The sequence below is a fragment of the Mercenaria mercenaria genome, chromosome 1, assembly GCF_021730395.1.
Source record: "Mercenaria mercenaria strain notata chromosome 1, MADL_Memer_1, whole genome shotgun sequence".
In the NCBI taxonomy this organism is placed as follows: domain Eukaryota; kingdom Metazoa; phylum Mollusca; class Bivalvia; order Venerida; family Veneridae; genus Mercenaria; species Mercenaria mercenaria.
In genome coordinates, this window is record NC_069361.1 from 50,047,597 (window position 1) to 50,169,492 (window position 121,896).

Genomic DNA, 121,896 nt, shown 5'->3' on the forward strand with positions numbered 1-121,896 from the left:
AGCGGACATGAAGATAAGCTATTTGACCTTTGACCCTCAAATGTAACCTTCACTTTGGACCTAGTGATCTTGGTTTTGCGCTCTGCACACTGTCTTTATAAGGTCTATCATTTATGCCAGTTTTATGACAATCTTCCCAGCGGACACGATGGATATATGTACTGATGAACGGACCGGCAGACATGAGTGACTCCAATACAGCCCCATATACTTTGTCATTGGGGTATAATTATATACATGTCAGGTTATGTCTAATTTGTTTAACTATGCTTGTGTCAGTGTTGCTGTGGTGGTGTCATGCCTATATGCTTGTGCCAGGGCGACTCTACTGGTGTCATGCCTATATGCTTGTGCCAGGTCTGTCGTGGATCAATCATACTTGGTTCTTCCTTCTTCAGATATTTCTTACTTTGAAATCAATCTGAAAATGCGAACAAATAATTAATTTACGAAATGCTTCTAGATGTAAGGTCAAATCAGATTAAACTAGATCTAGTTTGTTTATTTTCAGAATAATCCCTAAAACTATATATCTCCCCTTCCTTCGCAAGCGAAAAAAAATCATAATTTGGGATGGAAATATTTTATAACAAGAGCTGTCCGTCAGACAGCACGCTCGAATTTTCTCGGTGCTTGACTATGAATTAGATGTTTGCCAGTAAAAACTTGATAAAACTTTAACCAAAAATATCTAAGTTAGAAGGGGCATAACTCTGCCAAATTTCAAATCAGAGTTATTGGAATTATTTTTCCTTGTGTAGACTTTGATAAATATTTTCAGTTTCAAGTCAATAGCTTTGATAGTAACATAGATATTTGGCTTCATCAAAAACTTTAACCAAACAATTCTAAGTTAAACATGGGCATACCTCTGCCAAAATTCAAATCAGAGTTATGGTGATTGTTTCTCCTGGTGTAGTTGTGTAGACTTTGATAGTAAATAACTATTTTAAGCTTCAAGTCAATAGCTTTGATTGTAACAGGGATATTTGAACTTATCAAAAACTTTAACCAAAAAATTTTAAGTTAAAAAGGGGCACACCTCTGCCAAAATTCAAATCAGGGTTATTGGGATTGTTTCTCCCGGTGTAGACTTTGATAGTAAATAGATATTTTAAGTTTCAAGTCAATAGTTTCCATTGTAACAGAGATATTTGACACTATAAAAAACCTTAACACCAACAGCGACGCCGACGCCGGGACAGTGCAACAGCTCTACTGCAGTATAACATAATGAACTGATATCTGTCAATAATGTATAAACAAAATTGTACTATATATACAATATGTTATAACAAAACACTTGGATTAAAATTTGTATATATAAAAACCTATAGTTGTTTTCATATAAATCTATACAAGTCCACACAAAACTCGTTACCAGGTAGAGATAGGTCAAAATACAACTAAAAATTGGATGTAATATGCATTTTGTACCACAGAAAACTGGTCTCAATTTTTCCCTACGGCCTGTAATAAATAAGTTACAATATAAGGTATTTATAGTAAAAACAAAGGGACATAATTCTAAAAACAAGAGTGCCTCATGGTGGTGAACATTTGTGCCAAGTCACATCAAAATCCTTCCATGCACAAAGAAGAAATGCTCCGGACAAAGTCATTCTTGAATTTGGCATTTGACCTCTAAGTGTGATCTTGACCTTAGACCTAGGGACCTGGTTCTTGCGCAAAACAATCCATCTCATGGTAGTGAATATTTATGCCAAGTTACATCAAAAGCCCTCCATGCATGAAGAAGAAGTGTTCCAGACAAAGTCATTCTTGTATCTGACATTTGGCCTCTATGTGTGACCTTGACCTTCGACCTAAGGACCATGTTCTTGCGCATGACACTCCGTCACATAGTGATGAACATTTGTGCCAAGTAGTATTCAAATCCTGTTTTGCATGACAAAGTTATACACCGGACAGGAAAAATGTCCCATTTACCTTTGATCTCCAAGTGTGACCTTGACCTTTAAGCTAGGTTTCTAGGTGTTGCGCATGACAAGTCGTCTCATCATGGGGAATATGTTAACATTTGACTGCCAAGTGTGACCTTGACCTTTGTGCTAGGGGTCTGAAAGTTGTGCAAGACACATCGTCTTATTATGACGTACATTTGTGCCAAGTAATATTATAATCCCTTCATGGATGGCAGAGTTATGGACCGGACAAGAAAAAGGCCCTGTTCACATTTTACCTCCAATTGTGACCTTGACCTTTAAGCTAGGGGTCAGGGTTTTGCGCATGACAAGTCGTCTCACCATGCGGAACATTTATGCTAAGTGATATTAAAATCCCTTCATGGATGACAGAGTTATGGACCGGACACGAAATTGCGGACGGACGGAAGGACGAACAGAATGACGGACGGACGGAATTAGCGCATTCCTATAGTCCCCGAAACTGTTTTCAACCAGTAGGGGACTAATAAAAAAGGACCTTATGTCATATGATGTGGCAGATAATGAGGTACAAGTATTTTAGATTTGAGAAACAATAGAGATAAAGTGAAAATGCATAAAAACTTTAGCCAAGAATCTAGAATTACCGCTGATGCCGACGCCGACGCAATGGTGAGTAGAATAACTCTCTAAATAATTCGTATAGTCGTAGACTATTGTAGAATTAATCGCACAAAATTAATTTTAAATTGCTTACAGACAAACAACAAAGACAGGACGGCATGATGATATTGGTTTTCTGCAATCGAGTCGTTTTCTTTGTCTTTCAACAATGTCAAACACTGTCTCCTTGTCTTTTTAAACATGAAATAAATTATACTTTATAGACCTGAGGCTACAATTACCAGCGAATTCCACGAAATTCAGTACAAAGTTGCTAAGTATTGCTTAATGATTGGCAATCGATTGTCAGACATGTCTTTTTACAAAGGTTCTCCAGACAACTCTTGACTCTAACATATGCTGAACATTTACGGTCGTGGACTTCGAGTCATTAACACATCCCTGCGCTCGAGGTCGTTGAAGTTTTTCACTTCAAGGTTTTGCTGAAGGTTGATTGTCAATATGTTAACTTAATGACTTGAGCAATTATTAGGGAATTTAATGGACACAAATTGAAATGCTTACTTCGGAATGGCCTATATTACTAGTATTCACATGCTAGGAATTTTAACTGACCAATTAAAGAGCTGCATTTTCAAGTACTGTCATTTTCCACATTAGTTAAACGAGGCGTTTTTACAATGAACTGGTAAATAACTCGCATTAATTAAGAAATCAAATTCAATTTTTAACCTCACATTTCACAGAGGATGCAAAAATAAAGCAGGTTAAAGTTTCATTTAAATACTATAATGATTAAATACTTTGGCTTTAAAATAAAATTTGAAGTTTTAAACAGTTAGCATAAAATTAGTACCATTTCGTAACGTTTCGGTCATATTAAAAGTATGAATTACTAGGCATGCCTTGTGCAAAAAGAGCGTTTTATCTCTAGGTGTGGGAAAAGATGTATAATTATTACAAATACAGGATTTCTAAATCCACGTATTTAAAACCAATAAACAAATCAAGAAATGTATGACACATGACCCAAAAAAATGTTCGATAGAATAATCCTATACAAGAGCTGTCGGAGGACAGCAACGCTCGACTATTCAACAGTCTTGTCGATTGAATGAATACGAGTCGAAAAAGGGCATAATTTAGTAAAAAAGCAAAATAGGGTTATGGAACCTGCATAGTGCTTATTGGCTCATGACAGTGGACAAGTGTGTGAAGTTTCAATCCATTCCCATTAGTGGGTACTGAGATACCAGCTTACATATAAGAATTTAACCCAAAACACCTAAGTTGAAAAAGGGGCATAATTTTGTAAAATGCGAAGTTGAGTTATTGACCCTTCGCACTGCATGTCATATCATGACAGTGAACAAGTGTGTGAAGTTTCAATCCTTTCCCATTAGTGGATACCAAGACACCGGCTTACATACAAAAACTTAACCAAAACTTTCTATGTTAAAAAAGGGGCACAATTTTGTTAAAAAGCAAAATAAAGTTATGGGACCTGCTTTGTGCATGTCAGATCATGACAGTGAACAAGTGTGTGAAGTTTCAATTCATTCCAATTAGTGAGTACTGAGATACCAGCTTACATACAAAACCTTAACCAAAAAATTCTAAGTCGAAAAAGGGGCATAATTTTGTAAAAAAGCAAAAGAGAGTTATGGAACCTGTGCAATGTAAGTCAGTTTATCACAGTAAATAAGAGTGTGAAGTTTCAATCCATTCCAACAAGTGGTTGCTGAGATACCAGCTTACATACAAAAACTTAACCAAATCGGGATGCGGACGCTGATGCGGACGCCGGCGCGGACGCGGACGCATGGGCGAGTCCAATAGCTCTACTATTCTATGAATAGTCGAGCTAAATAAATAACAAGAGCACCGCCTTTCGGGTGCTGACGCTCATCTGATTTTTTTTGTATAATAGAAATATTGTCCTACCCATGATTTTCTAAGTCTAAAAAGGGCCATCATTCTTGCAAAAAGCAGGATAGAGTTATGTTTCTTGATGTACAGTGTCCACTTATGATGGTGAAAAACTGTTTCAAGTTTTAAAGCAATAGCTTTGATAGTTTATGAGAAAAGTTGCCTTAAACATAATACTCAACCAAGAAAATGATTTTCTAAGTCCAAAAGGGGCAATAATTATTGCAAAAAGCAGGATGGAGTTATGTTGCTTGCTGTACAGGGTCATCTTATGATGGTGAACAAGTGTTGCAAGTTTCAAAGCAATAGCTTTGATATTTTAAGAGAAAAAGTTCATCAGACCTAAACATAAAACTAAACCAAAATATCTGATATTTTCTAAGTCCAAAAGGGGCCATAAATATTGCAAAAAGCAGGATGGATTATGTTTCTTGCTGTACAGGGTCAGCTTATGATGGTGAACAAGTGTTGCAAGTTTTAAAGCAATAGCTTTGATAGTTTAGGTTAAAAGCTGACCTAAACATAAAACTTAACCAAGAAAATTGATATTCTAAGTCTAAAAGGGGCAATAATTCTTGCAAAAAGCAAGATGGAGTTATGTTTCTTGATGTACAGGATCTGCTTATGATGGTGAACAAGTATTCCAAGTTTCAAAGCAATAGCTTTGATAGTTTAGGAGAAAAGTTGACCTAAACATAAAACTTAACCAAGAAATCTGATATTTTCTAAGTACAAAAGGGGCCATAAATCTTGCAAAAAGCAAGATGGAGTTATGTTTCTTGCTATACAGGGTTAGCTTATGATGGTGAACAAGTATTCCAAGTTTCAAAGCAATAGCTTTGATAGTTTAGGCGAAAAGCTTACCTAAACATAAAACTTAACCAGGCAACGCCGACGCCGACAACCGCTCAAGTGATGACAATAACTCATCATTTTTTTTCAAAAAATCAGATGAGCTAAAAATGGAAAAACGCCAAAAATATCGGACACCAAACTCCAGAAAAAAATGCACATATCTACTAATGTTGATATTTATATTTAAAAGTTTCGTTAGAACTGTAGGACTTGCGTACACAATGTTCTGATGGAGTTGTAGTATTTCGACGCAAGATAACCAAAGTCAGTTCTTTAACCAGTAAAATTTAGCTCTCTAAAAAGCACACGGCTACGTCACAAACAATAAGTGCACTACAAATTCTTGTTTCTTAAGTAATTAAGTAGCCTACCTTGTTGAAAACAGTTGATTACTGTGTTGACACAAGGGATCCAGCACCTCCGATGAACGGCATCGATTGGGTACCAGTGTACCTCTATTTATCGACGTCTTTATGTTACCAGCAAGGCAGTCCTACCGCAACTGGAATTTTCCTCCTGTTAATAGATTTTATGATCAAACATAGCAACATTGTTTTTTCCTGGGTTTCTCACCAATACTCACTTATACCAAGGTCACGTATGGAAAACTGAATTTTTCAACTTTTTCTTTAACAAGAGCTGTCCGTAAGACAGCCAAGCTCGACTATTCGAAATATTGTCCCAGAAGCAGGAAAATATTACCCAAAAAGGTTAAATATCAAAAGAGTTTTAAGTTCAAAAGGGGGAATAATTTGACCAAAATGCATATCAGTTATGGGACTTGCTGCTATCAACTAGTTTTATAACCCCGAAGGCACATGTGAAGTTTCAATTCAATATCTGCCTTAGTTTTGGAGATAGAAACTTGCATGTAAAACTTTAACCAGAATTTTCAAAGACTAAAAGGGGGCATAATTTGCTCAAAAAACATGTCAGAGTTATGGGACTTGACCCAGTGAGGTTGGTAATTGATCTAGAAAAAGAAAAAATAAGTTTCAAATATATATGCCTTTTAGAAATAGCTGTATGTACTTGCACGCAAAACTTTAACCAGAATTTTCTAAGTCCAAAAGGGGGCATAATTTGGCCAAAATGAAAGTCAGAGTTATGGGACTTGCTGCTATCAACTAGTTTTATAACCCCGAAGACACATGTGAAGTTTCAAATCAATATCTGCATTAGTTTTGGATGTAAAACTTTAACCAAACTTTTCTAAGTCCAAAAGGGGGCATAATTTGCTCAAAATACATGTCAGAGTTATGGGACTTGACCCAGAGAGGTTGGTAATTGACCTAGAAAAAGAAAAAATAAGTTTCAAAGCTATATGCCTTTAATTGATGGCTGTATGTACTTGCATGCAAAAACTTAACCAAGGTGTGACGCCGACGCCGACGCCAGGGTGAGTAGAATAGCTAGACTATTCGAAGAATATGCTAAAAATGGAAAAACACTTCTATTCCTGTTTATACACTTTACTGACAGAAAATAAAAGTTCGTGTTAAAAGCTTAGGTTTGATAAAAATGCGTCTCAAACGAAGATTCGAACCACGTCTCAAGCTGATACGGTAGCAAACACTTGCCTTATTTACACCACATCACTGCAGTGAACCTAATATAGTTTTCTTGACGTAAAATTTACACCGTTTCTGAAAACCTTTTTGACACCTCATAGTGTTATTAAACTGAATGACCGACTTGTATTCAAAGTAGGTTATAAATTATCAACAATTCCTTACGTGTTTCGTCCAGGAAACTGCGTCTCGTCGGATAGTTCGGGTTCCTCGTCAGATAGTTGGAGTTTCTCCTTTCCTCGTCCGAAACTTCGAGTTTTACTTTCATCCAAGCCAGAAACTGTATGCGCATTTCTAAGCTCTTGAATTATTTCTGGAGAAAAATCGGCATTTTCTTTCTTAAGGTTTTAAGTTATGCACCCTTAACTGAATACTGTTGTCATTATTTAAAAATCAACAATAATGGATTTGAAATAAAAAAAAAGAGTTAAAACAATGTAAGCTTACATGATAACCAGAATATACCAAATATGTAGAAAATTCATTAAGATTAAAGTAAGTGTTTATAACTTAGTTGAAAACTGCACGTGTAACATAAAGCTAGCAAAAGAAATAAACTAGTTGCACAGACAAATTACATACCTCATTGCGCCCGAGAAAAAGCACCAGCTGCATTGTCCACTCAACCATTGTGAAATTTATATGCAGACATGGTATCCTTGCACGTGTTTGTACAGTCAACATCAGACACCATAGCTGCATCGACCACTAGACCATTGTGATATCTATAACATGATATATTCACACGTGCAGGCATCATTATAAAAATACCTCTGCAGAAAAATCCATACAAAACAAGATAATTTAAGTAGCAAATTATACATACCCTTTCATGATAAAGGGACGCACATTATCTTTGGTGTGCATCTCCATATACGTCTGCGTCTTCAAATCCGTCTGCATCTCCATATCCGTCTGCATCTTCATATCCGTCTGCATCTCCATATCCGTCTGCATCTTCAAATCCGTCTGCATCTCCATATCCGTCTGCATCTCAATATCCGTCTGCGTCTTTATTCTCAAAGTTCCCTTATATTTTAGAGAGAAAAAAACAGCAAACAAAACAAAATGAACAAAAAAGGCAGATATAAAATAAAACAATTCCGCGCGTTTAGCTAGATGTCGTCTGCATCTTATGTCTTTCCGTTTGCATATTTCGTTGCAAGTCTTCCGAGTTGCCTAAAATTGACAGGAAAAGTAGTAGTATTAAAACACACCATAGTATTTAACTAATTCTAATAAATGTGTACAGCAATAATTCTAGTAATAATATACTGACTATGGCCTTGTAACGGAACGGAAGACAACAAAAAAACCAATGCGACAAACAATTCGCACCAAAATAAGAAGCTTTCTGACAAAAGAACACAAATCATGTCGAATACAATCGAGAAGACCATCCTGAGGACACCACAAAAACCCTGACAAACACTGAAACACCACAACAAACACCACCACAAACACCACCATAAACAAACAACACAACAAACACCACCACAAGCACCACCAAGTAGCCACTCCCTGACAAAAACAAAAACAAACACCGAACACAATTTATTACGAAACAAAAACATACAAGGTTTTTCAATAAGCGCACAATTTTCCAAATATTCGTTTAAATTCAATTTTTGCCTGAATTCATTTACAGGTCTTAGCAAGGCTTAGACTACTTAAAGCTAAGCGTTTACCACGTGATCGGTTGCAGGATTTCTCTCGTGCTGTTTGTGTACTTGGATGTCTGTCATCCATTATACCATTGCCTAGATGTAGATGAAAGTTCCCATTGAAACCCTGTTGAGTATGTAGATACAGAAAGGCATGTGTAAAAACAAAAACAAATATTTCAAAGCGTTGCCACAAGAAAAAAAAAGTAAACATACACACCCTGTATGCTCCAAAATCTGTTGTATAACTTTGTCCGTCTGAACGCCATTCATCCATTTATTTCACTGCCTACATGTAGAGGTACCTTTCCACGGAAACCCTGTTGAGTGTATAAATACAGAGAGGCATGTGTAAAAACAGAAAGAAATATATTAGTGTTTTCACAAATAAAAGGAAGTACACATACCCTATGTGATCCAGAATCTGCTGTATAACTGTGAACATATGAACGCCGGTCATCCATTATAAATATTGCCTTGATGCCGAGGTACGTTTCCGTGGTAACCCTGTTGAGGTTGAGTGTATACATACAGAAATGCATGTGTGAAACAGAAAAACAATATTACATAGAATTTACACAAGAAAGAAAAAGTAAACATACACACCCTTTATGCTCCAACTCAGCTCTAGCGGAAGAAATAAACTAATTGTACAGACAAATTATATACCTCATTGCATCTCCATATCCGTCTGCATCTCCATATCCGTCTGTATCTTCATATACGTCTGCGTCTTTATTCTCCGGTTACCCCCGACATCCTAGTAGAAAAAACAGCTGTACAAAACAAAAAGATAAAAGCAGAAATAAAATAGAACTACTGAGTGCGCGCGTTTACCAAGATGGCGTCGGCACCTTATGTCTGTCGTCTGCAACATAGCTGCACCATCCGTCCACCAAAAACCATTGTAAAATCTATGATATCATCACACGTGATTGTAGTCAACATTAGCCACCATGTTTGAAGAATCTGCAGAGAAATACTCACAAAACAGGATAATCTAAATATGAGCCGTGCCATGGGAAAACCAACATAGTGGGTGTGCGACCAGCATGGATCCAGACCAGCCTGCGCATCCGCGCAGTCTGGTCAGGCTCCATGCTGTTCGCTTTTAAAGCCTATTGGAATTGGAGAAACTGTTAGCGAACAGCATGGATCCTGACCAGACTGCGCGGATGCGCAGGCTGGTCTGGATCCATGCTGGTCGCACACCCACTATGTTGGTTTTCCCATGGCACGGCTCATATGTATAAGAAAAAAATTAGACGGGAAGCTTAAGCTGTTATAAGAATTGGGTATGCACATTTTTCAAAGGAGTTGAGCATATTATACATACCTGTTCGTGATTAAGAGATCATCACATTTTGTGTGTTCTGTTTTTCAGTATCCGTCTGCGTCTTTATTCCCAAAGCACCCCAATATTCTACAAATAAAACAACAAAAAACAAGAGCACCGCCTTGCGGGTGCTGACGCTCATCTGATTTTTTTGTATAATAGAAAAATTGTCCTACCCATGATTTTCTAAGTCCAAAAAGGCCATAATTCTTGCAACTAGCAGGATGGAGTTATGTTTCTTGATGTATAGAGTCAGTTTATGATGGTGAACAACAGTTGCAAGTTTCAAAGCAATAGCTTTGATAGTTTAGGAGAAAAGTTTGCCTAAACATAAAACTTAACCAATAAATCTGATATTTTCTAAGTCCAAAAGGGGGCATAATTCTTGCAAAAAACAGGAGAGAGTTATGTTTCTTGCTGTACAGGGTCAGCTTTTGATGGTGAACAAGTGTTGCAAGTTTCAAAGCAATACCTTTGATAGTTTAGGAGAAAAGCTGACCTGAACATAAAACTTAACCAGGCAACGCCGACGCCGATCAAGTGATGACAATAACTCATTTTTTTTTAAAAATCAGATGAGCTAAAAACTGTTGGAGACTTTCATAGTAAATAATTATTTTAAGTTTCAAGCCAATAGCTTTGATAGTAACAGAGATATTTGACTTTATCTAAAACTTTAACCAACGGCGACGCCGGGGCGAGTGCAATAGTTCTACTTTTTCTTCAAAAAGTCGAGCTAAAAGGAAGCATACACACCTTGTATGTCCCACATTGTACTGTAAATATGTACATCTGAACGTCGGTCGTCCATTACACCATTGCCTAGATGTTGAGGTATGTTTCCATGATAACCCGGTTGAGGTTGAGTGTATAGATGCAGAAATTTTCTCACTGCTGTTTGTATACTTGGTCGTCAGCAATCCATTTATAATTGCCTACATGAAGATGTAAGTTTCTAAGGTAACCCTGTTGAGTGTATAAATACAGAGAGGCATGTGTTAAAACAGAAAGAAATATATCAAAGCATTTTAACAAGAAAAAAAGGAAGCCGCGCATGCACACCATATTTGGTCCAAAATCTGCTGTATAACTTTGTACATCTGAACGCCGATCATCTTTTTATACCATTGTCTAGATGTAGAGGTACGTTTCCTTGGTAACCTTGTTTAGTATATAGATATAGAGAGACATGTGTAAAAAGAGAAACATCAAAGTATTGCCACAAGAAAGAAAAAGTAAACATACACTCTAGCTGTGTGCTATACATTCTGCTGTATATCTGAACGCCGGTCATTTATACATGTACTACTGCCTAGATGTAGACATATTTCCATGGTAGCCCTGTTGAGAGTTTAAGACACAAGAAGGCATGTGTAAGAACAGAAATAAATATTCATTTAACTGGTACCTTAGAAAATCCAAGAAAATATGAAAACGTATACATATCATAAATGCCCCTTCGTGCATAAAATGTATATGTGCCTTGACCTTTGCAACTAAAACACAACTTGGCGATTTTGATAAATCTAAATGTCTCACTTGCCAATAAACCTATTTTTCAAAACATGTTTCCATGGCAACATCACGTGCATGCGACAAATGACTCAAAATTAGTGAAGGCGATCAATGAACTATATTACAGCCAAAACGTCGGTTTTCCGTCAAGCAGACGAAGATTTTCGTTTCCATGGTGATCAAATTGAGTATACAAAAAAGCTGCTCATAAGCCAGCGTGCTCGACTTATTCGACAACTAAAGTCAAACATGAGATATTATAACTTATTACAAATTATGATTTTATTATGGCAACACTTCAACCTGAATTTCCAAGTTAAAACGACGGATATAATTTGAATTAATTTCAACCAAGAGTTCTTTTAAATTAACTTTGTTAAAAACGGAGACTGTTGTCAGTCGAGTAAGCAAGTCTTAGAGTGATGTAACCTAGTTATTTATAGATGTGACTGAGATACAGCTTCTGTTACTTGAATGCAAATTTAACACAATTATTTTAATTAACAAGAGCTGTCTGTAAGACAGCGCGCTCCACTATTCGGCGATTTGACAGTAAAATGAATATGTCTCAATAAGAGACCTCTGCTTTAAAAGGAAGATACACCGAGGAGCATAATTCTGTCAAGAACACAAATTAGAGTTATAGGGATTGTTACCACACATGCACATGATGATGGTAAAATATATTTTGAGTTTCAAGTCATAACCTTATACAGTATCAAAGTTATGTCCAGAAAACGAAGAGTGTCAAAAAAATTAAGTATGAAAGGGGCATAATTTGGTCAAAAATACAAATCAGAGTTATGGGGATTGTCACCAATCATGCAGATGATGCTGGTAAAGATAACCTTCAAGTTTCAAGTCTTTATCTTAAATTGTACTAAAGTAACATCAAGAAGGCGAACATTGCCTGAAAAATTTAAGTATGAAGCATAATTCTGTCAAAAATACAGTTAGAGTTATGGGGATTGTAACACACATTATAAAGAAATGTTTTCAAGTCATAATCTTTTAAAGAACCAAAGATATGTCTATAAACAAAGCTTTCAAAAAAAATTAACATGAAAATAATTTCAAATATAACAACTTTGTGACCTTGACCTTGGGTATAATGGGCTCATCCCCTTAACTTACTTTGTTTGTATGCTGGACAGTGTTTATGTGAACTTACAATATTATATAAGCAACAATAACAAAGATATGACAGAAAAACAAAGGTTGCCGAAAACGTATAACACCTTGGTGACCTTGACCTTTGGTATAATGAGCCCAGCCCCTGCACATACTTTGTTTGTATGCTGGATAATGTTTATGTGAAGTTACAGTAAGATATAAGCAATAGCAACAAAGATATGACACAAAAACAAAGGTTGCCGAATAACTTTAACCTTAAAAATAACCTAAGTATAAAACCTTGGTGACCTTGACCTTCGGTATAATGGGTCCAGCCCAGGCATATACTTTGTTTGTATGCTGAATAATGTTTATGTGAAGTAACAGTAAGATATAAGCAACGGCAACAAAGACATGACAGAAAAACAAACTGTTGCCGAAAAACTTTAACCTTAAAAATAACCAAAGTTTAACACCTTGGTGACCTTGACCTTATGTATAATGGGTCCAGCCCCTGCACAAACTTTGTTTGTATAATGGACAATGTTTATGTGAAGTTACATTAAGATAATTATAAGCAATAGTAATAAAGATATGACAGAAGAAAAAAGGTTGCTGAAAAACTTTAACCACGAAAGCTCACGCTGATGCCGACGCCGACGCCGGGGCGAGTAGAATAACCCCGCTATTCTCCGAATAGTGGAGCTAAAAACGACCATACTTTGTATCAAATTCAACCAAGTTTTGATGACTTGGAAGCATTGTGTGGTGAAGATTCAATCCAATACATAAAGTTGATACTGAGATGTCTAAATAGAAAAGGGGCCATGATATGTATAAAATTCAAACAAGAGTTATCTAATATAGTTATTTCAGTAGGTTTGGTGCCTGGAATTTGGAAAACGTTATATAAGGTTTTAATCCAAAACATACAATGGTTACTAAGATATGATCTTAAACATGAAATTTTAAGTAAGGTATGATGACGACGCCAGGTTGAGTAAAATAGCCCTCAATATTCTCCGAAAAGTCGAGCTAAAATTATGGAAGATTATTTATGCAAAAATTCTATTATTGTATTTGATCAAACGCTTTATGATTAATGACAACTATTATTGCATTTGGTAAAGTGCTTTATTGTTGATGACAAACATTATTGCATTTGGTCAAATGCTTTATGATTCATGACAAACATTCAATTGCATTTTGTCAAATGCTTTATGATTGTAGACAAATGTATGTTATGTAACGCAATTTTGATGAATATAAACACTATATGCTTGGTGTTTGATAACATACTTCCTGCATAGCTCTATATCAAATGTTCGCATGCATATACTTCTATTAGTCTGGTGCACAGAATAAATCAACTGTTTGCATGTATGACCATACTTTGATTTTGTAAAGTAGCTCTTCCATAATGCGTTTGTATTAATTACAGTTTTAAATAGGAAAAAAAGAAATTTCGACACTTGGCACAGCGACAATGCACTATCCACCATACACTAAGTTCCTTGTCTTCAACGAAGCCGGGAACCGGCAAATTTTGATAAATTTTAACGCTAGGGGCACCACATGTCCTAAAATTATAAGGACTGATCCCCAGGCTTGTTCAATTGCTATAAAGGAACAACAACGAACAAGTTCTTTTAAATTGCCAGTATGTTTTAAAAATAAAAATTGTTTCTTCACTAACTTGCTTACAATCTATCCAAACAACATATAGAGTACCTTCCATGTGAAAAAAAAACTTACAGAAAATGTCATAATCGTAAAGAAAAAATGTGAAAATGAAAGTAAGATAGATCTCCGGTTCTAAATTTAGCGCGTTCAAACGTGGTTATTAATAAAACCCGACCCGGCCCAAACCACGGAAATAGCCGATTCTGATTGTACGGAAACCACCAGTAACTTACGGACGGAAGGCTAATATAATTACGAATGATATCGTGTCGATATCAACTTACATATTTAGAATTTAGTAAAAAAAAAAACACTGAACTTTATGATGCCCGCGAGGAACTTCTTTGATGAATGGGTTAAAACTGCGTGTTCTTTCTGGTTGCAAAAACGTCTTAATATAATTTGTAAACTTGTACACAGGAAATCGTTATACATAGCGTTGTTTTGACGAGCCCGATATTTTGTATCGTTATCATTATATACTATCTTATAATCACGTTTTGTCCAAAAAGTTGTTATATTTCGAAGAAAGGAATTCCTCTCGGGCCTCAAAGAGTTTCTGTTTCACCTGTGCATTCCCAAAGCCTAAATAATTCTTTGTGTCCGGTAACATGCCTAAAAAAATAGGTAGTAAAAAGGCAGGATTTTTTATACTTTTTTGTTCAATGAGACTTTACGGAAATTATTTTTATGTCAAAAAAAATGAATACGAATAATTTCTAATATCACTGACAATTTTTAGAGAATAGAATGAGCAGTTTTTTAAAACTTTTTATTAAAAAAAATCTCAAAGACCATAAAACAAATATATAGAAACAAATAGTGAGATAGGTTTGTTCACGCAGGATTCTGAGTATCTCTTGAACTTAGTCGACTGAATTGACGTACGATGAAAGTCACAGATTGAATATATTGTGGTACATTGCAGTTTGTGGCATAATCGATTTCATATTCGGCAGGTTCCTATAATGTTTTAATATAATTATATATATATATATATTTTTTTTTTTTAAGTTTGCAAGTGATCTCTGAATAAACTGACTTACTTAAGTTATATTCAAATTAGTTCAAAACTATATAGAGTAGAATCGAGATACAAATTTTACCTTTTTTCATTTTTGTACAGATGTCTCGTAAACCGGAGGTCGCGGGGTCGAATCCTGTCAGCGGATTTTGACCGTGACTCCAACAGTCCCTTTTTTCGGTGCGAGTACTGGTTACTTTCCAGGAAGCAGTCATCGAGTGTATTTCACATTAGTTGGTGAACCAAAACTCGACGCGAAAAAGAAATCTTTTAAATGGGAACAAAATTACAATTTAACTGCACTCAATATACAGAACGATTCACACTGTTTCGTGAAAAAAGACCAAGTAAACTTGAACTTGTTAAGGTTCGTTTGGATATTTACCAATGCTCTACACTTTCAGATTATGAATTTAGATACTTCAAAATTAAACTTCAATGGTTAGACATATCTTGCAAAACTTTGCAATTTATTAAGGTTGATTTGATATATTATTGTATACAGAATGCCTTTTCAGTCAGTTTGCTAGTGCTCGGCATTTTTGATACATAACAACTGAAGGATCGTTTGAGCCCGCTAATCATAATTTACAAATAAGTCTCGAAAAAGCAAAATAAAACTTTGAACGGATGTTGTTTCTTCAAATCTCACAAATTTCTTCATTAAGATTTTTTTTTTGTAAATTTATCAATATCACAATGTACTGCAGACGATTTACTCTAACACTGCTTACTTTACTATGGTTACGTGACCACACCGGAAGTGAACTGTACTTGGATCTATATTGAGCAGCTTTAATGCTGTCGCATTCTGAGACCTTACGTTTTGTGAGTTTTTCATTGCTAGAACCAAACCTATTGTAATTATGCAAATAAAACTGTTGCTGTTCTTTTGTATATACCGAGTAATTGTACGATAGTTTGCAGTTTTTTACGAAAGATCTGAGTGTAATTTTTCAGCTATAATTGGTTTGTTAAACTGCCCATGTGTGGCCAAATCCATTAGGGTTGAGCTAAAATGTGATTTCTCGACGCGATTTGCGTAAGGAGTTTCAATACAATGCAATATCGGGTGAAAATCAACTTTTACTATTATTTAAACAAGTTATGAAGGATGCAACTTGTTTCTGGAAAATCCCGCTCATTACACTTTCTTTACCGTAAAGTTGAAAAAAAATTGTAAGGTTAAAACTTTTCTGAGATGCTATATAGTTGTGACGTTTCTGTTTTACGGAGATTAATTTATTTTTTGGGTTTCCATTATATCCAAAAAGTAATTATGTTTCATTTGGTATAGCAGGCCCATTATTAAAACCTATATGTTTTCAAATGGAATGACTAAGTAGTGTGTTCTTTTTTCACAAAAAATAGGCCGGGTTCACACATGTATGAACACAAGATAAAGTAATTTAATCCTATGTATAAATAAGCGCATCATCTTTTAATCAGTACGAAAGTATCGATCTCTCATAGGGAGACACGAAAATGTAATATCACATGCGCAGAAAAACAAAATAGCGTTGTTGCGCATGTGATATGAAATTATTGTTTTATCATTAAATCTATATTTATAGTCCTTTCCATTGTTCTAGATGTAGTCACATGTTCAACGATAAAAAATCGTATTTTTTCGAAGGCGGAGCCAAACACACATATTGACCTCCAGCTGTGACGTCCACACGTTATTACGTTAAAACAATGCGACATCGTATACAATTAACCACGAAAGATGACCTAAGGCTGCAGACATTTGTATCTAATGTTTATACTTATGAGTAGGCTGGATTTGATAATAAAACAATTGTCGTTTTTATGTGTGGTCGATATGTGGATTTATCGACCTGTTAAAGCGATATCAAGTCGATAAATTCGCTCGAGGTTGATATTGCTTTTATCAGGCCGATAAATCCACATATGAGCCAAGCCATGAGAAAACCAACATTGTCTATTGCGATTAGTTTTTAGTTTATACAAATTTGTTTTAGCTCGATTGTGATGAAAGCTTCAAGCTTATTGTAACCACTATTGAGTCCGCTTCCTGGAAAAACCAGTACTGGTGTCATATGAGAAGTCATGGTAGTGACCCCAGTGGGGCTCGAACCCACGACCTCTGGATTGAGCGGCCAACACCTTATCCACTAGACCACCGCTCCCCATTGCGATTAGAGAAACCGTTAGCAAACAGCATGGATCCTGACCAGACTGGGCGGATGTTGGTTTTCTCATGGCGCGGCTCATATCGACCTCACCAAAATGCAAATTACTAGAGTTATGCATAACAAAAAAGTGAAAAGAAAACATACATATACGATATGCTTAAAGTCTTGAAAACACGTCCATCTATGATCTGTAGGTCTATGTATCACTGTATGGTTTTGATCATTGCCACCGTAAGACACCACTTAAAATGCAAGAAATGAAAAAAGAAAAAAAACACGATTTTGATTAACGTAAATACCTCGCTTCACATTAAAGCTGTCAAAAAAAAACAATTTCCACTGCAAGATGACTTATTTGAGTCCTACGACTCAAAATCAGTGCAGGTGATCCATGAAAAATATTTTGCAAAAGTTACTGAACACCGACCATCTATTTCCGCATGTGTATACATCTACATCTACATGTTACTCACAAGCAATGGAACAGTATAAAGTGTGCTAAAAGACAGATAAAAACAAGGGAGACTGAGCTGTAGTACATGACCGCCGCCAGCCTGTCAGAGAAGATATTTAGGCTGGGGCTTGACTGAATATATATCTGGGAAGAGCATTCCAGTATCTCATGGTTCTGGGGAAGGAAGAATTTGAGTAATACCGGGTGCGTGACTGGGGTATGAGAAAATTTAGGTTTCTTGTTGGTATCAGGTGGTTGTGGTCAACAAAGACTAGATTATACTGGGTTTCATATAAAAAATAAGAGAGTTTTGAATTCTGCAATGTTCTAGAGATTTCAACTGGCGTTATTGAATCATTTTAGTTACATTATCAGTAAAGTCATAGTTGTGCAGCCCTCTGGACACTCTCAATTTTACTGGTAAGGTGTTTTTGCCAGGGGTGTCATACAACGGAGCAATATTCTTACTGAGGTCTTACTTAGGTGTAAATGTTCATCAAAAGTGTTACGAGACCATCCCTCAGGTGAATCTTGATTTTGGAAATGTACACCTCATAGACCATTACTATTTATGATGAACATACTAAATTGTTCAAAGGAAAAATGAAATGTTTTATACCACGGTAAGCTTCTTTGAGAACCTTATTTGCATAATATTACATTACTTTGACTGCCAATGTTCTATTTTGTGAAAACTATCATTCACGTGGACAGCCTATAAGTACGTGTGATTCAAGAGAAAATTTATAACTCCAGAACAACCTCTTTTTCAAGAAACTTCTGCTTATTCTGAACAGTCAGTTTGGTATACATTTTATGAAAACCTAAGGCCTATGGGGCGTAAAAAACATAAAACAAATATTCACCTAAGGGTTTCAAAACACGTCACATGAACCTTTAGTGTATTAGATATAAAAACAAACATTTTTTCGTTATGTTGCCTATAGACATTTAAGACAAAAAAGAAAACATACATGCCCTATATGCTCCAATTCTGAAAACACGTCCGCCAATGTTCTGTATAAAATTATGGTTTCCATCTATGTCACCGTGGCAACCCGGAAAACTGAAAAAAAAAGAAGCATGGTTTTGTTAAACGTACATGTCTCACTTGTAATTAAACCTGTCAAAGCAATTTTAAAACATTTGTTTCCGTGGCAACATCACTTTTATGATACTTCGTCAACAGAAAGACTCAGAATCTGTGTAAAACTAAATTTTTAACAAAACTTTTCGGGCCTAACCTTTTTGAAACTGGCTTTTCATGCCCAGTGGAATACATTAAAGCTATGAATGTTCTTATTATTCTTTATTATCAGTCCAAAGAAACAGTGGCATCAGCTATTTCTCTAGAAAAAAAAACTTGCGTTTAAAGCAATTTAAATGCTAGTCGCAGGTAAAAAATGGATGGAAAACGCAAAATTAATCATTCATAAGATAACCAGAAGAAATGAGAAAAGAAAGAACGACAGAAATATAAAGAAAGTAGAAAAGAAAACAGAGAAAGAAAACATACGTACCATTTTTAACGTCTCCCTCCAAAAACCCACGCTAACAATAATAATATGTAGTCACAAAAGTCAAGTGCTAAGTGAACTGAGCATAAACAGTGCCCCGGGACGTGTTGATTAATTCACAAAGGGTGAGTGAATTGTGTAAGACTGTGTCAAATATGTTTTTGTACAAGTTCGCTAGTTTCCGGGTCATTGCACCGCTATTCTGTGTAGCAATTGTTATGGGTGGTGGTAACCGCCAAAATTAGTAAATATACAATCCATTCATAAACAAGTCAGTCAGTGCAGTGCATTTCAACGCCGTCTAGTCTAAAATTCCATCCCGTCCAATATATTTGCATTCAACGCATTGCATTTTGAGACCATTTAATATAAAACTTCATTCCATATATTTAAACATGGAACTTGAAAAACTTGTTGCGATGCACCGTAATATGAAATCATTCAACAAAACATGATACCATACAGCTCAATGTGAGATCGTTTAACACAACAGGAGTACATGCAGTGTAAAGTATTATAGATTCTGGATTAGTTTTACATGAAAATATCTTAAATTTTTTCCTAAAACCGACCTTGTGGAAAACTTCTAACATTTAATTGTAAACAGTTCCTGCGATTTATCTCAGTACTAAAAGGGACCTAATTTTCGTGAACCATCTTTCTTCTTAGTTTAAGCTTTGTCAGAAGTACGCTTCGTGAAACAGACTCAGTAATAGAAATAATAATGACAAAATTAACAAACACTAAAAGATTTCCAGAGTTAATTATTAATGGTATAAAATCAATGATAACATGGAATTCATACGACCTGTAAGGGGATTTGTCGGGCCTGATCCAGAAATTTTTGCCGGGGGGAGGGGGGCACCAGTCTTAAACGATGACGTCATCACCAAGGCGCATAGCAAGGTAATGAAGGGGTGCCTTTGCCAATGTTGGGGAATTCAGGGGGTCTTCCCCAGAAATTTGTTTGAAATACAGGTATGAAATGGTATCCTCAGGTGCATTTATTGGTGTGTGTACTCTCCTTATATTATGGAGGTCAGGGGGCTCTCCCCCTGGAATATTTTAAATACAGGCATGAAATGGTGGCCTCTGGTGCATTTTAGGTCTAAATTTTGAGGTATTGTAGGGGTACTTTCCTTCTTGATTGTGTGGTCAGGGGGCTCTCCCCTGGAAATTTTTGTAATACAGGTATGAAATGTTGGCTTCTAGTGCGTTTCGGGGTCTAAATTTTGAGAAAAAATATTCCTTTGCCAAAATAGTAGGGTGAATCTTTGATGAGTATAGGTCACTTCTTAGCCAACTTGGGGAGGGGGAGGGCCCTTGGCCCGGCCCTGGATCCAAACATTGTACAGTGAAGTACATGTAATTAAGACATTCTGTCTAAATTGATTTTATATCATTAATGATTAACTCTAAGAAGAAAGATGTTTCGTTTCACAAACATAAGGTCCCTTCCAATACTGAGATAAATCGCAGGAACTGTTTGAAATTAAATGTTAGAATTTTTCCACAAGGTCGATTTTAGGACAAATTTTAAGATATCTTTATGTAAAATTGATCCAGAATCTATATTTATTTTATGCTTTCCAGTGAATTATAGAGTTTTCTCAGTGAAATAAAAGTGATAATCCACAGTTTTGAAACAGTAGATTATCATTTTTATTTTTCACTGTTTTTGCCGAACTAGTTCCGGTTCTCCGTCGCATTTGACGTCAAATTGTATACCGAGCGTTATGAATACCGGGGACCATAATGACGATGACGTTGTTAAAATGACGTCATTTGTGTTATGCTTTGTGTTGACCTTTCCCGCGATTTTCGACATTTTATAAATTACGCAACAAAAGTAGAGTTTTACACTTGAAATAAAAAGAAAATTTGTTTGTGTCAGTGAAATATCAATTTTATTTCACTCGTGAGCACCAAAAAAGTCATTTTCACGAGTGGCGTAGCCACTCGTGAAAATATCAGTTTTTGATGCTCACTTGTGAAATAAAATTGATATTTCACTGAACCAAACAAATATCCTCTATTTATTACAGGTCAAACTTATAAGCTGATAGTTTTATTAACATTTTACAAAGCACGTACTCGTGTTTCGTGAAACGGCTCACATTTGGCTGCTTGGCGTCAAATTTTGATACACCGCTCCAAATCACACAACACGGTTTCAGTATGCATTACACGGCGCCAAGCTTTAAATAATGAATCGTTTCATTTTTCACTGCACGAACTCATGTTGCGTTAAACGTCTTCGCATTGAACTGCATTAGACGGCGCCAAGTTTTAATAAATCAATAACAGGACAAACTTATGAACTGATAGTCTTACTAACCTTTTACAATACACGTACTCGTGTTTCGTTAAACGGCTTCACATCTGGCTGCTTGGCATCAAATTTTGATACGCCGCTCCAAAACACACAACACAGTTTCAGTATGCATTAGACGGCATGTTGCGTTAAACGTCTTCACATTGGACTGCATGGCAGCAAGTTTTTATACACCGCCCTTTATTACACAAAGTGGTTTCAATTAACAAATAATCTAGGCCTTCGAGTGGTTTATCGTCTGATTTACCACGGTTCAGAGTTCAGATGCGTAGGAATTGAACCACGAGGGCGCCAGCCCGAGTGGTTAAATACTGAAGCATATGAACGATGAACCGTGGTAAATTAGACGATAAATCACAAGAAGGCCTAGATTATTTTAATTCTAACATGCTCATTGATATATTTTAATAAATATTATGCTGGACTTCATTTACGCGAGGAGTAATGTATCAGACGTCATGCGGCAATTTGACGTCATAATTGACGTCATAATGCTCCCGCGCGTCAACCGTTGTTTATCGCAGAATATACAGAGCAGAGCTTGATTTCCTTCTTTGTTTAACTGGAAATCAAACCGAGTCATGTTAGAATTAACAAATAATCAAGGCCTTCGCGTTCTTTATCGTCTGATTTACTACGGCTCAGAGTTCAGATGCGTAGGAATAGAACCACGAGGGCGTTAGCCCGAGTGGTTAAATACTGAAGCATCTGAACGATGAACCGTGGTAAATAAGACGATAAATCACAAGCAGGCCTTGATTGTTTTCATTCTGACATGCTCATTGCTATATTTTAATAAATATTATGCTGGACTTCAATTACGCGAGGAGTAATGCATCGGACGTCATGCGGCATTTTGACGTCATAATTGACGTCATAATGCTCTCTAACCGGTCCGCGCGTCAACCGTTGTTTATCGCAGAATATACAGAGCTTGATTTTCTTCTTTGTTTAACTGGAAATCAAATCGAGCCATGTTAGAATTAACAAATAATCAAGGCCTTCGAGTGGTTTATCGTCTGATTTACAACGGTTCAGAGTTCAGATGCGTAGGAATTGGACCACGAGGGCGTTAGCCCGAGTGATTAAATACTGAAGCATCTGAACGATGAACCGTGGTAAATTAGACGATAAATCACAAGAAGGCCTTGATTGTTTTCATTCTAACATGCTCATTGATATATTTTAATAAATATAATACTTGACTTCATTTACGCGAGGAGTAATGTATCGGACGTCATGCGACGATTTGACGTCATAATTGACGTCATTATGCTGTCTTACCGGTCCGCGCGTCAACCATTGTTTATCGCAGAATATACAGAGCTTGATTTCCTTCTTTGTTTAACTGGAAATCAAATCGAATCATGTTAGAATATGCATTAGACAGCGTCAAGTTGTAATAAATTATTTCACTTTACACTGTACGTACTCATCTTGAGTTAAACGGCTTCACATTGAGCTGCATGGTATCATGTTTTGTTGGGTGATTTCGACATGTTTACGAATGGATTGTATATTTACTAATTTTGGCGGTAACCGCCGCCCATAAACTATGTCTTCCCAAAAGGTCAAGTTTTTTTTTTTTATGTAACATCATTTGTGGAGAAAATTCGTACAAATGCCGATTAAATTCGATGACTGACAGACTTTGACCAGTAGCCGCGCCCTCGGACTCATCTGCTGTATCTCATATGGCGATACCTTTGATCTGTGCCGGTGGTGACTTGTCTCAGGTAGCGACACGCAGCCGAAGGTCACATGTACAACTTCTCTATTCTCCAGTTGTGTTTTTTTTTCTATTACACCCCATTAAGTTTGGGACTGGACATGTTAGACGTTTTAAGTTTATAAGACCAGCCCCGCCTCGCCTCGCCCCGCCCCGCCCCGCCTCAGACCTTGCACCGAATTTCTTTACAAACAATATTTTCTCCAAAATGACATCAAACTACACGTGCCTGCATGGTAGGGACAACGTACGGTCTGGCTGGAGATTGGAACTTTCGAACTTAAAAACAGTGGACAATTCCGAAAACGGTTTCGAACATTTTAAGACTCCTCACGAAAACACTTTTTTTCAGGGATAGCGACCTTGCTGGACTTTCATCCTACAACAGCCACTTGGTCCGACCACAAAGTAGAAGTTATAAATAAACACAAATTAACATTGTTTTGTATTTTCTTATAATCACTCTATTGCCTTTTGAGCTTAACAGCAAAGCAAAACAACGTTTATTGCCTCGAAACTCACCTTTTCTTTGGAACAAATGACAATGAATGTGACTAAATTCATCCTGTTCTGTATCTTCCAGTGTTCCTAATAATTCACGCAATTTGGCACTTTTCTTAAAGAAAGTTAAATTATAAAATATATTTCAAATTCTGGCCAATCATGTTAAGGTTTACGAAAAGAAACTACCATGCAAAGGCACAGACACATTCACGCGCGCAAAAATAACCCTTCTCATCATCATCTTTTATGATGAATTTCGTGAAGACGTAATTTAATGTACTATAAATGTAATGTTTGACTGTTCGTTTGTTTGTTTTGGGTTTCGCGCCATTTCTCAATAGTATTTCAGTTATGTAACAGTGGATAGTTAACCTATCAAAGTGTTCCTGGATTCTGTTGCAATACTAACCTGTTCTCCGCAGGTAAGTGTCAACTTCTCCGCATGAATCAGAGGTGGAAGACGAGTGATTTCAGACAGTGTCTTTTATCAACACGTCACGGAAACATACACCTCGCCCTGGGACCGAACGCACGACCCTGCTATCCGTAGTTCTGAGCTCTCCCTTTTGAGCTAAGTGGGCGGGCTACAAATACAATGAGTTATACAAATGTACACATATGTTATGCAAAATATAAGCTCTTCATATTATCCAAACAAATGCATATACTCACGCACGTGCACACGCACACATTCGTGTTGTAAAGTCTGTTGAATTTATCTTTATTTTTTCTCTTGTGAAACACGACATTTAGCGTCGGTGTTGCGCCATACAACGATGATGGTACACATATAGCGTTAAACGTGCGACATATACCTGCAGATGAGTTTGCGACATTTAGCAGCGGCTGCGACATTTAATGTCAGCCATGAGACATTAAACGGTGTTTGTGACATTTAGCGGTGGTGTGATATTTAACGGTGCCACCACAATCATTAAACTAACCGTCCGTCAACATATATTTCAAAATTTAAGAAGACTTAGGAAAACAAATGTATTCGTCCGTTGAGCGCCAGAAGGGGCTATCCACATATGTACAAAGAATGCTGATAGCCCCTCCTGGCGCTTAACGGACGAAATGTATGAGATAGGGATTGTGAAGACTAACAAGAGCACCGCCTACGAGTGCCATCGTTCGTCTGCAAGTAATGGAAAATCTGTAAAAAAGGAGTTATATTTCAGATTTTCTAAGTAAAAAAGAGCCATGATTCTGACAAAATGCAAGTTAGAGTTATAATTCTTGGCATACATAGTCCCTTAATGATTATTAACAAGTGTGCAAAGTTTCAAAGTTGTAGCTGTTATAGTTGTTGAGAAAAGGTGACCTAAACAAACAAAAAAATAGCCAAGAAACTCAAATTTTCTAAGTACAAAAGGGGCCATAATTCTTATAAAATACATATCAGAGCCTCGGCCTACATAGACTCCTATTGATGATAAACAAGTGTGCAAAGTTTCAAAGCTGTAGCTCTTACAGTGTTTGAGAAAAGGTGGACCTAAACAAAACAAAAAATAACCGACACCGACGATCAAGTGACGACAATACCTCGTAGTTTTTTTCAAATATCAGACAAGCTAAAAAATCAATACAAAAAATACAGTAAAATCAAAACATCAAACTAGGGTTTCCCGCCAAAACTAATATTTTGAATCAAAATTCATCTGGCAGTTAGTTTAACAGCGTGTAAAACTTTCGAACAACTGGGCCCAGGTGTCCTATGCTGACTTTGGACTTGCTTACATATTTCATAATGTACACAGAAAAGTTTTTATTACGTGGAAAGAAATATGCTCGCTTTCTGTAAAAAAAAATAAAATGTTATGTGAAACAATTGTATGAATTTCTTAAAAATGTTCGTACGTTTTGCGTACCAAATTTCGTGCAAACTTCTTATGCAAGAAGGTTTGTGAAACAGGCACGAGGACTCGAACAAGGGTCCCGGCAGATTGTTCCAATGTGCTCTCAACAGATCTATCGGCCAGCTTATAAATGTTCTTAAAATATCGCCCTCGAATTTCTCCGATTATTATAAATTGATAACAAGTGCCGTAAAACTAAACAAGTAATGGAGTCACGGCCCATAAGCGGGCCACGCGCGGCACAAAATGACACAGGAAAACCGGGACTTGAAATACCGTCGCGATACTCTTCCGAGAGCTTACACATGTTCCGCCAAAGTTATAAGTACCCTGGGGTGTAAGACGGGATGTAAAACGAGTTTTTCTAGCATAGGAAAAACCACGGGAAAATCCTGTTTGGCATGCAAGAAAAAAAGAGTAAAAAAAGAGTTCTGCTACATTTGATCTAAAAATTTTGCGATTTCTGATTGTAGAACATTGTGATATCTGTATCTGCGACTCTAGAAAGCGTCAGGTATTGAATGTATCGCTGTAAGTTATTCTGCGGGACGCGTTTCTTCCAGTATCTTAATACTGTTAAAATACACGCGTTGACGTCACGTCGACCTACTACATTTCAGGCGCCATACATACGCAATGAAATAGTGCTTCCCTATTTTCTACTTGTTTACAGAAAATACATATTAGAATCGAATCAATATATAGCAGAACCATGTTTTTTACATGTCTTAATAATACAAATCGGTTATACGCCTCGTGTATAATTCACTCGGTCTTTGCTCTCGTAAAATTATTCCACAAGCGTAATCTCATCGTGACATGTTCAATTTCTAAAATTGGTCTGGTGTATATTGTTTCTTAACTTAAATTCCTACAGATAGCGGAAATGACATTAAAGCATATTAAGCTACCTGATACTTTGATCATTACGACAGGAATAGAACTAATTTGATGCTTAGTCTATCTGTTTTATCTTCCATTTTTTTGCAACAATCAGCAAATACAAAGTCTAAATTGATTTTGTTCCTGCTTCTGCTGCTTTTTAATTAGTTCTGAAGATAAGTACGTTTATGTAACTGGAATGTGACGTAACCCTATGTTCCTAATTTTCCTGTATTACCCTACAAGGTGTGTCTTTTCCGACAGAAACATTTCGTTTATGTGCACTAAATAGCTGAATCATATTTACAAGAGATAACTAATGGAGATGTACATAAAGATATTTCTCTGCATCAAGTTTGCTAAAAACAAATTTTAGGTCGATGACTTAGCTTTTTTATAGCATTAGTATCTTGAATTGACTTTAGCCTGTATAATCTAAAAATTTATTTCATAATCCATAATTTCAAACTGGGAGTTACGTGTAGGGGTATTTTGTTACAGTGTAAAGCAAAAGTATTTCCTAGAGTAACCATTGTAATTTGACATATACCTCCGAAGTGTGTTCCCTGATACGGAATAAGCGGTCTACTGCCACCTACCTATTTTCAAATACATATTATACGAAAAAAACAACATAAATGGTTAATTAGGACAATTCCAATTTGGCTTCAATGAGAAATCGTATATTCTTCTTGAAGTTACTTACATACCATGTTTTATCGCAATAACTCATTCAAAAATCATTTAATTGAGTGGAAAACGTTTTTACTTTTTTGAAACAGCGACATTGAACTTGGAACGCGTGGCGCAAATTAATTAATAAGAAAGGGTTTTGTGTAAGTTTTCTGCACACCAAGACATGTTCATTGAAATATATTGGTTAAAATTAAACTGGGCTTCATTTATTCCAGTAGTAAATAACCGGACGTCATGCGCAATTCGACGTCATAATTGACGTCGTAATGTGCTCTTACCGGTCCGCGCGTCTACCGTTATTTACCGCAGAATATACAGAGCTTGAACTTCTTAGTTTAACTGGCAATCAAATCGAGCCATGTTAGAATTCTTTACAGCTAGTAAACGTGACATTAACCTCGACTCATCTGATCAAAATGGCATCTCAAGCTCTGTAAAATTTTCAGTCTCGAGATTACTATGACCTTCCAAATGGATCTAATGACCATCAAAACGATAAAGGTCATCTACTGACCGCAGGCATTCATCCTATGTTTGTAAACTGTCGAATCTAGACAAATAGTTTTTTAGTCAATTTGAGCTGAAACTGTTTTCAGTGTCAAAGTCATTGCGACCTTCCCTATTGCTCTACTGCTCCCAAAACAATAGGGGTCACATACCCTGTAACTCAGTTTGATCTTTGACCTGATGATCCCACAAAACAACACGTTCATCTACTGACCACAGACAACCATCCTATATGAAGGTTGTATGCCAAATCGTTCTTTTCTTATTGAATGGAAACCGTTTTCAGTATCAAGGTCACTGCAATATTGACCTTAAACCAACCATCCTTTGAAATTTGATGACTGTGAACCAAAATATTCTTTAGTTCTTGAGCGGAAACTGTTTTTAGTATCAAGGTCACTGTAAGCTTTGATCTTCTGATCCCCAAGGCAACACAGGCCATCGGCTGGTCCAAAGCAATCATCCTATGAAGTTTCAGGAATATAGACCAGAAATTTTTTTAGTTATCGATCGGAAACCGATTTTCAGCTCAAGGTCAAAGCGACCTTGACCTTGAGCAACGGATCTCAAAAACAATAAGAGGCCATCTTATCTACCAAACCTGAGGTTCCTTCGCCGTGTGGAAGGACAGTCCAGTTACTATTTGCCGCCCCTTTGGTAGAGAGGGAAGAACTTTATCGTCTACCTTTATTCAATGTTTGAAGCTCAAATCCCTTTGAACCGGCATTCAAGCAAAGTAGGGATGGACAGACTGATGGTTCGATTACTATATGTATTCCTCCACAGTTTCGACAGTCTTTTTAATGTTGCACATTTTGTATTTTACGTATGTCGGCTGTGTGGTGTCTTTATAAGATTAGTAATAAAAAATTAACAAGGCAGTCTGAAAGACAGCTATATCCCCCACCGCTGTTATGGATAGTGAATGGTATTGGGTAGGAGCATTGACGTTGTTAAGTATATTTTATAGTCCACGTATGACGACATCAATGAATTTGAAAATCCTTAAAGGGGTTTAGGAGATACAGAGCGAACACAAAATTGAAGGCTCAAACTTTTGACCATGACCACTGTTACCTTGACCTTGAGCCAACACGGCTGACTAATGAGTTCTGCACATCGTCTTGATGAGATGATCCTTTGACCCAAGTTTCATGAGGTTTACGTGATACAGAGCTCAAACACTTGACCTTGAGTTGTGACTTGATTTTGAGCCGACTCATGAGTTCCGCACCCAAGTTTCATGAAGATCCTTCAAGGGGTTTTGGAGATACAGAGCGGACAAAAAATGGAAGGCTTAAACCTTTGACATTGAGTTGTGACCTTGACTTTTAGCCAACATAGCTGACTCATGAGTTTTGCACATAATCTTGATGGGGTGATCATTTGATCAAAGTTCCATGAAAATCCTTAAAGGGAAATATGAGATACAGAGCAGACACAAATGGAAGGCTCAAACCTTTGGCCTTAGAGTTGTGACCTTGACCTTGAGCCGCAATGGCTGACTCATGAGTTCTGCATATGGTCTTGATGAGGTGATCACTTGACCTTAGTTTCATGAAAATTCTTCAAGGCGTTTAGGAGGTACAGAGCGGACACAAATGAAAGGCTCAAACCTTTGACCTTGAGCAGACATGGCTGACTCATGAGCTCTGCACATGTTATGAGGCAATCATTTGGCCCAAGTTTCATGAAAATCCTTCAAGAGGTTTAGGAAAACAGCGGAGACAAAATGGAAGGCTCAAACTTTTGACCTTGAGTTGTGACCTGGTCCTGAGATGACATGGCTGACTCATGAGTTCTGCATATCATCTTGATTAGGTGATCATTTGATCCAAGTTTTATGAAAATCCTTCAAAGGGTTTAGGAGATACAGAGTGGACACAAAATTGAAGGCTAAACCTTATACCCAGATGTGTGACCTTGACCTTAAGCCGACACATTGTCTTGATGACGTGATCATGTGACCTAAATTTCATGAAAATCCTTCAAGGGGTTTAAAAAACTTCCAAAAAATAAGACATGTTGGAACTCTTATCAACCGAGCAGCCTCCTGGCCGGAGTGAAAGTTCAGCTCGGAACGGTTTTCTACTTAGAGGGTTTAGTTGTTAGCACATAGTGTATTAATAGTTATACAATTACCAAGCAACTGGACTAATTTTAAGTCCCGACTTCGTTTAGTAACTGTATGGAAACACACTATCGAATATGTAAATTCAAGTAAAAGGCAAAAGCCAAATTCTGCTTTTAAAAGTGGTTGGTTTCAGAGGTAATTTTGTGATGACAAATATAGTTTTTTTTCTGAAAATATTGTCTATTTAGGGGTATTTTTCAAATGAAATAAGAAAGCAAAATTTAAGGACCGAAAAATTCATTCAGTTTGCAGGCATTTCCTATAGTCAGCAGTTCCAGCTTAGAAGGGTTTCAATGTCATTATAACAACATCAAGACCTACACAAAAGTCGTGTCAGAACAACTTTGTTCTAGCAGCACTTGAGAAAATGAGCCGTGCCATGAGAAAACCAACATAGTGCGTTTGCGACCAGCATTGATCCAGATCAGCCTGCGCGGAAGGTCCATGCTGTTTGCTTTCAAACCCTATTTTGCACTGTAACTGACAGTGTCTTAAAGCTACTGTCTTAGACATCAAAAGAACTTTTACCCATTTCTTTCTAGATCAATAAGAAAGTTATAAGAATATATTCATATCAAAAGAGAATGACCAGTCCAGCTGATTACTGACCCTGAAAAGTACTTTAAAGCCTTTATGGGTCGACATTTAAGCATGCTGTGATAAAGGAAATTCATTTTCCGAAACAGAATGTCTAGCCAGAGTAGGTAGATATTTTAAGACCTTGTTTCTTCCTGGTCATTACCAATCAGTTGCTTTATATAAGGAAGTTATCATTAATTTACTGCTGTTATTTACAGATTTAAACACAGGGAAAAAATGATTTTCTGAATAAATGAAACTTGGTAGACATTTATCTTTGAAAGTAGAACTTTCCCTTCCATGTAGATTTTTCTAGCGTTTACAAGTACGCTATCTGCATTCACAGATTTTGGTTTGAAACATAAAGGAATCTTTTCTAAACATTTCAAGAATTTTGAGCTCACTTTTTGTTCAAGTGGAAGCAATGAAAAAAGTTCAGGTGTGAAATATCCCTTACCCTGCTAAATTTCTATAATGAACTTGTCCATCTTTCAACTTGGACAGTACCATTAACTGTTAAATGGTGTGCATACCAAAAAGATATTGACTGAATGGCGAACAGTGCAGATCATGATCTGACTGCATGGATGTGCAGGCTGATCATGATCTACACTGGTCATAATGGCAGAATCAATCATGTCCAGTCTAATAAGGGTTATATACACTGCTACTGACATGTCCATATATTTTATGATTGTTTGTTTGTTTGTTTTGGGTTTAATGCCGTTTTTCAACAGTATTTCAGTCATGTAACGGCGAGCAGTTAACCTCACCAGTGTTCCTGGATTCTGTACCAGTACCAACCTGTTCTCCACAAGTAACTGCCAACTTCCCCACATGAATTATCAGAGGTGGAGGACGAATGATTTCAGACACAATGTCTTTTATCAAAGCGTCTCAGAGAACATACACCCTGCCCAGGGATCGAACTCTTGACCCCATGATCCGTAGACCAATGCTCTCCCTACTGAGCTAAGCGGGCAGGCTTATAAATTTTATGAAGAAACTGGATTATTTTCAGTTTCAAATATGTGACGGCCTTTTATAAACAAGAGGACCATAGTGGTTCACCCGAAATTGACTATTTGAACTTGAATATATGTATGACACACTGAATTATGAATAATACTAGCTAGGTTTAGTATATAAAAAAAAAAAAAAACATAAAACAGGTCGAATGCCAAGACCAAGTTTGATGAAATTCAATCAAGTGGATCATGGAAAGATGCTGTTCAAAGGTTTTTTTACTTTTAGTAAAAGGGGCTTAGTGTCCACTTTGATCAAATTTGGAAGTGGACCTTACAATGAAGTTACAGACCAAGTTTGATGAAGAAGCTCATGAGAAGATGTTTAAAAGTTTTCTACTTTTAGCTCAAGAAACCCCTACACGAGGCCAGTGAATCTCTATCATTTGAAGAAAGCCAGGATGCTACACACCAAATTTGATAAAGATCTATCAAGCCTTTAATGAGGAGGTCATTTAAAGGTTTTTCTGTTTAAAGTTTTCGTGGCCCCTTGAAGGTGCCAAGTGCTCTCATTTGTACCAATTTAAGTGAGACCTTAAGTGAGACCCTTGCCAGGATGCTAAAGTCTAAGTTTCGTGTAATTCAGACCATTAGTTTCAGAGAAGAAGATGTTTATGTAACATAAATTGTGGACGACGAAGGATGGACGCCAGACCATCCACCTATACTACTGGCTCACCCTGAACCTTTGGTGAGCTAAAAACTTCTAAGTAAAACACAGGTATCACTGACTTAAGATGTGTTATTAATGAGAAACTAACTCACTGAAACTTGCAACAGTTTTGCCGAAAACGAAATGGCTATATACAAACAAGAGCTGTCCATAAGACAGCAAGTTCGACTTTTCTTAGTGCTAGACTCTAAATTTAGAGCTTTTCCAGTAAAAACTTTATTAAACTAATTTTAACCAAAAAATTCTAAGTTAAAAAGGGGCATAACTCAAAATTCAAATCAGAGTTATGGAGATTGTTTCTCTTGGTGTAGACTTTGATAGTTAACAGCTACTTTAAGTTTCAAGTCAATAGCTTTAATAGTAAAAGAGATATATGACTTTATCAAAAACTTTAACCAACGGCGATGCCGACACCGGGGGCAGTGCAGTAACTTTACTTTTTCTTCCAAAACTCGAGCTAAAAAGAAGCATAAATTCACAGAAATGAAAGCAAGTGTTATGAAACATATGTCATTCACTTGATATTATCATGGAAAAGGAGCGTGTGAAGTTTCGTTCAGTTTTAATGTGCAGTGACTGCGTACCTTGCATATAAAATCACAGACAATCATGAACAGGATATTGCTGAAAAACAATGGAAGTACAAAATGTCATAAAATTTCATCAGAACAATAGCAATTGTTATATACTCTGTGTCATTCAGCTGGTGGGTGTTATCACTGGGAAGGCATGGGTAAATTTTAATTTGAGATGAATTGTTAAGAATCAAAAAGGTGTCCTCACACAATGCAGATGCCAGACAATAGCTCTAGTGACATTTGTTGTAGCCAACTAAAACCATGGCCCTTGACAACTTGAATGGTGATCTACATGTATTACAATCGTTTTTGACTGCTGGAAGAGTTATGAAATATTGCTAAGACTTTATAAATCATTGAATTCGAAGGGTGCCCTTGACCTATAAATTTCAGAGATGCATCAGGTGTGTGAAACATCCAGATGATGAAAAACTCTATGTATCAAAATTTCGCACTGCATAGTGCATGTCACAAACTTCTGCTCTAATAAGATCAAGAATGCAAATAATGTTGAGCATAAATTCTAGTGACCAAGCTGAACTCATCAAATGAATGTTTTGGTGTAAAAAAAAATTGTTTGTTTCCGGTATCCCGACCTACCCTAAATTTTTGGCCCGACCCTAAATGTTTTTATGGCCTTGGAGAACTGCACCTTTTATGCTTTAAACATGGCCAGTGATGTTAGAAATCAACTTACTGATGCCTTAAAGGTATAACCCCCTTATATTCATTTTTTGAAACAAAAATGATTTCCGAAGTCTCCCTTAATAAAAAAAAAATCCCAAAAACATTTTTTTTCAACCTACCTACCCTAATTTTTTTGAGCATGTTACTGGAAACAAAGAATTTTTAGGCCTTAACAAAAAATCATTACAGTGGCACAGCCTATGACTTGAATGCCAACTTCCTGCCACTAAAACTTCACATATCACAATCCAAGTTTCTGCAAATATAACAACAAAAACACATAGCAAATATATTTTTTATGGCAAAGTCATTTTTACAGAAGTAAATATTGATTATAAAAGCAAAAGAATTATTAAATCATCAGATTTCATACTACATAATAAATCATAATAAAAAATTGTTTTGGAATACAATATAAATGTCCAAAAAAACATATCAAAATAACAAACATGGCTTTTTACAGTAAGTATCATTTTCTTACCCAGCTGTACTTGTAAAATTATAGAACAGCCTTCTTAGCATGTACATTTGTACTGTGGAATACAAATACACCCAAACCTGTACTCTGCAGCCACCAAATCGGCAGCTTACAGAAATTGGCTGCTTAAGACAAGTTGAAATTAGAACAAAAAGTCAATATCGGAAGAGAGCAGACTGGCTGCTTATAGCAAGTGACAACTCAATGCAAGTGGCCATTAAGGTAGTTCTACATGTTCAGATCAATTTCTTTTCTACAATGTAGAATTTCATTAAACCCTGATTTTTCCAAACCTCATAATATATGTAGAAAATATGGCAAATTGAAAAGATACAAGTTGTGTGCTCAATGCTTTGCTAGACTGATTTGAAAAATGTTGACCTCATACAAGTTTTCATAATGGGAGTCTATGGGAAAATCAAAACTTCTACTACATTTTCACGAATAAAACTTTTTCTACAATGTAGATTTTAATGAAATTTCTCGCAGCCGTAAATAACCATATGGCCTAGAATATGGTGAAATAAAATGGATAGGACTGTGTGCTTGTTTTTTAGATATTTTCCCATCATATATCAGATTTGTTCATTTCAAGCTGATTTCAAGTCATTATTTGCAATTATTTAATGTGTTAAACATTTTAATTCATACCGTGACTTTCATTTCCGTATATCGAGTCCAGGCATTATTCCAGGTTATCCGGATTTAATGTCACAAATTTACAAGCCAGTTTCCATTAATTCATAAAATGAAAATCTGTTTCCATACACCAAATCCAGGCTTTATTCTACACCTTCTGGACAAATGACTTTATGCCATTACTTCTGGTTTATCAAACATGTAGAACTACCTTAAGAGGGGTTCAAATGCAAACAAGTTTGAAGCAAAATATCAGTAACATATATATAGCAAAATTAATCTCCTTCCCATTTTCTATGTTTCTAAATAACTTCAATATCAATATAAAGCTAAGTGTTTGGCACATTAGACTGTCAAATAAATATATACAAAAAACAAAATATTAAATTGGCCTTTCCATGAGAAAACCTGTATACAAGAGGGCCATGATGGCCCTATATCGCTCACCTGTTATCATTGCACTTGAGAACAAGGTCCTCAGAAAAAATATCTAAGTCCAAAGAACAGGAACACTAAGGGAAGAAATTAAACCAAAAAGAAAAAAAAATTCTTACAAGGTACAGATATGTCAAAATACACCTAAAAATTGGAGGTACCATCCATGTTGTATCACAGAAAAGTGGTCTCGGTTTTTCCCTAGAGCCAATAATAAAAAAGCTACTAAAAACAAGCTATTTATAGTTTTTATAGTTATTTATAGTAAAAGGGAATATATTAAAAAAAATGATTGTAAGTTAACAAAAGAAGGATCTGCCAAATAAATCTGTTGACATAAATGAAATTTCAGATCAGTATCTTCATTAGTTACGGAGATATACCCATTTTAATTTGAAATAAAGGGAGGTAATTTGACATAAAATCAGTCCATAGTTATCTACCCTCATTGGCTCAGTCCAACTAATGACAATAATGAAATTTCAAATAAGTCCTATAAGTACTTACTGATATAAATCCAGTTTGATTACAATCAGGGGAGGTAATCAGATATAAAATAACTCTGAACTTACAAATGGATCTGATTTGTCATGGAATCCAAGATTTATTGTTGTTGAAGATATTTTGGAAGTTTGTATCAAATAAAACCATAAATGAAGTCTCTATATGGCTGCAAAAGCCAAAATAGCCAATTTTGGACCTTTAAGGGGCCATAACTCTGGAACCCATGAAGGAATCTGGCCAGTTCAAGAAAGGAACCAAGATCTTGTAGTGATACAAGTTTTGTGCAAGTTTGGTTAAAATCAAATCATAAATGAAGCTGCCATTGTGCAGACAAGGTCAAATAGCTAATTTTGGCCCTTTCGGGGGCCAAAGCTCTGGAATCCATTATGGGATCTGGCCAGATCAAGAAAGGAACCGAGATCTTATGGTGACACAAGTTTTGTGCAAGTTTAATTAAATTCAAATCATAAATGAAGCTGCTATTGTGCAGACAAGGTCAAAATAGCTAATTCTGGCCCTTTCAGGGGCCATCACTCTGGATCCCATAATGGAATCTGGCCAGTTCAAGAAAGGGACCAAGATCATATGGTGATACAAGTTGTGTGCAAGTTTGGTTAAATAAAATCATAAATGAAGCTGCTATTGTGCAGACAAGGTCAAAATAGCTAGTTCTGGCCCTTTCAGGGGCCATAACTCTGGAACCCATAATGAAACCTGACCAGTTCAAAAAAGGAACCAAGATCTTATGATGATACAAGTTGTGTGCCAGTTTGGTAAAAATCAAATTATAAATAAAGCTGCTATTGTGCAGACAAGGTCAAAATAGCTAATTTTGGCCCTTTCAGGGGCCATAACTCTGGAACCTGTAACAGGATCTGGCCAGTTCAAGAAAGGAACCGAGCTCTTATGGTGATACAAGTTGTGTGTAAGTTTGGTTAGAATAAAGTCATAAATAAAACCACTATCATGCAGACAAGAAATTGTTGACGGACGCACGAGACGCACGGACTGACGACAGACGAAGGGTGATCACAAAAGCTCACCTTGTCACTATGTGACAGATGAGCTAAAAAGACAAAAAAATCAAAATTGAGATTACAAAATACTCATAAAGAAAATTCTTTTACCTTTCAAATCTGAAAATTTTATTATAAGTGCTTATCTTCACTATTTCAAGAGTTACAATGATTTTAAGTGTCACAGAATGCATTTTGAGATCTGACGTTTAGAACATGATGAAAGCAGTATAATGCCCCTGTGCATGACATGTATTTTTCATATCACTAATGCAACAAATTTTGCGTATCTACACACCTCTATATTTTCATCATGGCATTGCATGGATGCTTTGGAATTTCTGTTGCCATGACAACACAAATAACATTTATTTGTAAAATATGGTAGAATTTGATTTCCTTTAGATAACTGTCTTACAATATACTTGTTTCTAGTTTCTGCGTGAACATATTAAGAAAAACAAGGACTTTCCAGTATTTTAAATTACTTATAATAAAATAGTTATAACATGTCACTAATACAAGTTTTCTCATGGAACGGCCCAAATATACGTATATGGCAAATGAGATTGTCAATTATTTTATCTGCTGCTGCTTGACAGTTGTTTCCAGTCATTAATATAATAATTCTGCCGACAGTTCTTGCAAACTTTCTACAGTTCCAACATTAACTCTTCAATACTTCTGAGAAGTAAATGCCTCCCAACTGAAGCAGATTCTTCCTATGTTAAATTATACCCTATCAGTGAAACAAACTTTTTGCAACAACAAACAGACTTTAGTGTTGCTCTATAGAGGACGAGCTGCTTATTTCTTAGACTAGATTCCTCCACATTACAGTCTAGTTTCTGGTTTTGCCCCCTATAACTGTTTCATTTTCTCACGTCTGAGAACCCATCTGTTGACTTCAATACCATTCTGTATGGCACAGTATGTACAGGTTGCCAAAACAGCAAATGAGCCAGCCGTACCTGAAAATCAAATTTCACAAATGCATTAGAAATGTATTTACATCTACATACAGTCAAGAAAATATGTCCATAAATAAATACTTCAATAATTCATATGGTATCTATAACCAGAGTAAATGTATACAAAACCTAACTGAAAGACTTTGCTTCACTTGAATGACCTATGCACGTCAGAAAACAATGCTTTATGAAAATGACTGTTAAGCAAAAGCTGTTTGTAAAACACATATGACCATTGTGATGATATGTTGGCTATCACCTTGGGTGTTATTACTTTTCTCAGGCTGACAATATCCCATATCAGTCTTACTGGCCTGTGTTATTTATATAATTATTATGTACAATATAAGTGTCATCATGATATACTTAGCGAGGAATTCACCAAACACCCTTTTACTGGACATATGAATCGAACATTTATCATCACAGTGAAAACAACCATTTTCAGCTAACATGAACAAATCAATTCCTGTCAGCTGAGAATCTATATATATCACATCCATTATGACAATTATTGTTTTACCAGGTGTACTGAGGCTTGAATATTAAGGACACAAAATTGGATAAACAAATTACGATATAATGCTCAGAACTAGGAGTAATTTACAACTTTTTCAAGGATTACTAAGACAACATACGTCAATAACTTGTGAAATTGTCTATATATAGATAATCGAGAATTTAGTAAGTGCAAAATGCTTAGCCTGAAACATGTCAAAACAAAACATCCTAATTTGTAGAAAGAACAGCTCTATAAACAGACTAAAAATGTATCCACTGGACATGAATGCAGAAGTATATGACCTGTAAACAATGTCATTTCTATAATGGAAAAACTTCAGTCACTTACTGTGACCTTGACTACACTGACTCATGCTATAATGTATTAAGAGCAAGGTACATGTATTACAAGGGGGATGTCCATTAGTTGTCAGGCCCGGATCCAGAAATAGTTGTCTGGGGGGTACAGGATAGGTGCAGGAGCAGGGACTTCTGTCTATGTTAGTGGGTCAGGAAGGTCTCCCCTAGATTTTTTTTTTAAAATACAGGTATGAAATGGTGACCTCTGGTGCATTTTAGGTAATCATTCATGGAGGGGTTATTCCCCTTTTGATGGGTGTGAAATGGTGGCCTCTGGTGCGTTTCTGGGTCTAAATTTTGAAAGAATATTATTCCTTCGCATCTTTGGTAAGTATAGGTCACTTCTCAGCTAACTGGAGAAGGGGGGGGGATGCATGTGCCCACTTGGCCTGGCCCTGGTTGTGATCAATATTTATTCCAAGTTATAGTCAATGTTTATCCAAAGTTAATGAATATGCATCAATGCATAAAGAAACTACAGCTGCTTTTGAGAAAAGTGCATGTCTTTCACAACTGCCTAATCATCTGAATAGTAAGTCTGCCTTTATATACTGTTTACTCACAGAAAATATACCTTTTGATAGTTTTGGAGTAAGTTTTGGAGTAAGTTTTGGAGTAAGCAGCCTATGGGTAAGTTTTGAAGTAAGCAGCCTAACTTGGCTGAGGACTTATTGGCAAACATATTTTGTTCAAGTTTGGTGAAGATCTGATGAGAACTGTTGACTTAAGAGTGCGGACAAGATTTGTGACAGACTGACTCACACACACACTGACATGAGTAAATCAATATGGCTCCCACAACAGTGATGTAGGAGACATAATTACTTAAAATGCTTCTCCTTGTGAGTTTGACTACGACCTTTGAGCTATGGACCTGAATCTTGCATCTGACATCTGGTCTTATAATTAAGGTGAATTGTTTTGCCATGCTATTTCAACATCCAAGCAAGCAAATGAACAAGAAAAACAACCTTAAACCTTTGACCTCCAAATGTGACCTTGACCTTTAAGTTAGGGTTCTGGGGCACCCAGGCAACTCATGATCTTGTTATAATGAATGTTTGAGCCAGATTATTTGAATATCAATTCATGCATACAAATTATAGAATTGACAAAAAACAAGAGATCACAGAGTGATTTTGGCGCCCACCAATGTGCAATTTTTGAGTGTTCCAAATTTCAAGACTTATTGACTAGCTTAAGGTCAAATTTCATTTCCGTACACAACACTGTGCATGTGGTCCAAATTCGAAAGCTGAAGCTCGAGAAATGTGAAAGTAGGTCACTAGATCAATTTCAAGGACAAAGGTCTTTGTACACAAAACTATGCATGTGCATCAAGTTTGAAGGCTGTAGTTTGAGAAATCTGAAAGTGGGTCACTAGGTCAATCTTAAGGTCAAAGTTTATTTCGGTACACAAAACTAAGCAAGTGGTCCAAATTTGAAGGCTGTAGCTTGGGAAATGTAAAAGTAGGTTACTAGGTCAAAATCAAGGTTAAATTACACTTCAGAACACAAATATATGCATGTGGTCCAAATTTAAAGCCTGTACCTTCAGAAATGTGAAAGTCACTAGGTCAATGTCAAGGTCAACGTTTGTTTCGGTACACAATCCTATGCATATGGTCTAAATTTGAAGCCTGTAGCTACAGAAATGTGAAAGTAGGTCACTAGGTCAATCTTAAGGGCAAAGCTCATTTCGGTACACAAAACTATGCAAGTGGTCCAAATTTGAAGGCTGTAGCTCGAGAAATGTGAAAGTAGGTCACTAGGTCAAAATCAAGGTCAAATTTTATATCGGAACACAAAACTATACATGTGGTCCAAATTTGAAGCCTGTACCTTCAAAAATGTGAATGTAGGACACTAAGTCAATGTAAAGGTCAAAGTTTGTTTCGGTACAGAAAACTATGCATGTGGTCCAAATTTGAAGGCTGTAGCTTGAGAAATGTGAAAGTAGGTCACTAGGTCAAAATCAAGGTCAAATTTCATTTCGGAACACAAAACTATGCATGTGGCCCAAATTTGAAGCCTGTACCTTCAAAATGTGAAAGTAGGTCACTAGGTCAATGTCAAGGTCAAAGTTTTTTTCAGTGCACAAAACTATGCATGTGGTCCAAATTTGAAGGCTGTAGCTACAGAAATGTGAAAGTAGGTCACTAGGTCAAAATCAAGGTCAACTCATGTCAAGGTTCATCTTGCCACTCAAAACCATATATGTGGTCCAAATATGAATGTTGTAGGTTATTGACCAGAAGATTTTAAAAGCTTTTCCATATATAAGTCTATATGAACCATGTGACCCCCGGGGCGGGGCCATATTTGACCCTAGGGGGATAATTTGAACAAACTTGGTAGAGAACCACTAGATGATGCTACATTACAAATGCCAAAGCCCTAGGCTTTGTGGTTTGGACAAGAAGATTTTAAAAGTTTTTCCCTATACAAGTCTATGTAAACCATGTGACCCCCGGGGCGGGGCCATATTTGACCCTAGGGTGATAATTTGAACAATTTTAGTAGAAGACCACTAGATGATGTCACATACAAAATATCAAAGCCCTAGGCCCTGTTGTTTTGAATAAGAGGTTTTTCAAAGTTTTTCCCTATATAAGTCTATATAAACCATGTAACCCCCGGGGCAAGCCATATTAGACCCCAGGGAAAGAATTTGAATCATCTTGGTAGAGGACCACTAGATGATGTTTCATACCAAATATCAAAGCCCTAGACTCTGTGGTTTTGGACAAGAAGATTTTCAAAGTTTTTCCCTATATAAATCTATGTAAATTATAGAAATAAACAAAGGGCCATAACTCACTAAACAATTGTTGAACCAGTCTGACTTTCAGGGGGACACAACTAGGGTACCAATACATCATTCTGACAAAGTTTGGTCAAAATCCCCCCTGTAGTTTCTGAGGAGATGCGATAACGAGAAATTGTTAACGGATGTACGGACAGACCACGGACGCAGAGTGATTTGAATGAGGGAAAATCTTTGACTTTTAAAGTTGGACCTTGACCTTTCATCTAGGTTTAGGTACGCATCTAGTTTTCTTTGATGATTTTAAGAAAATTGTTCACCAGTACTTCCGTACATAATGCTGCCAGTTATTCTTATCAGTGTTCTTGAATGCCTTATCAGATTTAACCTGTTCTCCACAAGTAACTGATAATTTCCACACACCATTCATTTCAGTGTTGCAATGCAAATGACTTTGGACATTTTGTCTTCGGCTATCAGCGTGTATGAAATATGCTCCATCAGAAATTCAAATCAGCGACCACCTGACTGAAAGGCCTATGCTCTATCTATGACCTAACTCTCATGCAACTGCTGCAACTACTTTTTGATTAAAAAACAAATGCACAAAATTTACAAATTATCCCATTTTACCTTCAAATAACCCTTTGGGGAAAAAATATAAACCGCCCCAATTTTCCCCCGAAGAAACAAAACATGGGAAACAAGAAAGCAGAAATTTTGGGAAATGGGAAGAAGAGTTCTCTGTACCATGGTGCTGACAGAAATCAGTTGAAAATAGAAAATATGTAAACCCCCTTTGGGAAGGGTTTTTAATGAAAAGGTATAAAAAAAATTTTATAAATTGGTATAATAAAAGAGGACCATGATGGCCTGAATGCATCCTCTTCCACATGCCCCATTTTTTGAGTATGAGTCGTTGCCCTAGATATTTCAAGATAAAAATGTGACCAATTTTCATGAAAGTCCATTAAAAAATAGGGTTTGAGAGGTCACGGGGTTTTTTTTTATTGACTTTTGACATAGTTTTCAAAGGTACGTGACCCGGTTTGGAACTTTACCTTTTTCATAAAGGTAAACATTTCAAATTTTCATGAAGATTCTGAAAAAATTGGCCTTAGAGAGGTCAAAAGATTTTTTCTAATTTTAGACCTATGCCCTACTTTTTGACCGCAGTTGACCCAATTTCAAATTGCCTAGTATCATAGTTTGGTTTTAGACCAACTTTCTACGATCCATAAAAAATAGGGCCCTTTAGAGAGGTCAAAATTTTTTTTGATTTTTTCCCTTGACCTAGTTTTTAACGCACGTGACCATTTCAAAACTTGCCCTAGAATATCAAGGGAAATTCTGACTTTTTCATGAAACCCATTAAAGGGTATGGCCTTTAGAGGGGTACAAGGTTTTTCTTTTCAAGCCCTATGCCCTAGTTTTTGATCGGTTGCCCATTTCAAACTTCCTTGTATTAAAGTAAACATTCAGACCGATTCATACAGATCCCATGAAAAAATATGGCCTCTAGAGAGGTCACAACTTTTTTTCATTATTTGCCCTATGCCCCCATTTTTTTGAGGCCGGACCATTTTCAAATTGACCTAGATTCTCAAGATGAACATTTGACCAATTTTTATGGAGTCATTCACAAGTATGGCCTCAAAAGAGGCACAAGGTTTTTCTTTTTTAGACCCCGACCAATTTTTTGCCCGCATTGACCCTGTTCCGAATTGACCTAGATTATAAAGGCACTAGCAATTTTAAAGATCCCATGAAAAATATGGCCTTGAGAGGTCAAAAGGTTTTTTTTTAATTTGCCCTACTGCCTTAGTTTCAAACCACGTGCCCCACTTTCAAACCCTGACCTGAATCATCATGATGAAATTCTAAAAAAATTTTTCAGAAGATCTCATGAAATATATGGTTCTAGAGAGGTCAAAGGTTTTTCTTTTTTTGAACTCTACTATTTTTTTGGCACGTGCCCCAGTTTAAAACTTGCCCTAGATATCATCAGATGAACATTAAAACCCAATTTTCTACAGCCCCATAAAAAATTGGGCCCTTTAGAGGGTCAAAAGGTTTTTTTTCTATTTTTGACCTACTGGCCCTGTTTTGATGGCAAGTGACCCATTTCGAACCTGCCCTGATATATAAGGTAAACGTTTGACCAATTTTTCATAAAGATTTTGTGTATATGGCCTCTGAGAGGTCAAAAGGGTTTTTCTATTTTAACTACGACCTTTTTTTTTATGCACGGCCCATTTTCGAACCCCCCTAGATATCTAAAGATAAACATTTGCCCAATTTTCGGAAGATCTCGAAATATAGGGGCTTAGAGGGTAAAAGGTTTTTTTTCTATTTTGCCCTACTGACCTAGTTTTGTTTGGCACTTGCCCAGTTCAAAACGCCCTGATTCATCAAGATGAACATTCTGACCAATTTTCATAAAGATCCACAAAAATTGCCTCTAGAGGGTCCAAGCAAAAGTTTACGGAGGAGGCGCAAGCGGCACCGCGCGATCAAAAAAAGTCACCTTGTCACTTTGGGACAGGGGGCTAATAAAATAACTTAGAAATTATTTACAAACCAGTATAAAATTTAGTAAAAGTAACTTAAAAAATTATTTAAAACCAGCCCAAAAAAGTAAAAAATAATTTTGTGAAATATTTACAAACATTTAAGTTTTTAATAATTTATAGGATGGAAGAGAAAACGGGAATTTTGGTGTCAAATGATTTTTATATGATATTTTATCTGATTCAGTTATAAAGTCTTCATTTTAGACACTACTTGGAAAAATACACTCAAATATTTTCTTCTACATTGAGATTTTTAAATTTATTCAAAAAATTTCTTCTTGAAGTTAAAACTTGGATTACTTTGATCTGACAGATATTGCAGAATGGAAAAACATACTAAAAAAATACCTCAATATGTTTAACTACAGATATACTACATATCACAGATCCAATCTTCTCTAAGGAGACACCCATATAGTTCAGCAGAATCCACAGTAGTATATAGTACTCAGCACCGTGCCAGTAGAAAATATACGTAAAACACAGCAATGACCCGATAATCTGCCGATGAAAGCCCGCCTGTGAACCACCACATGGCACATAGATATACCTGCAATTAAAATTTGTTTTTTTTTTATTTTCTTTAATTTCAATTTACTATAAAATCTTATGTTTGTGTGTTAACGTTAAAAGTTTGCTCTTTTTTAAATTGAAACTGGTGTGTATAGTAGAGCATTAGCAATATATGGCCAACCTGAGAAACAGACAGGTCTTTTCACAGAAAGTGAGCACAGCAAAAAATAAATCCTGTGCCAACTTGTTTTTTTTTATAGCATTTAAAGGTCTATAAAACACGATTCTTAATGGAAAAACACCATATCAAGGTGCTTTATGGTAATTTTTCCCTGCGTAATGAAAAAGGAAAAACAAAAGAACAAAATGTGGGGTGTGTTGTGGGGGGGGGGGGGGGGAGCACAATAACCCCCCCCCCCCCCTTCCCTTGTGTTATGCAGGACGGGTGTTTTTACCTATTCCACAACCCGAGATACAAAAATTTCCAAACTTTGCCTTAAAAACAAAAAACGGAGGAAATATTTCAAGTCAACAATATAACCCATCACCCGATTCTTTCCCAAATTAACCGACAAATCAAAATGCTCTATTTTATGAACAAACAACATTTTTCCCCTTTAAATAAATAAACTAAAAAGGTATTTGCAGATATTTTTTTTTTTTATAAAAGATATATTAAATTTTTCTTCCTAAAAGATAGAACTATCAGATCGTCAAAAATAGCCCTAAATTTGCTGATAGAAAACATTGTTCACTAAAAACCCTTTTTTCCCATAAAATCCATTAAAATATCTAAAACCCTTTTGTGCTAACCTATGAAAAAAAAAATGTCTGACAGAAAAAAAAGTTTAAAAGATTTTTTCGAGTGGAAAAAATTTTTACCGAGAAATGAGAATGCATGCTTTAATGGGTTGCAGAACAAACGAGGACTTGGGAAAATTCCAATTTGGTACAACAGTACCAAATTTTACCAGATTTTATGTCTATTTCAAATAAAAACATTCAAAAGGGGTTTTTCATACAAAAAGGGGGCAGTCGGGTGCAATTTTTTTTTTCTAATTTTAATTAAGTATCAGTCTCCAGCCTTTAGCAGTCAGGATGTAACGTTTCAAAGTTTCACGTTTATTTCCCCTTTGAGTTTTTGCTTAATTTTTCATACTTGTTTTAATTATCAAAAAATTTCAAAAACCCCCCTGGCCAATTCCTTTATTTTGAAAGTGGATAGTGCAATTTTTCCTGAATCCTTGAAATCTTTCTTTTTGTATGCAGTAAAAAACTTACCCAAGGTTTTGAAGTTTACCAAAGGTTAAAGCTAAAAACCTTAGCATCCCCTTTTTTTTCGTCCCGATCAGATAAAAGAGAATTTTTTAACCACAGATTGCACTTTTTTACTGTATAGGTCCTTTGTGAGAACAGAAAAAAAGACTTTTTTGAAAAACTTACCTGAGTTAAATTATATTTTTAACTAATCAGGTTTAAAAGCTTTAAAAAATAGCGAAATAGGTTACTAACTTAAAACAGTTACACCCCTGCTGTTTAGAATTTTTAAACTTAGGAGTACTTTTAAATTCATGTACATAAATGACTTGTAAATAAAAATAAATATTTATAGTGAGTTTTGGTTTGAAATACTTCTGTTAGGTTTTGAGTAGAATAACAATTTTTGGGGTTAAACACCTTTCTAGCTTTAAAACTGCTTTTTATGGGGAATTCCCTGGGGGGCCCCTTTGGGAAAGCTTCGGCACGGGCAGGAACCCCATAGAAAGCCCAACTGTGTATGAGCCACGGATGGTTCCTAAATGAAAAGGTTCGCTTCCAAGCAGGCAACATGAAGTTTTTCACAGCAACATGCAGATTTTATACAGACAACATGAAAATTTGACACAGGCAACTTGAGGATTTGGCACAAGAACATGAAAATTGAGACTACATGGGCAACTTGTGGATTTAGTATTACGGCAACAAGAATATTTGACACAGGTAACAAGATAAGACACTGGCTACAAGATCTGACACAGGCAACTTGGAAGTTTGACACAGACAACTTAAGAATTTGAAACATGCAACATGAAGATTTGTCAATTTATAGCTATATGAAAATTTTACAAAGGAAACTTGAGAAAATGAAAGACAACTTTAGGGGAAAAGACAAAAAACAAAACTGGAATTTGAACAGACAATTTAGAATTTTACACGAAATTTAAGAATTTGACACTGCAACTTAAGAATTTGACACAGGCAACTTGAGAATTTGATACAGGCAACATGAAGATTTGACAATCTGATACAGCTATATGAAGATTTGACATAGGCTATATGAGGATATGACACAGGCAACACAAGAAAAAAATTAGTTCCCTTACTGTTCTTTATGTGGATCAACACAATGAGATCAATGAAAATTAGTCCCCCATGAAAATTATGATTTCACAATACCAGAGCCTTATGGTTATTGTATATCATTAAATAACACTGAGTTTATCTTTTAGGAAAACACCTAGGATCCCCTTTAAAGATCATTTAAATTTTACTACTTGACTCTAGTTTAAAACCATCACTTTCATATATCTATAATTAGTGTTTTTTGAAAGAAAATGTAAGTCAATACTAATGAAATAACAAAGGGGTGTGAGAAAAAAATTTTAGCCAACTTAGGTCCTTGGTTACCCCGAATAACCCCTTTAAAAAGGGCTCACATGTACAATTTTACATGAGATTTTAATATAATACCGGGGTTTGTTTAGAGTAAAAATCACAAAAACTAAAAAAATTCGAAAAATGAAAAAAAAATCTTTTTAAATGAAGCAAAAAGCAAACCGCGCAGTTGGTCGGTCCTTTTTGGGTTTTAAAAGTTTTTCCAAATTTTAAGGCCCTTTTAAAAACGAAAAACGGGTCGACAGACAGCGTGGGTGGCAGGCTGGTTGGATCCTGCGGCGCAAAACCACTTGTTGGGTTTTTTCCCTGGTGGGGCTAATTTTATTTAAACCTGTTTATACTTTAGATGTCAAAACTGGGATGCAGAATCTTTTGTTGTTTTGTTTGGGGTTTTTCACAAAAAGACAACTTTAGGTCATATGAGACTTTCCAGGGCTGGAGGAAGACCCAGGTGCCCCTTGTGCTGTTTTTTGGAAGGGGGGGAAATAGGTGAACCTCCAACCTTCCATAAGCCCAATGACGGTTTCCCCATAAGAATTCCGTGGGCTCAAAACCCACATAGGGAAAGGGAAGTGGTTCGAAGTCGTCCCTTTTCCACTTGGTACAGAGGTCCTAACAACAGATCTGATTAACAGAAGCTTTATAAATTCTCAACTCCAAAATAATCACTTTAATAATTATCAAGGTTTTGAAACAGCATCATATTATTAACACCAAAGGGAACAGAAATGATTTAACAGAAATACTATCGATTGGATTTCTAAAATTACACCCGTAATGAAAACTTCTATAGAAAACAGTATTAAGTAAATTGAATATGTATTATATCAAATCAGGTAGGAATATGTGGAAATTCTATCTACTTCCTGGTATAATATCAGACCTGGCTGTAAAAACAAATTTTCCAAAGCAATTATAAAAGACAAAAAAAGAGGGGGTCATTAAAATGATGAATCATGAATGCCTGCTAAAGGTGACCTTTTTTTGTTTGTTTTGTTGGGTTTAATGTCGTCACACATTATAGGTCATATGGTAATTTTCCAGCTATGATGGTTGAGGAAGACCCTGGTTTTCCTTGTGATTATTTATCAAGGGTGGCACCGGGTAGAACCACCGACCTTCCGTACGCCGCTGGTGGGGTTCCCAAGAAAAAAAATTAAAAGCCTCGGTGAGGCCGAACCACATCGATGAGAGGCAAAGTTATGTCCAAAAAGCAAAAACACCCTTAAGAATAGTGGGCACTGAAATCTGTAAATGCCAAGTGTGTGAACGGATGCACTGGTGGTCCAAACCTCCTGTTCTTTGATGCTAGCTAAAAAATTAAAAAAAGAGGACCATGATTTGGGCCTGAAAGCTCACCTGTTCCCACAGACCCGTTTTGAGTATGATGTTGTTTTTTCTATTATTTGACATAGTGACCTAGTTTTTGAGCTCATGTTTTGAACTTGACCTAGAAATCATCAAGATAAAAATTCTGACCAATTTTCTTCAAGATCCATTGAAAAATATGGCCTCTAGAGAGGTCAGAAGGTTTTTCTTTTATTTGACCTATTGACCTAGTTTTTGAAGATATGTGACCTAGATATCATAAAGGTGAATATTCTCACTAAATTTCATGAAGATCTCATGAAAAATATGGCCTCCAGAGAGGTCACAAGGTTTTTTTATTATTTGACTTACTGACCTAGTTTTTGATGGCACGTGACCCAGTTGCAAACTTGATCTAGATATCATCAAGGTGGAAATTCTGACCAATTTTCATGAAGATCCATTCAAAAGTATGGCCTCTAGAGAGGTCACAAAGTTTTTCTATTTTTAGACCTACTGACCTAGTTTTTGATTGCAGTTGACCCAGTTTCAAACTTGACCTAGATATCATCAAGATGAACATTTAGACCAATTTTCATACGGATCCCATGAAAAAAATGGCCTCTAGAGAGATCACAAGGTTTTTTCATTATTTGACCTACTGACCTAGTTTTTGACCGCACATGACCCAGTTACAAACCTGACCTAGATATCATCATGCTGAACATTCTCACCAATTTTCATGAAGATCCATTGAGAAATATGGCCTCTAGAGACATCACAAGGTTTTTCTATTTTTAGACCTACTGACCTAGTTTTTGATCGCAGTTGACCCAGTTTCGAACTTGACCTAGATATCATCAAGATGAACATTCTGACCAATTTTCATGAAGATCTCTTGAAAAATATGGCCTCTAGAGAGGTCACAAGGTTTTTCTATTTTTAGACCTACTGACCTAGTTATTGACCACACGTGACCCAGTTTCAAACTTGACCTAGATATCATCAAGGTGAACATTCTGACCAATTTTCATAAAGATCCCATGAAAAATATGGCCTCTAGAGAGGTCACAAAGTTTTTTTATTTTAAGACCTACTGACCTAGTTTTGACTGCACGTGACCCAGTTTCAAACTTGACCTAGATATCATCAAGGAGAACATTCTGACCAACTTTCATAAAGATCCCATGAAAAATGTGACCTCTAGAGTGGTCACAAGCAAAAGTTTACGCACAGATGCACGCACGGACGGACGGACGACGGACGACGGACGCTGTGCGATCACAAAAGCTCACCTTGTCACTTTGTGACAGGTGAGCTAAAAACAAGAGCTGTCTCCATAGGATGACAAATGCCCCCAATGGCACTTTGAATGAATAGTTATGGCCGATGTTAGAGTTTAGGACCTTTGACCTACGGAGCTGGGTCTTGCACGCGACACGTCGTCTTACTGTGTCACACATTCATGCGTAGTTATTTTAAAATCCATGCATGAATGACAATGATATGGACCGGACACGCCCATCAATGCACTATCATGAAAAATGACCTTTAATGTCTAAGTGTGACCTTGACCTTTGAGCTACGGACCTGGGTCTTGCGTGTGACACGTCGTCTTACTGTAGTACACATTCATGCCAAGTTATTTGAAAATCCATCCATCGATGACAAAGATATGGACCGGACACGCCCATCAATGCACTATCCTTTAACGTCTAAGTGTGACCTTGACCTTTGACCTACGGACCTGGGTCTTGCGTGCGACACGTCGTCTTACAGTGGTACACATTCATGCCAAGTTATTTGAAAATCCATCCATGGACGACAAAGATATGGACCGGACACGCCCATCAATGCACTATCCTTTAACGTCCAAGTGTGACCTTGACCTTTGAGCTACAGACCTGGGTCTTGCGCGCGACACGTCGTCTTACTGTGGTACACATTCATGCCAAGTTATTTGAAAATCCATCCATCGATGACAAAGATATGGACCGGACACGCCCATCAATGCACTATCCTTTAATGTCTAAGTGTGACCTTGACCTTTGAGCTACGGGCATGGGTCTTGCGCGCGACACGTCGTCTTACTGTGGTACACATTCATGCCAAGTTATTTGAAAATCCATCCATCGATGACAAAGATATGGACCGGACACGAAAATTGCGGACAGACTGACAGACAGACTGACAGACGGTTCAAAAACTATATGCCTCCCTTCGGAGGCATTAAAAATGTTAGGACTGAGACTGAAAGGTGCAGCAGATTATTTTAAATGGTGTATCTGTCACTAACATGGGAGGTCTTGGGATCATATCTCTTTAGGAATTGGCATGGTTATATCTGCAGAAAGGTTTTCAAGGAACAGATCCTCCTTGTGACTCAGCATGTTATGGTTTTATATAATCTAGAGATTATATTATATAGATTACAGTGTTGAGAGATTATAGAAACTGAAAGTACGATTCCCACTGCCACATATAAAAATCTTGAAAATAGTACAATACTATAATGCTGAAAAGTCAACAACACATCTCAATGACCGAAAGGTAAAAACCACAATATTGAAAAGAAGTTTAACTGTCATGATTTTTTACTTTACATTGTCATGGTTAAGTTGTTTCTTTATTTATTTGGGTTTTACAGCGCACCAACACAGTATAGGTTATATGGCGCCAAACAGGACTACAAATTTTGGTTTCACATCTCATTTACATCGAAATAAAAACCTGAGGTATGGAATCAAAGTTTGCATACCTGCTGGAATCACAGAGTTACAGCAAAACAAAGTGTTAAGACCCTATTAGTCGCCTCTTACGATCATGCAAGGGTAAGGCAGTGGTTCCAATTCTTTTCATACACAGATCGTCCCAGAACCACATAGGGCTCAACTTTTCAACATTTTGTTGTTTAGATTTTATCATATGTAGTTATGGTCAAAACAGTACACCATATAAAAACCTTTAAAAAATTAATATTACCTTTTTAAAAAGCTGTATAAACCCCTGTCAAACAATCTGAAAAAATATAAAAGTACAATTTCTAGCCGTGTGCCTCAGTCTATAATAATATCATCAAACAAACAAGATAAATATGTACAACAACACAGGAACTATTTTAAGTAAATTACAGAGATCAAAGTCAGGCTCTGACTTGATAATATAGCAGGAATAAAAATCCTTTCATCACTATATCTCTACATATGGTACAAGTACAGTCTAACTTTTGTAAACCTTTACCCTGCTTAATTTCTAAAATGGACTGGTCTATCATTCAATTTGGGCAGTACCACTAATTGTTTGAAGGGTTGTTCACAGAAAATTCAGTGACTGAATAGCGAACAGTGCAGACCATGATCGGCCTGCATGGATGTGCAGGCTGGTCTTGGTCTGCACTGGTCGCAAAGGCAGAATCACTTACCCCCAACAGGCGAAAGGTTAAAGACCCACCACAACCTTGTGGCCTACTTTTTCTCCAACAGGAACTTCATGAAATTCATTCTGATAACTTTGGTATATTATACAGCTATTTTAAAAGATGAATGAAGAGTCGACAATAAAGGCCCTCCCTGAATTAATGTCTGAAAACTTATTCAACCTGTTTTTCAGTATAGTTTTAAAAACAAAAATAAATAAATATTTTACACTGTAGAAACAAAGTGTGGTTTAAACTGAACTAAATACACAAATACTGTGCATGCTACATTAATTAAACACTATATTTAGATATCAGACACACTGACCTGGCTTTATGTATGTCACTGTCAATTTATAACTACCAGTATATACCGGTACCTTTGAATAGTACAGACCAGGGCTTCGGAAATTTGCCGGTTTGTCGGTTTTGGACCGATTTTTGACTTTTCGGACTGATTCGTGAAGTGAACAAACGGAAAAAAATCGGTCCCATAAAAATGGAGAAAAATATAAATTTCGGTCTGATATCTCAATACACGATCACCTGCCAAGCAGGAAATTGTTGGTCGCACCCTCAGATAATCAATAACGTGTCAAACGGTCCGATTGTCACCTTGATGATCGGTCCGTAATTAGCACATGACGCAATCAGTGCTCGCGCGGCACATCCTTTAATGTTTGCAGACAGCCGACTGCAGTTTATTAAACATTTTTGACTGGTTTCCAAATGTTTCTGACTGGATCCAAATCATTTCGACGGGGATCCACTTCTTTTATTTAGAATCCAACGGATGGTTTATTTCAAAAGGCTATGTTTGATCATGGTAAAAAACAAATGGTCATCGCATTTAATCAAAGAGCTATAATTGTACATTATAGGTCTTGATTTAATGAGACATCAGACGGAAAACCGATAAAAACAATTTTTATAATTACTGGATTTGAAACAAGAGCTGTCCGTAAGACAGCCAAGCTCGACTATTCGAAATATTGTCACAGAAGCAGGAAATTATTACCCAAAATGTTAAATATCAAAAGAGTTTTAAGTTCGAAAGGGGACATAATTTGACCAAAATACATATCAGAGTTATGGGACTTGATGTTATCAACTAGTTTTATAACCCCGAAGAAACATGTTAAGTTTCAATTCAATATCTGCATTAGTTTTGGGGATAGTAACTTGCATGTTAAACTTTAACCAGAATTTTCTAAGTCCAAAAGGGGGCATAATTTGCTCAAAATACATGTTAAGAGTTATGGAACTTGACCCAGTGAGGTTGGTAATTGACCTAGAAAAAGAATAAATAAGTTTCAAAACTATATGCCTTTTGGTAATAGATGTATGTACTTTCAAGCAAAACTTTAACCAGGATTTTCTAAGTCCAAAAGGGGGCATAATTTGCCCAAAATACATGTCAGAGTTATGGGACTTGGTGCTATCAACTAGTTTTATAACCCCGAAGACACATGTGAAGTTTCAATTTAATATCTGTAGTAGTTTTGGAGATAGTTACTTGCATGTAAAACTTTAACCAGAATTTTCTAAGTCCAAAAGGGGGCATAATTTGCCCAAAATATGTGTCAGAGTTATGGGACTTGACCCAGTGAGGTCGGTAATTGACCTAGAAAAAGAAAAAACAAGAGCTGTCTCCATAGGATGACATATGCCCCCGATGGCACTTTGAATGAGTAGTTATGGCCGATGTTAGAGTTTAGGACCTTTGACCTACGGAGCTGGGTCTTGCGCACGACAGGTCGTCTTACTGTGTCACACATTCATGCGTAGTTATTTTAAAATCCATGCATGAATGACAAAGATATGGACCGGACACGCCCATCAATGCACTATCATGAAAAATGACCTTTAACGTCTAAGTGTGACCTTGACCTTTGAGCTATGGACCTGGGTCTTGCGCGCGACACGTCGTCTTACTGTGGTACACATTCATGCCAAGTTATTTGAAAATCTATCCATCGATGACAAAGATATGGACCGGACACGCCCATCAATGCACTATCCTATAATGTCTAAGTGTGACCTTGACCTTTGAGCTACGGACCTGGGTCTTGCGCGCAACACGTCGTCTTACTGTGGTACACATTCATGCCAAGTTATTTGAAAATCCATCCATCGATGACAAAGATATGGACCGGACACGCCCATCAATGCACTATCCTTTAATGTCTAAGTGTGACCTTGACCTTTGAGCTACGGACCTGGGTCTTGCGCGCGACACGTCGTCTTACTGTGGTACACATTCATGCCAAGTTATTTGAAAATCCATCCATCCATGACAAAGATATGGACCGGACACGAAAATTGCGGACAGACTGACAGACTGACAGACCGATAGACTGACAGACCGACAGACCGACAGACGGACAGACGGTTCAAAAACTATATGCCTCCCTTCGGGGGCATAAAAAGTTTCAAATCTATATGCCTTTTAGTAATAGCTGTATGTACTTGCACGCAAAACTTTAACCAGAATTTTCTAAGTCCAAAAGGGGGCATAATTTGGCCAAAGTACATGTCAGAGTTATGGGGCTTGACCCAGTGAGGTAGGTAATTGATCTAGAAAAAGAAAAAATAAGTTTCAAATCTATATGCCTTTTAGTAATAGCTGTATGTACTTGCACACAAAACTTTAACCAGAATTTTCTAAGTCCAAAAGGGGGCATAATTTGGCAAAAATGAAGGTCAGAGTTATGGGACTTGGTGCTATCAACTAGTTTTATAACCCCGAAGACACATGTGAAGTTTCAATTCAATATCTGCACTAGTTTTGGAGATAGTAACTTGCATGTAAAACTTTAACCAAAATTTTCTAAGTCTAAAAGGGGGCATAATTTGCTCAAAATACATGTCAGAGTTATGGGACTTGACCCAGAGAGGTTGGTAATTGACCTAGAAAAAGAATAAATAAGTTTCAAAGCTATATGCCTTTAAATGATAGCTGTATGTACTTGCATGCAAAAACTTAACCAAGGTATGACGCTGACGCCGACGCCGACACCGACGACAGGGTGAGTAGAATAGCTAGACTATTCTTCGAATAGTCAAGCTAAAAATTACATGATTCATTTGTTGGGGCTCCAGTTGAAACAAGTGCAGAAAATTGTCTTTGCAACCCGACTGTACAAAAAAGAAAAAGAAAAAAAATGGACTGGCAAACACGAATGATAAAGAAAACCGGAGTGGCGCTGTTTATCAAATCGGTCTTTTAAAAAACATTTCAAATTGAAATTTTGTTTACATCAGAAGAGAACATATAACTTTATAAAATGTAGTTGCTTATTGAAGTACAATGTAAGTAAAATGAAATATCCGTGGCCAACCCGCGTGACCTTTTGGTACTGTTCATGCGGGAAGTTCACATAACGTAACAATTCGGTCCGCGGGAGAGTATTCTTAAAATACTGAGACTGTGTAGCAGAGAATATGTGTCGTGTAATTCACTTTGACACATTGTATTTTATAGAATTCTGTCAAAGAATGAGGAAACATCACAAAGTATATGCCGTGTATACGGTACCAAAGTCACGTGCGTTGGCTTTTAGACTAGTTACGCACGCGGTGTCAATGCCGCGACACTTGTATCCTTGCAAGTATTTTCTCGAAAAAAAAACATCGAAATTTAAACAAAGTAACGATCACACATGACGCTGAATAACTGTCTTCATTGTATGGTAACTCACGGTGACCAGTAACTCAGTTTTAATGCATGACATGCTTATTTCTTTACTCTATCACGTTTTACAAAATATGTAATATTGGGAATGCGGTGGGTGGGGTAGGGCCGATGTCAGGATTTTCGTTTCGGACCGACTGAGTTATCAAAAATTCCGGAGCCCTGGTACAGACTGCATTTGGCTGTTAAGTCTACTAGTTTAATTTCTAAAAACCTTTTCAACTGATTTTACCTGTGAATGAACACCATGGCACCTGTAAAAAAAAAAAGACCACTTTTGCCTTAGCCTTAGTATGGCCCTTTAATACAGGTTTGACTGTACTGTTTAAGCTTAAAGAAGTCTACCCGAATTATTTAGAACAAATCAGTGTATTAAACTAAGTGCTTTTACATGAAGTAATGCCTCACAGCTATATTAACCTTTAGCATGCTAGATGAATTGTCGTCTGCTGGAAATGTCGTCTGCTAAAATTGTAAAGTTCATTCAATTTGCTCCAAATTGGAAGTAATATTGTCAGAGTAGCAAACAGCTCGGAACCTGATCAGACGCCGATTTAATCGGCGTCTGATCTGGTTCCAAGCTGTTTGCAAAGGCTGTTAAATTCGCCTGCAGCATGCTAAGGGTTAAGTAGCACCTTGCAGCTACATTAAGTTTCAATCTTTTCTAATGAGGTGAAGATAATTAAAAGATGATTTTAAACCAAGATTTTGTTTCCGTTTGTGTCAAACTGATAACAATAATGTCACGACTAATGAGGAATTACAACTTTTTTGTAATTACCTTAAGCCATATGGAAGTCAATCTGAGGAATAAATCATTTAAATTAGAAACTGATTTTTGTTGGCATTAAATTGGGTTTTGTCCAAAGCTGTAATTAACCCTTACCCTGCTAAATTTCTGTAGTGACCATGTCCCTCTTTCAATTTGGACAGTACCATTAACTTTTAAAAAGGGTGCTTACCAAAAAGATACTGACAGAATGGCAAACAGTCATGATCAGACTGCACAGATGTGCAGGCTGACCATGATCTCCACTGGTCGCAAAAGTAGAGTTCAGCATGGTAAGGGTTAATGAGGACATTATATGCCTTGGTGAATTCTAATGTCAATCAAGCAATTTTGGGATTTAGTTTTGACTGACACAACAAAAACATCCATGATAACAAGCAAACCCTGTGAATACATATTACTTGCCAAAGTGGTTCTTTTGTAAATGAGGGGACATATATTTTGAAAGATAAAACTAGAGCTGCTTTAAAGAAAAGCGCATGTCTCCCAGAATTGCCTAATCAACTGAATAGTAAAAAAAGTACACTTCAGGAGTAAGTTTTGGTTCAGAAATTCAAGGGCCACTCAGTTTAGTAAGTTTTGGTTTAGTGATTCAAGGGCCACTCAGTTCAGAAGTTTTTGGTTTACTGATTCAAGCACAACTCTGTTCAGTTATTCAAGGGACATAATTCTGAAGTGCCTGGGCCGATTTGGCTAGTAACTGAACTTGGCCGAGGACTTATGGTCAAACACATTGTGAAGATCGGATGAAAAATGTTTTACTTAGAGAGCAAACAAGATTTGTGACAGATGGACACACAGACAGACAGACAGACAGAAGTAAATAAAAAAAAAATTGAGGGGTAATAACTCTGTGCAATTACTGAAGAAATACTGACAAAAGCTATGTGTGCACCACCACCCTATAGTGATCTATATTTGTATGAAATTTTATGAAGATCCATCAATGGATTTTTTTGTTATTAAGGTATTCATGGATTGTAAAACAATTAAAGGGCAATAAATAGTGATCTTCATTACTGTGCATCTATAGGTTACTTCGATACCATAAAAAATCCTGATCTTTTTACCAAATCAGTGGAAAACTGCTTTTACTTGCTCAAGGGGGATAATTCTACATCATGTGAGCAAAGATTTTTGCTAATAAATAATTACAAGTGGTTTGGTGATTCTAGCTAAAATACTTTTTGAATTATGAGCATTTTCAGTTTTTTTTCTTTTTAAACTAAATCAAGAGGAAAAACTCACTTTCACTGGGTCAAGGGGGATAATACTATGCTAATTTATAATCATCAGGTATGGTGATTCTAATTAAAATACTTTTTGAAGTATACACATTTTCAATTTCAGACAGACAGGGTTGCAAGAACGCACATACGGACAAACAACCAAATGGACAATGCCAAATCTGTATACACTCCATCTTGGATGTGGGCAAAATAAGCTCTGAACTAATATTAATCACTTCATAATATTCACATTTTCATGTAAAAAAATTTTTTGATCGTTATTTATAATTACATCATGTATATATTGACATTAAATGTCATTCTAATGACAGTTTATCAGAATTCATTATATTTTTAAAATATCTTATGTAGCCTTAATTTTATCATCAATAACATATTTTGATTGAGTATTTTCATTTGCATTTTTCAGTCAAGTTTACCTTATATAGATTTGAAGTTGTGTGCCTGACACAAAGTACAAAGGACAGATCTAACATTTCAACACAATTTGTGACCTTGACCTTTGACCTACTGACCAAGTTAATGTGCTCTGCACGTCATCTCATCACCACCTATCTGTCAATACCTTGAATGGATTTTAAGGTCTACTCTGGACATGTATCACAGACAGATTTGACCTTACTGTGACCTTGACCTTTGACCTATTGACCTGGTTCGTGCAGTATGGACATTGTCTCATTGACGTCAATCTACATGCTGAGATTGAAGTCAATACCTTGAATGGTCATTATGATCTGGACATCAAATGTGAGGGACAAACCCGACATTATTAGAGCTCCATTTGTGAAATTGACCTTTGACCTACCAAACTGGTTCCTGTGCTATCATATCAACCTATTTCCACCTACATATATGCCAAGTTTAAAGGTAATACATTAATTGATTATTCACTTATAATCTAGACACAAAATGAGCATATGAGCCGTGCCATGGGAAAACCAACATAGTGGGTTTGCGACCAGCATGGATCCAGACCAGCCTGCGCATCCGCGCAGTCTGGTCAGGATCCATGCTGTTCGCTAACAGTTTCTCCAATTCCAATAGGCTTTAAAAGCGATCAGCATGGAGCCTGACCAGACTGCGCGGATGCGCAGGCTGGTCTGGATCCATGCTGGTCGCAAACCCACTATGTTGGTTTTCTCATGGCACGGCTCATATATAAAAAGCACTGGGGATAACAGGCTTATATGAGACGTATTGCAGATTGAGGTAGAACGTTTTTGTTCCCGCTAAAATATCCACGTCATTGATGAATCAAGTAGCAGCTATTTATACACAAGTGGTTAAACCAACAGGAGAAAGGGGGAAAAAATCAAGTACACTTCAAGGACTTTTCAAGTACTTCCTTTTACTTTTTAAGGACATTTTTCTTGAAAGTACATGTTTTTTAAACATTATCCTTAAACGTTTTTTTAGCAGAAATTGTACTCTTTGTAAATTATGATAAAGTTGGAAAGTGATAAAATGGTATATTTTTTTTTCAATTATTTTAAGTTTTACTATTTCTTTTTAAAATTTATTCTTTCCACAAACAAGTTCAGTTGCTGACAGAATGCTTTTCAGTAAGTTTCGGATGAAATTCAAACATTTTTTTTATTAAAAGTACTTTTACAGGTATTTAAAGATTTTACGTATTTTCAAAAGGGTTTTAAAAACTAGCATCAAAGTAAGGGACTTTTCAAGGTCTGTCTGAAGCCTGTTTTTATATCTTTAAACATAAAAGAGCTTATTTTATTTTTTGTTCTTTTTTTACTTACTTCCACATGTCAGAGTATAAATATATATAAGAGATGCATTTTGGTCCGTCCGGCGGATTCAGATAATCAAACTTTGCTATTGTCCCTGGTAATCCAAACATGACGAGATATTTGACCATGAAGAACTGTCCGTGGAGGTAGCCAATACCAGCCAAGGTAAACAGTGACACGGATCTCAGTACAGCCGTACTGTGCTGTAGGGCATTAAAATACAGGAAGTGCAGTAGAAACTCATTAAACATGGCCCAGAAACAGAATCTTAGCAGGTGTAAGAACTGTAGTTTCAGGTGCCCTCTTGTGTTTTCTGGTGCTGGTGCATTCATCTGAAATATAATATTTTCTTTAATCAAAGGGAGGTAATCCAGATGTATCATTACCTGCATACATACTATAGGGTTATTATAATAGTAGCTCGATCTGGGATGATGTATCCGACTCAAGTGGATTTTGCAAGATCGGATCTCATGAGGCGCGCAAGCACCGAGTGTGATCCAACCTTCCAAATCCACAAGAGCCGAAAAAAAAAAAATCCAGATCTAGCTACTGTTGTAATGACCCTTTTATTATATATGTCCACCTCTTTGTATGCTGTTTTGTTTTCGTAAGAAATCTTGACTGTCGATTTTAGAATAGAAATGAGTGAAGTTTGTGTGTGCGCTATTTATCGAAATGTGTCAGGTCATGCATAGTAAATGAAAATAGTACGGCAACACAAAAGGTACAAAACCGTAGTTTTGACAGATTTTATATTTGTCTGTTTGTTTTGGGTTTAACGCCGTTTTTCAACAGTATTTCAGTCATGTAATGACGGGCAGTTAACCTAACCAGTGTTCCTGGATTCTGTACCAGTACAAACCTGTTCTCCGCAAGTAACTGCCAACTTCCCCACATGAATCAGAGGTGGAGGACTAATGAATTCAGACACAATGTCATTTATCAAATAGTCATGGAGAACATACGCCCAGCCCGAGGATCAAACTCGCGACCCCGCCATCCGTAGACCGACGCTCTACCTACTAAGCTAAGTGGGCGGGTTTAGGTATATAATAAAATCTATTACTGTTTACAGCTAATAATTTCATTTAATCCATTAAACAAATGTGTTTGGGTAGTGCCTGAAATGTAGTCTGGCTACCAACTAAATAGTCTTTTTAAATTTTTTTGATAATTTCTCTTATCTATTCTGAACGATCTTTCTAGGCTCTGATTATCTAGAGTTATGAGAAGAAAAGGGATATAATTATACAAAACTTAAATACTGGGTCTGAATACAGACTACCTGAAATGATGCACAAATGGACACTGTGGTCTTCCTCCATCACAAATAGCTGTAATGTCACTATATGACCGATAAATGAGTCGATGTGACGTTAAACCCAATAAAACACACAAAACAAAGTTTCATATCATCATACCTGGTCTTTAAAGAGATCATATGTCAAAATAGGACCAGTAAAGTACAAGGGTAGATAAAACACGTAACACAGAAGGTCAATGAAACTGTAGCCCACTGATTCCCTCCCTTGTGTTGACTGCTTCTCTGTTTCAGGTTGTTGACTGGTTCCTGGGCTCAATTCTTTATATAAGTCAGTAGTTTGACTATCTGAAAATATCAAAATCATTTAGGACTTTTCATAATACATCAGAAAGTAGGATTTATCCTACATCCCATCATAAAATTAATTGTTTGTTATTTTACCTATTGTAATGGCCTTTTAGTAAACTCAAAGATGAATTATTCTAATATTGTTTCCTGTTCTTACACCAATGAGGACATTATTTCTCTAACCAATTATAAAAATAATTCCACCCATAAATGCATCATTTTCCACATGTCTTGAATAGAAACAAATATTACCTATACTATATCAGTATATAATACATGATGTTACATTAATATTGCCATGTTTCAATGAAAATAAACACGATTTTTATGACATTAGAATATTAAAATAACAATATCACCCTAGCTAAACCAACAAACAAATCTTTCCACCTATCTGCTACAGTACCCACTGTACAGTCAAAGGAAATGTTTCAGCACACTTGAAGACCAACCTTGAGTAACCGGTTGCTTTTTATTATGCCAACATTTCTCCTGACAGAAGCTGGTACTCCTGATATTGACCAGAGCTAATGTAAACATGAGAAAGTAATACCAGGTTTCCTCCTCATCATCTTCTATCATGGATTTCTGAAATAACACGAGATCTTATATTAGTGATTTGACTGTTTTGTCAGTTGAACAAAAAAAGAAGTTAAGCATTGTATATTCTGGAAAAACAATGGCTATGGTTGACATGAAGACCAGTGAGAGAACATTATGATGTCAATTCTAACAGCATAACAGATAATGCAATGAATTTAGTCTCAGTCCTATAATCAAACACCATTTTTTAAAAACAAAAAAATATCAACACATAATACCTTCATCTGACTACTAATAGAGACCATGACCTTTAACTAAGAAACCTCAAATTCAAGGTTTCAAAAGTGAATGTGCTTTTTGCTTTGTCAATGTCATCAACAGCCCATGAAAAATATGCACTGCCAAGTTTAGAGGACGATTTTGTTTAAAACATTTTCTATTCTCAGCTCTGGCATCCATGTTTTTGATGAATTGGAACAACCTGATCATACCTAGTAGATAATCACCTACATTGTAAGGAACATTTGCGTGAATTAGCCGTTTCTGATCCAGTTTCTGAGAAGTTTCATACAGTGGCCATGCCCTCTGACAACCATGCTTCTTGATAAATCAAAATAATTATAGGTGGGCCGGTGGTCTAGTGGTAACACGCTTGACTGTCAATCCAGAGGTCCGGGGTTCGAATCCAGGTCCAGGCACTGGAAATTTCTGAGATGCTCTTGAGTGTCTCCCACCAAACTAGAGGCCTGTACTGGTTCTTCCCAGGAAAGACAGCTTCGCGTGTATTGGTGCTATACACCAGGCACGTTAAAGAACCAGACTGTCTATTCGCAAAGAGCTAGGCTAAGTTAGCCGGACACGTCTGTATCTAAAAAGTTCTCTCTGTCTGTTCTGGGGGCTTTACCTCACTCTGTCCCTCTGGTCAGATCGCTCTGTGTCTGTACTAGCAGAGGATGAATTTCGCGCCCTGTGTGACTGCATTTGCTATATGTAAAGCGCCTTTGAACGCGTTTATCATGAAAAGGGCGCTATATAAATCTGGTATAACAATAATAATTTACCGTGGTAGAACAATCAAACTGCACAGATTCCTTAGATCAAAAAATATGACCTGGATAATAACAAACTGCAGAGTTGGGCAAGTAATTCAAAGTCCTTGCCTAAATACAAAGAGATAGGCTCCATTGCTTTAAAGCTGTCTTTACAAGTTTACATAATATGGTTTACTGTTTCATCACTTACCATCAAAGAAACAAAGGGTTCAAAGTTCAATGTTGATAGAGCTGTAAGGGAGACAATCCACACCAATACCGAGTTACTGCAGAGTGACATAATATACATCACTGAGCAATGTACCAAAAAGAGAGCCACAATTCGCCAGCCTGCCAGTTGACAAATACTGGTCAATGAGAAAATCAAAAATACATACTTTCTATTCTGAAATGTAATAAAACAAAAACATAATTGAACTGCACAGCTAAATATGAATTTCCAAATTGAACAAGAGCTGTCTGAGGAAAGCAACGCTAGACTGTTAAACAGCCTTGTCAGTTGAATACCGACGCATACACCAGGATGAGTAGAATAGCTAGACAAGAGCTCGTCGAACACAAAATGCCCCCCTTGATGCATTCAGTAATTGCACAAGGAACAGAAATTATATGCTCACTGTAAACAAAAGTTCTACTGTTCTTTTTCAATGTGACCTTGACTTTTGACCTATTGATTTCAAAATCAACAGGGGTCATCAGCTGGTCATGATCAACCTCCCTATTAAGTTTCGTGATCCTAGGCCCAAGCGTTCTCAAGGTATCGTCTGAAAAGGGTTTAACTGTTCCGAGTCAATGAGACCTTGACCTTTGGCCTACTGACCTCAAAATCTATAGGGGTCATCTAATGGTCATGACCAACCTCCCTATCAAGTTCCATGATCCTAGGCCCAAGCGTTCTCAAGAAATTGTCTGCACTCAAGAAATTGTCTGCAAACAGTTTAAATGTTCCCAGTCACTGTAACCTTGACCTTTGACCTACTGACCTCAAAATCAATAGGGGTCATCTGCTGGTCATGATGAACCTCTGTATCATCCTTCATGACCCTTGGCCCAAACGTTCTCAAGTTATCGTCCAGAAACTGTTTAACTGTTCCTGGCCAATGTGACCTTGCAATTTGACCTAATGACCTCAAAATCAATAGGGGTCTTCTGCTGGTCGTGACCAATCTCCCTATAATTTTCCTGATCCTAGGCCAAAGCGTTCTTGAGTTATCGCCCGAAACAGTTTTACTGTTCCTGGCCACTGTGACCTTGACCTTTGACCTACTGATCTCAAAATCAATAGGGGTCATCTGCTGGTGATGACCAACCTCCCTATCAACTTTCACGATCCTAGGCAATCTTGAGTTATCATCCGGAAATTGTTTAACTGTTCCGTGTCACTGTGACCTTGATCTTTGACATACTGACCTCAAAATCAATAGGGGTCATCTCCTGGTCATGACTAACCTCCCTATTAACTTTCATGATCCTAGGCCCAAGCGTTCTTGAGTTATCATCCGGAAACCGTTTAACTGTTCAGGGTCACTGTGACCTTGACTTTTGACATTCATGTCTCAAAATCAATAGGGGTCATCTGCTGTTGAAGACCAACCTTCCTATCAACTTTCATGATCCTAGGCCCAAGCGTTCTTGAGTTATTATCCGGAAACAGATTGGTCTACATTCCGACCGACCGACCGACCAACAGACCGACAGACATCTGCAAAACAATATACCCCTCCTTCTTCAAGGCGGGCATAATTATTCTTCAAAAAGTCAAGTTAAAAATGGAGGCAGCACTACTAAACTATGAACAGGAAAAGCAGTAAGTGTGAATACTTTGCCAACACAAAGTGTCTGAAGAAATTTATTTTCCACCTTCGATTTTCTTATTGACATAGAGAGTTTGTCTGTAACTTGCAAGTCAGTACTGGTGCAAAGCACAGGCACACCAGTAATTCAGGTAAACTGGTTGCTATTACATTATATATGAAGGCATCTTTTTCTCTATGTTCTTCCACAACACATACCAAGGCCATATTCATCAAAACATAGCATACCAAAATGTATGAATTTGTTGCTGGAGAGGATTTCCCATCTATGAGGTTCCCTTTGCCAACATGACTGACATAACATGGCTATAATGGCCAGACCACGACACACTAAAATGTATAAAATAATTATGTAAACTTACTGCAGGGGAGTTCCACTCCATGATCTTCCCTAGGGCAACATGTCCCACATACCACGGCCATATCCGCCAAAACATAGCATACCAAAAACTCCATTCAAAATTGGATGTATCTTGATCCCTGCCCAGCCAGAACCATCCCTTGCCGAAGTCGTACAGGTTCAAAACACCATCATATTCTATTCAAACAGAACAACATTAAAATAGCATGTCTCTAGATAAAATCTTTCAAACAACATACAGGTAAAAATGTTTAAATTAAGAAATAATTTATAGCAAAAGAGTGTTTTAACACTATTTATGCACGATGGGCGGTTATACGTCGGGCATAATAATTTCACCAGGGCGCAGCAGACAATGGAGATTTCTGCCAAAGCTGAACAACAGCACCGCCATGCGGGTGCAGACGCTCGTCTGATTTTTTTGTCTCTGTATAATCTAGAAATATTGTCCTACCCATGATCTTCTAAGTCCAAAAGGGGCCATAATTATTGCAAAAAGCAATGTAGAGTTATGGTACTTGCTGTGCAGAGTCAGCTTTGAGTGGCAAATAACTGCTCCAAGCTTTAAAGCAATAGCTTTGACCATTAAGAAGAAAAGGTGACCTAAACACAAAACTTAACCAAACAAGAAGCTGCGTTCAATAAACGCTTGATGCCCCCAGTGACATCCTTGTCCATAGATTTTGCACCAAAGTCCAAAACGAGATCAAGGTCAAGGTCAAACTGAGGTCAGGTGATGTTTGAAGATGAGGAATGGTCACAGTTTACATCTGTATTAGTATCAATTCATTCTTGTAAGGGGTACTGATGCCAGATGAAACGGTCCCATTTGGTTAACCAAGAGATGGCCCATATAAAGCAACCTAAGTCCAAAATGAGGTCAAGGTTAAGGTCAAACTGAAGTCAGGTGATGTCTGAAGATGAGGAATAGTCACAGGCTACATATGCATAAGTATCAAGTCATTCTAGTAAGGGGTATTGATGCTAGACGAAATGGTCCCATTTGGTTAACCTCGTACGGACGGACGAACGAATGGACGGACGGACAGGACAATCACTATATGCCTCCCGCATCAGTAGATGCTGGGGGCATAAAAATCTGATATTTTCTAAGTCTAAAAGGGGCCATAATTCTTGCAAAAAGCAGGATGGAGTTATGTTTCTTGCTGTACAAAGTCAGCTTTTGATTGTGAACAAGTGTTGCAAGTTTTAAAGTAATAGCTTTGATAGTTTAGGAGAAAAGCTGACCTAAACACAAAACTCAACCAAGAAATCTGATTTTCTAAGTCCAAAAAGGGCCATAATTCTTGCAAAAAGCAGGATGGAGTTATGTTTCTTGCTGTACAGAGTCAGCTTATGATGGTGAACAAGTGTTGCAAGTTTCAAAGCAATAGCTTTGACAGTTTAGGAGAAAAGTTGACCTAAACATAAAACTTAACCAAGAAATCTGATATTTTCTAAGTCCAAAAAGGGCAATAATTCTTGCAAAAAGCAGGATGGAGTTACGTTTCTTGCTGTACAGAGTCAGCTTATGATGGTAAACAAGTGTTGCAAGTTTCAAAGCAATAGCTTTGAAAGTTAAGGAGAAAAGCTGACCTAAACATAAAACTTAACCTGGCAACGCCAACGCCAATGCCAACACCAACGCAGATCAAGTGATGACAATAACTCATCATTTATTTTCAAAAAATCAGATGAGCGAAAAATTTAACATAAGCACATTCTGAAAGATGTATTATTTTTTAGGGTGTAACATTTGGTGTGTGGGGATGTTGGGTGTGGAGTTGAGTAAAAAAAAAAACACACAAAAAAGCACAATTATGTGTAACTAGAAAGGATATCAAGTTAAAACAAAAGGGTCATAATGACCCTGAATCGCTCACCTGAGTAACATGAGCCACATGTTTAAAATGGCACACTGATGCTAAAATATTAGAAAGTAGGTCACATTCATGGTCACTGAAGGTCAGTTTTAAGATCGATGTGCAAAACTGTACATGTCATCCAAATTTCAAGGCTGTATCTTAAAAAACGAGGAAGTAGGTCAGTAGGTCAAGGTCACAGTCAAGTGACCCCTAATCGCTTGTGGTCATCAGGTAATTATAATTAAACAGTCTAGGAAATACAATCTGATAATTTTTTAAGTATTTATTCCTATATAACTCATATAACAAGTGACCCCCAGGGCGGGGCGTCTTTTCACCCCAGGGGCATAATTTGAACAATCTTATTAGAAATCCACTAGGCAATGCTACATATCAAATATCAAAGGCCTAGGCCTTGAACTTTCAGACAAGAAGATTTTTTTCTCCCTATATAAGTCTTTGTTAAATTTGGGACTCCCAGGGCTGGGCCTCTTTTTCCCCCAGGGGTATAATTTGAACAATTTTGGTAGAGGACCACAAGGCAATGCAACATACCAAATATCAAAAGCCTAGGCCTTGCAGTTTAAGGCAAGAAGATTTTTAAAGTTTTTTCCTTTATAAGTCTATGTAAAACTTGAGACACCCTGGGGCTGGGCCTCTTTTCATCCTAGGGTTATAATTTGAATAATTTTGGTAGATGACCACTAAGCAATGCTACATACCAAATATCAAAGGCCTAGGTCTTGTGGTTTTAGACAAGAAGATTTTTAAAGCTTTTTTCCTATATAAGTCTATGTAAAACTTGTGACCCCCAGGGAGGGGCCTCTTTTCACCCAAGGGGCACAATTTGAACAATCTTTATAGAGGACCATAAGATGATACCACATGCCAAATATCAATGCTCTAAGCCTTGCAGTTTTGGACAAGAAGATTTTTAAAGTTTTTCCTTTCGGTTGCCATGGCAACCAGAGTTCTGCATGGAATTCAATTCTTTGAACAATTTTGAAAGGGGGCCACCCAAGCATCATTCTTGTGAAGTTTGGTGTAATTCTGCCCAGTGGTTTTCAAGAAGAAGATTTTTTTAGAAATTGTTGACAGACACACGACGCCCGCCGCATGACGGACTACAGATGACGGACATTGAGCGGTCACAAAAGCTCACCATGAGCCTTTGGCTCAGGTGAGCTAAAAATAAAAGTGTACATTGGGGAGCAAGGTGGGGGAGCAAATGCGGGAAGGGAATGAAAGGGGAAGGTATACTATCATGCTATGACAAAAACATTGTTGAGGCATGTGGTGGCAGTGATTGTATTTAAAAATCCCTTAAACCACAGGAGCCTGAAATTCTATCCAAAAGCCACGAAAAGTCTGTATATGAAAAAGACCCCCCTTCTATTTTTATTATATAGAAGGGGGGTCTTTTTCATATTCAGACTTTTCGTGGCTTTTGGATAGAATTTCAGGCTCCTGTGCTTAAACTCTGAATCTCCGTGTTTTCAATTCTTATTAACAGTTATATAAACAAAATATCATAAATGCATTTTATGCATAAAAAAACACACTACAGTCATCCTTAATGAAACATCAGCTCCATCAAGTATATGTCAGATTCAAAATATTGTCAGCATTTATGTAACATACTCACTGATAGAATCTCTGTACACACTGAAGCAGAGATAAGAAACTGTCCAGACTGCACCGACAAAGTATATCCACCTTTCTACCAGGCTAAGTGGTGATGCAAAGCGATCTATGGACTTCTTCTTTGATCCCATTTCCCTGTTTGTCCTAAAAAAGCAGAATTGATGTAAACTAGAGCTATCACTAAAAGCAAATGGGAAAGTTAAGCTATTTGAAATATGTCCTTTAAGTGTGACCTTGACGTTGGACATAGTGACCGGAGCTGTTCACTTTGCATATCACCTTGGGGCTAAAATTCCTCAAATTGCCAAATGACCAATAATTGGGTCAGTGTGACATTAAACCCAACAAAAAAATAATAATGCTTCTTCATTAACAAAAAGTTAAGCATTCTTTATTGTCTAATCTGGCTAGAATGTACTTTTACAGCACGCACTTCCTGGTATTTTCAAAGGCAGGATGTGCTTGTTACAATCACTTAAATCAATTGTAACAATAATCTATCCAATAAATAAAGAGAAAGTATTTATTGAAATTGCATACTGGTAAAGTGCAGGTGTCCCTCTTATTTTTTAAACTAAACTTATTAGTTTATATTACTTAATATTTTTTTGTTGGGTTTAACATCACACTGACAATTATAGGTCATTATGGCGACTTTCAAGCTTTTGAGGAAGACTCAAAATGCCCTAAATTGTGCATTATTTCATCATAATCTGACATAATCATGGGCAGAAGTTACCGTAGAACCATCGACCTTCCATAAGCCAGCTGGATGGCTTCTAGTGCAGCCTATATGTATAATTATGGTGACTTTATTTCATAAAATCGTGCCATTTGTGAGAAAAGTACCAAATTTTGTACAAATGTTATTGGTTATTATCTAATAAGAAAACGAAAGGAAGTTGATGTAATATCCAAGATGAAGTTGATGTAATTTTTAAAATGGCCGCCAAAATCCAATATTTCTTCCAATAATCTGTTATCACACCATAATATTTCTATAAAAACTGAAAATAAGGCTCAACATTTTACATAATATGATATTTAGGACTGCATACTGTATTTGTTGACATATATTGGATGTCACTGTGTTAGCAAAATGGCCGTCAAAAGTAAACAGCCAAAAATATGAGTATAAAGTTACGAGTGATTTACTTCATGAACTGAACCATCATTAAACTGTAAATTAAGAACATATTGATCATGAATATGAATTTTAAATAGTTATAATTAAAACCAAATCTTGTCATACCTATATCATGTGTATATGGGAAGATTTATAAGGAAATAAATTCTATTTACACAGCCTATTTCAGAAACAGGTACTATTTTATGTAATTTGTAAAGAACGTTGAACACTTAACTTAAACGAGATCTATACATATTTGATTCCTACAAAATAATGTTTATCTATATACCTTGCAAATGCAAAGAGTACTGGTATATGCTTATTATCCAAGTAGCTAGTTTATAAGTTTATCAGCCGTTTCCATAATTACCACCACATTTGCAAATTGCTATACATAGCATTACTGCTTTTGCAGATTTGCCTTTTCAAGAGCATGTGTGGAATATAAAGACATTAAACATCAACCATATTCATCTTCATGTGTCTGGCAAAATCCACTACATGTTTTCATTAGGCAAGCACACATAAGGAGGGGTTGACTGCAAGCTGGTATATTTACAAGTGTGTTTCCAGGGTGTATGCAGTTAATCATCCTAGTCTTTGTTATCAAACTATCAACATGTCTGTTTTGAAAACTTCACTCTAATTATATGCATATGCCATGCAAAGCCTCATGTTGATAAGCTAGTGGGTGTAAATGTAAACAGCTAGTGTTCACTGATAGATAGCATTCATTTGCCCACTTAAAATAATTGTATTTCGACCAAGTTGCACCTAACTACAGACGACTTAAATTACGAGACCAAACTTCTAAAAAGCCAAGCTCGAGCGTTAAAGCGGCCAAAACCTAAAGTCACAATAAATAATCAAATATAAAAAGATAGGTCATATCAGGCTCGAATTGATGATTACTATGAATAGAGCTTTTGAAAGACATCAAAAATCTGTAGAGACGGTAGTCATCCAGCCCACCTGCTTAGCTCATTCGGGAAAGCAAACTTAAGATCTGACTACTTGACAAAATAACAAGAGCTGTCAGTGGACAGCGCGCTCGACTATTCTCAGTGCTTGATAGTATAATATAAGCTATAAGTAAAACTTTAACATTACAATAAGCATATTCTAAGTCAAAAAGGGGCCATAATTCAGTCAAAATGCTTGATAGAGTTGCCTCCTCCTTTTTACAGACTGGGGTCATGATGGTAAACAAGTATGCAAAATATGAAAGCAATATCTCAATGGACTTTGAAAATATTTGGGGGGTACGCAAACTTTAACATTTATTCTAAGTCGAAAAGGGGCCATAATTCAGTCAAAATGCTTGATAGAGTTGCCTCCTCCTTTTTACAGACTGGGGTCATGATGGTATCCAAGTATGCAAAATATGAAAGCAATATCTCAATGGACTTTGAAAATATTTGGGGTGGTACACAAACTTTAACATTTATTCTAAGTCGAAAAGGGGCCATAATTCAGTCAAAAAGCTTGATAGAGTTGCCTCCTCCTATTTACAGACTGGGGTCATGATGGTAAACAAGTATGCAAAATATGAAAGCAATATCTCAATGGACTTTGAAAATATTTGGGGTGGTACGCAAACTTTAACATTTGTGTGACACTCACACCGACGCCGGGGTGAGTAGGATAGCTCCCCTATTCTTCAAATAGTCAAGCTAAAAAGACATTGCATCTGAAATCATTCATCCTCCACCTCTGATTCATGTGGAGAAGTTTGGCAGTTACTGGCAGAAAACATGTTTATACAGGTACAGAATCCAGGAACACTGGTTAGATTACATGTAACTGCCCGCTGTTACATAAATTCTGTTGAAAAACAGCATTAAACCCAACAAGAGCTGTCCGTAAGACAGCCAAGCTCGACTATTCGAAATATTGTCCTAGAAGCAGGAAAATATTACCCAAAAAGGTTAAATATCAAAAGAGTTTTAAGTTCAAAAGGGGGAATAATTTGACCAAAATGCATATCAGTTATGGGACTTGCTGCTATCAACTAGTTTTATAACCCCGAAGGCACATGTGAAGTTTCAATTCAATATCTGCATTAGTTTTGGAGATAAAAACTTGCATGTAAAACTTTAACCAGAATTTTCAAAGTCCAAAAGGGGGCATAATTTGCCCAAAATACATGCCAGAGTTATGGGACTTGATCCAGTGAGGTTAGTAATTGATCTAGAAAAAGAAAAAGTAAGTTTCAAATCTATATGCCTTTTAGTAATAGCTGTATGTACTTGCACGCAAAACTTTAACCAGAATTTGCTAAGTCCAAAAGGGGACATAATTTGGCCAAAATGAAGGTCAGAGTTATGGGACTTGCTGCTATCAACTAGTTTTATAACCCCGAAGACACATGTGAAGTTTCAAATCAATATCTGCATTAGTTTTGGAGATAATAACTTGCATGTTAAACTTTAATCAAAATTTCTAAGTCTAAAAGGGGGCATAATTTGCTCAAAAAACATGTCAGAGTTATGGGACTTGACCCAGTGAGGTTAGTAATTGATCTAGAAAAAGAAAAAATAAGTTTCAAATCCATATGCCTTTAAGAAATAGCTGTATGTACTTGCACGCAAAACTTTAACCAGAATTTTCAAAGTCCAAAAGGGGGCATAATTTGGCCAAAATGAAGGTCAGAGTTATGGGACTTGCTGCTATCAACTAGTTTTATAACCCCGAAGACACATGTTAAGTTTCAAATCAATATCTGCATTAGTTTTGGAGATAGTAACTTGCATGTAAAACTTTAACCAAAATTTTCTAAGTCTAAAAGGGGGCATAATTTGCTCAAAATACATGTCAGAGTTATGGGTCTTGACCCAGTGAGGTTGGTAATTGATCTAGAAAAAGAAAAAATAAGTTTCAAATCTATATGCCTTTTAGAAATAGCTGTATGTACTTGCACGCAAAACTTTAACCAGAATTTTCTAAGTCCAAAAGGGGGCATTATTTGGCCAAAATGAAAGTCAGAGTTATGGGACTTGCTGCTATCAACTAGTTTTATAACCCGGAAGACACATGTGAAGTTTCAAATCAATATCTGCATTAGTTTTGGAGATAGTAACTTGCATGTAAAACTTAAACCAAAATTTTCTAAGTCCAAAAGGGGCCATAATTTGCTCAAAATACATGTCAGAGTTATGGGACTTGACCCAGAGAGGTTGGTAATTGACCTAGAAAAAGAAAAAATAAGTTTCAAAGCTATATGCCTTTAATTGATGGCTGTATGTACTTGCATGCAAAAACTTAACCAAGGTGTGATGCCGACGCCGACGCCAGGGTGAGTAGAATAGCTAGACTATTCTTCGAATAGTCGAGCTAAAAACAAACAAAAGGTAGTGATCTTGCTAATATTTCCTTTGAGTAAACAATAAATCTGAAAACATAAGGAATGCTATACACTTACACAAGACGTATCACTAAGATCAGACCGGTTAAGACTTAAAATGTTATACAATGTTAGGTTAAAACAAACTGTTTGGTGATCTGAATCATGCAACAGAAGATGCAGACATGACTTTTTAAGAAATTCCTGGATGAACTAACCATTAACCCTTAGCCTGCTGCAGGCGAATTTAACAGCCTTTGCAAACAGCTTGGAACCAGATCAGACGCCGATTAAATCGGCGTCTGATCAGGTTCCAAGCTGTTTGCTACTCTGACAATATTTCTTCCTATTTTGGAGCAAATTGAATGAACTTTACAATTTTAGCAGACGACATTTCCAGCAGACGACAATTTATCTAGCATGCTAAAGGTTAATAGCAAAATCTATAAATACATTTCATGGATTTAGGTAATGTACCAAAGATATTTAAGAGTATGCGAATAAGATCTCTGTGTTAAAGAAACCTAGGCTAGAGCCAACAGCCACAAAAACAACATGCTTGTACCCCGTCTCAAACTCATTTTATAGGGTTTGGAGATGGTATTGGATATCCAGTAAGAACACCATCTAGAAAAGAACAAATTCCTTGAGGGACTGCAGTCTGCATACAGAAAAATTCATTCACCTGTATATGCGCTAATGAAAGACCAGGTTTGATCTAACAAAGTTCCACAACGACATTATTTAGCATCTTGACCAAACCAAATGTATGTTATAAACTACTAGAACCAACGCCGTTGACAATAAAACTGTGTTAAACTGCCTTGAAACACCATTTGAAAGGTTGGATGTCATCTATATAACTTAAACAATCACTATCAAATGGTGTGCATTGATGGGCAGTTATCGACACCTATGTTGATGAAATACTGTTGGTGCAAAAGTCAGATGCTATGGAATGATTTCTTGTTACTTCACCAAAGCCTTTCTTTAAGCCTATAAAAGCTTAAGTAAAGGTATTGTGACATGCTCAAACTCAATAATAAAATAGAAATAATAATGTTGATATCAAAGCATACTTCCAGGTTCAGTATTAACATGTCGTGGAAGGCCAGGACTCTGCAACTATGTATGTGAGGAATCGAGGATTATCACAGGCAGTTTTTCAGATGGACATGTATAACAACACTTCAACTTTGTTTGCAGGGCTGTATATCCATTACTGCAAATAATTTCGGCCGCGTAATCCATGGGTCGTGGGTTTGAGCCCCATTGTGGTCACGACTATGACTTCTCATTTGACACCAGTACTGGTTTTTCCAAGAAGTGGACTCGAGAGTGGTTACAATAAACTTGAAACTTTCATCACAATCGAGCTAAAACAAATAAGTATAAACTAATTGCATGTAATAGGTCAGATAAGACGGTCAGATAAGACGGTACCTAACCTGTGATGCAATCAACACCTGTACGAATTGCCTTCCTACCTCGCATTAGACTACTGTGAAATCATTAATTTTCATGGGGGACTAATTTTCGTGCATTTCGTGGTTGAGTCAATCCACGAAATTTAATCCCAACAAAGAAGTAAAATTCCAGTTCATTTTATGTTCAAAAGTCGAAATCCACGAATTCATATCCCCACGAAATTGCCATTTTGACCAAAACCACGAAATTTAATGCCCACGAAATTAAATGATTTCACAGTATTGCAATGCATTGTTGAGTGGTATTCATAGAACCTTATTGCTCAAACAACAACATGTACAGAACACAGCAGCTCGCATTATAGACTGGACATTCGATCATAGTCAGATGTATTGAAGGAGACCCGTTTGGCTAGCAGCGAAATAGTAACAGTACAAAATACATACTCGAACCTAAATGTTTCTTCTCAATCTTCCTCAGTCTTATTTTTTACAACATGATAGAAGTTTTAACTTTATGGGCAGCAAAGAGACACAAGATCAAAATACACTGTGTCATTAGAAGTACCAAAGTCTTCAACCTTGATGCATGACAACTGGAGCAACCATCTGATTCTCACTTAAAACTCACTGAGTATAAACTTCTTATGATCTGAAGTTTTCTTTGTGGTACTTTTTTCTTTAAGTTGGACACTCTCTCTTATATCTATTCTTTGTATTTAACATTTTTACATCAAAAGTAGATCAAGGCAATGTTTGAAATGTGATATTTTGAATGTGACATTCCCTGGTGTTTGAATTTCATCCTTGGTTAGGGCTTATAAAGTCACCATGTTCAACCCGATTCATTTTAATGTATTTTGAAGAATGCATTAGTATCATTTTAATGTATTTTGAAGTATGCATTAGTATCTACATATATGCTAAAAGCAATATATACATTATGATTATTAATATTAAAATTATCCTATTTGTGCTAAATATTTTACAGAAGTTAAATGACACATTCTTTGATAAGGTTTGGGATCACTTAGATTTCCCACATCTTTGAAATTATAAATCAATTGACACACATGATAATTTATGAAAGGTGCTGATTTCAATTTAACGTGGTTATTTTTTTCTGCAAAATCGCTGATGTTACTGAAGAAGCATTTATTGATATGTTGATCATAGACATACTGTGCATTCTTAATGTATTTTAGACCGAATGTTTGAACGTTATGCTCTTAGTAAGTATTAAAATAAAAGTATAATTGTTCATATATTTTCTTTTCACTGTATGTTTATATACGTTTCCACGTTTTCCATTCTGAAATAAAAAGGAAAAGAAAAATTATCACGGGGGATTTTGTCCAACCTGATATTTTCACAAGGGAGATTTTGTCCATCTTGATAATTTCACAGGAGGATATCGTCCATGAAGACCAGAAACAGCAGGGATGGGGGGTGGGGGGTGTCCAGGGGTGATTTTGTCCTACATTAATTTTTGACTACATTTTACCTATTTTACCTTTACCTTTTTATCTCACCTTAACAATATTTGGGTGAAGAATTGTGATTACAAAATGTCTGTTGGTCTACACTTAATTTGACAGTACAATAGAGGCTGTGTTTTGACGAAACGTTTAAGTCTGTGCGTCCGTCTAGTCAGTAGTTGGGAGTACTGCAACTTTTTCAGCTTTAGGAGTTCCAGGACTGCAACTTGAAATTGCTAGTGAGAACCCTGCTGTAATGCCTAACAGGTATGATGTCACTAAATGTAAACTGTTTTGTTATCAAGTGAATAGGTTCTTGCGAATTTTCACTTTCTATTGATTAGTGAATAGTTTCTTTGTAAGTTAAACCTGATTTCTTTGAGGTTGCTATGACGCTTTGCCTTATTTCATATTACATGTAATATATATGACAGTATTTTAGCTTTATACCCAATACACTATATATGCCTGTTTCTCGTCGATTCGAGCTTTCTCATCAATTCGAGCCCTTGTATTTTAGTAGAATTCATGCTCATGTAGCATGCTCTTCCATCAGAAATTTGTGTCATTAACATTTTAAAATGCCTTGAAAAAAATTAGTCATGAAACCACTGAAAAATTGAGTAAATACCTGTTTTAATATTTTGCATCAAAAATTGCTTTTTTCAAAAGAAAATTACATAGTGGGTAATATTGTGAGCCCAAATTTCAAATTAAAAGCATCCTGAGCATATTTCAACTGTTGTAAGGAGTGAACAAGAAGTCAATCTTGATAGATATTTGCTTTATGGAAATAGAATATGCAAACATTAACACTTGATGACCTTCCAAATAAAGGGCGCGAATCGATGAGAAAGCTTTAAAATGATGTGGAGTTTGACCTCCTTCAGTCTTGTGCAAAAAGTACATGTAAAAGATGGTAACATTGTAATTCTTATTGCCCATTGTTAAATGCAAATATTTTTGTAACAAAAAAACAAAAATTATTCAATTGAACAGGTTTACAAAAATATGCACAACCCTATAAGATTTAAGAGGCTCGAATCAAGGAGAAAGCAGCATATAGGCATTCCCAATTTACCTCATGTCAGTCATGACCTTATAAAATCCAGTGCCACAAGAATTCTAGAGATCCAGTGAACACATTCATTTATCAAATTAAGAAATAGGATTAATAGTCCGAAACAGTTGGTGCAAGGGTGGAGAAGAAAATTATGTTTCACCACCATGCCACCAATTTCAATGAAATTATTTTCTCGGAAACGATGCGGATGTTGCGAGTTAAACACTTAAAACATCTATTCAAGTGCTTCGCCAAATTGCCAATTAAAAAGAAACACGTATGCCTACGTAGTAACAAATATTACTAATCTACAAAGATTAGTTTTACCATACACGCCTGTAACGAATGTATTTTTACTTCTTTTCGAATCTTTGAGTTTTCGCGTTGCCAGCCATTGCATTAGAGTTACTCCCCTTATTGGGTTTTTTGAGGCACGTTCTAAACTACTGACGATTTACATGTTGCTGACGATACCAAAACAGGTACTTGGATTGTGTGTGAACGAACTGGGATTGTCCGAGTATTTCATAAATCAGAAAGTTGCAAATGTATCTCATTTCAAGGCTTTGATAAAAACAAGGCTATACGATCAGTTCTTGCAGTCCTGGAATAGCACTGCCAGTTTCGTACTACAAACCACAGACTGCCTATTGAAAAAGGCAGATGCTTGGGTATTGAAAGAGTGTCATTACATTATTGAATGTCAGTTATTTGTAAATGTCAGAAATAGATATTTGGAACAGCACTATTTGAATAATCCAAATAACGTTACCTACAAAATTAAACAACTCATGAATTGTAATGACAAACCTTAACTTATTAAACTTGCTCTGTTCTGTAAATCCATTAAATCATGTCACAAAGTTTAGTTAGCTAGAGAACACACTTTTATTAAACCTCATTTCATACAACTCATTCTCTGTATTGTCATAGGGTGAGAAAAATGTGCAGCCAGACCGGGACTCGAAACATGGGCCTTGGAATACCGTTCCGCGATGCTCTACCGACTGAGCTACCCGGCCGCCTGCACACTTTCTCCCCGTTTTAACATTCAAGTCCTATACAGTGATATATTTCCCCGCCATTTTGAAATTCGTCCTCGAATTTCAGCGGGTACTTTATATATAAACAATTACATGCATCGGAGACTTACCCGTGTAATGCCGTCACGGTCCCCCGTGCGCCCAATGTCATAGGGTGAGAAAAAGAGAAAAATGTGCAGCCAGACCGGGACTCGAACCCGGGGCTTCGGAATACCGTTCCGGTGCTCTACCGACTTAGCTACCCGGCCGCCTACACACTTTCTCCCCGTTTTAATATGCAAGTCCTATACCGTGACATATGGCGACCACGACGAGACGGTCTCAAATGCCATTATTTACCTATTTATACTTTCAGGAACGTGTTGTATTAGAAACTATTTGTTGTCACATAGTTAGCAGTCTGTAGTTGTCAATAGTCAGTTCGTAAGCCGTAATTTATTACCATCGTAGGTCGTATCACTTGCACTAATTCAGAGTTATACTAAGTATCTCCCTTGGCCCTTCCCATGAACCCTTAATTTGTTATGTCATCCGCCATCATTGTTATTGTATGAAAAATAAACATACATTGTCTTAATATATTATTATATATATTTACAGCGCCCATCTCATATACAAGAACCCACATTCTCCGGCATTTCCACAGACAGAATTCATATGTAAGAATGTCCTTTCGCAAGTGCAAGTGGTCAATTTTGGAAAAAAAGATGAAATTTTAATCATTTGTCAGCCATTGAACAACTGATTAACACGATTAATAGCGAGGAGGATTTTCCAAGGCTTTTTAGAGTAAGGGGCCGACCATTATATATTCTGGAAGCCAAGGTGGGGTAAGGACCGGAATTTCTGTAAAGGAAATCTAACAGTTGATTGAAAGAAACTCTCACACCCTCATATAATTCCTACTTGAAAACGTTTTTTTTTTCAGTGTTAGTTTGTCATCATATAACTGAAATCTAGGGTATTTCTAGTATTAAATCCCCTTAGATTACAACACTTTCTTATAAAAAAAAAAAAACCATCACCATGTAACACCACCACTGGTTGCATAGATTGAGAAAGTCAGCAGTTTTTTCACACTCGGTTTTATTTACAAGGTTATACAGACGTCAACTATACTAACAGTCAATTCAGGTTTAAATACATCAGCTTTTTAAATAGTATTTTCCCGCGTCAAACTTTTAATTAATTTTTATTCTTAAGTCCAAAAGTTCTATAACATAAAAGTCAGTTCTAAAACTTCCACAGTTATTTTTAACCCGCTCTTAAACCCGAACCCAAAAATCGAACTTAACCGAGCTGATCTGAACCGATCCAAACTCCAATTATCCGATCCCATTTTTGTAAAACATTTCTAACTTCCTGATTCTGTCTCTCTCTCCTTAACTCCGTCCTCTTTTCTTGACTCAGTCTTCCTCTCCCTATTCTTCTCTCTTCTCTTAATATTCTGAGTATTTATACCTTTTTCACGAATTACAACGCAATAACATGTTTACAAGTATTTCAAAATATTCAAAGCAATTTCAAAAACATGTCAATCAAAACGTCCATTAAGTACTCATATAATAGTAAACAACAGATGTAGAATCAATCACCATTGTGTATTTCCGTAAATAAATGACTGTTACCGAAACAAACAAAATAATTAGGGTCAAATCTAATAGATAAAACATTCAACGGTGATTCATTTTGTATAAATTGTAAACAACAACAATATGCTGAACAGGTAAACAAAGTAATTAACATTTCTGGCCAATTAATGAAAATTCCATTGAAAACAAAAAATAAAGTAATTAAGGCTGACCAAATCAATTTCATTTGAGAATTTCGCAATATCTGATCGGTAATAATAGTAAACAAAGTCATTTAGGCCAAAACGTAATGGATAAAACACTCCGATGTTACGAAATTTGCTTGAGTAGTAAATACCAACAATGACCTACGCATGTAAACAGAATTCGTATCATTTGTAAGAATTATCAGGATTATCTACCAAAATCAATAATAGATAAAATACACACAATGATGAATTAACTGAAAACTGACCTGCGAGCTATCATTGTGTTACAACCATTTCTTGAAAAATTCTAAGAAACACATAGTGAAAAATAGTATTTATAACTTTAAACTCTAGAATTTAAAAATTTGTGTAAAATACTTCTTTAGAATCTTTTGTTAGGTAAAAACGGCACAAGACTCAAGTATTTTTTATATATAAAAAAATCAGTTAATGAAAGAGACTCTTTATCTCAAAACTCACCAGAATGCAAGATTTAGCCTTCTTAAGATAATCATACTTTATCATATTAATGATTTCAAAAGGGGATGAGGCGAAATTATATAGCCAAATATGTGTCAAAAACACTACATTTTTATCCGGACCCCATCACCGTCAGCGATCTTAACCACTCGGCCGCAGAAGCTATATTAGAAGAAGTTTGGATGGACATCCTTTGTCCCCGGCGTATATATATTCATAATTGATAAGTAACCATGTATTTATATAAAATTTAATCTGAATGTTTGAAATTTTATCACTGGTCACATTAGAGGAAGAACGTAGCAGGGAGATTTAATGTGACCTGTGTCGTTCCTTTCGTCTTTTTTTAAATAAATCATATCAAATAATAAAACAATTACTATCTTCAGTAAATCTCCTTCTCCTGATATTCAGCTGTGATAACAAAACGAAAGACAATATTATGATTGCTCCTACAAGCATGAGTAGTCAGAAACATTTTAGAAATATTTCTAAATAAGATATCAGTATATCATATTTCAGTGACAGTTCTATCTGTAGACAAATATCTGGTATTAATTAAAAGCTGTTTACAAACGGCTATTCTGTTCATGCTAACATTTCAGACTTACAGCATTAACTCTTCAACATTCCGAAATTCAAAGGCAGATTATTAGTTTCCGATTAAAATGTTTCTCTAAGTACATGTACCAGTTAATTAACCTTTCCGGAGCAACACTTCTGTACAACAAACTAATCTTATTCTTTCCATCTACAATTAAAGTAAAGATGTAGCGCTAGTGGATGAAACCGCTGCTGGGAATTTTCAGCGTTGTTCTAAAAAGGTTATAGTCCTCTTCATTCTGAGATGGACTTCCTCTGCAATACAGTCTGGTTTTACTATTATGACTGTTTCAATTTCTTCCGTCTGAGAATCCATCTGTTCACTTCAATAGCATTCTGTATGCAGCAGTAATTTATAACCACCTTAACAGCAATCGTTTCTGCCGTACCTGAAATTAAATATTTGTAAATTCATACGTGTACAACCTCTCTGATCAGTATTACAGTATAACCTATGTCAATGAATCTCTAAAGCAGACACACCTGAACAAAGGCATTTTCTTTCCAGTTACTCACACTATTATGTGATGGAAACGTAATGACATTCTGCATTTTCCGTGTGATTGCATACACTTTGTATGCGATTTCGGTATTCTCCGGCTGTTATGAAAATGAGCATTTTCTATGACCGACGGATGCCGAAATAGCATTCGAGAATGCCTAATCGCAGGGAAATTGCCGATTGTGATTACGTGTGCACTACCTTAATCTAGAGCAATAGACTCTGTACAACAAATACATTTTAATATTTCATCCAGCGTGCGCTCTATAAAAGGTGCAATGTGTTTGTGGAACTTCACTGATTTTCATTTAAATTTATACAGGATATTTTGTTTGTTTTTGTGTAATACTAACAAGTAACTTTATTTCATCTTGTGAGTTTCGAAAATACTAATGTAGTAACATCTTTGAAGCCCAAGAAATGAAATGAAATTCATCTTACACAAAATAAAGGTTTAAACAACACCTTTTTATTTTATGCCTTTTCCGCGACTAAAAAAGACAACAATACGTCACTTTTTGTTTTGTCCGATTTAAGCGTTCAACACCAAAAGCGCGAGTGATCAATTACCAATGTGCATAACTTGAGCAAAGACGGGCACACAGATGTATGAACAGCATTTATCAGACTTCACAGCAAGGAATAATATGATAACACAATTTATTCACGAAAGAGCTTGCAATCGGATTTGTTTAAAAATGTGTCCAAAAATAACAAGGAAAATAGATCTAATTTCATCAAAATGACATCCAAAGTTATGTATGCAGTTTCATCCAGTCGTTAGAAGTAATTCCTGAGATAAACATATACAAGCTTGCTGAAAATCGTTAACAAATTGTCTATACACGACACCGACGTCAGGCGTATAGCAATTCCCACGGCAAGCTAAAAGGTTCAGCTCTCACAATTCATGTTAGTATTTGAATTAACATATACATTTAAAATAAATGACATTCATGCGAATTTACAGATACACGTCCCACTTATTGAATGAAAATATCTTATTTTTTCAAATATTATGAGATGAGAAGTTTTTTCAGTGATAGCTGACACTTTTGCGGGTATCTGAACATGCTGTCGCTTAACTTGAAATCTTGTACTCTGCCAAATAACATAATTTTGCAGATGACTGCTGAAAATTCGGGGGAGAAGTGCACAAAACGTTATATGATTATCATCATATCAAATAAATACAATAATTTACCTTCCGTTATTAGTCTTTTGCAGAATATATAGAGAACCTGTCTGCCACCAAAGAAGCCAAACATTGAGAAACAGGACATAATAAAGATAGGAACGGAAAAGAATGCATGAATTCTCTGTACCATGGCCGCTGACAAAATATCAGTCTGAAAATAGAAGAAATTAACATCAAAATCAGTCTGATATTCTGAAATGTATCTGAAATGACAAGAAATGGAGAAGAAATGAAATGCTAAATTGAGAAAGTCCTGCTTTACGATTGATCTCTCAACAGAAATTTGGGTATGTAACGGCGTACAGTTAACGTAAGAAATGCTCCTTGATTCTTTACCAATACTGTCCTGTTTTCTGCAATGATTGCCAATTTCTCCATAGGAATCTGAGGTAGAAATTGAGGATGAATTTTATTTAGACACATATAACTCACAATGTCTTCTATGAAACTGGCAAGGACAACATACGCCTCGCCCTGGGTTCGAACTCTCTATCTCACGTATTATTCATCAATCTGCATTCGTTCTATTCAGCATTTAAAGCGTTTGGGCTTTTTACGCCATTTTTAAATTCACTCACAAATGGACACAAACATTTTCACATCCATTGCGATTTTAAGAATTTTTTTTCAAAGAAATTTCGTTTTTTAAGATGATACTATGATGATAACTAAAGACTGCAATGTGAAAAAAGTTACCTCAATATGCTTGACTATAGATATACTACATATCGCTAACCCAATCTTCTCAAAGAAGACGCTGATAAAGTTAAGCAGAACCCACAGTAGTATATCGTACTCAGTGCCATGCCAGTAGAAAATATATAGAAAACACAGCAACGAGCCTATGGTCTGACGTCGGATGCCTGTCTGCGAGCCACCACATGGAATGTAGATATACCTGCAAATAGAATAACATAATTATAAGTTTTCTTTATTTTCTGCTACCGGTAGTTTTAATTTACTGTAAAATCATATTTCTTTACAAGGCTGAATCTTTGAATTGGTGCACTTGGTAGGAAATTCACGCTATATGGGCAACTTCAGTAATGTATAGGGCTATTTTCACCAGTAATAAACTTTAAAAGTTTTTGTTTATGCAAATACGGATAATAAGTTGAATAAAGTGAAAATACTGAGAAGTGTTAACATTTGTATAAAGTTTCATTTGAGTGCATTTTCCAGCAGGCATACGGTGTTCAGAGAGAACAGAGAACAGATTTGTAATGACAGAGATTCAAGATGCAATAACATAGTTTAAACGGAAGTTGCCAGCCACACAGAAGAGGTCTTAGCTTCACATCACAGCGCTAACAAGATACCATATACTCCACAGGTCGCACAACACGACAAAAATGAAAATGTTGCAGGCTCGGTTTGATTGAACCTGTTCATGGACAGATGTCGAAATGCATGCTACCGTCCACGTCCTCCAGAACTCAACATTTTCACATGTTACAAGTACCAGAAACAATATAGAGGCATCCGCTGATGTGTTCATACGGACATGCAAATGGAACCTTCAATGATCAATACACTAGTGTGTAATTCCATGAAAAGCGGCGCATGAACCAGCTTAAAATAATGGGCTATTCCTAAACGAGAAAACAATGGTCAGAACTAAACAAACTGGAATATAGAAAGGGGATCTGAGGATATGGAGCCCTCATATCACAAAATTTGCCAAAAGACAAAATTAAAAAGTGGACACCATATCCAAAGGGTAGTTATACAATACCCAAAGCTATGAAAGCGGGAGTATTGGAACCACCCAAGCCGAAATGTGTTTAAGCTGAAACACTAAACAATACCAACAATACAACATAAAAGTCGTGCTAAACAATCTGAAAATATCGAAATATAACAGCTAAACCAACAATACAGTTTACCTTTTCAAGAAGCTGTATAAACCTCGGTCAAAGAATCTGAAAAATATAAAGTACAGATTAAAGTTATGTGCCTTATACTATAACGGCTTCACCAAACGAACGAGATCAAAAACATCCGATATCTTCTGATATTGTTCATATTAAAATATAAAAAAAACTTTTGGAATGAAAATATCAAAAGTTTCATTGCAAAGATTTCCATATTTAATGACATTTTACGCCATATAATGAAAAGAACTCGAAATAAGCTTCACATGTAACGCAAAACACTCGAGATATATATGCTCCATGTTTTAAGCAGAATAACGAAATATAATAAAAGTATAAACTTTATCTTTTAAGCCTTTGAATGATAAGCTTGAAAGCTCAAAAACCTGCACGTCTTTTGATTGATTCTTGCAAAACTAACTAAAAATTTCCAAAAACTTGTTATGAAATTACTGAGTCAAACAGTTGTTGTGTAAATATCTGAGCAGATATGTAACCTAGTTATACTAACACTATTGTAGGGTTTTAGATATTTCTGCGGCGTCTTATGAAGAGACAAAACAATTTGTACATGTATGTGGATATATTTACTACACGCCACCAAACGCTGTTTTGTCCTTGTAATACTTACTTCCACATATCAGAGTATAGATATATATAAGAGATACATTTTGGCCCGTCCGGCGGGTTCAGGTAATCGAAGTTTGCTATTGTTCCTGGTAATCCAAACATAACCAGATATCTGACCATAAAGAACTGTCCATGGAGGTACCCGATACCCATAAGGGTAAACCGTGATACAGATTTCAGTACCATTGTGTTGTTCTGTAAGGCGTTAAAATATAAGAAATGTAATAGAAACTCGTGGAACATGGCCCAGAAACAGAATCTCAGCAGGTGTAAGGATTGCAGTTTCAGGTGCCCTCTTGTGTTTTGTGGTACTGGTGCATTCATCTGAAAGTGTAATATAACGTTTCAAAGGGAGGGAATCCAGGTGTATCATTATCTGCATAGGAACAATCTACTCATAGCCCACAATTTCCTGCAATTTCATAAAGTGATTTAGTTTTTCAATATAGTGGTCTAGGTACAGGATACAGCTGGTACAGGTGTTTACAAGGAAACGTCAGACTGATTTTCTAGATGTTTGTTTACATTTTCATAAGTAAATGCATAGCGAAACAAGAAACATGCAACCTATATGATAATTGTATGACTGGGATAATCTGAATCAAAACCAAGCTGATCGTTTTGTCTGTTCAATTTATAATTGTCTCAGATTATATAATTGCATGTGAACATAAAACATTTACATTTATATATAATTAGCATTACCTGGTCTTTGAAGAGATCAAAGGTCAAAATAGGACCAGTAAAGAACAAGGGTAGATAAAACACGTAACACAGAAGGTCAATGAAACTGTATCCCACTGATTCCCTCCCTTGTGTTGACTGCTTCCCTGCTTCAAGTTGGTGACTAGTTCCTGTGTTCAATTCTTTACTTTGGTTTCCTAAAGATATCAACATCATTTCATAATAAGTCAGAAGTGGGATCTATCCTAGATGTATGACTTTTTAAAAAAGAAAAACTGTCTAATTGAATACTGAAAATTAGACAAGTTTCTTGCACCAATATAGGGCCATTATTTGTATATGGCAACAGAGACAATGCATTTATTTCGTATACATTAAAACAAATGATATCTAAAATAGTTTTCAGATTTTATTTGCTGTGTGTTACATTTTCCATACTTTCATTGTTGCCTTTTTGCTGAAATCACACGGCAGATCTATCATTGACAATTAGATAGCATCTGTATCATGAAATAATTACAGTACAGAATTTGACACAGAAGCTTAAAAAGTACACACTACTATTACAATTTTGGGTCTCGTTTTTTAGCTAATTAACATCGTGCTTGTTTGATTGAAAATGCTTTTCTTTCATCAGATGTAACGTCCACTTTTCTTTTGATTCTTATCCATAACGGTCGATATTCAACAAGAAAATATCAGTTACAGGCAGTTAAAATGCAATCTGACTGAAGTACTTGATCTTCTAAACGAAGATCTGAGAACGACCCATTCACATACGTCTTCTGTATATTTTGGATTTCCAGCATTGCTATTTTTATTTTAACCAATGAGACGACTTGTTAGAATGTCAAAGAGTAAGAAAAATGTGCAGTTATTCCAGGGCTCGAACTCGGGACCCCTCGATTACTAAGCAAGTGGCCTACCGACTGAGCTAACCGGCTATCTGACATATTTCGACATAAGAATTGTAAATATCAAAAGACAAGTCTACAGGTAATTTGCTAAATTTTGTAAGTTAAGCTCTGATTGGCTAGCGGAAGGGTCGTCAGAACGAGGCTATGAATAGGTCGTTCTCAGATCCTATGCGTAGCGTAATAGGAGATGTACTTTAGTCAGATTGGTTAAAATGAGTCCTGGTGTGTGCAATTGAACATTTCTCACTTTTATACAGAGTAACGGAGGCCAGTTATCTAGTGTATTCATACCTAAACACATCATGTACAATATGTACCTGTAGAGCAGGAAGCCGATTTTTCCCCCAGGGATCTTTATTCAGAAAAGTTCAATTCAAATATTACAAACAAGCTCTATGGCTTTTTCAATACTACACTAACAATCACCACTTACTACAATGTATATCTTCTGACAAGAAAGCGTTAAAACCGATCTATTGAAATAGCTATGATACATTAATAACAATTTAACAATTTCATGTAGATATTACTGTTCGATTCTACACTACTGATAATAAAAAAGTTGTTATTTTACCCCACTTTTATACATTTTCAGTCAACTATCTACATTTCAGCAGGAAGCAGATATTCATTTTGACTTTTACGACGACAATCCACAAACAGAAATGATTTTCCAACAATGGTTGGATAAATCAACTTGAAATATTTCATGCAGCAATGTCGGCTAACTTATTTTCGAAAACCAAAATCTTAAGGTAAAGAAAATACAATCACCTGATCCAAACGGTAGTTTTCACCGTGATGCTAGTGAGACTATGCGTATGTGCGAAAGCTTTAATGAAATTTTGCTCGAATGTGCGCAGTAAAATTATACACTATTTCAAAGGGTATTCATCAGCACGCACGCACACACACACACATAATGGCAGATAAAGGCATTTACACTTCTTTTTTCCCAGTCTAAATTTCAATTTGATTGTGTTAAATAAACCCATCTTGGCCAAAACCAGCATCCGAATGTTTTCACCAATGATTTACTATATACGAGGGTGGGATCAAAAGTAATGCCACTGGCTATTGACAACCGCTATTTTTAGCGCCAGTACAATATTCACGCCTTCCACGTGTTTCCCGTTGTAATAGCTTTCAATCGACGTATAAACTATACATGTACTACCAGATGGGTTAGGAAATTTTGTGCAGGCATGGAGTCTGTCAAAAATGCTCCTAAAACTGGTCGACCTAAGTCTGCAAGTAGTCCAAGGATTGTTGAAAAAAATCAAACAAATAGTACTTTCTGACGCAAGATATACTTATCAGCAGATTGCGGACATGGTTGGCATTTCCAAAGCATCTGTGTTGCGCATTCTGCGAAATATTTTGAAATCGAAGAAGATATGTGCTAGGTGAGTCCCGCATTTGCTCATTGATGTGCAAAAACGCACGCGCGTTAAGATGGCGCGCAAGCTTTTAAAAAGTTTTCCAAGATACGATCAAAAAACATTTACGAATGTAGTAACAGGTGATGAGTCTTGGATACATTTCTTCGAACCGCATCGAAAAATTAGTAACCGAGTATGGCTCACCAAAAATGCCAGAAGGCCTTGCATAGCCAAAAGGATTGCAAGTGTTAAAAAGGTTATGTATGCCATATTTTTCACTACTAAAGGTCTCGCCATCCCGGTTCCTGTACCTAAAGGCAAGTCAATGAATGCCAAATTTTATAAGAAAAAAGTTCTTAAAAAGCTTCTCAAGTATTCCAGAAACGTCGACCAAAGACGGGTATCCGAGGCATCCATTTGTTACATGACAACGCCTCGAGTCAGTAGGCTGGGATTGTGACGTCATTTCTGAATGAACAGGGAGTATATGTTCTTGAACACCTAACCTATTCTCCGGATCTAGCCCCCTGTGACTTTGCCCTTTTCCCTCGTCTCAAGAAAAAGCTTGCAGGCAGAAAATATACATCCCGCCAAAAGTTGGGGGGCGCCATATTTAACCTCCTTAGTGATATACCCGAAAAAGAAAGCTTTTAAGGATTGGATTAAAAGATTAAGACGTTGTGTATCTGTCAAAGGAGATTACTTTGATGGTTTGAAATAAAGTTTTTCTTAATCCAACCTTTAGTTGTCATTTAACACCATTGGTTGCATTTTGACCCCTTCCTCGTATTCAAATTGACATGAAAGCTATTGCACCAAATAGTAAAGTCGAAGGAATGTTTGTGCATGCTAACAGACCAACCTTTGGTAACTTTTCCATTTATATTATGCCAACATTTCTCCAGACAGAAGCTTGTAACCTTGATATTAGCTAGAGCTAACGTAGTCACAAGAAAATTATACCATGTTTCCTTCTTATCTTCCTCTACCAGAGACTTCTGAAATACCACCACAATATATATATTGAACATATATATTGAACCAATAATAACAGATAATACAACGTTTCTAGTCATATTCCTATAGTCAAATCTCATTCATATATTTCTGAAAGGAGCACTTCAAGTGAGCCTTTAAATATTCATGGCAAAAACAACCTTCAAATCTATGCAAGCTTGCTACAAGGTTTCCTTAGATAAAGACGTTCGCCATGGACAATATTCAAACAAACAGAATAGAAGAGCAAGTGATTCAACGTCATTGGCTGACCAACACACTCACGGAGACACCATTGCTTAAATAAATACGTCTTTTAGGGATTGCATATATTTGATCTACTGTTTCATCACTTACCATCAAAGTAAGAAATGGTTCAAAGTTCAACGTTGATAGAGCACTAAGGGAGACAATCCACACCAATACCGTGCTACTGCAGAGTGATGTAACATACATAACCGAGCAATGTAACAGAAAGAGAATCACAAATCGCCAGCCCGCCAGTTGACAAATACACATCAATGCAAATATCAAAAATATATACTTTCTATTCTGAAATAAAACAGAAGAAAAAGCATAATTTTATTGCACAGCTATATATTAATTTGCAAATTCAGGAGGCATAACAAAATTACTAACAGGAAAGGTAATATAAGTGTGAATACACTGTCAACAGATATTGTCAACAGACATTTGTCTTTCACCTCAGATTTTCTGATTTGTAAGGAGAAGTTGTCTGCCACATGTCAGTACTGGTGCAAAACACAGGAACACCTGTAATTCAGGTTAACTGGTTGGCTGCTTTACATATATGTGAAATCATTACAAACTTACTGCAGGTGAGTTGCTCTCCGTGATCATTCCTCGAGCAACATGACCCCCATGCTAAAGCCATATTCACCTGTGACTAAAGCATGACTTTCTAATGTATGAAATCCAAATAAACTTATTGAAGGCCATATTCTCCAAAGCGTAAGAAATCATCATAATCTTACTGCTGGAGAGTCTCACTCCATGATTTTCTCTGGGGCAATTTGACCCACAAACAATACATTCCAAAATATATGAAATAATTACAAACTTACTGCAGGGGAGTTCCACTCCATGATCTTCCCTAGGGCAACATGACCAGCATACCATGGCCATATTCGCCAAAACATAGCATACCAAAAACTCCATTCAAGGTTGGATATATCTTGATCCCTGACCAACCAGAACCATCCCTTGCCGAAGTCGTGGAGGTTCAGAACACCAAAATATTCTATATTAAAATAGCATGTCTTTAGATCGAGTTGTTTAGAACACCCTACAGGCAAACCCATTTACTTATGAATCGAGATGTCCACCAACGATGAAAAGTTTATCATAAACACATTCTGAAAGGAGTGTTATTTTCAAGGCTGTAATATTTGGTATGCGGGGATGTTGGGTATTGAAGCTGAGTAAAGCAAATGCAGAAAAACACAATTAAATGAAAATAAAAAAGATACAAAGTTAAAAAAAAATAAGTGTACATTGGGGAGTAAGGTGGGGATGCAAATGTGGGAAGAGAATGAAAGGGGAAATATATACTATCATGCTTGTTGAGGCAGTGGTGGGGTGGTATTGGAGTGTGGTTTGGGGGTGGAGAACTGGAGATTGTATTAAAAATCCCTTAAACTCTGAATCTCAGGGTTTTCAATACTGCTCATTAAAGTGTACATTGGGGAGTAAGGTCGGGGTGCAAATGTGGGAAGAGAATGAAAGGGGAAATCTATACTATCATGCTTGTTGAGGCAGTGGTGGGGTGGTATTGGAGTGTGGTTAGGGCTGGAGATTGTATTAAAAACCCTTACAATCTGAATCTCAGTGTTTTCATTTCTCATTAACAGTTGTATAAATTTATACATAAAAAGAAAAAAACACTATACAGTTAGCTTTAATTAATCATCAGCTTTATCGAATGTATGTCAGATCCCAAATATTGTCAGCATTTATAAAACATACTCACTGATCGAATCTCTGTACACACAGAAGCTGAGATAAGAAACTGTCCAGACTGCGCCGACAAAGTATATCCACCTTTCTACCAGGCTAAGTGGTGATGCAAAGCGATCTATGGACTTCTTCTTTGATCCCATTTCTTTGTTTGTCCTAAATAAGAAGAGTATTGATGTAAACTAGAACTATCACTAAATGCGATCATTAACCCCAAAAACAGTAAGTTAAGTTATTTGATATTTGACCTTTAAATGTGATCTTGATCATGGACCTAGTGACCTGAGTTGCTCACTTTGCAAATTACATTGATAAGGTAAATAGCTGATGTTTAATTTATTAAAATCTCTGCAGCGGGTAAGAAGATATGGAGCAGACAAAAATTGAAGTTATTGACCTTGATCTTGAGCTTGGACCTAGTGACCTGGATTGTATACTCTGCACATCATCTTGGAGCGGCTTTAAACAATATTGAGCAGGAAAGGAATTAAGCTATTTGACCTCCAAATGAGACCTTGACCTTGGACTTTTTGGCCTAGGTTGTGCACTCTGCATGTCATCTTGATGAGTTTAAAAACTGATGCTAGCTTTATGAAAATGTTCTAGTGGTTTAGAAGAGATGGAGCGGACAGGCGGTTAAGATATTTTACCATTGATCAAGGTTATTTTAGCTTTATTAGTATACAGAAAATACTGTATGCATATCAAATAAATATTTATTTAAAATGCTAATCTTTAAATTCATTATCAAGCCCTTTTATCATATTTTTACCTGTACTGATGATGCCAGTTATTAGAAGCAGCATCGCATGCTATTTCGTATGTTAGTTCAGTTTACCCGACACTAAAATCTGATCCATTTACTTGCCCAGGGGGGTTTATAACTCAATGAAAATGAATCAGAATACGTTTTCACTTAACATTTCTGTCAAGTCATTTTGAAAAAAGCCAAGTGCTTTCAGGGCAGAAGGTTTAAGTGTATTATTACTATGGCAACAAGAGTTTTGCAAGCCATTGGAATAAACTTCTTTGAACAGCTTTTGGAAATCAACATACAAAGAACATTCAGGCCAAGTTTCATTATTTTCCATTAACTTTTAAAGAGGAGCATTGATTGAAGAAAATGTGTGGACGGATAGTCGATTCATGCTTAGGTCAGCTAAAAATACAACATGAATGGGTTTGTACCTTTCCATCTTGCAATGTTCGTTTTATCTATTTACCTGTTGTTGTTGTTGTTTTGTTGTTGTTGTTGTTTTTGTTTTTTTTTGTTGTTTGTTTTTTTTTGCCGAAGAATGGAATTTTTTAGCTTGGTTTCAAATAAATGTCATTAAAAGATCTGGTACGCATTTTAATCTTTTGTGTAGGAGGAAAAAAAAGCATTTAAGATAGATTTGTGTTATTGATTTTTGGTTTAATAAATAAATGATGGTACATATCTATTATTTTTAGTAATGAGGATTTTAAAAAACTTAAAGAAAAGTCATAAATCTTGATAATTAAACTAGGTGTCACTCCATTAACAATTTTGAAGAAAGTATTTATACCGTTCACAGCAAATATTTTAGTTGTCAGATCTTTTGTCAGGAAAGTAATCTGCTCAGCTGATTAATCAATGAGTTTGTTTATAACTCACTATCATTGAATAAAAGCCTTACAAAAATTTAAAACCTTATATAGGAATATCTATTACCTGGACTTTATTAGTACATTTGGAAAGCTGATTACAGTTTAACTTTTTTTGGGTACATTTTGATCTATTTAAGTGGGTACATTTTGCCATAGTCTTTTTGGGTAAATGTTTACTTTACCATTTGGGTACATTTTGACCGTAACTTAAGATCTTATTCAAGGTTAAAATTAATACTCCCATCAGTGCCTGTAAGTGCAAACCATCTTGTTAGACAACATGTGCTATTAAAAATAAAAACACTTAATATTACCACCTTTCTTATACACTGACAGCTTTTAAAAGTTTAACGTTATACCCCTTTACAACTATGAGTTTGGAATTTACCTCATCATGCTCATGACCTTATCCAGTGCCACAAGAATTCTAAAGATCCAGTGAACACATTCGTTTATAAAATTAAGAAATAGGAAAAATAGTCCGCAACACTTGACGTAAGGGTGGAGAAGAAATGTCGTTGAGGTGTATCACGAGACATGCCGGATCTAGACCAGTTTTCTCGGAAACCATGCGGATGTTGAAAAAAAAGCATTTAAGATAAGCTTGTGTTATTGATTTTTGGTTTGATAAATAAATGATGGTACAGATCTATTATTATTAGTAATGAGGATTTTAAAAAACTTAAAGAAAAGTCATAAATCTTGATAATTAAATTAGGTGTCACTCCATTAACAATTTTGAAGAAAGTATTTATACCGTTCACAGCAAATATTTTAGTTGTCAGATCTTTTGTCAGGAAAGTAATCTGCTCAGCTGATTAATCAATGAGTTTGTTTATAACTCACTATCATTGAATAAAAGCCTTACATAAATTTAAAACCTTATATAGGAATATCTATTACCTGGACTTTATTAGTACATTTGGAAAGCTGGGTACAGTTTAACTTTTTTAGGGTACATTTTGACCTATTTAAGTGGGTACATTTTGCCATAGTCTTTTTGGGTAAATGTTGACTTTACCATATGGGTACATTTTGACCGTAACTTAAGATCTTATTCAAGGTTAAAATTAATACTCCCATCAGTGCCTGTAAGTGCAAACCATCTTGTTAGACAACATGTGCTACTAAAATAAGAACACTTAATATTTCCACCTTACTTATACACTGACAGCTTTTAAGAGTTCTACGTTATACACCTTTACAACTATGAGTTTGGAATTTACCTCATCATGCTCATGACCTTATCCAGTGCCACAAGAATTCTAAAGATCCAGTGAACACATTCGTTTATAAAATTAAGAAATATGAAAAATAGTCCGCAACACCTGACGCAAGGGTGGAGAAGAAATGTCGTTGAGGTGTATCACGAGACATGCCGGATCTAGACCAATTTTCTCGGAAACCATGCGGATGTTGCAAGATAACCAGTTAAAACAACCTTTCTAATGCTTCGCTAAATTAGTAATAAAATACAACCCCATACGCAGTAATAAATATTGATAACCTACAAAAGTTAGTTTTATCTTACACGGATATATTTTGCACGTTCTACACTGCAGATGATTTATATGTAGCTGACGATACCAAAAAGGAAATGTGGTAATAATGAGTCATATAAGGATGTGTTGAGATAAGATTAGCCTTTGTAATGTCACGGGTGGTAAACGCGCAATGTCAGAGTACGCTTAAAATGGGTTGCGCGACGTCCGGTGCTGTTGTTGCGTTTAAAAAAGAGGAAATTGAGGTAGGTGACGTTATATTTTTGTCTCAGTTTGACACATTTATATATGTTCTCAAAAAAAAAAAGCAAATTGCTATTCGACACAAATATGAAAAAAACATCATGCGTGTGAAATATCTGGTTTGTAATTTATTATTCGACCCCTTTATTACAAAAACTCTGGCGACACGAAGCGTGATAATGCATGAAATCTACAAAAATGCCAGTTTCTTACCTCATGTGCCTTATTGAAGGACATCCCACGCGTCTAAGGCCTAAAAATTCTTCCGGTAACATGCTAAAAAAAATTAGGGTAGGTAATTTTATTATTATTATTATTATTATCATTATTAAGGGAGACTTTTTGGAAATTATTTTTGTGTCAAAAAATGAATACAAATCAGGGGATTATGCCTTTAGTTGATTTCTAACATCTCTGACCATGTTTAAAGCATAAAAGTGCAGTTTTGAATTTTTTTATTGGGGAAAAAATATTCTCCAAGGCCATAAAAACATTTAGGGTCGGGCCAAAAGTTTAGGAAAGGTCAGGATACCGGAAACGAACAATTTTTTTACGCCTAATGATAAAACAACTGTACAGCAGTTAGCGAATATCACATGCATTTGCTTCGAATCCTGCTTATTGGGACATAATTGACAAAAAATCATTGGGAAAGGGGTTGCGCCCAGGTAAATACTAAATGCCAAGCTATGGAGCTACCAGTACCATATTTCACGTATTTGGTATACTGGTGTTTTTGTCTTTGACCAAAGCTTGTGTCGCCGATTAGAAAATATTGGAAGATACGCCAATCCAAGTTTTTTCTACAGAAAGAATTGATATGTAGGAATGAATGTCCTTATGTAAATGCAAGTGGTCAATTTTGGAGAATTTTTTTTAATCATTTGTCAGCCATTGAACAATTTATTAACATGATTAACAGCATGGTGCTTAATAATGTCAAAAGGGGGCGAGGTGAAATCATATCTCCAAATATACGTCAAAAAGTCTACATTCTTATTCCGACCCTTACCACTGTCAACGATCTTAACCACCCGGCAAGAAGAGGCCCCTGCCTTAGGTAAATCTAATAGAAAAAGTTTTAAGAGACTTACTTTTGTCCCGGGCGTTATATATATAGCTGATATGTAAGTATATTTTTGTATAACTGGCGAAATTTGAATCTTTGAAATTTTATCACTGATCACAATAGCGAAAGACCGTGGCAGGGAGATTGAATGTGACATGTGTTCCCACGGACTGTATTAACAGACCCCTAGGGCTTAAATTCGAGTGGGATAATGATTCTAGCTCATGACGAACCTGCAACGTTTTAAGTGTAAGTAGTACTTATGATACGTGGGCTTCTGGCATAGCTACTTTTCTGGCGACTGTTGATCTCACCACATGGGAGTTCGATGGCAAAGTAGCATAACAATGCACAGTCAAAGACTCAGACATCAAATTCCTACTACCTTCATATCCATCTCCCAGAAACAGTATAAATCGGCATTACAAAAAGATTGACTTATAAAATGTTTTACTAGAACAGGTAATGACACGACTGTTTTTAGACACACCGCATGTTTTTTTTACATACCATGCCTTGTGCTGCCATGGCGTGTGTTTGACACTCGCCTTGCGGGTATATCTTATATTTACACTGTCCTGTGACTTTGGAACATTATGGAGGTTAAGAGTGAAGTACGGAGCGCTACATAAAAGTGACTTTGTCATTGATCATTCCAAGGCGGTGCCTCACTGTGTTCAGGCATTTGTCTGTTTCTTTTTTTTTCCGCGGGCGTTTGATTTGTCTGTATGTGTGTGGGTTTGTGGGGTTGACAGTCATTTGCACATCAACATACTGTGAGTTGCGGTCTGAGGAGGCTGCTTAATTGGAACGTGACTTTTCTTGTTGGATATTCATCCTTGTCTTCATTACAAAAACTCCAAGTAAACATTTTGTTTTCTTTTAATGGCAATACATTCTTACAAAGACAAATACAAGTATTGGTTATAATTACGAGAAACAATCATTACATGGCTAACAAATCAAATCTTTGAAATACAACATATTGAATAATAAATAATGACACATTCCATATACCCCGCTGTGATAACGAAACTTCAGACAACACTATGGCTACACTTACCACGTAATGTTTTGTTATCGTACACACGGAGAAAACTGCCCGATTCATGTTACATTCTTTTTGTAGTTTCGGTTCTACTTGATGGATTTTGATGATATAAAAAGCGTCGAAGAAAGAAAAACTAGTGATTTCCTCGGCACAAAACTTCTGCCAGATTTCATCAATACTGTCTTCAAACACTTCGCCCAGAATCCAGTGTATACGTTAGCTACACATTTGGTCCGGGCGAAGTGTTTTAGAAGACTATCAAGAGTGTCTAGCAAACTCTTTATGCGAGGGAAGCACCCATTGTATGCCTTCCACGTACTTTTTATTCTATAAACGTGTGACAGGCAATAAGCAAAATATAAGCAAATGGTACCTGAATTGAGCAATTTTCTCGGTGTATACCTTACCGAAAACTCACATGAGTTGACTACCCTATCCATAGTAATCAGACATATTTTAGACATATTTCTAAATAAGATATCAGTAAATTATATTTTCACAAACTGTAACCTTTCCCAGTTTTTATGCTGTTAGATAAATACAATATCAATAAATCAGTTTATTTGGAACAATAAGATTATCCAATGAGTATTATGTTAAACGCTATGTAAAATAAATATGGCATCTGTGATCTCTACTTTTTGAAAGCTGTTTACAAACAGATGTATCCGGTGACTGTTCTTGCTAGCATTTCAGTTACAGCAGTAAATCTTCAACATTCCAAAGACCTGTTATGCTCAAATTCAAAGGCAGATTTCCAGTTTCCAATTAAAATATTTCTGAGTACCAGTAAATGAACCAGTCCAGAGCAACGTCTCTGTACAACAAATTCATTTTAGTCTTCCCATCAGCGTTGCCGATTTCATATGCAGTGGTTTCTCGGCTTAAAGTTAAGATTTTAGCGTTAGGGGAGGTAACCGCTGCTGGACGTTTGCAGCGTTGCCCTAAAAACGTTACAGTCCGCCTCTTCCTCCGCAATACAGTCTGGTTTTACTATTATGGCCGTTTCAACTTCTCCCGTCTGAGAATCCATCTGTTCACTTCCATAGCATTCTGTATGGAGCAGTAATATAAAATCACCAAAACAGCAAACGATCTTACCGTACCTGAAATTAAATATTTGCAAATTCATACATGTACAACCTTCCTGATTTTCATAATTTATACAGTACAGCCTATGTCTATGAACCTCTGAAGCAAACACATCTCTTAACAAACGTCGGTATCTTCCGTACGATTACATATTCTTCGTATTCGATTTTAGTCTGGATTACCTGCCCCTGAACTGCTACGCAGTGGTAGTGGTACTATTAATGCACACCGGGAACCAGGCTAAAATAGCGTCCCAGAATGGCAGGGAAACTGCCGATGCGATTTAGCGTGCACTACCTTAATCTAGAGCAATAGAACAACAAACACATTTTTATATTTCATTCAGCGTGCGCTCTATAAAAGGTGAACTCTATTTTTTAAACGTCACTTATTTTCATTTAAATTCACTGAAGATACTAATTTTGTTTGTTTTTGTGTAATATGTAACTTTATTTCATCGAGTGAGTTTCGAAAATAGTATTCTTAAGAGTGGCAAAGCCATGAATTAGAATACCATCTTCGAAGCCCACGAGATGAATAAATTCATATTACACACGAAAAAACAACAACAATTTTTCATTAAATTTCGTGCTTTTCCGTGACATAAAACCGATTTAACGTTTTCCGCACCAAAAGCACAAGTGATCAAATACCAATATGCAAAAACAAAATGTACCAAAACAGACGGACACACAGATATATTAACAGCATTTCTTCGACTTTACAGCAATTAATAACAAAGTTTACTAACGAAAGACGAAAAACAGCGAAGCTTGCAATCGGATATGTACAAAAAAGGACAAATAAGACAACATAAATCAGAAACTTGTAAAATTGTCTAACGTATACATTTCCTTAGATTAGTTGTAAGATGCTATCATATTTTTCAGCCTAGAACTTTTCTCGGCAAAACGGATTATCTAAAGAGTTCTTGTTTTGCATTCAAATTATTTTCCCCATGAAATATGAGATGAGAACATTCTATGGATAGCTGACACTTTTGCAGGTACTGCCACTTAAAGGTCCATTACTAAAACCCGAACGAGTATTATATGAAAACCAGAGTTTGTAGCTGAGACTTCCTATTTACTGAAAATATGGCCCACTGCATCGGATCTGACCAAATAGTCATGAATATGTTCAAGAATAACTAACAAATAAACAAAAAAATGTTGCCTATGTCAAACCGAAAGTATGTTTTCCGACTGCTTACGAACCCGTCGAGCATCTTCGGAATTTTTCGGAAGAATCCTCCGAAACGAGGCTATAATTTATAAATAAATGCAAAATATATTATATGCCCAAACGATAACGTGATTTTTACAAACTAAGCACATGGAATTCAACAATTTTGTAACTCACAAAACCTTCATGAAAAACATTCTTATAATACAGGTAATAAACAGCTATACTACAAGTTTGCGGGAGGACAATTCAGGCCCTTCCCGAATAAAAATGTTTTTACAACTTCGTCTGCAAACTTTTTCAGTTAATCTCTTTTCAGTATAGTTTTAAGAATATAAATGAATAACTGTCTTACACTGCCGAAACAAAATGTGATTGAAATTTACCTAAATACACTGATTTATGTAAATATGGCTACATTAATTTACTAAGATTTTAGACATTAAACACATTGTCTTGGCCTAATATATGTCACTGTCAATTTTAAACATAAATTGTGTACATTTCATATTTTTCGTGCAAGTCGTGTATAATTACCATCTTGGAAATACAGTTATTTTGTCGCGCGTCTTTAAACGGATATTCGTTTGAAACAATTTTAAAATCACGTGATCCCGAAGAATTTCCGACCGATTACGGAAAAACGATAAACATGAAAGTAGGACAAAATGACCCCCATGTCAGTCAAAGAAAATACAGAAACAATCATTTGTTTCTCTGTTCTTGTGTTGATTTCAAGGGATTATTGCACGGCTATCATAATGTTTAGTACTATATTACAAAATGTGTAGTCTTTTTTTAAGATTTATGTCTATTCATTTGTCTTGATTTTGCACCTTTAACTTCTACCAAATAACATTATTTTGCAGTCGACTGCAAAACATTTGGGAACAAATGTGCGGAAAACATTATATATTAAAATCAAATAAATACTATACTTTACCTTCCAATATTACTCTTTCGAAGAATATATAGATAACCAATTTTCCACCAAAGAAGCAAAACATTGAGAAACAGGACATAATAAAGATAGGGACGGAGAAGAAAGCATGGATTCTCTGAACCATGGCCGCCGACAAAATATCAGTCTGAAAATAGAACAAAATAACTGGAAAACCAGCTTGAAATTCTGAAATGACAGTAAATTGTGAGGAAATGTAATGCTGAATTTACACGATACATCGGTTTAACTCCATTTCTCAACAGAATTTAGGCTGTGTTACGGCGAACAGTTAACGTAAGAAATGTTGATTCTGTACCAATACTAACCTGTTCTCCTCAAACAACTGCCAATTTCTCCATTGGAATCTGAGGCAGAGGTGGAGGACGAATTTCCTCCAAATACATAAAACTTAAAATATCTGCTATCAAACCAGCACGGAAAACGTAAGCCTCCTTCTGGGATCGAACTCACTACCTCACGATCAACCAATTTATTATTATTATTATTATTATTATTATTATTATTATTATTATTATTGTCTTCATTGCAATTTCTGTAAGTATTTTTAAAAAAAATCTTTTCGGTTGAAGATAATACTATGATGGTAACCAAACATTGCCAAATATAGCCATAAACATGCAGAAAACATACCTCAATATGCTTGACTATAGATATACTACATATCACAGATCCGACCTTCTCCAAAGAGACGCTGATAAAGTTAAGCAGAACCCACAGTAGTATATCGTACTCAGTGCCATGCCAGTAGAAAATATACAGAAAACACAGCAACGAGCCGATGGTCTGACGTCGGATGCCTGTCTGCGAGCCACCACATGGAACGTAGATATACCTGCAAATAGAATAAGTTTTCTTTATTTTCCTGTTACTGGAATTTTAATTACTGTAAAGTCAACATTTCTTTTCAATTTTCTTCAGTTCTTCATACTGAAAGTTTGAATTGGTGCACTTGATAGAAAATCCGCATTATATGGACAACTTCTGTAATACGTAGGACTACTTTTACTAGTAATATACCTCTACAAAATTTGGTTATGCGAATAAGGACAATTAGTGAATATAGTGAAAATATTCAGTAGTGCTTAATACTTGTTTAAAGCTTTATTTGAATCCAATAAATCGTACAATAACCGAGGCACAAAATGTTTCAGACAGACGGACGAAATAATGGTTACTATGCATTTTCCTTAGCAGACATACACTGCTCAGAGAGAACAGATTTGTTATTACAGAGATTGAAAGATGAAGTAGCATAGTGTTTATATGGTATTTGCCACAGACACAAGGGGTCTTAGCTTCACATCACTCACAGTGCTGATAGCACACCATATAAAACCTGTAAGAAATTTTACCTTTTTAAGAAGCTGTATAAACCTCTGTCAAAGAATCTGAAAAATATAAAGTACAACTTACAATAATGTGCCTTAGCCTATAACGGCATCGCCAAACATACGAGATCAATTTTAACACCATCTTATGAACTGTTTTAAGTAAAATATGACTGGAAAACAAAGCAAAAAATCATTCAACATGTTTGTCGCAATTACAGCCAAACCTGCGCTTACAGACCATCTGTCTCTATGGATGATTATTTATATTTCCTAAATTAAACATTTTCAACTGCTTTTAACCTGCAAAATGAAGTCTACCTGTGACCAGAGACCACCTGGCTCTTAAGTGAACTAATTTCTTTTCTAGATTAAACATTTTCAGCTGATTTTACATATCATGCATGTTCCTCGTATACAGGATTGACTGTATTGGTATTTGGTGGGAATTCAAATTTCAAGACAAAAATAATAAGAAATTTCAGTCAACCTTTGGTAATTAACGTAATCACAAAATCCATAGATATACGTATCCAGTGAATATTAACAATAAGTAACATTCAAATTAATATAAACAGGTCTATTTATTTTCTTTTAAATGTTAGGTGTATTTATAATGTCAGTTATTACCAATTAGTTAGAAAAACTCGCTTATTAAAATATTTAAAAACTACTCGAGTATTTTCAATTTTTTTGATGAGTATTTTAATTCAGAATGCAATCTTTTTTGCAAAATATTTTTTAAATTGATATGAATTCAATAATACTTTTGATATCTTCTAATTAAGGTAATTAATTTTTTCTGTTAAAAAAAAAAAATATATTTTAAATAGAAATGTCAAAAGTTTCATTACATGGTTTGTCATTGTAAAAGGCTTTTCAAAAAGAACATGAAATAAGCTTTACATATAAAGGTATAAGCTCCACCTCTTTAGCCGAATAGCGAAAATCAATAAAAGTATAAGCTTCATCTTTTAAGCCTGAAACCTCAAAAGCCTAAAGATCTTTAGATTGATTCTTGCAAAACTAACTAAAAACTTCCAGAAACAGTTGTGTAAATATATGAGCAAATAATGTAACCTGGTTATACTAACACTACCGTTGGGTGTTTTTGTTAAATATTTCTGTGGCGTCTTATAAAGGGACAAAACAATTTATATGTGGATATATTTTCTTAAATCTGCATGCTACCAAGCGCTGTTTTGTCCTTGATATACTTACTTCCACATGTCAGAGTATAAATATATATAAGAGATGCATTTTGGTCCGTCCGGCGGATTCAGATAATCGAATTTTGCTATCGTCCCTGGTAATCCGAACATGACCAGATATTTAACCATAAAGAACTGTCCATGCAGGTACCCGATACCCATAAGGGTAAATAGTGATACAGATTTCAGTACCATTGTGTTGTTCTGTAAGGCGTTAAAATATAAGAAATGTAATAGAAACTCGTTGAACATGGCCCAGAAAAAGAATCTCAGCAGGTGTAAGGATTGCAGTTTCAGGTGGCCTCTTGTGTCTTGTGGTAGTGGAGCATTCATCTGAAATTGTAATTATATTTTTCAGTCATAAGCTTCAGATGTATCATAAGCTTCACACATGCATTCTATTACTTTGAACAGTTTAACATTTCCTGTAATTTCTTCAAGTGATTCAGTTTTTCAAACGATTGGTCTAGTGTATTTCTAGTCGAAGTGATTGCAAAGAAACGTTGAACGTTTATTTTCTTTTAAATATAAAGGCACAGCGCTAAAACGCCAAAAGACCGGAAGCCCAAGACTGACAGACAGAAACAGCAAAAAGGGTACATTTAATAATTATATGGCTGGGATAAGCTGACCGTTTTGTCAGCCTAATTTATAATTGAATCATATATTAGTATATTTCGTACCTGGTCTTTGAAGAGATCAAAGGTCAGTATAGGACCAATAAAGAACAAGGGTAGATAAAACACGTAACACAGAAGGTCAATGAAACTGTATCCGACTGATTCCCTCCCTTGTGTGGACTGTTTCTCTGCTTCAGTTTGTTGACTGGTTCTTGAGCTCACTTCTTTATATAAATCAGTAGTTTGGTTACCTAAAAATATCAACATCATTTAGCACTTTTCATAATAATCTATCGTAGATGTATGACTTTTAAAAAAGAAATGTTCGTTTTCTATCTAATTTAAAGGTCTTTCGTATATACTCAAAGTTAGACAAGTTTATTCATGTAAAATCCAGGTCCTACGCCCATATGGGGACATTATTTGTATAATGCATAATACATATGGTAACATGAATAATGCATTTCTTTTGTAAACATTAAAACGTACAAGTATTACCATCAGATCCAAAGGTATGCAGAAATGACATGTAAAACAAAAGGCATTGCATACTGGCGTGTTTTTGCCCTGTATTACATTTTTCATACTTTCATTGCCTTTTTTTGCTGAAATCACGCGACATATCTATCACTGACATTTAGATATTATTTTCATCTTGAAATAATTACAGTACAGAATTTGACATGGAAGCTTAAATCACACAGCATCATTACAATTTTAGGTCTCGTTTTTTCTTATTTTTAGCTGATTAACACTGTGCTTGTTTGACTGAAAATACTTTTCTTTCATCAGACGTGACCTCCACTTTTCTTTTAATTTTTATCCAGCATTAATCATAACGGAACATATTCATCAATTTATCATGTAGGTATAAGTTATAGGCATTTAAAATGGGTCCTGATGTGTGCAACCACCCATTTGGAGTTTCTGTTTTATACAGAATAACGAAAGCCAGTTATCTGGTGTGTTGTAGGGCAGGAAGCAGACGTTTTGACCTTTACAAGATACCCTTAGGACAACAGCCCACAAAAAAATAATTTTCCAACGAGGGTTGGATAGATTAACACTAAATTCTCCATGCAATAATATCCACTTAGTGATTTTCTAAAACCATAAACCAAATGCTGGAAAATACTCTTGCCTTATTCAAACGGTAGTTTTCGACTGTGACACTGGTGAGATTATACGCATGTGCAAAAGCTTTAATGAAGCTTTGCTGGAATGTGCCCACTGAAACTACACCCCTTTTCAGAGGGACTTATCCTGCACTATACAATTACGTAAAATAATGGCAGATAAAGGCACTTGCATTCTTTATCTCTTATAACCCAGACCCGGCTAACCCAGCATTCGAATGTTTTCACCAATGAATTTTTCAAATTGACATGAAAGCTATTGTAACACACAGTAAAGTCGACGGAATGTTCGTGCATGCTAGAAAACCAACCTTGAGTAACCTGTCGCTTTCTACTATGCCAACATTTCTCCAGACAAAAGCTTGTACCCTTGATATTGACTAGAGATAACGTAAACATAAGAAAATCAAACCATGTTCTCTTCCCATCTTCCTCTACCAGAGACGTCTGAAATAACACAACAACATATATTGCAGAACATATATGTATATTGAACAAATAATAACAGACAATACATCGTTTTTAAAAACAAACATATATACTTCTGAAAGAAGCGTTTCAAGGGAATAACCCACACATTTTAGGTGGAAAAAATAATTAATTTCTCTCAAAATTCCATAAAAGTGAGTACATTGTATTCTGAAAGTGACTAGTGGTACAAACTTATTGACATAAGATGTTTGCAAGATATTATTATAAGTAACCAAAAATATTATGAGCCGTGCCATGAGAAAACCAACATAGTGGGTTTGCGACCAGCATGGATCCAGACCAGTCTGCACATCCGCGCAGTCTGGTCAGGATCCAAGCTGTTCGCTAACGGTTTCTCTAATTGCAATAGGCTTTGAAAGCGAACAGCATGGATCCTGACCAGACTGCGCGGATGCGCAGGCTGGTCTGGATCCATGCTGGTCGCAAAGCCATTATGTTGGTTCTCTCATGGCGCGGCTCTTATGCAGAATTTAGTAAACCGTTGCAACGCTTTTAAACGTATGCTGAAAATTTACATTCTTTTTGCATTTATACCATTTATATATCATTTTTCGGTGTCATATTCTATGCCAAACTTGGTGGAAATGAAAATGATGAAAAATTTCGCCCAAACTGTGGGTAAGTAGCTTAAAATGTTAATGGCAAAAGCAACCACCAAATCATTGCAAGCTAACTGCTGAAAACGTTCGCCTTGGACATTGTTCAAACAAACAAAAGAGAAAGACATGCGATTCAAAGTCTTTGGGTGACCAACACACACATGGAGGCTCCATTGCTTAAATAAAGACGTCTTTTAGGGATTTCGTATATTTGATCCACTGTTTCATCACTTACCATCAAAGTAACAAATGGTTCAAAGTTCAATGTTGATAGAGCACTAAGGGAGACAATCCACACTAATACCGTGTTACTGCGGAGTGATGTAACATACATCACTGAGCAATGTACCAAAAAGAGAGCAACGATTCGCCAGCCCGCCAGTTGACAAATACACATCAATGCAAAGATCAGAAACCCATACTTTCTATTCTGGAATGAAAAAGAATAAAACATACGTTAATTGCACAGCTATATATTCATTTGCTAACATTGTCTGTAAAATGGAGGAAGTCTTAACAAAACTACTTACAAGAAAGGTAGTAAGTGTGAATACTTAGTCAACAGACATTTGTTTCCCACTCCCACTTCTGATTTTCTGATTCATGCGGGGAAGTTGTCTGTCACTTGCAGAGGAGAAGTTCGTACTAGTACAGGCACACTGGTAATACAGGTTTACTTGCTGCTGTTACATAAACTGAAATACTGTTTCAAAACGGGTATAAAATCTGAATCAAAGAATCAAAGATGGGAAATCACCTTGTCCAATCGTTACTTTGAGAAAGCGGATCAGTAACGTAAGATCTAGGTTTAAGATGAGGAAATTTAACCACATTGTGTAAGAAAATTCTTTTAATTAATATTTAGAAATTATCGTCAAGGATAGCATACAGCGCAAGGTATGCTCCTAACATTCTGGAAAACTCGTTGTTGTCTTACTAATTGTATCTAAGCACATTTCTCAATTATTTGGAAAAAAACATACGAAAATAGATCTAAAGAAGAAAGTACGCTCAGAAAAAAATCATAATATCGAGCATCTTTACACGGCATAACAAAGTATATGATTTTTGTAATAAGCTTACTGAATGCGAGGTCCACTCCATCATCTTTCCCAGGGCAACATGTCCCACACACCATGGACATATTCGCCAAAACATGGCATACCAAAAACTCCATTCAAAATTTGATATATCTTGCTTCCTGCCCAACCAAAACCACCCCTTGCCGAAATCGTACAGATTCAAAACACTCTCATACTCTATTAAAAAAACAACATCATTAAACAGTATGTTTTCAGTTACACGAGCACATCGAAATATATGCAGGTACAAATGACAAAGAAACTCCAAGGCGCCAAAACATGAAAAGTTTGAAATGAAAACATTCCGCAAAGGTGTGAGGGTTGTTATTTAGGGTGTAAAGTTTGGTGTGTGAGGGTTTTGGGATTGCGTAAGAAATAATACTGAGTAACAAAAAAGTGAAATTGAAAAATATATGTTCTCAATGTAAAAGTATAAATGGGTTTTGGTAATATGGGAAGCGGGATGAAGGTATACATGTACTATGAAACAAGGCTAATTTCAAGTAACGTAAGTAACTAAAAGTAACAAAATAAGATTTGAGGTGTTTAATGTGTGTATGTGTGAGTGTGTGTGTGTGTGTGTGTGTGTGTGTGTGTGTGTGTGTGTGTGTGTGTGTGGTGCGGGACGAGGGGGTGTAGGGGTATTACAAGGTGCATGGAAATACAAGTAACATAAACTAGAAATAAATATTTTTGTGGGTGGGGATGGATGGTGAATGGATACTTCGAGCAACATCAACTTTATGGAATATATTATGTCAGATTCAAAATTTTGTCAGCATTTATATAATATACTCACTGATAGAATCTCTGTACACACAGAGACAGAAATAACAAACTGTCCAGACTGCGACGACAAAGTAGATCCACCTTTCTACTAGGCTAAGTGGAGAGGCAAATCGATCTGTAGACATCTTTTTTGATCCCATTGCTCAAAAGTCGGAAATATATATATAAAAAAAATAGAATATCAGTATGAATTATATACATATAATACACATGCTGGTTTTATATGTCGAAATGCTTTTTCAAAATAGTCCAATACCCATGTATGTTCCGTAAAACAACTATGTGCCGGCCTGAGAAAATGTCTGTCTTCGGACTTGATATGTACTAAAAGTACCTAAAATTGTACTTAAGTCTTGATATATGCTATGATCACAGTCATGTTTAATATATTTTCAATATCTGGCCTTCACAATGTATATTATGTATACAATAAAACATTCAACATTTGACCAAACAACGCTCAGAAAATCGTTTTAATGATGGAATCATATGGTTTTTAGTTCTTGGCTGAACAAATAAATATCTTTTTAGATAATAGTAGATGTCAGTGGGCATTTGATGCTGACGCTTGGACGAACAGTATAGCCCTGAGAAAGAGACTCACTCATTCGTCGAATAGACGGGCTACAATAACACCCTTCGAGATTCCATCACAAATTAAATTTAGCACTCATTTACTATATATTAATTTATGAACGTTGATTTTGGGATTTAAGGAAAACCAACAGAGTACAGGTTTTCATGGCGCCAGACAAGACTTAAAAGTTTGGTTTAACATCTCTTTTACACCTGCTGGACTCGCAGAGATGCCGTGACACTATTAGTCACTTCTCGCGATCATAAAAGGGTATGGCAGTAGTTCCAATTCTTTTTATACATAATTTGTCGTCCCAGAACCGTATGGGATTCATTAAAGAAAGGCATATTACTCGCCAATTAAATGTTCTGTTACGGTCTGCATCTCTCCTACTCCCTATGTACTTTTTTTTCAACCAAATAACAACAGAAGTGTATATGATTATGGATCCATACTACTAGAATCAGATATTCTAAGGACACGTTCCTCCAGACAAGGCTTTAGAACACTGTCAAGGAGCACTGACACCTCCTTTTGTCAGCTATTGTAACTCATTTAAATCTTCAATTTTGTTGTAAATGAAAACTGCGGCACAGTTTAAAACATTAAAAAAATCATGTATGTGTACAGAGAGGATTCGCAAATTGGAATTAGCAATTTTGTTCCGATCACCGTTGATCGGAAATGGTTTCCGTGATATATTATGATAAAATGCATTTAACAGATCAAGTTTGAACAAATTTGAGACAGGGCCATAGTAGGATGCTATACGGACTCGCCAAGCGGTTCAAGAGAAAAAGTCATTTAAGGATATTTTGTGTTTATCTCTAGTGATCCCTTTAAGGCGTCATGTGCCCTAATTTGAAGTATACTGGCGCACTGCTGTCGATCTGTAGAATGGCATTTGCTACCTTTGATGGTCAGAGACAACCAATTCAAAACAAAAATACGGGGAAAGTATTTGGAATGACGTTACACCGTATACCTGGAAATAAGGTAATGATTGTCCGTTCTGATTGGTCAGTAATGTAAACAAACCCAAGAAGTGATTTTGTTTTCAAAATTGATTTTTTTTCCTGCAGTTACTCTATTCTTTATATTTGCTACATTTGAGGCCAGTTGAAAAAGGTTTTACCGATCAGGCCAGCTATGTACACAGGGGGGGGGGGGGGGGGGGTCATCTCATTCCTGAGAAAAAGTCCTCAAATAAAGTATCACTATTCATATGTTTCTTCCGTTGAAAGAAATGTGATTTCGGCTTATGAAAAGCCGCACAAATGAAAAATGATTGGTGGTCTCCGCAAATTTCAAAGAGTATTAGCTCAATGGACACAACCCTGTCTTTTCCTGCGCATTCATTTTCGAACTTTCATTTATCATATCGGGAAACAGCCGCCTATCATCTTATTGCTACTTTTTACAATTTTAACAGATGTTTTGAGCCAATAAAACTGCATAATAAGTGATAAAACTTTTGATTAAAGAAAAACTGTGCTCTAAACATTGCACTTAAAAGGTAAAATAGTTTTAACTTTATGGAAGATGCAAGTCCAATCTAGAAAAGATGGAAGAACTTATTTTCAGCCAAGCGCACGGAATGTTTCATGCTTATCTCCCCAAATATCTAATCTTAGCTGGTGCAGCTGGAAACAGTTCTTATTTAAGTAATCACTCAATACTGACACTAGCTAGTCAGAATATCAGTCACAACCGGGAATCAAACCTGACCGGCCTTTAACCCTTACCCTGCTAAATTTCTAAAATGGACTGGTCCATCATTTAATTTGGGCAGTCCCACTTATTATTCAACGGGGTGTTCACTGAAACTGTACTGACTTAACAGCGAACAGTGCAGACCACGATCAGCCTGCACGGAAATGCAGGCTGATCGTGATCTGCACTGGCCGCAAAGGCAGAATCACTTGGCGCCGGCAGGCTAAAAGGCAACTAGCTGCGCCATTTACTCCTTCCTAACACATAAAACCATTTGAGCCGCGCCATGAGAAAACCAACATAGTGCATTTGCGACCAGCTTGGATCCAGACCAGCCTGCGCATCCGCGCAGTCTGGTGTGGATCCATGCTGTTCGCTAACGGTCTCTCTAATTGCAACAGGTTTTGAAAGCGAACACTATGGATCCTGACCAGACTGCGCGGATGCGCTAACTGGTCTGGATCCATGCTGGTCGCAAACGCACTATGTTGGTTTTCTCATGGTGCGGCTCATTTGTCTGAGGTATTTTTCTTTTTTCATTAAGAATTAAAATCCAAAATACGTCATTCTGGACATTGGAGTAATACGAAATAGACATTATATTCTGAAGTGAAAACCACAAATCTTTACATGTCAATTATTTCATGTCATTCTATTTACCCTGCTTCTGGGACAAGTCCACCAAAACTGTGCGAAAGAAAGTCTCTTTCACACGGAAAATTAAATGTTTTTATACTTCAAAATATAAGCTCTCAATTGAACTAAAGACACTGAAAGCGAAAGTCACTGTTGAGCCGATTAAACGATTAATTTTTTTTTGTATCAAGTTAATAACACGGCGTTCTCATAATTAACCTACCGATTAATCGCGAGTTCTTTAAATCAGTTTAATATCTCAATGACCATGTGACAGAGTAACTATCTGGCAAACAATGCCATATGGGTTTAGTTTAATTTAATAAGTTTTTTTTCTTATTAAAACCACGAATTCTTGGAATTTACATTTCTGCAAGTTTGGTAAATATTCTATTCTTTATTTTCTAAATGGCATTTTAATTTGTGCTGGCAATTTATTAAAAATATTTTATCATTCCTTTAAACTTACAATACAGTTAATTACATGCATTATTTGTGGGCTGCATTAAAAAACACTTTTATTTAAACAAGTGACGACAGAAATATAAATAAAGGTATTAACTGACCAATACCTTTATTTTTCAAAGCATTATTTATTTAGAGTAAGTCTTAAAACTGAAGGTCCCGTTTTCCGTCACAGTAAAATGTAATGGGGATTTTGTATTATGCTGCTCCAGAATTGACCGTAATGTATAGCAGAACCATTTTAAATATTTAATCATCTCAAATCGCTATATATGCCGCGTGCAATAATTCGCCCTGGCTATGCCCTCGCGAAATTATTCCACAGGCTTCACTAAAAAACAATGAAATGCGTGTTTTCAAACTTATTTTGTTACAAAACATTTAGTGTTTTGATAACCTAAATGACTGCCGCAAGTCGGTGGATCTGCCGGGTGCATCGTCGTGCCTAAATTAATGCCAGAGGGGCTAACTTGGGCATTTCTCCGCTTATCAAAGCTGGGAAGTCGCCATATAAACTTGACCTGTCAGTTTAACTTCATGATACCTAACAACAAGAACAAATTAATAGTAGATCATCTAGAATGACCATGCCGAACACCTGGTTGTTTAGATGTTTTTTATCATACATCCGTAAAAATGAAATACACTCATCAAGTCTATAAGAAGCTTCTAATGCCTTTTATATTTTATTCCCAGGTATTAAGACGTTAAAAAGTCATGAGCATCGAAGATGACCTCGCAAGAAATTTCGGTTTTGACATCACGATGTCAGACGGAAGCATGGGCCTCCCGAGCGCCGTGCACAAAGAATATATGGAACGGTGTCACTTCCTGTATAAAGAATTTATTACAAACATGGGTGTTCACATGAAAACAGAGAAATTGCTAAGAAAAGAACTCAGAGCATTACACAAAGAAAAAATACAACATCTTCGGTTTTCTTTGTATCGGTCGGCTACTAGCGACCCTTTTGCACGGCCTGAAGTTCATTCTTCTTCATCTATGCTGCTGGACTCCCGGAACAACACCCCATGGGGTTTGAACACAGTTTCCGACAAAGACGATTCGGTTTTTAGACCCCAAACTGCACCCGTTGGAAATAATCGTAAGTTAGACATGATTTCGGAGAGACCAAAGACGGCGGAAGTAGGAACACATCAGGTAATAGATGAAGATGATGACAAAAGTGATTCCGATTTGTCCGAAATAAGCCAGGTTTCTAAAACAACTGTTGTTGGAGTTATGGATAGAAAGACGGAGCTTAGTTCTTCAAGAAAAATAACAGTCGGGAAGGCGTCTTTTAATAAAATATCACATGGTAAAGTAAGGGCAAAACTAAAGCACAAAGATGGACGTTTCATAGTTAAACCGGTAAGGACTGATTTTGAGGACATACCTGACCAAGACACACTGGCCTTCGATCCATCATTGTCAAAAAAGCAGTACGATCCGGTACATGAGAGACTTGCTCTTGTTCGCAAAATAACAGATTTTAGGACACCGACCATTTCGTCTGATATGAAAATTAACAACCGAGTACCGATACAAAAGAGTTTGAGAGGTATAAATGCAAAGCGAACAACTGTATCGGAAATTTATCAAAATGCAAGGGAAAGAAAAGCGCGGCATTTCCGTATTGTGTCCGTTGTGCCGAGGTCAAAGAGTGCGATGGGCGCGAAAGAGAATTCAGCATTACTTGCAAAACAATTCATAACAAATCTAAGAAGTAAGACGGCACTTCAGGGTAGAGACTTAAACTCACAGTCACCGAGTGCGTATGGTGGAAGTAGAGATGGTACGCCCCTTTTTCGGCAAAGGATGCATTCACAAAAAGATGAAATCGACAGTGTTGCTTCGGTAAACCAAGCCAGGCCGAGGTCAATTTTGCTTTCGAACAGCAGCGGCGGTAAAAGTCCTAATGACAGTTGTAATGCAAAAGAAATGGCCTTTAATGCCTTTCTTGGAATTCCGAGGCCCCAATCAAAAGTAGCATTTGCTAGGTCAGATTCTCAAGCGTCTGGTAGCGTGTACTTACAACCGAATAACGAAAATGTGGACCTATCTGCGAGTTTTGCCAGCAGTACCGGAACAGGAAGGCAATTCGGGGATAAATTAAATATTTCTATAAACAGTGGGAACAGACAGCGGTCGGTAAGTGGAACTTCGGACATTACAGCTATTTCCGCTTCAGCCGAAAACCAGACTATTTCCGCTTCAGCCGAAAACCAGGCGATTTTTGACAATCTAATGTCGCCGTCTGGTACTGAGGTTTCACCGCGTCCTCGCATTGGCCTCTCTGCGTCTGATCTTAAAGCACGTGGACTTGTCAGAGCTGAAAGCAGACAGTCATTATCGTCTGCTGCAACTTCAAACTCGTTTCTTGAGAAACTTCAAAAGGCGACCCATCAAAAAGGAAAGCAAGGAGGTCCACCGGTTCAAAAGCTCGCTTTTCAGGCACCAGTTAAGATGGAGTCGAGAAAAGATACGGTAGATATTGTCCGGCAACAACTTCGCCAAGATAAACAGCTCGACGAGCGGATGACAGTCTGGCGTCGACGAATGGCTGTAAAATCTTCAGTAATGTCTCACAGAAATATGGGTGGGAGACTGAAAATGAAATAGCTCTAAACCGATGACTTTTAGAAATGTAGGAAGTAAGACAACGTGGTTTGTAATTATGAACCATTGTTGTTCTACTTACAAATACCGTGAAACTTTAATTTTCACGTTATGGTCCTGGCCACTCGGTATGGAAAGCCATGTAGTTGTTTGAGTCACATTACGGGCGAAGAATACCACATTAGGTTCGGAGATAACATGAGCCGCGTCATGAGAAAATCAACATAGTGATTTTGCGACCAGCATGGATCCACACCAGCCTGCGCATCAGGATTCAGGATCCCTTGCTGTTCGCTAACAGTTTCTCTAATTGCAATAGGCTTTGAAAGCGAACAGCATGGATCCTGACCAGACTGCGCGGACGCGCAGGCTGGTCTGGATCCATGCTGGTCGCAAAGCCACTATGTTGGTTTTCTCATGGCGCGGCTCACAAAATCCCACGGAAATTGCTGAACGTTAGTACGGGTCCACTACTTTACAAATTTAATATATGAAATTGCAATACACAATTTTGTTCATAATATGGACGTGAATAGTTGAAATAAAGGTTATATTCTCACGTGAAAACTGGTACATGTAGTTTCATGAAAAAAAATCACGAGCAGAAGACCTTTAATGAATAATACTAAAGTATTACTAAGCCTCATATCAGGTTTTGGCTGATCATTCGTAAAAGTGAACGATAATTTATTCGGAAGCTCCGAATAGCTAAACGGTAATAGTAATGATGTCCATCCAGGGCCTCCGTAAATTTGTCCATGATCTATTATTCAAAAAAACTGGTACAAAGGAGAAAGGAAAGGATCCATAAAATCAGTGTGTTTCCGTCTAATCTGTATACGTGTAAAACAGAACAAAATACTTAACAAGTTTGTCCTTCTTCAATTAAAGAAAACCGATAAATTCTTTTAAAAAGTTAAACAGTGCAAAAACCATTTTAGAAATCCACACATGAAAAAGACATCTTAAAACTTGTTCATAAGATACTACATTAGGCCTATCAATCAAAGATTTAACGCACTTCAATATTTAGAAAGTGGCATTTAAAATTTTGCCTTCGTGTTTGATTTTACCATTAGCGCAGCTCTTATATTCATAAAGTCAACAAATTGGATGTTAAACGACAGTGATATGTCTCCGTTTGTGCACTGATCAAGAAGTTTAAGCACACAAAACTGCAATTAAATTCTGAACAAACGGAGAAAGTATCTTGACAATGGCAGGCCGGATAATTAATGTCTGACATATTAACTTCAGACAGATCGATTCCCATCTTTTTTGATATAATGTGACTCGTCACGTAAGAATGGTCCACCTGGCTACATATTCCAAACATGTTTTTGCAGATTCGTAAAATATGATTATAAATCGTTTGATTAGGAAAATCTACCTGCAGTTTTGTTTTATCTTCATTCTAAAAAAAAAGTTTATATAGATAATATTAACCCCAAAATACAATAAAAAGCAACTACAGTCAAGCATTTGTTAAGAAGCCAGCCAAGGACTAAGGAAGAAGTTAGTTGAATGGCTGCTAAGGCAAGTGGCTCCTTAAAACTAGCGAACGCTAAAGCGGTCCAACTGTAAACAAGTCCTTGTGACATATGAATCTTCTAACGTGCCGACAATCCATTCATTTAAATTAGTCCATATATACGTTCATTTCTTTCTTTCTTTCTTTCTTTCTTTCTTTCCGTCCTCTGTTCTTTTTTCTATTTAAATGCATGCGACTGTTTTCAACCTATACCAGTTTAATATGGTCCTACTCGTTGATCAATACGAAACAAAGACTTAGTATGTATGGCCAAACCCGGCCCATATATAACACGTGCATCACACTAGCCTGACACCTTGAGGAATACAAACGAAACGTCGTTATTAGTGATGTTCCGATTGTCGCCGACAATCGATTGTCGATCATTTAATGAGCCAAAGTCGCCGACATCGATTATGAACTTGCATAATCGATTATTTGACGCTTATGTCAGTTTAAAGCCTATTCGGGAGTTACATATCTTTTTGGTGGTATTTCCTCTTTAGGTTCATTTCTTTTCCACTCTTCAAAACGGAGGCAAAGCATACTGCATTCGATCAAAATAATAATTCAACAATCAAAGCTATATTCCCCATCCAGGGACGACTATACCGCCAGTGTGGAAGCAGTTTGGATTCTACAAGATATGTAAAGTTGCAGCAGTGAAAGATAATTTAAAAAATGGGGAGTGTCGTTTGCCGATTATACCGTAAAGACCGCAAATAATAGTTCCCCACCCACTTTCGTAATTATGGTTTCCCTGTTTGATATTTGTCTTCGTTTTTTATTTACTTCATAATTTCATATAAGCATTGTGCTTCTAAATATTTTTGATATACAGCTGTACTGGCTGGTAGATGTGTAATTTTATAAACAAGAAACAGTATAAATAGAAAATTAGAAATAACAAATTAGAAGGCATTGAAGTTTGGACCAATAATAAAAATGTACAACTAGGGACAAAATAGCATTTTTATTGAGGGGTTATAGGTCTGACAGCATGGTCAGTTTCTCAGGGACTCCTGATAGTTCTACATACGTTAAATAGTGCAAATCATATAAATATTCCACTTATTAATTAGCCACAATCATATCTGCATACAAGGGCTAAAATTTCACACACAAATTGCATAACTACTGCTAAATAAATGCTAATATAGTTAGTCAAGTGAGTTAATAAGTTAGAGAAGGTTCAGTGCCAAAGTCCGATTATTTTCCGATTAATTGCTCGGAAGGCCTTCCGATTATATCCGATTAATCGATTATCATTATGCTGTCCGATTATCATCACTAGTCGTTATTATGCAACAGGGGAATATTGATGTTTCCAATCTTTGAAAAATTCAGATTTATTGAAGTAAATGCTAGATTTATAAAAAAAATAACTTGGAATAAAACTGTTTAACAACAATTTACGACCGTGTGATTTTAGCGTGTGTTTTTTAGGAACTTACAGGCTTTAATAAATATCACAACAGCAATATTTAAATGCCGTGTGGCGCCGTAAAAACTCTCACCGTACTTGGCAAAATACGAGGTAGTATTGCTACATTTTCCAAATAATCGTCTTACAGAATCAACTTTTTGTTCCGCACTTGTCGAAATTCAATACTTTTCATGACTACAACATATTGAACAGTCTATTACCTTGAAATCTGCGAACTGAATACCTTGCCGTGTGAATGCAAGATAATTTAGCACAAGGCTGTATACACCTAGAGTTCATAAAAGTATTTTCGTGTGTTCATCTCTTTTACATTTCTTAAACAAACAAACATAAACGGACTAGTTTTGAATTTACCGTATAGCGTGTATTTAAATGACATATTGATATCTATTTCATATTTACAGGTTATAAAACATTAACTTTCCATCACATACTTTCTGACGTTAAATTACATGACATAAATTTACATTTTTTCATTTTCTAATCATACATGGGGACATTACCGATTTAGATATTCAACACGAATATATCATTTGGTTTTAAATCACGTTTAGTTTCTTCAAATTATACTTCAAAATCAAATTAACTTCCAGTGTCACTAAGTGAATCACAGTGCGTGTTTTGACTTAAGATATACTTCGTCGCCCGTCTGTTTAGATATAATTGAAAACACTTGAAAAATAAAAATCTTCGATAAGTGAAATCAGTTTGTTTTCACGTTACTGCATTCTTATATTACAAGTTTAATTGGTCAATGTTGTATACTATACAGTGTGATCGTTCGAAAGGAACGAGTATATCACAAAAAAAATGATTTGGAAAAATGAAACCGATATTTGTGTATTCATTATATTTTTTACAACAATTGTTTGGAAGCATTGAAAATAACTTGTATCGAGTTAACTATTGTACTGACAAGTACTCTAATTATTTTAACACCGACATTCTAAACTGTGGACATTATAAATATTTGAAAATTATTTTTGGATTTGGACAATTCATTAAGATAATATTTTTCTGGATTAGGCAAACCTGACAAAAGAAATATGAAAATTTGAATAAAGAGTTTAAAGGTCAATGAAGACAGTGTTGGTCAAAAGGCAGTGAATTACAAACATAAACTTGACAACAAATTACTTATACGTTATCACGTTATTCTGTATTGTTCATTCTGGTAAAAAAGGAGTTTAAAAGCCTAAAAGGGGGATACTATAGTGTTCATGGGCGCAACCCGCCAAGGCAATGCAATACGTTTTTCTATGCAAATAAAGAAAGTTGTTAATTGTTTAAATAAATTGATATATATCAATGAACGGATGGCATGACGGATGAAAATGATTTACTTTTGGATTAAAAGCAAATGTCACATGATTTTCTGTGTTCTGTGATTTTGCTTCGGTGTGATCAAGAAAACACTATCTGAGTGCTTATTGTACATGATAACTTCTATACATGATAGCAATGACTGAAAGAAAAGCCAACCTTTTGGAGACGGTTATTGAGGAAATAGGCGGAGAGACAGGTGAGAAATCACGGGGACGAGTTGGTAAACTAAATTCCAAAAATGACATGGGTCCTTTAAACAATAACCCCAAGGGACAGAAAAACGGAAAAAATAGACACACTAAAAATGTTGTTGTGAAACTGCCAACGGCTAACAAGCGGGCTGACGATGAGAACAAAGAATTTCCTAAAGGGACTGAAACTATGAGACAAAAATTGGAAGAAATCAAAGAAGAATCTAGAGAAAATAAACTTGAGACTGAAAAAGAAAATGAGTCATCAGAAAACATAGATAATATTAATCAGACGACAACTGAGAAAAATGCTCAAACGTCGACCGTTTTGACAGAATTAATCGATAAACACAAAATCGAAGTCACCATTGAAGATGGAACTAAAGAACTGAAGGACCCGATATATGGAATGTTCACAAGAACGAATACAGAACGTTCGTTGCTAAGCAACAGAAGTGACAGTGTAGCTTTTTCACTTCCTATGAAACGAAATAGAAGGAAGGAAAGTGTATTGAGACCAAAATCGTCGCATGGTTGGTCTAAGAAGGATCTTGATTTGTTCTTGCCTCGTAAAAGTTTCTTTGGTGTTCATGACAACACTCTAGCGTCTGCCGGATTTGATGTTCGCTCGGATGAAGAGCGGAAACGCCCGGATTGGAGGCAAATACTGAAAATGCATACGGAAGAGGAACTTCATCCGCCTCAAATAAAGAAAGAGGAAAAGACGCCTTTGACTATGTTTGGAATGATGGATGACGACTCAGGGGACGAGGCTTTTGGACTTGAAAACATAGAAACTGCAATCGGGAGCAAAGATCCCACAAGTGGAAATAAAGGGAAAAAGAAACATGGATCTAAAAAGGTGGTTGGTACCGAAAAGGAAGAATATAAGCCGCTGTATGATTATCTAAAGTATATAGCGGACAATCCGGAAGAATATGTACAATCTGCGAAATACAGCGCGAAAAATACGGATCATAAGCACCCAAGTAATCTTGTCCGTTTAGGTCGAGCTTTTCGCCGCGGACATCACGGAGCCGTTAGAAATAACATATTTCTTCATGCAATATCCGGTTTAAAATCTAAGTCAAGTGAGACTGGTTCACAACAACGCTCAACACGCAATGAGAAAGGAGGTACAAAAAAGGAAACGGACGGAACCGATCCAAGTTCGGCTCAAGATGAAACGGAAATCGAAAAACTAAAAACGAAAGCGGAGAAATGGATGAGAAATTTAACAACACAGCAATACCTGAAGGCAAAAGAACAAGCGCTGAAGGACGTCGGTGAAGAAGATATGAACATGTCTAAATGGTGGTTGGCTTTTAGGAGTTGTCATTACTTAAGAGTACCACCGTATATGTCAGAGTAATATATATGATTTTCTTTAAACAGGATTGCCAAGTCTCTATGGGCTAAAGACTGTTTTTTAATGAACGTGTTTTGTCATTTTCAAAAGTATTACCTTAAATCTGGACGAAAATTTGCCATGATGTTTAACTAAGTCAAAAAAACTTCTATTAAAACGTGATATTCAATATCTTGTTTTCATTTTGAATACAATGCTCTTCAACCTGTTTTACATGTTTTAATTATTCAAGGTTTTTACGATATCTTGTGATCTAAGGAACTTCTATTTAGCTTCGCAAGTTAAGTGTAAATTTCACGGCCATGAAACTTTAATAACCAACACCCTTGATTTTATATTCAATATCCAAACCTACGGCAGCTTTTACTGACCCTTGCGGTCCCGTTACTGCAAGGGAAGATAACCATGTAGGAGAATATAATACTGTTGTACTGGAACATTTCAGTTAAAACAACGCATGCGCATTAAGATCTTGGGTCCTAACTATGTCGTTATCAATATACAGTCAAACCTGTTTTTAAAGACTACCCATGGCTGAACTAAACCGTGATCTTTATTCTGGGTTATCTTTATTTAAAAGGTGAAAAATACATCAAATGTTTAACATGAAACTGAAATTAGGGTCTTTAAAGTTAGGCTGTCTCTTCACTGGTGGACTTAGCCAAGGTTTGACTGTATCTTTAGAATTATAAATGACATTTTGAAGTCTCTAGTAAGTGCAGCAAACTTAGACGTTTAGGAGGTCGCACGGTCGCAAAAAAATCGTACAATCTTAGACGAATTTAGGATGTCATTGAATTGAATTAAGGATATGAAAAAATATATGTATTTAGAGATATCCATTTTTCTATGTTGTGATATCCTTAAATCATTTTATGATATCTTTATATCATTTTGGGATATCACATAATACATTGAGTGATATCATCAAACGAATTAAGGATATCACATTTTAATAGATTTACGATATCGCTATACATTGTATAGTGAATAGTAAAATGGTACCTTTAGAGAAGAAAGAAATGACCAGAATTTATACGTTTTATGTTCATCACAAAAATGTGGCAGTCACGTTTTTTTATAAATGAAATTATTATGACCGTATAAATTCTTATCAAACTTCTGATCGGACATATAGCTATGTCGCATTAACAAATAGGTAATTTAACGATGGCCACAGTGAGTTTCAGTGGTAGTGTACCAAAGAATAAAATTTTGCTCACCTTATTTGCACGTATATTTCATCCAGAATCAAAACATACACTATATTTATTTCTAGTTTATTTTACTTGCAGTACTTATATACTTAGAAAACTAATGGACCAAAGAGACTTTGCAACGGTGCACTTAGTACAACAATTTTCAATTAAGGAAAACAATGAATACTTTAAACATATATTTAGCAACAATTTTTTATTAGATATACACTTGTGTTCAATTGGCTAACGTTCAGTTGTCATTATTATTACCCCTAACACTTAGTGCTTTACATAGACTTTGCCTCGTCAAAAGAAGGAGAAAAATGTTTTTCTCATCAGTAGATTGTTTTAAAAGGAAATTGTAGTGATTCGTGTTCCTTGTACAAATGAGTTGTGATTTACCGGTATATCACTTCCCCCTCTGTTTTTTAAGTACTTCCCTGCTGATATTTTACTTATATTAAACCAGATTTGTATTACACCACTTTTATGATAAACACGTTTAAAAGGTGCTTTACATAGTACAAAGACAGCCACTCAGGTCGCCAAACTCATCCGTTACTAGTACAGACACAGACCTTTCAGACAAGAGGGAGCCCTTAGAAAAAAATTCCCCTCACATCCGAGCGAATATCAAGCTAATTTAGCCTTTTGGTTCTTTAACGAATCTGGTGTATAGCACGCGAAACCCTCTTTCCTGGGAAGAACCAGCACTGGCGTCTTTGTTGAAGCAGAAACTCATGACAGTTTTTTTTTTTTTGTTTTTTGTTTGTTTTTTGTTTTTTTGTCAACTTAACGAAATCCAGGCATAAAATTGTAGTTTTGAACAGTTTTAATTCAAAAGGTTTTTAGCATGTAAATTTATAGCCCAATTTTTTTTTCCTTCTATACAATTCTAGCTGTATTATTAGTTTCGAAACTTCTTGGAGTCCAAAATTGCTGAAATTTACAACTGAATTTACATTTACAATTTACACGCTATCGTAATCGATATTTATGATAAATTCAAAATTAATCAAGAAACATGTAGTTTTGAAGTAACAAGTCTTAGCTATTAAAACACCCATATAGAAGGATGTATAATTTGAATGGTGTTGTTTTATATTTAAAGAGAAACCAAGCAGGAAAATCATGTAACAGACAAAAAAAAAGATCAAAAAGTAATATTAAAACTGTGGTGAATCTAGGATCTTTACCAAAGTTCTTGAAAGAAGTTAGCACACTTTAAGAAAAGTATCACATTGAAACGTTTGTTTGTTAATGCATCATATTGTAGGGATAACGCATGTTTTTTCGTGTTATAACATCTGCAGAATTCCGAGGGATTGTTTGGTACCCGAGCCCGTTAGGGCGAGGGTACCAACGATTCCCGAGGGATTGTGAAGATGTTAAAACACGAAAAGAACATGCGCTAACGCTATTTTAGCATAAAACGCGTAAAAAGCAGGTAAATGAATATTATGAATATTTTATGATTCCAATTATAAAATGTGACCGAATATGTAGAGCGAATTGTCCCATGTAGATAACAGTACAAGAATAAAACACTAGTTAGTTAAATGTAGTGATTTTTAGCTAACTATATAAAAATTATAAAAAATATTCTACAACACCCATATGTAGTCTCTTTGACAAAAAAAAATCATGCAAATATGACAACGTCTCCATACGTGTTATTTTGTCTTTTACAGAATCAAGAATGCGATCCGCCATTACACGCACCTACTGTATACATTTTTATACATGTTTGCGTTACCATGCCCATTACCTACGTTACACGAAATTCTCAACCTCCGTATCTCGTAATTTCCAGTTGCGTTGATTACATGTCTCTAGAATAACCAGATTATGTAAAAAGAATGCAGTGGTCATGGGTGGAAAGTCTGACTCCTAGCCGGAGTCTTTCGTGAATAGCCAGAGTCCCTACTGAGAGCGGAGTTTGACCACGTTATCCAAAAATCGTACATGAAACACTGGAAGTAACTGCATTACACTACCAATCGCTCATGTTAGCATTAGTTATTTCCCTTATATTAAATGAGCCAGCGACCATATTCACTCAATTTTCTTTTTTTTTTTTTTTTAGATAAAACATTTCCCGATAGCCTCAGTTTCGGAACTTTGGCACAAGAAAGACTCGACTTGTGCCGTATGGGGATCACGACCCTGGTGAAGGATTAAATAGCCATCCATGTTAGCATCATTTATACTCAGGCCTGCGCTTAAGCCCGAATAAAGGCCACCACTATAAAGAAAGACTGCTTAAAAAGGCCAC

The 121,896-nt window shown here is 36.2% G+C and overlaps 5 protein-coding genes across 5 annotated transcripts; 2 read left to right on the forward strand and 3 right to left on the reverse strand.

Annotated features, from left to right (window-relative positions):
- Positions 1-9,220: 9,220 nt before the first annotated feature.
- Positions 9,221-76,961, reverse strand: LOC123566702 (protein-cysteine N-palmitoyltransferase HHAT-like). Its single transcript, XM_053546714.1, has 11 exons — positions 76,848-76,961; positions 68,052-68,194; positions 64,543-64,718; positions 62,557-62,751; positions 61,224-61,359; positions 60,581-60,768; positions 59,166-59,488; positions 51,242-51,277; positions 44,132-44,333; positions 37,496-37,582; positions 9,221-9,310 (listed from the first exon to the last, which is right to left on the reverse strand). The coding sequence occupies exons 1-11, from the start codon at positions 76,883-76,885 to the stop codon at positions 9,221-9,223; spliced, it is 1,614 nt and encodes a 537-aa protein (XP_053402689.1). The 5' UTR covers positions 76,886-76,961.
- Positions 76,962-79,880: 2,919 nt separating this feature from the next.
- Positions 79,881-92,761, reverse strand: LOC128558262 (protein-cysteine N-palmitoyltransferase HHAT-like). The gene is made up of 11 exons (XM_053547162.1): positions 92,574-92,761; positions 90,570-90,712; positions 89,665-89,840; positions 88,937-89,131; positions 88,446-88,581; positions 85,306-85,481; positions 84,602-84,924; positions 83,983-84,018; positions 82,793-82,994; positions 82,103-82,247; positions 79,881-80,785 (listed from the first exon to the last, which is right to left on the reverse strand). The coding sequence occupies exons 1-11, from the start codon at positions 92,585-92,587 to the stop codon at positions 80,676-80,678; spliced, it is 1,656 nt and encodes a 551-aa protein (XP_053403137.1). The 5' UTR covers positions 92,588-92,761; the 3' UTR covers positions 79,881-80,675.
- A 3,104-nt stretch (positions 92,762-95,865) lies between these two features.
- LOC123538475 (protein-cysteine N-palmitoyltransferase HHAT-like) lies at positions 95,866-119,785 on the reverse strand. Its single transcript, XM_045322627.2, has 11 exons — positions 119,646-119,785; positions 106,559-106,690; positions 105,761-105,936; positions 104,913-105,107; positions 103,898-104,033; positions 102,514-102,701; positions 101,841-102,163; positions 100,644-100,679; positions 99,922-100,123; positions 99,271-99,415; positions 95,866-97,156 (listed from the first exon to the last, which is right to left on the reverse strand). The coding sequence occupies exons 2-11, from the start codon at positions 106,686-106,688 to the stop codon at positions 97,047-97,049; spliced, it is 1,641 nt and encodes a 546-aa protein (XP_045178562.2). The 5' UTR covers positions 106,689-106,690; positions 119,646-119,785; the 3' UTR covers positions 95,866-97,046.
- LOC123538467 (uncharacterized) lies at positions 109,700-112,561 on the forward strand. The gene has a single exon (XM_045322602.2). It carries the CDS (start codon positions 110,657-110,659, stop codon positions 112,559-112,561), a length of 1,905 nt encoding a protein of 634 aa, XP_045178537.2. The 5' UTR covers positions 109,700-110,656.
- LOC123538481 (uncharacterized) lies at positions 115,477-118,591 on the forward strand. Its single transcript, XM_045322639.2, has one exon. It carries the CDS (start codon positions 116,989-116,991, stop codon positions 118,423-118,425), a length of 1,437 nt encoding a protein of 478 aa, XP_045178574.2. The 5' UTR covers positions 115,477-116,988; the 3' UTR covers positions 118,426-118,591.
- Positions 119,786-121,896: the final 2,111 nt, after the last annotated feature.

Excerpts from the sequence above, each read along its gene's own strand:
- LOC123566702 (XM_053546714.1), bottom strand. The coding sequence starts at position 76,885 with ATGGCTGGCAACGCGAAAACTCAAAGATTCGAAAAGAA. Across the intron at positions 68,195-76,847 it reads ACTCAAAGATTCGAAAAGAA|GACAAACAGGGAAATGGGAT; the intron begins GTAAAAATACAT and ends CTGCTTTTTTAG. Across the intron at positions 9,311-37,495 it reads CAACAGATGGGTTCTCAGAC|GATGTCGGGGGTAACCGGAG; the intron begins GTGAGAAAATGA and ends TTTTTCTACTAG.
- LOC128558262 (XM_053547162.1), bottom strand. Across the intron at positions 88,582-88,936 it reads AACCATTTCTTACTTTGATG|AAGTCTCTGGTAGAGGAAGA; the intron begins GTAAGTGATGAA and ends GTGGTATTTCAG. Across the intron at positions 84,925-85,305 it reads TTGATCTCTTCAAAGACCAG|ATGAATGCACCAGTACCACA; the intron begins GTAATGCTAATT and ends TTACACTTTCAG.
- LOC123538475 (XM_045322627.2), bottom strand. The coding sequence starts at position 106,688 with ATGGGATCAAAAAAGATGTCTACAGATCGATTTGCCTCTCCACTTAGC. Across the intron at positions 100,680-101,840 it reads TTATACTCTGACATGTGGAA|ATTCTTTGACAGAGGTTTAT; the intron begins GTAAGTATATCA and ends TATATTTTTCAG. Across the intron at positions 100,124-100,643 it reads TTATACAGCTTCTTAAAAAG|GTATATCTACGTTCCATGTG; the intron begins GTAAAATTTCTT and ends TTCTATTTGCAG.
- LOC123538467 (XM_045322602.2), top strand. The coding sequence starts at position 110,657 with ATGAGCATCGAAGATGACCTCGCAAGAAATTTCGGTTTTGACATCACG.
- LOC123538481 (XM_045322639.2), top strand. The coding sequence starts at position 116,989 with ATGATAGCAATGACTGAAAGAAAAGCCAACCTTTTGGAGACGGTTATT.